The sequence below is a fragment of the Haemaphysalis longicornis genome, unplaced genomic scaffold, assembly GCF_048455015.1.
Source record: "Haemaphysalis longicornis isolate Haplotype H1 unplaced genomic scaffold, Haemaphysalis longicornis Haplotype H1 scaffold_9, whole genome shotgun sequence".
NCBI classification, from domain to species: Eukaryota; Metazoa; Arthropoda; class Arachnida; order Ixodida; family Ixodidae; genus Haemaphysalis; species Haemaphysalis longicornis.
In genome coordinates this window covers 134,898,081-135,042,259 of record NW_027526460.1, presented here as the reverse complement: position 1 = coordinate 135,042,259, position 144,179 = coordinate 134,898,081, and the positions used below count along the sequence as shown (strand labels likewise).

The 144,179-nt window shown below is 48.1% G+C and overlaps 3 protein-coding genes across 10 annotated transcripts; 1 reads left to right on the top strand and 2 right to left on the bottom strand.

Moving 5' to 3' along the window:
* Nucleotides 1-1,936: 1,936 nt before the first annotated feature.
* Nucleotides 1,937-10,179, bottom strand: LOC144153856 (salivary anticoagulant protein P23-like). 2 transcript variants are annotated; one of them, XM_077685586.1, is made up of 4 exons: nt 10,045-10,179; nt 9,350-9,432; nt 4,453-4,851; nt 1,937-2,167 (listed from the first exon to the last, which is right to left on the bottom strand). In XM_077685586.1, exons 2-4 carry the CDS (start codon nt 9,390-9,392, stop codon nt 1,956-1,958), a joined length of 654 nt encoding a protein of 217 aa, XP_077541712.1. In that variant the 5' UTR covers nt 9,393-9,432; nt 10,045-10,179; the 3' UTR covers nt 1,937-1,955. The 2 variants fall into 2 exon arrangements, with proteins under 2 accessions (XP_077541712.1, XP_077541711.1); XM_077685585.1 differs by lacking the exon at nt 10,045-10,179 and having other exon boundaries at nt 9,350-9,452.
* A 45,047-nt stretch (nt 10,180-55,226) lies between these two features.
* LOC144153996 (large ribosomal subunit protein mL55-like) lies at nt 55,227-63,369 on the top strand. Its single transcript, XM_077685799.1, has 3 exons — nt 55,227-55,446; nt 58,753-58,933; nt 62,965-63,369. Exons 1-3 carry the CDS (start codon nt 55,439-55,441, stop codon nt 63,109-63,111), a joined length of 336 nt encoding a protein of 111 aa, XP_077541925.1. The 5' UTR covers nt 55,227-55,438; the 3' UTR covers nt 63,112-63,369.
* Nucleotides 63,370-84,080: 20,711 nt separating this feature from the next.
* Nucleotides 84,081-138,015, bottom strand: LOC144152973 (putative inhibitor of apoptosis). Of its 7 annotated transcripts, none has more exons than XM_077684577.1 (10): nt 137,825-138,015; nt 112,761-112,952; nt 110,475-110,867; nt 109,502-109,707; nt 107,841-108,025; nt 95,490-95,668; nt 95,121-95,347; nt 94,261-94,358; nt 87,743-88,833; nt 84,081-87,644 (listed from the first exon to the last, which is right to left on the bottom strand). In XM_077684577.1, exons 1-9 carry the CDS (start codon nt 137,903-137,905, stop codon nt 88,589-88,591), a joined length of 1,806 nt encoding a protein of 601 aa, XP_077540703.1. In that variant the 5' UTR covers nt 137,906-138,015; the 3' UTR covers nt 84,081-87,644; nt 87,743-88,588. The 7 variants fall into 7 exon arrangements, with proteins under 7 accessions (XP_077540703.1, XP_077540709.1, XP_077540706.1 ...); XM_077684583.1 differs by lacking the exon at nt 137,825-138,015 and adding an exon at nt 137,530-137,685; XM_077684580.1 differs by lacking the exon at nt 137,825-138,015 and adding an exon at nt 137,232-137,496.
* Between the last annotated feature and the right edge of the window lie 6,164 nt (nt 138,016-144,179).

Here is a 144,179-nt window from a genome sequence, read left to right as displayed (position 1 = left end):
TACGCCTAACACAAACGAAATTTCAACTTCTGTGGAGAGCCAAACGGCAAACTTTTTGACGCTGCCGATAAGTAAAAAAACTAATCTACAACTCTCCAGATCAAATGGAGGTACTCCTTCTTGTATAGCGCAAAGACAAAACAATATTGAATGGTGTAAATAAATGTGTTGGTCCGATAATATTCTTCTGGCCAAATATTTTTAATGTGTATACATGCTTGTCTTTATAAAAAAGAAGATTCCGCACGGTACATCTACGCGACAACCTCTCCTAACAGTGCTCCGCAGTTTTTCCTAGCCACCCTAACGTGTGACGTCACGGAAAGAGAGCTAAGGCCTTCTCCCTTTCCTGTTGGTATTGGATAAGCTGTGCAAGCGGGCAAATAAAGGGAGACCACGGCTGTTGTCCGTAAACAAAACGAAATGACAACAGGAAGCTTTGTGTGTGGCGTTTGCTATAAATGCTTAGCAGGCGGTGATTGCAACTCTTCCTAAGCGAACGGTTTCGTGTTACGCCTACAAAAACTGCTTAGCCATGGGAGTTAACTAACATTAGAATGAAATCCTTCACAAGGTGCGACTCGAATTACGGTCCTGTAGATTATAAGACAAGCTCAAAACCCCTAGAGCACCACAGCTGTTTTCTTTTTCGTTAATACCTGGAATATTCAGCCAAACTCACACATAACAATTCAGCCAAATTGCAAGAGCTAACGGACCCTGCAGAAGCAGTAGATCAGTCTAACGAAAATTCGGAAGTCTTTCAAACTTCGCGCTAGCCGACACGCATCCAAAAGATTCAGCCGCTCTTGTGGATGACAGCATAAACGTTCTGCAGCAAGGCTTCCTGTTCCAGAAAATGCGCTTAGTTAACCAAACGAATTCCTTATGCGGGTGGGTCGTTAGGCACTTCCACAAACTATACGATTGACGTCTTGAAAAGACAAGCGGATAATTGTGCACGGGGTGATATTAATACCCTTTTTAAGTCTCCATTGCGTAACGTTCCAGAAATACACCGCATCAAGGGCCAACACAAAACAATAATCAATAGTCTCTGCTTGATTGCACCACCCGCCATTGTCTGACCGAGGGATAGGCATCGCTTTTCCGCGGAGCGACGTTTTTCTGGGAGTGTTTGCGAATGAAGAGTAAAGAAAAACGTTTTGGACATTGGCGGTGCACACATATGCTGGACAAGTTGTTAAACACTGGTCTTGTGTTCCACCCAATGATGACTGGGTGACCTCGGGCGTGTACGCACGCCTTGTATTTTCGCACCTCAACGAGCCGTAAATACAGCGTCCTCCCTGTAATAATATTCACTGAGACACACTACTTACGCGTGTACGCCGCTGAATTGGTGTTCCGCCTAACACCAACACGAAAGCGGACCAGAGGAGGAAAATAAGACCATATGCAGTCCTAGAAGACCTAGAAGAGATCCACTGAACACCGTACAGCCGCAAAGATTGTGGCAGAGTTTTTCCTCTTCCTGTTTACAGTATACCGCCGCGACCGCCCTCAACACTTATCCGCAGCAGCACACCAAACTCAACAAAACGAAATAAACCAGTTAACACTTTACAACCAAGCAGTCTCGATTTAAACCTTGGTTACCTCGCTGCGGATTCATAAACGTGGCCTTATCGACCAAAAGATTCATATAATGATCATTATAATCCTTATCCATAGTTCATTCATGTCTCCTGTAGAACAAAGTCATCTCCTATAGGGTTCCAATGACTACTTTCACAAGGTTTTTGGGTCCATTCTGCTCGTATTCCATTCTATGTACTACCGTACACTTACAAAGTACATGGCTCAATGTCTCCGTTTCACCAAAATATCCTATTTTAATGCCGAATGTCTGCGTAAAGGCTGCAAACGCTTCCGATCTCCATTATTAGACAGAAGTAAAGTCACGAGCAGGGCGTTTATGCTAGAAATCTTTATTAGGGGAACGGCAGGGTCACGGTGCTGACGGCTCGGTTAAGCGCGTCACGGAGCCTGGTGTACAGCAGCCCAGTCAGGAGACCTTGCACGTTCGCCTTGATGGACTCGAGGTACTTCTTCTCCCTTTTGCTGTTCAGGCCCAGCTTGGTGCTCTCGGTTATCCTCAGACCCAGCGAGTTCACCTTGAGGCTCTTCACGACTGCAGGGCTCGCTGTGAATTGTCACAAACGATATCAACAGTCAGCCACACGAGGAAATGCGATAAAGGAGAGAGGGAGGAAGGAGAAGGAAGGTTTTCGACCAAATCTGTTGGTCGACAACAGTTAATCCTCCCGGCTTTGCCTTGCCCGCTATGGAAGGCTCCACAAGCGTTTAAGAATGCATTTCTTAATTTTAAGACTTTCTTTTAATAATACTTCTTCAGAGATATTCGCACTCCCAATACAACATGTACAGGCGTCCGCGGAATAAAACCGACCAAGCAAGCGGTGCGCGAAAACTATTAGTGTGACACCTTACGGTTCAGCACCTTAAGTGGATAGAGCTGAGTGCACGGGCGTTATCCTTCGCGAGTCACCCCCCCCCCCCTCCCCCCCCAAAAAAATGTTTTGCCTAAACGACTTACTAGGAAAATTCTGCTGTGTCTGTCTACCTATTTGTCTTGTCGACAGCGCAAAAATTGTGGAGGAGAAAATAAGACCCCTTATTCCTGGCAACCAAACCCATTTTCGTACTGAGACCTGGAAGTTTTAGGCAATAATCCATACAAGGTAAATGCATGCTGCCATCATACGCCATGATGGAAACGACTATGGAGGTAGAAAACGTTCCTTTCATAGGAGTAGTTGGCGATGATTTATACAGGTAAACCGTTAAATGTGGTATGAAGTGCATTTTCGTGTTTCAAATGTCCCCGTTACCTTTTTGCTGCGTTGAAGAACAGCAACGATCAAATTCCACTGAATGACGGTGCTTGCACTGCAACGAACGTTGCTAAGGAGATGAAAACCTAAGGTAAACATGCGTGTTCGGATTCTGTTTCCGTCGTTAGCTCGCCTGCCACGCGAACGATGTGTCACGGAAATTTCAGTGTCCAACAAGCCGCCCACCGTGCTGAAAACTGATTGAAAAGTTGCTTTGAATACTGTTCGCTGGTCTGTGCAGGCGCTGCTAAATGTCGCTGAGTGGCTTTGCACGTTGCTTTCCGCGTGATAAACTGAACTGTAACCATTCGGTGACAAGGCACCAGAAAACAGCAGCCGACATCACGATTGAGGTTCAGCCTACATCAATGAGTGCCCACATTCGGGGCAAGTTACTTTTTCTGTACCAGACCCTACCCTTGGCTAATATTAGAACTTCCCCTGTGTTATTATTGGTATCATTCATGGACCCTTAAGTCCTTTGATTACATGTACACATAATGAAATAAATCCGGTTGAAATGGCAACGTAGAAAAAAGTATCAAAATGAATTAAAAACGCCTCGAGTGTTGATTAAGAAATGCCACGAAGATATCCGCGTAAGTTCAATAGACTGCCAAGGCGGCACTTTGTTAAAGCTACGTCTTTCTGACGCCGGCTGAAGCGCCCGTACACGGGACTCTAAGAAGAAAACGTTGTGGCTACGAAATTGCACGCAGGGCTCGGTAATCTGTGAAAAAGGATGATGAGCAGAGCTATGGTGCCGAGCCTCGACGTGAGCGACAACATGGTCTGACAGGGTCGTTGTCCAAGGGGTGCATGACGCAAAACACGTTTGTTTGCAATTCGGGATTGAGCGTACTTCTAGACTAGTTACCGCATTCAAACATTGATGAACTAGAGCTTTATTCCAGGGGACAAACGAGGGTTTGTCAGTTTCGCTGCCGTAGAGGCCCATGTACTGGCAGCAGAATTCCGAAATATTTACAACTTCGGTCTTAACTACGTAATTGTGAAAAGTAAATAAAACTATGCGTGATGTTAGGATCGCCTTGGCTGATGATTTGTTTCGGGATAGTTTCAATAAAACGAGCGTTAAAGGCATTTTGTGTAATCATATTCCCTCCGAGGATACACGTACTTCGCTGCACAATATTCAATGTGGGGAAGCCATCTTACGAAGGCTACGCTCGCAACGATCCCGCTAAAGTCGGCTTGACCTCTAAACACATATGCATTGCTGGGAAGATATTTTTTTTTCAGGCGGAATAAAAAGGTCGTAGGACTTTTTTGTATTTATGACGTTTTTTTTTTTTTTTTTTTGCTTTCATACGCTGAAGGTGAGGCGCGTAGTTTTACGATGCGGGGAATTTGAATTCCCAGAATTCCCAGAGCGTGCGTTTCGTGCCTACATCGCTGTGTTGCCGAAGACGATCTCCTTATTAGCATCTTCATCATAATGATCTGCTTGATCCTAGCCAGAGACGGCTTTGCTATATTATCCCCGACATTAGCAGGGGAAGGGCGAAAGGTTCCTCCCCCAGATTTCCAATCGCTGCTATTGCGCACTTACATCTGAAACCGGTGACTTCAGTGAAGAGGTTCGTGTTCTCGACGAAGAGGTCGACAGTGTAGCTGGTCGACCCGATGGCCTTGTGGCCCTTAGCCTTCACTTGGTAGGAAACGCGGACGCCGTCTAGGGACACGTGGCATGTCACGGTGCTGTTGGTTCCCTCCCACGACGGGCTGTTGCACTCGCCCCGGCGCCTCAGCTGCGACAGGCCGTATACCGTGCCTGACGAGAAGTCCGCCTTCAGGTCCCGGTTGGTCACAAAGGACTTCTTGACCTTAACGCTGAAGTCGGGCAGCTGGGCCGGATCGAGGTTCTGGTTGCGAACCTCTGTTGGAAGGCGATCTCTCAGCACGGTGTCGATAAAGTTGTTGGAGTCCTGTGGCAGGGCGCACAGGGCACCTTAGAAGAAAAAGGGTTTCACTGGTTGATTGTGTAGCAAAACTGGGCCTTTGTCTGCTTTAGTAAGCTTTGCTTTGGCGATTCTTTCGCCCCTTCAGCTGTTTTCATTCAACGCCGGCACAGTCCCAAGAATATCTTGGTACTGTGCACAATGATTTTGTCCGTTACACCAAACGGTGACAATATGAGTAGTTCACAGAATCAAAGCTGAACCAGGGTGCCTTCGGCGTTATATGCGTAGCTCCCCCTTTTCAACATTCCGAGGGTTCCCAAATGAATCCTAAATACGTCACGTAAAATACATCTGCCTGAACACGTGTAGCTATATTAAAATGCAATTTTCAATTGTTTCATAAATAAATTATTTCAAACGAGAAGCTAAACGCTCACTCCAACATCCCACACTCTTAAAAACCATTTTTAAGCAAGCTTGGCAAAATACTTTTATGCAGACGCGCTCCTTTCGGCACAAGTTAGTGATTAGCATAGCTATCCCAAGCAGTGCGGAAGTGGGAACGTGTAAGAGCTTGCGGCACCGTAGTCTATGTAGGCTATTTTCAGTGGGGCAATATGATGTGCAGAATTTGGGGTATAACCACAGAGAATAAAAGGGCTAGAGAACTGTCTTGGAATACCGTTGAAGGGTTTCAAAAAGTACTATTGTCTTTCGGAATAAAAGCTCCAATAGGAGCTACATTGCGATAGTTGTAGGTTAATTTCTTCATCATCGTCGTCGTCATCGTCATAATCATCCTGATACGGCCCAATGCACGATGAAGGTCTCTCCGAAAGATCTCCAGCCACGTCGATCGAGTGCTAGCTGAGTTCACCCATTCCAACCAAACTTTTGTAGCTCATTCCTCCATCGAGTCGTTGGTCGACCCCCATTGAGTTTATGGTCTATTGGCAGCAGTCCGTTAAAACCTGTTGTCCCTCACGCGTATGACGCGAGCTGCCCATGCCATATCCTTCTCTTAATTTGAGCTAGGATTTATTCCACACGGGTCTGTTCTCTAATCCACGCAGCTCTTTTCGCATCCCTAACCATGACCTCTATAGCATTGTTGTTTCCATAGCCCTTTGGGCCGAGCGAAGTTTCCTTTGAAGTCGCTTGCAAGACCAGAAGATTCTGCCCCGTCCGTCATTACTGGAAGAATGCATAGGTGTTATACCAGATTTTTGAGTGACAGAGGAAGCTTACTATTCAGGGTGATATAATTACTCGTGATGTCGGAATCAGGACATCCGAATTAGAATTAGGAACGCAGATTAGTTTAGTCTACGTTAATTTTAGCGGCAGGCACGAACTCCTAGTTACTGGAGCACCATAGAGGTTGGTCTATTTCGTTGAGACCACGAACAGCACAACACGAATTTAATATGACGTATACAGAAGTTTTTCCGAATAGATAATAACGAAAAATCCCGTCCTCCTCCAAGAAAACACATTGTCGACTATTGGAAGTGGTTAAAACGTCTGCAAATCAGGTTCCTTGCTCTTCACACCGCCAGATGCAGAACACCGTAAACGCTTTGTGTGATGATGAGCCCGGTTCAATCTTAATAAAGTCACCTAGAAGCGGCGCACTGCTGGAATTTATGGAGCACATGTCTCCTACCGCAAATGAATGTGCTCAAATTAAATTAACTTATGATATCGAATCTGTTTCCGGGTGAACGTAGCGAAACGTAACCAGTCTATTAACAGCGAAGCTATTTAGCAAATTGTTCTTTTGCGTGTCTGCACATAAAAGACAAAAAAAAAATCCGAGCGCACGTGAGCGCGTGCCTCGCGGCGACCGCCTGGCCGGTAAAAAAACAGGAAAATGACGAGCGCTCGTATGTGCGTGCGTCGCGGCGACAGCCCAGCGTCGCAGCCTCACGTTTGTCAAGCCAAGAATACACACGTAGAGAGGTTGCCCAAATTAGCAAAAAATGAAAAAAAAAATATCAAAACATCCCCCTCGCGAGGGGCACGATCAAATGCAGAGCATTTCCGCGGGGGGCGTGCCTGCAAGTCTTATGGATTACGTATTGGTTGTTGTTGTTGTAATTGTTGTCTTCCAGCATAGACATTGTCGATGAAGTCGATGGTGAAACGTGAAACGTGCCGTGAACCCCCTGCCGCGGCTATTACGCAACGTGGAGAGGCTACGACGCAACGTGGCGCGGCTATGACGCAACACAATCCAACACAATCCACTTTAATCCAACCCAATCCAAATCCAATCCAAGCCAAGCCAATCCAATCCAATCCAATCGAATCCAATCCAATGCCCTTCGCGAGAGAGTGTTATAGCGCCGAAATCGCGCCACCACATGAACGCGAACCGAACGCGGCGAGAGAGGGTGTTGCGAGCGGAGAGAAGGCGAGGAGGACGCGGGGGAGAGGGTGCACCTGTGGCCGACGGTTGAATGAGTCAAGGATATAAGGCGCGTGCGTAACCTTCCACTGTGTGTCGGCTCCGTGGAGCAGTCGGTAAAGTGCCGTGTACCTTGCGTTCCGCCCGCAGAGTCGTGGGATCGAAACCTGGCGCCGGAAGGTATTATTTCTTTATATAGTGTAGGGTGCGGACTACGTAGTGATGCGGACTACGGACGCCAACGCGGGTGACATCGTGAGTTACTAAAATGCTCTGCATTTAAAACTCCACCGTTCGCCGCGATCACGCAAACACTCGCTCGGAACAAAAAAGACACCAGCGTTCGCCATAATCGTGGCGGCGCGTGCTCGGAACGAGACAGACACGTCATAGCGTATGCCCCTCCAAGCTGATGTCCAATGATTGTCACTTCTAAAAATGAAGGAAACTCACGCTTATAATAGCAACAATGGTGGAGTAAAGTTCATTGCGGCCGCGAGAAATACGCAAGTCGGCTTCAATAGTAAATTTAAACCGCCATAATGGTCATGAAGGTTGCGTACACCTTCTCTACCTTCAAGTCTTATGCGGTTAATGTGAGCTTGCTTTATTTTTGTTCTTTAAGCACCGCGCTCATTGCTCTTTGCTGAAGAGTGCCCCACAACCAGGACGGTGGTGCATGTTGTCAGAACGTACTAGTAACTAAGAGCAACTGGCGTATAAAAGTATGCATGGATACCAAAAAAAAAATGATTGTTGCCGCCGTTTAAACACGGCAAATAGGACGGTTGGCTAACAATCACACCATCGTGTTCATATTTTAAGTTTAGCACAGGAACTATGGCCTTAAGCAGTGAACTGTCGTCCCGTGTTAGTTGAGGGAGTGATGCTGCAGATAGGTTTTTACAGCATAGTTCTCGACGCTAAGGTGTTGACACTGTTCTCACTGCATGTTAAAATGATCAACGCTTGCGGTGCAGTGCTTGATTGGATTTTAGAGGCAATTTCTGTGAAATAAAAAATCCCAGCACCAAAGAGTCGGCTAGTGAAGACGTAAGCAGTCGTAACATTTTAACTGACTGCTGCAATTAGACATTGGCACTGGAAGGAGCAGATCATTTTCGTGTGAACCTTCAAATGAGCAAAACCCGTATGGGTTGGGCGACACATGCGGCCTTTGCAGTTAAGGGCGAACGGCGTTTTTTGTACCATTTTTTTTTTTAATTTTCATTAGTTGTCTTTAAAACAGCGCTCAGAATGTTTCAATAGAAAACATTTTCAATAGGAAATTTCAACAGAAAACTGCGAAAATGGTTGTTTTTGCCTTTTGGTTTATACAAACTTAAGGTATACCTAATGCGGCTGAGTAAACCTCAAATGTGATGGGGCGCATTCGCATTGAAATTCGAGTATTTTGACATTCTTTGACATGGCTGGTTCCTCCAGCCATAATGATAACACCTTACACGTTCCTAATATGTCTCACAAAGTTTGGGATAACACGCACATAGTTTGTGATAACTTCGCAAATTACAGCTGTCGCTCGGCGCAATGGCCTGGGTTGTGTCCGACTCCGACCAAAGCACAAAGATTTGATTGATTGATTGATTGATTGATTGTAGGGTTTAACGCGCCGACGCAACGTAGGCGATGAGGCGCGCCGTAGTGGAGGGCTCCGGATTAATTTTGACCACCTGGGGATCTTTAACGTGCGTCGAAATCTCGTGCACACGGGCGTTTTTGCTTTTCGCCTCCATCAGAAAAGCGGCCGCCGCGGCTGGGAATCGAACCCGCGACCTCGTGCTCAGCAGTGCAACGCCTTAGCCACTGAGCCACCGCGGCGGGTCCAAAGCACAAAGAAATAAACACCGCGTTGGTAGTAGCCCCCAAGACGCGCCTTGGAATATTCTCAATATTACGCCCAGTACGCATGAAGTGTCAGCCTGATTTCTTGGAAGTCTTGTGTACACTGTGCATGAAGTCATTATTTCGTAAAAAGCATAACAACACACGTGAACTAAGAATAAATGACGTGCTCAAACAATAAAAAGTGTCGATGTATATTACTTGGAGCTAGGCATTGTTCAAATTGAGGCCTAAAGCGTGCGGGCTGTGAACTGTACAATGGTGCATACTTGCTGCGCACAGGAACAAGACCACGGCTGACAGCGAATTCATGACCGACGGGACAGGCTTCCAACTCGTCCGGTGGAGGTATCTGAACAACATACAAACTACCTACGTAGTGATGTGCATACACTTTAAACAAATTGAAAGTCAGAACAAAGGCGGATTCTTGTGGTAAATTTGTGAAATATTCCTTTACCTGATGAGATATTATGAAATACAATATTTCTTCATGCGATATTTTTTTCGAGAAGGCGGTTGTCGAAAGTAGCATTTGTAGCCGGCCAACTCCGCAGGGCGAAGAGCGCCAAAAGCGATTGATATTGAAATGTTCATCAGCCTACACAACACATAGAGAAGGAAAGAACTTGCGAGAAAGTTTTGCTGTTCGCGCAAATTTTTGCTGTGCATAATTTCATGGTATTGTGGATTACTTGGAGAAAAACACACGGTTTCTAACCGCCACGGCCAACTACAGTCACAATGGTCAGAAGATGTAGCCATCGCGCGGTACCTTTCCAAAGAGACTGATCACATTTATTTTCTTTCTAATTTTTGAACGTTAACTTTGTTCCTTTTCGCCAGTTATAATCGTTCCGTCGCCCTAAGTAACCTAGAATGCGGGCTTTCGCACAATAGTTGCACATTTATACGCTCTCGTAGGGGTACGAAGAACATAATAAGGAGTAAACCGTGTTCTTACCTTATAGCGTTCACAGGAAGTTGCGTGCTGTTTCAGCGAAGCCTGTTCATTTAAATAGCTACCGGCGCACACGGTTTTCCCCTATTTCCGTGTGCGTCGGCAGTCGCCTTCACGGTCTTATCTCGAGATAAAAGTGGGGTGGCCCTATTGTGTTCGAAGCAGCAGTTGTTTGCTGCACCGCTGCCGTGCCATATCAACCTGTGTTTCCCCGAGAGTTATCTTTCCCAATTGTGCAGACACGTGCGAAATAACGGTGCAAGCTTTTTTGTGCGAAGTAATGAAGCTGCGTGCCTCGTGCGGGGCCGCTGTTGGGGAGCGGCGAACACAAATTCTTCTAAAGGCTCTTTACTGCTTAAATCTTGTAAACCTAAAAAATCTTGTAATCCTGAAAACCTGGCAAAACGCAATAAAGGGCCCTAAATAGGCTGCCGAATTTTACAGTGCTATCCAAGGAACGTCATCCCGCAAAAATTGTTTAAATACGTTAAGTATTAGCCGAGTTATCGCTCATTAAAAGGGGCCAGCCAAAAGGCCTGGGGCTCTCCTCCTCTACAAGCTCTTCCGAAGCACTGTGGAAGCCACCACGTCATCAACCCGGCGCAAGACAACCGAGAAAAATAGGGCAATTCATCACCCTGCAGTCATTGGCTGCGCCAAGCACTCCGCGCGCTTTTTTTCTTAGCGCTAGACGCGCATTCTCCGCCCACCAACTTCCGGTTGCATTGTGAGCGCTGTCGCTGTGCTTTGCGCGCGTTGTTTGCCATCGTCTTCCCCGACATGGACCCAAATCTCCGCGCGCACCTGATGAAGCGGATGGCCGACATTGGCATAAATCCCTACAAGGACGCGCCACTGAAGAAAGAAGGGTGCAGCGACGGTGGAGAGCGCAATTTGCCTGAGCCACCACCGTCGCCACCCCGAGCCGGCGGCGGTGACATGGGTTGGTATGTACTGACATACATCTTTTAAAGCTAAGCTTTTTACCTCTACCCTCCAAGGGTTCTTTCGCGACCGTTGGTGTCGACAGAAAACTCCCGCAAACAATAAAAGAATTTACTGGCACCGCCAGGAATAGAACCTGTAACTAATAAAGTAACAAAGCCAGAGCCCGCCGTCTTACCGATTTAGCTACGAGCACACGCGGAGGCGGGGAAGACAAGTGAAGCACTCACCAAGCACATCTACGTGTTTAACCCCTGCATTCTCGCTGAATGCCACGCGATAGCGAATAAAGGAAGCTTACACCAACCCATGGCATCTCACTTCCACTACGCCAATGTGCTAAAGGCTGTGGCTTCCAGTGTTCATGTAAAAAATCTCAGCTCCTTGTCGTCCGCCCTCACGCCAAACGACATATCAAGAAACACATTCAAGTACTCCTTGATGGCCAGGCCATCACTCCAAGCCCCAGCATCAAGATCATGGGCCTACATCTTCAGGCCAACACCAAGAGTGACGTTTTTTGCAGCGCCTCAAACACAGCATCAATAAAATCATACACATGATCAGACGAGTTGCCACCAAGAAGCGCGGCCTCAAGGAATCCGATACCTTTCGATTAATTCAAGTTTTGGCCTCTCCAGAATCACTTACGTAAACCCACTGTCTTCTTCTCGGCAAGCTGCTTTATATAATGATTAGAAAGATGCTTTATATAATGATTAGAAATGCGGTTGAGCAAGCCATTGGTCTTCCCATGAGTGCGTCCGCAGAGAGGCTGCTTAGCACGGGGCTCTACAACACGGTGGAAGAGCTGATAGAGGGCCATGCATATTTCTATCCAGAAGCTCCGAATGAGCAGAGCTGCGGCAGTTCGCCGCATCCTTCACCAGGTTGGCTCAGCAGCACAGAATGTCACTCCGCTTGATGTCCTCCTGGACTTTTGGCGACAAGAACTAAATATGCTCCCTTTGCTTAGAAATATGAACCCCTCACACGACGAGGGTCGCCGAGAAGCATGGGCTCAAGCGCTCAACACCACCCTCGGTGGGGATCTACAAAGACGCCTCCCAACATCGAGGGCAGTAGTACACCATCATCGTGGCTACCTCCAGAACCAACCTCCTTGTTTGTGCCTCACTCAAGACAGAAGAGATGACGGCAGCAGAAGAGGCAGCAATCGCCTTGGCTCTCACTCAACCAGGGGTTTGTAAGGTAGTCACCGATTCCCAACAAGCCTACCGGAATAGGCCTCCTGCGCTCGAGTTTTGGCGACATGCAGCGCCCCTAGTGGCCGACGCGTCTGCATGCGTAGTACAAAAGCAGACGACCCAAGCCGCCCTCCATGTGTTTTAAATTACAAGCCAGAGTGAAAGTTGGTTGTACTTAGTTGATTCGCTTTGTGGCGCGTTTAAATGACTGCATACTGTATGAAATAGCTCTTAAAGTAGTTGCAGAGGCTAAACAAAATAATATCCGCTAAAAGAAGCCGATTTCTAGGCTTTCTTTCGAGCGAGCTGTCGCGGTCGTCGCGGCGTAGGACAGTATCGCCAGGTCGGGTGGTCTAACTTCCTGACGACCATTACCGTTCTTTCTTCTTGCGTGCGGTCGACATAGGAAAGTTCACGAGTAGCGTAAACACGGAGTGCTGCTGGTAACTGCAAAAGGTTGCTTCAGCGGGAGCATGCAAGCGAACGCAAGAATTGCGCAGCCGACTCAGCTGACACTGCTGGCCTGGCACCGCCTTGAAAATGAGTGGAAATTTTGTTTTGTATTTTCGCAAACTAAATGATTCTTGCATAACGTTTTACGCCGCACGATTTACGAACGGCAGGGAGCATGTATACTAGCGAGTAGGTTATAGCGTCAAATAATCCAATTAAGCGCTATTAAAGACGCAAAACAAGCACCAAATCGCACGCCCGCTGCCTGCAAAGCTGTGTACTTCTATATTTGCATAATATAACAGCCGCATACACGGCGTGCGGCCCCGAATATTTACATACTACGATCATCACTGACTCTGTTGGTTATCTTCTAGTGCAGGGGTCGTCGCTGACAATCTGAACACCGACACGCCAGTTTTGTCCTCAAATGGAGTTAGGCTGCGAGACAAGAACAGAGAATTGGTGGCTTCCTGTTGAATTGTCCCCCATCTTCACACTTCACCAGAATATTGTCAATATAATTGGCAATTCGCTATTTTTTTTTTTTTGCGTTCAAAGCCCCCCTCCCACCCGATTTGCCGTCCAGCCCTCCGCCGTGTCGGCTGCATGCAACTCGGCCCTACAGTTCAAAACGTTGCTGACCCTCATTCTAGCCTATTAAGTGCGAACTTGGAATATATAATGCAACAGCGTAATTAAGTAAAGTGAGAGCAAACAAGGAAAGCGAGCGGCCTCTCAGTTCGCCCGACCACCTTGTTTTACCGCCACTAATTTCGAAATCGCAAAACAGATTTCAAGCTTCTGATGCTACCCGCCGCGGTGGCTCAGTGGCTAAGGCGTTGCGCTGCTGAGCACGAGGTCGCGGGTTCGATTCCCGGCCGCGGCGGCCGCTTTTCTGATGGAGGCGAAAAGCAAAAACGCCCGTGTGCACGAGATTTCGGCGCACGTTAAAGATCCCCAGGTGGTCAAAATTAATCCGGAGCCCTCCACTACGGCGCGCCTCATCGCCTGCGTTGCGTCGGCGCGTTAAACCCTACAATCAATCAAGCTTCTGATGCTCGCCGCATTTTGTCACTGATACACGCAACAAAACGGCAAGCTAACGCTGCACCATGTATTCGTAACGGCGACGCTAACGAGCACTGTTTAATGAAAGTGCACGCATAGTGCGCAGGTACGCAAAAGAGCGGCGCACCGCAGCAGGCGAGCCAGCGGTCCGCCGGACTCGCTAGCTTTTTAAAGCGCGATCATCGCCGATTGCGTCCCTCTTATTTTTTGATCCGTTGTTGTTCAAAAGTCCTTGTCAACTAGATTATTAGTTTACACTAGAAGTTTCACTTCAAATGGTCAGTGAACGTGCGAGTGGGAGAGCGCCGTCACTGTCCCGGCACTTTCGTCGGCGCTGTTAAACATATTTAACGCTGCAAAGCTTTTTCCCCTCATGCCAAGTTGATCGCCGGAGGAGACCGGACTCGTCGGGGATGGGCTGGTGACCATGTCGCAAAACAATCGGAAACATCGAGCTCATTTTGCTTCTGTCAACACGGGATCCTATGGGACCCGCGCAGCTTTGTACTACCCGGAAGTACTGCCCGGAAGCCGCTTGCGCAGCGCCCCCTGGTCAGCGCAGGAGGCCTATTACCAGTCGGGTTTGGTGTCCCGACCTGCACTGCGTGTGCTAAAAAACCACTGCCCAAATGGTTTCATTCAGCTCATCTGGACACCCGCTCCTCGCTTCCATGTAGGGCCAGGAATACGCCCACCAAGCCTGCACTTTTACCCCCCGTGCTATGGAGCTGCACGAGGACAGTCACCCGCTTGGCTCGTTCAGGGACATAACCCAGCATTATCGCCTTCTTAGAACGACCCTACCTTCGCCTTACCCTGGCCTACACCCGAATCGCTACGACGCCGAATGCAAATTTTGCTCAGAAGTAGGAAAACTCTACCACATAATATTTGATTTGATTTGATTTTTTTTATGTCTTGGCAAAAACCAAGGGGAGGCTGAGACTAAAGGCGACCGTGGCCTGACAGAGGCCTCAGCCGCCCGATTTACAGCGTACATAACAACACGTGTGTTCACAAATTTAAGCATGATAGCACAATCGTAATAGAGAAATAGCACAAAGCAAAGTCATTACTACACTTCTTATGTATTATACAAAGCATAGGTCTCAAATTCACAAAGGGATCACAATGTACACATAAACGCAGTAATTCGTACGCATGAACTTTCATCAGTTACACTACTATGTCACAATTACGTATTAATATATTTTTGTTTATAATTGTTTTTAATTTCTACATTTAGGGGAACATGTAAACATATACTTCGAGCCCTATTTTATATATCAGTATTGCGAGCGTTCTGCTTAAGTAACACTTCTTTGACTTGTTTTTTAAACGTAAGTTCACTGGCGTCAAAGTTTAATTTTTCTCCCAATTTATTTAATATTTCAGTTGACTGGTACAGGAAAGATTGCTCACCATAGTTCGTTCTTACTTTTGGAGTGTGCCGTATTGTATGCCCGAGATGGTAGCCAGAAGATTTATTGTTAACTTGATTGTGGGTCTTTTGCTTATAAATGGTGTGCAGAACCTTAATGTAACAGAATTGGTGAGTTCGAAGCATTGAATATTCAATAAATAAAGGACTTGTCCTATAACCTGCGTAACAGCCACGATAATCAAATATATGCGTAAAATTCTTTTTTGCAATACAATGAACCTGTTATAATTAGTTTTAGTTGTGGTCCCCCACACCAAAACCCCGTAGCATAGTTTCGAATAAATGAGAGCATTGTATATATAAGTTTTGTTTCAACCATAGTGGTATCAAATGGCCGATTCTATATATGAGACCTATACTTTTAGAGAGTTCGGAGGACGGGTGAGCAATATGCGTATTCCACGAAAGTTGTTCTTGAAACCAAACACCTAAGAACTTCTGTTCTGTCACTCGGTTTAACTTGGTCCCGTTGAATATAATGGGGATTTCTTTGGGAGTGCGACTTTAGCCCTGAGCACCCTCCTCTCTTTTAGTCAACTACCGAACAAGAGCAATGGGAGATGCTGCTGTCCAGCCCCTCTCTGCCTACCTATCTTCCGCTGGTGGACAGAGCACAGGCGGCGCGGACTGAATGTGGGCTACAGTGAAGAAGGAACCACTCCCCTGGGCCGCACTCTGGGACATTCAGAAATCTGAATAGAAGTATTTCCTCCTCCCCCTGTTCCTCCTCCGTATCTGCCACCGATCTCGTCACCTCCGTCCACGACGGCAGAGACGGAGAAGTGAGATCCTCTAACACCGGGTTTGAGCTTTAATTTTAATTAAAATAGGGTTTTCACTCATGTGCTACACCAATACAACTCAACCAACCACCGTTCATGCATCATGCATTGATTTAACCTTACCAAGAATATTTCTTTGAAGTAACAGAGGGTGTGGTTAAGTGCATTTCACTTCTCTCTGGTTTCACTATTTGTAGAGCTACGTGAGTGAATTTAAGTGACGTTGCATGGGTAATCGTTGTGGGTGTCGTTTACAGCTTTGCTTTCCAACCACATTCACAGGGTGGATTGGAGCTAATTTTTTTTTGCTTACTTCTGCGACGTAGGCATTCGAGTAATGCAAGATTACTGCACCAGTTTCAGCGCGCACATCGGTTAAGTTTAGGACACCAAATGAACGTAGTTACGGAGAAACGCATTTGATAACTAAGTCTATACGCCGTTAGGCCCAGGCGCTCCGAAAGAGGAAAGTCGCGCTTATTTTTTATTTCACATTTCCTGCAGTTTTTGAATCTAGGCTTTTATGTCGCTTGCTGGCTGCTGCCTAGGGGAAAGCCACAACGTGTACGTGTTGCTGGTGCAGCTTTGTGAGGTAGAAGAAAAGAGGTCACGATGACCAATGCCAGCCATTTTCTGACAAGTCAGATAATGCCAGTGCATTCCAAAAATGCACACATACGCATTATATCTATAACTTGGCAAACAGTAAGCTGTTTAGTATTGCCAATGAAAGCAAGAAAATCCACAGATTAAGGGTAACGCAATATCGATTGCGCTGTGTGAATTCATTTTGCTAGTCACTGTGATGACAAAATTAGTTTGATCGCATTCTACCATTGACTAACTGGATAAACATTTTTAAACCCTTGCTGCAGCTCCGGTTGGATATGACAATCAAAGAAGCTACGGTCTTTAGCTGCCCCCGCCGCAGGAGCTGGACATCCGGAGGTGTGCTGTACAGCAGGGCCTGCCAGGGTGCTGTACTCGAGGGCAACTAAACGACAACAGTTGTCCCTGCGCCTCTTCACCGCAGCCGGCTGTTACTCCACGCAGCACAAGGAGCGCTTACTGTGAGTATTTTGAATGTGACATGAGTTTTTTTCCGTGATTTCTTGCCCTTCATCTGCTTTTGAATCTCTGCCGCGACTGCAAAAAGACTAGATGTGAAAAAGAAGGCTCGTTTCAAAACGTGCATGCGCGTTGACATCCGTGCCCTTCGCGGAGTGATACACATGAGCTGTTGCCGTTCTTGTACCTCAGTATAGAGCTGATGGTAGTGGCCTGGGGGGGGGGGGTGTTAAACAGTAAAGCACCACGTGTTGTAGAGTATTCGGTTAATTCACCTTGACAGTATTGGCTGCCACAATGCTACAGTCCAGGGTGCATCGCATTAGTAAAGTGCAGTGTTGGTATGTTTTGTTTTCCAAGCAGCACCAGCTGGTGGATTGTTCCCAGTCGAGTTTGTGATGAAAGGAGCCATGAAGAGAAAATGCAAGTTGGTTTTATTCGAAAGATTTCGTGTTTTATAGTGCCGCCAGCGCTTGTCCGGATACAAACGGTGCTTTATTCACTGAGAAATTAAACAATTTAGGTTAAAATATTGATTTTCCCGCTCAATCGTGCGTTTTCGTGGTCCCAAACCGCAACGCGGTTTACTGAAGACGTTTGAATCATATTGTCTGTTTCGCGTTGCTAGGTCTCGTGGGAAACGAAAAGAATAACGCGTTGAGCCCGTTGGCCCAATAGCGGCGGCACGGGACCGTTCAAAGGTTGTCTCCACCCTGTACAGCGGTGTTGGTTTGTTCCCGCGTTTCTTTACGTTCCGTAACCTAGATGGCGCCACCATACCATGGCAAGCGTTTGGTTTGTTTTTGCCCGCATTTAAACCTGGCTTTTTTTTGTTCTGGGAGAAAATATTCGTTCCCTGAAACAGTGCTCGCTCGACAAATGGGGTCACGTAAGACACCGTTGCTTGCGTCAATCGGCCAGTGTCGTCTGAGACAACCCCAAGCCCCGTAGTGCTGTGCAGCTAAACCAAGCATGCTGTGCGTAGTACGAACAGCAGAACGCATCAGTACTTCTATGTTTACATGTGCTTTCGTAACTTCCACTGTTTGTCCCATCATTCTTATTGCTTTGTAAAGAATGTGCCCTAAATTTAAGCGCAAATCGCTCGTTCGTCTAGTTTGTAAGCTCTACCTAATTTTCGTCTGCTTCTGCCAGCCTCCGCCAATCGCAGAGCTTAGCTCATGTGCCATCATAGGTTCTGTTGCGGGAAATGAGCTGGTGGGTCGCATGACCATTCCCGTTTTTCCTAATTATGTAGCTTATTTGAGCGAAGTTTACGTTAAAAGTGGTGTCAGTATGATTCTAGCGAGACAATCTTTTGAATGAACCAAACTTGTGTTTTCTCTTCATGGCTCCTTGAAGTGCCAAGCATTGCTTTTTTTTCCCGGTAGTGTTCAAAGAGGTCCCCGTATGTGTTGCATATCACTGCTGTGCCTCACATTCCTTCTTGCTATGCTTTGCGGGTCATTTGAGGCAGCCCTTGAAAGGATAGATGTGGTTCGCCCGTTTCATGATACATTCTTTGACGCCCGTACAAATGAGGCAAGCTCTTGTCACTCCGCTGCGTCCACGGTAACTTTTTTTAAATGTTGCACATTTTCCACATTGTCCTTGGACTCCTAACTTCAATCAGCTGTGGACATTGTTTTCGTGTAGTCTTGTCCTTCACAGTGACTCCTATTTCTTTCATGTACTTGTGATGCCACCTTTCCACAAAGCTCTCAGGAGTTGGAATCGACTCCACATCACTTCAAAATTTGTGCTGTGTTGTGGCCATGCTTGCCCGTCGTGTAGCTGCTGCCAGCCACCGATGACATCTGCCAACGTTAGTGGCATGGACTCATTGGGCTCACCAAGATCAAAGGGCGATTGTTGAGAGCTCTTCAACTTCTGCAATCGTGCATAGCTCTTTCACTGAAGCTGTCCGTCTTGACACGATTTTTTGCATCGATGTCTTTAAGCTTCGTATAAGGCGCTCATAAGAACTTCACCACCACGGGGTGCACTTGGCTATCGTTTTCTAGTGTATGTTGTGAACGCTGCAGAGATCCTTTGCTTGTTCCGTGTCCAATAGCTTCGAGCAGTTGCAGGTATTGTGTTATGCCTCATGCAGTTTTACAGCTGCTATATATTGAGTAACTGAGCAATTCCATGAAAACTGGGTCCTATGGAAGTACAGTGGAACCCCGCTGATACGTCCCCCGGAGTTACGACGACCCACTTCTTATGACAGATCGCCGCGGTCCTGGCAAACTCTGTCCAATCGTTGTCCACCGCAGCAAGTCCCTGTAGCAAGACCGCACTATAATTTTTGCCTCTACAGGGTTTACTTCAGAAGCTTGAACCATCCCTCTTGCGTTGCTGGATCTTGTGGGAAACGAAAACAGCTATGTTGAGCAGTCGACCCAATAGCGACGTCACGCGACCGTGTCTCCACCATGTACGCGCAGGATTGCAGTCTTTTTTTTTTTTATCTCTGCCTTGCACTATTGTTTGTTTCGCTTGGCCTTGGCAGTTTCACACTCACCTTTTCTCCTCTCAATTTTCTCGACCACGTCGGCCTTATATCACGCGCACAAGGCGCGGGGCTGGAGGGTTACAAATAGTGCAGGACGACACAGGTGTCGCGTAGTGCACGGCGCTTGGCTGGCAGGCTAGCTCGGACGCTAGGAGGGGAAAGGGTGCAACATAGGTGTTGCTTTCTTTTTAACTTGGGATTTCAGCCGACAGTGTGATTTCAGCCGTCGGCCATCACTGTCATTAGAAACGGGCACTTGCTGCACTTTATGTGTTCTTCTCCGATCAATGTCTTCACAACATGTTGAATGCAAGGCATGATGAGGTCCTCGCATATTCTATGCGGATTCAGCTGTTTGGCTATCCTGTAGCTGAGCAGGTACGATACTTTCGTCTTGTTCGTGGACGCACAATTCAGGAACGAAAAATATTACGCATTCTAATACCCGCTACAGCCCAAAACATCGACTCTCGGTACTTAGAAATTAAAAAAAGATGCCTCACCACTTTGAGTGAATCCATTTTTTTGGGCTCCAGGTGTTGCTTCTTTTTTGTGAAGTAGTCAACCGTCCAATCTTTGAATGATGGGTGCTTCGTGGCGAGGTGGCGAGAGAGCTTTGCTGGATTCATGGAGCTATTTTCCGACACTTCGTAGCAAATCACACATTGGGGGTTTCCTCCAGTTTCCGTAAATCCGTAGCACAAAAAACTTTCGCAGTACGCTCTGTTTGGCCTTGCTCATGTTGAACCACGCAGTCTTGTCTGGAGGGCTAGGCGCAGCGCGCAACGCGTGTGGGGCCAACAGTGGCGGTGGACAAACAAGCGCAGCACAGGCTAGGCTAGGCGTAGCGCGCAACACGTTTCGTGCAAACGGTGGTGGTTATTTTGACAGCGATATGCAGCCCACGTGGTGTGCTATCGTTTTTTAAAGCAAAACTTTTTACCTCTACCCCCCAAGGGTTCTTTCGCGCCCATTGGTGTCAACAGAAAATTTAGCGAACAAATAAAAGAATTTACTGTGGAATCGAACCTGGAACCATACAGTAACGGAGCGGGAGCCCGTTGTCTTACAGATTGAGCTACGAGCCGACGTGGAAAACAGGGAAGATCGGCGGTGCACTCACCAAGCACATCTTGCAAAGTGGCGTCAATTGGCCTACCGCCGGGACATTGGCCGTGTTCGCCTCCTGTGCCGCGTCTTTGATGGCTCCCTGTCTGGAACTTTCCTGTCTTCGCAGGTGCGCGTGAGCAACCGCACTGGCCAACCCCAACTGATGCGTGCACGAACTGCTAGGCATAGCACGTCCCTCGTTCCTGCTGCTGTACGAGGATTCCTCTCACTGCCGGCAAGCCAGCGCAAGCCTCTGCCCCGTGGCAGAGAGGAATCCTTAGAGTTGTGTCGCTCGTATGCACGCCTCCTTCTGACAAGTGCCCCCTAGTCTCCTCCACGCCCCGCCATGAACTATAAGTCTATATTGCCACGATGACATGGTATACGGGGGCTCACATTTTTAGCAAGCTGCTGCCGCCGCCAAGCGGCTGCACGGCTTTATGAGCGAGGGGATCGGCCTGGTTGCTCTGTGTGCTTCTTCTTCTTCTCTCTTCTGGCCTGCGGCTGCTGGCTGTTCTGATCGCCGCTCTTCCATCATTAAACCCCCCCCCCCTTCCACCTGGACTCGGCTTTGTGACGTGACATTTTGGTGGAGCTGCTGGGTAGCTGTCCATGCACTTTGACCCGGACGATTGCTTCGCTACTGGTTCGGCCTCGGTGGACACAACACCCGTCCACAAGACCAGCCGGCGCCTGCGTGGCCTTCAGCCTGAGTTCGGCCGCCTTGCTACCCCAACCAGGGCCGCGCCGAGCAGGGTCGCGATGGTTTCAACGGCGAGCCAGACAAGTATGCAAGCCCCGCCAGTGGTGCTCCATACCCCGCGCACTCCGAGACCATTCTACGGTGAGAGGTTTGAGGACGCCGAAGATTGGTTGGACAGCTTCGAACGTGTGGCGGCGTTCAACGAGTGGGACGAGGTGCGGAAGCTCAAGCATGTGTATTACGCTCTCGAAGAGAACGCCAGGACGTGGTTCGAAAACAATGAAGCTTCTATGAAAACGTGGCCAGAATTTCGGCGGAAGCTGCTCGCCACCTACGGTGACAGCGAGCGGAAGGAGAAGGCTGAGCTCGCTCTCCAGGTGAGAGTGCAGAAGCCGAATGAGTCGGTTGCCATGTTCGTTGAGGACATGTGTTGGCTATTTAAGCGAGCCGATCCTAACATGCCCGAAGAAAGGAAGGTGCGCCATTTAATGCGCGGCGTAAAGGAACAGCTGTTTGCGGGGCTTGTGCGTGATCCCCCGGCCACCGTAGCTGACTTCACCAGGGAAGCGACCACGATGGAGCACGCACTGGAGCAGCGCTTTCGCCAATACGTTCGGCAGACTGACCCGGCAACTTCGAACTGCCATTCGCTGTCCACGAGTAATTGCGGCACAGCAGATCTCCGAGAGATTATCAGAAGCATCGTGCGGGAGGAGCTGCAGAAGCTCCACGTCGCCGGTCACCAGCCAAACGTCGACGCCATTTCCGACGTTGTCCGCGACGAAATTCGCCAGGCGATGCAAACCTCTACTTCATCGCAGAGCACTCCTGCTCCGTATTATGAAGCAGCCCCTCCCGTCATAGCGTACACGGACATGCCACGACCAACCGCCCCCACGGTCCGGCCCATACAGCCCCAGCCTAGGCCGCTATTTCAGCGGTATTCCGACGCTGCTCCGCGAACTGAACCAGGCCATTACGCAAGGAAGGCTACCATTTGGCGCACGGCGGACAACAGGCCTCTATGTTATCACTGCGGAGAAGCCGGACATGTTCTTCGCCATTGCCCATATCGCAAGATGGGCCTACGGGGGTTCTCGCCAGATGCTCCACGACCGCGCTACGGTGAACGTCCCCACGACATCCAAGAGTACCTGGCCGCCCACCTGCGCTCTTCTCCGCCCGCACAACGCCGTGAGTCTCGGTCGCCCTCGCCCCGACGCTTCACGTCACCTAGACGTCCATTCTCTTCGGGGACGACCAGCGGCCGGACCCCCAGTCCTAACCGGGGAAACTAAAGACGGCGTCCTCCGGAGGTGGGACCGCCGCCGCTCAGAAAGGTCAACATCCTCCACGTATCCCACGAACCCGCTCACCCGACTTGACACCAACAATCCATACCGACGACTTCACCGGAGCCTGTTCAGAACCCGACTCGACCTCAGCGGTCCCCACTGACGACTTGACCGCACCAGCTCCGTCGACGCGCCATCACGACAGTAAAAGAGTTTCGGCCGATATTGCAGTTATGGTCGATAGTCATCACGTGACGGCTTTGGTGGATACCGGCGCCGATTTTTCCGTGATGAGTAGCGAGCTAGCCACCAAACTGAAGAAGGTAACAACACCATGGGACGGTCCACAGATCCGTACGGCTGGTGGTCATCTGGTAACGCCGATCGGTGTATGTACCGCCAGGATCCAGATACGTGGCGTACATTTCCCTGGCTGCTTCCTAGTGCTGCGGGAATGTTCCAAGCAGCTAATATTGGGATTAGACTTCCTCCATGAGTACGGTGCGATTGTTGACCTTCGAGAGCTACTCGTAACGTTCTCGACACAGGGAGCTGTCCGAAACGAAGGGGAACTACCCAAGGCGGCGTTACGCATTTGCGACGAGTACGTAACAGTACCGCCCCGAGCTAGCCTGTTCGTCACGGTAGAATGTGAAAGCGACGCCACCTGCGGGATCGCTGAAGGCAACGTGTCCCTCTTACTAGACCGGCAAGTTTGCGTAGTTCGAGGAGTTGTGCAGCTCCGCGACCACCGGACCGAAGTTCTGATAACCAACTTCGGTAACGCACACCAACGTCTAGTGAAGAAGACTGCCGTGGCCCATCTGGACGAAGAGTATGACTGTACCGGACAACCTTCGTTCTTTGCGATGGAGGAAAACGATCAGCAGCACACGTCGACAACGGCAGCCCCTCAGGCCGCTTCCAACTTAGGCATTAATGTTGAGGTTAACCCGGACCTGTCGGCAGACCAAAAGCGCCGACTCCACAGCGTCATCTCTTCTTTTGCTGACTGTTTTGCTCCTTCGTCGAAGGTACGACAAACAGCGGTCACTAAGCACCGCATAGTGACAGAGGAAGGGGAAAGACCTGTTCGTCAACATCCGTACAGGGTCTCCCCAAAAGAGCGAGATGCAATACGTCACCAAGTCAAAGAAATGTTGCAAGACGACGTTATACAACCGTCGACGAGTCCATGGGCGTCACCCGTGGTCCTGGTGGCAAAAAAAGACGGCACTCTTCGATTTTGTGTGGACTATAGGAGGTTGAACAAAATTACGAAGAAAGACGTTTACCCTCTCCCTCGGATTGACGACTCCTTAGACCGACTACGCCATGCCAGGTACTTCTCCTCCATCGACTTACGCAGCGGGTATTGGCAGATCGAAGTGGATGAGCGCGACCGCGAAAAGACTGCATTTATCACCCCAGATGGGTTATACGAATTCAAGGTGCTCCCATTCGGTCTCTGCTCTGCCCCTGCGACTTTCCAAAGAATGATGGACAGTGTGCTGTCGGACCTGAAATGGCAGTCCTGCCTAGTTTACCTGGATGATGTTGTCATTTTTTCCCGGACCTTCGACGAACACCTCGATCGCCTGCATGCCGTGTTGAAAGCGATCCGTTCAGCGGGACTCTCGCTCAAACCGGAAAAATGTCACTTCGCATTTCAACAGCTCAAGTTCCTTGGCCACTTGGTTAGTCCTGAGGGTGTCAGCCCCGACCCTGACAAGACGGCGGCGGTGAGCGCATTCCCGACGCCCGCTGACAAGCGCGCCGTGCGCCGATTTCTGGGTCTCTGCGCTTACTACCGGCGCTTCGTGGCCAATTTCTCCAAGATAGCTGAGCCACTCACTCGTCTGACAAAGGACGACGTGCCATTTGTTTGGGGCCCTGAGCAGACCAATGCTTTCGATGAGTTGAAGGCGCGCCTGCAAAGTACCCCTATTTTAGGACATTTTGATGAAGACGCCGACACCGAACTTCACACCGACGCGAGTAACGTGGGTCTCGGTGCAGTCCTAGTCCAGTGGCAGGATGGTGCTGAACGCGTCATTGCTTACGCAAGTCGCACGTTATCACGCGCTGAGGCAAACTACTCCACGACCGAAAAGGAGTGTTTGGCCGTGATATGGGCAGTCACAAAATTCCGCCCGTACTTATACGGCAGGGCGTTTCGAGTGGTCAGCGACCACCACTGTCTGTGTTGGCTTGCCAACCTAAAAGATCCGTCAGGACGTCTCGCGAGGTGGAGCCTGCGACTCCAAGAGTTTGACGTGACGGTCGTATATAAGTCCGGAAGACGCCACACCGACGCTGATTGCCTATCACGAGCCCCCCTGGAGCGAGTTACTGCTGACCAGGAAGATGATACACCCTTTCTCGGAGCGTTGGGACCATCAGCCCTCGCGGAAGAACAGAAGAAGGACCCAGAACTTCTGCCGCTCATTGAGTACCTCGAAGGTCACAGCTCGCGTCCTCCACGGCTCTTCCAGCGCTCGCTGTCATCATTTTTGCTGCACAACGGAGTCCTTTTCAAAAAAGGATTTGACCCTACAGGAGCCACCCACCTTCTTGTTGTGCCAGCAGCGCTACGTGACGACATCCTTCACGCCTCCCACGACGACCCTTCGTCGGGGCATCTGGGTTTCACCCGCACACTCGCAAGGCTTCGTCAGAAGTACTACTGGCCAAAGTTGGCTCCGACAGTCAAGCGCTACGTCAAAACATGCCGTGACTGTCAGCGACGAAAGACACCGCCCACTAAACCAGCTGGTTTCCTTCAGCCTGTTGATCCACCGAGCAGGCCATTTAGGCAGGTCGGCATGGATTTACTGGGGCCATTCCCTACGTCATCAGCTGGGAATCGGTGGATTGTAGTCGCTACTGATTATCTTACCCGTTATTGCGAAACCAAGGCATTGCCCAAAGGAACGTCGGCTGAAGTTGCCCAATTTTTCGTCCATAATATTGTTCTCCGTCACGGCGCCCCATCAGTCATCATAACCGATAGAGGCACAGCGTTCACCGCAGCACTTACTCAAGACGTCATGAAACTGTGTCATACCGACCATCGCAAAACCACTGCATATCACCCCCAGACAAACGGGCTGACCGAAAGGCTGAACAAGACCATCGCCGACATGATTTCGATGTACGTTGATGTTGACCACAAAAACTGGGATGACATACTGCCGTACGTGACCTTTGCATATAATACGGCAGTTCAAGAAACGACAAACTTCACTCCTTTCCGATTGGTCCACGGCCGCGAAGTGACAACTATGTTGGATGCGATGCTGCTTCCGGATGAAATCCATGTGGTTACTCCAGACGCCACGGAATACGCTAGCCGCGCCGAAGCTGCCCGACAACTTGCGCAACAACGCATCCGTCACCAACAAACGATTGATGCCCGCCGCTACAACTTACGGCACCGACAAGTAACTTTCCGACCCGGTGACCAAGTCTGGGTGTGGAGCCCTGTGCGACTCCGAGGACGTTCGGAAAAACTTTTACGCCGCTACTTTGGGCCCTACAAAGTGATACGCCAAGTAAGCGCAGTGAACTATGAAGTTCTTCCCGAAGGAACACTACGGTCAAAGCGTAGTAGGACACTCCCTGAAGTTGTTCATGTTGCCCGGATGAAGCCGTATCACTCACGTTGCAGTGGCCGCGAAATTTTTGCGTGTTGCGTCGTGCTGTTTTGCTGTGTGTGTTTTTTTTTTTTTCATTTTATTTACATCAGGCAAGCATCGAGACGATGCTTTGAAAAAGCGGGGGGGTATTGCCACGATGACATGGTATACGGGGGCTCACATTTTTAGCAAGCTGCTGCCGCCGCCAAGCGGCTGCACGGCTTTATGAGCGAGGGGATCGGCCTGGTTGCTCTGTGTGCTTCTTCTTCTTCTCTCTTCTGGCCTGCGGCTGCTGGCTGTTCTGATCGCCGCTCTTCCATCATTAAACCCCCCCCCCCTTCCACCTGGACTCGGCTTTGTGACGTGACAATATAATCCCCTCTGTGTGTCCTTGCGTGTTCTCTTCCTGCGTTTCGTGTATGTTCCTACAATCTCTCTGCTGTTATTTTTTGTCTCTGTTGTCGTCTTTTCGTTTGTTTGTTTTCTTTCCAATCCCTGTCTATTTATTCAACGCGTTTTACGCTCCCTCCACCCACTCAGTGGCGGGCTAGCAGGCGCACCTGCGTAAGGGTCTCTACCTTTCTGCCTAGCCGTGCACGCCCCTGGGTGGGCACACTGACTTTGCAAATAAAATTATTATTATTATTATTATTATTATTATTATTACTACCCAGACAACACCAAACATCCTAAGGACATCCCAAAAAAGGCCCTAAATCCCATGTCCCAAACAGCACAGCCTATGGGCATCCCTGGGACTTCCGCACTGGGAGTGTCCTAAAAATGTCCACGAATGGCTGTGATTGGGATGTATGCGGAAGCGCATGCGTGCTTTTTGTTGATTCGGTCAACCCAATGTTTTGTTTTTGAGCATAGATGAATAAAACGCATAGGCGCGTGTAATGCTCGTGAAGGAGGTACATCCGTAAAGCAAATGCATGGAGGAAGAAAAACTTTTCTTTCTCCATGAGCAAATGCCTCGCGTACCCGCAGGTAGCGCGTGATTATTACAGGAAGTGCTTCAGAGAAAGGCTAGTTGAGGGTCTATTCGATTCAGCCTGCACCTCTTGAACCAGTTCACAGCGGTGCAAAGTGGGTTCCGCCATCGGCGGAACCAGCCCTGCACTTTTTTCGTCTGCTTCTGCGCCTCCTCGGCAGGGAGTGCAGGCAAAGCCGTGAACCCGTCCTGCACCCGTCGGCACCACCGGTGAATCGAACGGCGCGGTTCAGGTGCCGCGAGCTGCACCGCTGAAACGAACGGCGAAGTGCGGCACCGCCTGAACTGGTTCACGCGGTGCAGGTGAAACGAATAGACCCTGATTAAACCAACTGAAAACGCTGCTTTTGAGCACGGCAACTTTCTAATAGCGTCCTCGATAAACACGCACCGGTGTTGCCCCCAAAACCGGCGCGGTGCACAGTGCCCCACGACTGTGCGTACCGGCACGGAGCGTTGATCGAGGACAAACGGGGCGGTTCTACCCAGGCGCCATCTCTTAATCTAAGAAATAAACTCATAAAAACGTTCACAAGTAACAATACAGCACTGTAATGAGACACAGCGCTATTTGAAAGTGGTATTTATTGAAGGCCAATGATTATATGTACGCACAACTTAAATCCGTCACACATGCGGAACAACGTACCGCCACCGCTTCCACTAAACAGCTACATACAAGCTGCTTCTCATCTTCGTTTGAGCCATAATGCGAGTGCCTGTTTTGTTCCGCCCTTCCGTTACAGCAAAACAAGTAGGTCTTCATCGTCTAGGCACTCCGGTAACAGTTCATGATAATTCGATCGAACGAAACGAATGTCAATCCCCAACTTTCTGGTAATGCATGCAGCCGTCTTTGAAGTACACAAAGTTCGCGTCCTCATTTACAATCACTGGCCGTTGTTACCGCCCGTTAGGAGACTGTCGCATCGTAGACCGATGAATTCACAAGCACGCCACCGTTGTCAGCAACAATACACAGCTCCGTTCGCCTTGACACGAGTGCGGCGATGCGCCGTCGCTGCAGCAGACGGCGGAGGAAGCTCCTTCGCCGGCACCGTCCGCGATGCATCTCGGGACTGCACGCCGGCGCACCATCGACTCTCTCGGTGCGCGGCGGTGCAACCAAAAATTGCCCCGCGACGGTGCAGCCCGGTTTATCGAGGACGGACGGTGCACACCGGTGCGGTTTATCGAGGATGAAAAGGCGCACCGGTGTGCCCCGGTGTGCACCGGTGCGGTTAATCGAGGATGCTATAAGGGAGGAAAGAATCGTCCCGCTCAGATGGCCTGCTGCTTGGTTCTGGGTCTGCCTTGTTGCCATTTTATTTCGTATTTATGTACAATATTTCAAACTATAAGTTAAAAACTAAAATTTCTATTTTATTTTAATTATATCTCTATACATTTTTAAAGCTTCGTTGTTATTCTACACCATTAGAGATGTCTGTGAGCTCTTTACGAAACTGATTCAGCCGATTCAGCCATCGCAGTTTTATAAACATGGCCGCCCGCAGATGGAAATGTGCGCCGTGCTCCCGTGCTGCTGGAACGTCATTTCACAAGGTAACTACTCAGTGTTTAAACCCTTCCAATGCCCCTCTTGTGTTTTATGCATGATTTCTTGCTCTGTGGTCGAAGGTGGGTGCTCAGTGCGGAAACGGTCGAAAGGCTTCTCCCGGGGTGGCGGGAGAAGTTGCAACGCTTGCTGCACTGTTCCGCGTCGCTCAACTTGTTTTGTACCTCTAGCTGTTGATTATTTTACATGAATTTATTATACAACTAGTGTAAAAGGGCATCACTGCAACAGATGAAAAAAAAAAAAAACGCCGCAGATGCCGGAAAGCCGAGCAAGAACAACTCTAGACAAAGAGACATTATTGGGCCTCAATAGTTTGACTAACTAAAACTTTTCGCGTAGCTTAGTTCCTGGTTCTAGGCCTCAATCATCAGTCCCGCGCTACCCGGAACGAAATCACTCATTTCTCGCATGTATTTAGATAAAACCACGTCTCGGGTTTTGTCAACGCGTGAGACAGTCCAGTGACAGCCCTCGGTACTGACCGTTTTCGGTACTGACCGTTTTTTTTTTTCTTTTTTTTCAGCAATGATAGAGCGGCATAGCGCAGGCGTTATGCGTTATAATTTACGCGTTTAACATTTTTTACTGAGTAGCATGTCAGTGTGTGATGTGCTCAATTTACTCAGCTCGCGTGATCGCCTGCCCTTGTATGTGCTAATGACTGTGCTGCAATCTAAATGTGGCTTGCTGCTGTAACTTTGCGGCCGTTTGTAGATGGGCATGTTGGCGACTACACAACCTCCACAGCAAAGAGAATTCCGGCAAACTATGCAAAAAATGGCAAAGTGATCTGGGCCGCTTTGACGACTGTTTTAAAGAAGCACTGGGGGGGTAGTTGTGCATCTTGTTTAAAGGGCTGCGAAGACTGACTTCACAGTGCGGTTACTCTTAAAAAGCCTTACAATTTTTCATGAGCGGTAAACACAACCATTCACTCATTTTGTTTGTAATCTTTCTCTAATTGCACGATATGCTCTGAATATAGGTATTGCAGTCAGTCTTTAACTGCAAGCAGCTATATTTCTTTTTTTTTTTTTGTCAGTTTCCTGTAGTCTCTTGTCGGCAAGCAGACACTCGGAGATGCAGTTAGCAGTTTTTACAGGCAGCTTTAAACCTGGTGGGCATTACCAGAAAACTGCGACTCCCGTGTCTAGTGTCATCCTTGTTATTGTTACTCTGTTATATTTCATTGTGCTTTGCACCATTGGATCCCAGGGAAGACTAATGTAATGGCGCATTTGACAGACGTTTAATGGTAAATGGTTGCAGTAGCTTGCATGTGTGTGATGCGTTGTGCCAACAAGCATGATTGTAAGAGCCAGTTCAAAATCTCTTGACTGAAAATTATTTAGAGAAACTGTTTCATTTACACCTGAAGCAGGTGAAATGTTTGGGCAATCAAGGAATGTAAAGGTCATGTCCATGAAACAGAACTAAATAGCAAAATTTCTATCATGCATCAAATTTCTGCGCAAAACAACCCGCAAGCTCCTCAAAGTTTCACGTGGCAGCGGGCTGCTTTAGTGTTGTGAGTTCTGGCCGCCAGGTTTATTTTGACTGTAGCGCAATCACGAGAGCATGTATCAGGAAGGGCATTGTGAGAGATCAGCGAAGCGCAGCTTGTACTCGTAAGCATGCCATTTTACCCATGGTGTGAAATCACCATGGGTAAATGTTTATCTGTACACTTCGGTAATGCTGGAGTTGTGTTTCCTTACTGGCAGTGTTCAAGCTAGCCGGTGTCTGCACTGTTCATTGAATTCATTACAAGTTGTTTTCTAAATTATGTGCAGGCAGCTTCATGGGCCATGGAAAGCCTCCCCGGCCACAAGGAACTCCAAAGGATAAGAAGACAGCAACACGGTTCTGACATGCTGCGGAAAGAGCTGCGGCACACTAGAAAATCCTTGGAGCTCCAATGCAGTGACTGCCAAGGAATGATATGAAAGTCGTTTAATCTGATTTTCTTTTTCTTGATTGCTCATGTGTATTTTCCTGACATTAATCTAAACTGTTTTTTTATGTGTGTGTGGTAAGCTACTATGTGGTAAAAAAACTACGGATTTCAGGGCATCATGCCAGAATAAGGTGCATGGCACCAGTACTCCCTCAGGGTGTGGTTGTCCATTTGGACGTTTGTATGGTCTCTGCTGTGCGTCAACTAACACCACATACATGGCTAATGTACTATTACAAAGTGCAGCCTGTCTAGTTTTGAGTGATATCAATATTATTTATCTTAGTGTATGAGAGACAAATTCAAATTTAAAACTAGAGAAATCTTATTTTGCTTCACTTGCCTCGGTATTTTCGAAGTTATAGAAAACAATTCAACAGAAATTGGATAGATTGCTGTGCATTCATAATACATACCAATTAGTGGCTGCATGATGGAATTCAATTGGTTTCAAAATTTCTTCATATTTCTGCTAAAAAAGTCTAAAAGGGAAATTCTCTACTTGATATTTACATGACTTGGTGCAGAGCAGTGATAGTTTTTGTACATGTTGGCTGTAGACTGATTTTTTTGCCGTCAAAATTTGGCTGCATTTATTTGGAATTTTTTAATTGCCAAGGTTAAAATGTCGCAATATACATCCTTACACGGTCCCACATTTTCAACGCTAACTCATAAGTATGCATGCACATATATTTCCACATTTAGACCTCAGTGCGTAAAATGGTAACAAAATGCAGCCAAATTTTAAAGGTAGGAAAATATGCATACAGCCAACATGTGCAAAGTGTTATTCTTCTGCTCTAAGCCGTGTAATGTTACCTGTTCATCAATTTTCTTCTGTTAGCTTTTATTTGCCTTTTAGCAGACAGGTGAAAACCTATTTGGCTGAGAACAAATTTGTCATCATGTGGCCAATTGGCATGTCTTCTAAGCACACAGCAAATGTCCTCCCTTTACGTTGAATAGTTCTACATAATTCTTTTCGAATGTAGGTACACGTGAACCAAAATTTTATTTTATAAGTTTTTTTTTTTCATTTGCAGTAGGTTTTAGAACTGGTATTTTATATCAATCAGAACTAGATCAACTGGCCTTTCGAATGATTTCTATGTGTGTGTGGTGCAAAGCGATGCCTTACGGTAGCCCCGTATTGTTCAAAAGTGGCCGCGCAGCCTGAGGGAGTGTGACTGCCACATTAAAGGGCCATGCAGACAAAATACAAGCTTGTTTTCTTCGAAATATTTGGGGTTTTGTAGTGCCCTTTGCACGTGTCGGGCAGCAAATGATGCTTTATTCGCCAAGAAATTAATCAGTTCAAGTTAAAATTTTGATTCTCCCGCCAAATCGTGTGTTTTGTGACATCTGCCATGACATCACAAGGAAGGGTATTCAAGCTAATTTCAAGTGCGCCGTCCTGCCTGCAGCGGACTGCGGAGCCTTGTTTACCATCAATCCTCTTAAATATCGCCACCATGCTGTCTTCACCGTTGCTTTGTTTTTGACTGTATTTGCACCTGGCTTGGTTTTATTACGGTAGGTACTAATTGCTTCGTGAAACATGGGGTACGTCTACAATTACGGTCACGTAAGACAATGTCGCTTACACCGCTCGGCCAGTGTCGTCTGAGACAACCCCGAAGCGCCACAGTGTTGTGCTGCTATAACAAGCATAGTGTGTGCAGTAGTTAACAGCAATACGCACTGGTTCTTCTTTTGTAACTTCCATTGTTTCACCCCACTATTCTTACTGCTATAAAATGAATATGCATTACACTTAAGCGAAAATAGCTTATTCTGCAAGCTTGTAAGCCCTGCCTAACTTCTGTTTGCTTTTGCTGGCCTCAGCCAATCGCACGGCTGTGCGTATGGTGTCATGTGTCCTAGTGTGGGAAGTGAGCTAGTGGGTTGCATGGCAATTCCCTTTTTTCCTAATTATGTAGCTTATTTGAGCAATGTTTACATGTAAAGGGGCCATGGAGACAGGTCAAGTTTGGTTCCTTCAAAAGATTGCCTCGGTAGAACCAGGTTGACACCACTGTTAACGTAAACTTCACTCAAATAAGCTACATAATTAGGAAAAAAAGGGAACGGCCATGCGACCCACTAGCTCATTTACCGCAGCAGAACCTATGATGTCATATGCCGAGCTGTGCGATTGGCGTAGGCCGGCAAATGCAAATTAGGCAGAGTTCATAAGCATGTCCAAAGAGCTATTTTCATTTAAATTTAGGGCACATTCTTTTTATATCGGTAAGAATGGTGGGACAAACAGTGGAAGTTAGGAAAGCACAAGTAAACATTGAAGTACCTCTGCGTACTGCTGTTGGTACTGCACGTACTATGCTTCGTTTGGATGCATAGCACTGCGGGGCTTTGGAATTGTCTCAGACAACACTGGCCAACTGACGCAAGCGACGGTGTCTTACGTGACCATATTTGTCAAGCGAGCGCCATGTTTCACAAAATGATTATTTTCTCCATGAATAAAAACAAGCCATGTTTAAATATGGTCACAAACAAACCAAAAACATGACTGCTTTCCGTGGTGTGGTGGCGCCATCTAGGTCAACTAACAGTAAACAAGTCTCCACTCCACAGCAACTTTAGCTGAAAGACCTGCTCTTATATCACTGCAAACGTCATTCAAACACACATTTTGGCATGAAAATCAAAATTTTAGCTTAAATGGATTAATTTCGCAGTGAACAAAGCATCGTTTGCTTCTGGACAAGCCCTGGGGGCACTATAGAACACGAAATCTTTCGAATAAAACAAACTTGTATTTTGTCTTCATGGCGCTTTTAAAGTCGTGTCAAAATGTTCCTATCGAGGCAATCTTTCTAATGAACCAAACTTGTGTTTTGTCTGCATGACCCTTTTAATGGTTTTCAGTAACTTTCCGTGCACTAATGTGCTTTTCCTGTGTCGTGAAACATGTTTCACCTTCTGGTATTTCATAAAGTACAGCACTTTCAGACCTTATTCTTTATGCCACAAATTGCTTAGAAATTAGGCTCACTCTATTTTGTAAATGAATTATTCAGGTGCATGGCACATTTCTGATATAAAAGAGAAGAGACGACTCTTATCTTTCTGTACATAACTCGTGCTACCTTTAGAAATTTTTCGTGTGAAATTTCACTTCTGCTTCAGCTAGTCGAATTTATTGTCAGAAACAGAAGTAAAGTCATGCATCAAGTTATAAAGAACTTTTGTTTGTGGTATTAAAAGTGTATGGTGTACCTTGAAGACTTAAGTGCTGCTTGATTTTGCCACTGATCTCTGTTATGTACGAAATTCGTCCAATAAAATGGTTTTGCAAGGTTTTGCAGAGTTCTAATTGTGCACTTGAGTGGAGGAAAAGCTCCATTGCAATGGAATGTTGAGCTATAACCACAAGCATTAATCAAACGTGTCCTGAAAAGGACCTACGAGCACCTTTTTGGAACATCCCAAAAATTTCCTTTCTTTGTTCTACATGGGATGTCAGACCTCCCAGCAAAGTCCTAGTCTGGGACATCCCAGCGAGGTCTTTTTTTGTATCACTTGGGATGTTTTTGGAACTTAAGTGGGATGTCCCTGGGAGTTCCCGAACTCCCAGGTGGGACATCCCTGGCACTTACCTAGGATGTGTGTGCGTTGTCTGGGTATTATTATTATTATTATTATTATTATTATTATTATCGCTCTGGCGGTGTTGACAATTGTGCAGTCCCGCGATATGCTTTCAAGCGTGGAGATTATGCTGGGCTGTATCACTTTTATTCATCTGCTGACTGGTCTAGTGTTTTGGATGTCAATGATGTTGACGAACAGGTTCGACGTTTCACTGAAATCGTCAGAAGGGGCATGGAAAAGTATATCCCTTGTTATAAGCCTGTCCCTTCCAAATTTCCCCACTGGTTTTCTAAAGAACTTCGAAGTTCGCTTAAACTTAAGGATAGCGCCCACAAAAAGGCCAAGCGTTCTGGGCTTGACAAGTGGAAAGCGGAGTTTAGTCGGTATCGCTCACTTTGTAAAATCCTCTACCGGCGTGACCACCAGCTCTATATAGAATCGTTAGAGGCTGCTGCGTCTCAGAAACCGGCTGAATTCTGGAGGTATGTACGCGGCCGTTCTAAGGCGTCTAAAGAACACGTTAGCCTGCTTAATTCCGATGGTGAAGAGGTTGAGGATGTTGCCACCAGTTTTGCTCAGTACTTTCATTCTGTCTTTCAACTGCCAGATGGCAACGACGAACGCCTATCGTTTAATAACTCTAATTTTAACACACTTAGGTTCGATGAAAAAATTGTCAATGATAGCCTTCAACGGATGAAACCATCATTTTCCTGTGGTGCAGATGGAATTCCAGCAGCCCTCATGAAGGCTTACGGCAACATTTTTGTGCCTGTCTTAACTTCCATTTATAATAACTGCTTACTTTTAGGTAAATTTCCTTGTGCATGGAAGATTGCTCGAATTTTTCCAATATTTAAGTCTGGTGATAAGTCAGCCGTTTCTAACTATCGCCCGATCTCACTCCTTTGTGTCGCCTCAAAACTCTTTGAGTCAGCTCTGCACAAAGTTCTTGCTGCCTGCGTCAAGAACGTTGTGATACCAAATCAGCACGGCTTTTTCTCTGGTCGATCGACGGTCACAAATCTTGCAAGCTTTATGACACAGGCTTCGGCTGCAGTTTGTGAAAACGGCCAGTTGGACGTTATTTATTTTGACCTCAGTAAGGCGTTTGATGTGGTGAACCATCAGTTATTAATTAACAAGCTTGCTAAGTCCGGTGTAGACGCAAGCCTTGTTGCCTTGTTGTCCAACTATCTCCTTGACCGGTCCTTTTATGTAGATGTTAACTACAAAAAGTCTAGTGTTTACCCTGCAACAAGTGGTGTACCCCAGGGTTCCGTGCTGGGTCCATTATTGTTTTCTCTCTTTATCAATGATGTTTCAACAGTGTTAACAAACTCTTCTTTTCTTCTCTATGCTGATGATGTCAAACTATTTAGGCACATTAGCGGTGTTCAGGACTGCTGTGCCTTGCAGAGGGATGTGTCGGAATTATCGGTCTGGTGCAGGAAAAACTGCCTAATTTTAAACCCCACTAAAACAAAGGTTGTCACCTACAGCCGGAAAACCCACCGTCTGCTGTTTTCCTACAGTATTGAGGGAGCTCCTCTGCAAAGGGTTGATGAGATTAGGGACCTAGGGGTGCTTTTCGACAGTACCCTCTCTTTTTCTCCTCATATTAGGCTCATCACCCGGCGAGCACTCCGAAGCCTTGGAAATGTGTGTCGGATTACAAAGGAATTCTCTTCTCCAGATCCATTTCTAATGCTATACAATGCAATATGTATACCACAGTTAGAATATGCTTCTGTTGCCTGGAACGGCATCTCCAAATCTAGTAGTGAATTAATAGAACGTGTGCAGAAGAAGTTTTTATCCATATTTAAGCACCGTCATCACAATCAGAGTTTTCATCCTGATTCTGACTTACCCATAGTCCCTTCCATCCCCTCCTTGAACTGCAGACGTATGCGTGCAGACCTTACATTTCTTCACAAAATTATTCATGGTGACCTTTCTTGCGCAGACCTGCTTAACTGTTTAGAGTTTAGTGTACCACAAAAGCCCACCAGGTCGCATCGCCCGTTCTTGACCGCTGCGCGCAACTACAATCATTCTCCTGTGCGCAGAATACAGAATTGTTACAACCGCTTCTTTGAACGCCTTGACATCTTTCAGAAATCCTTTACAATTTACCGTACAGCGCTGTTGAATACAGTATGTTAAACACCTATGATATGTCTGTCGCTATTTTTTTTCTGGAATTTGGTTTCTCTGCGGTTGTGTCTATCCAACTGATAGTTGCCTATTTTTGAAACTTTGTTGTCATTTGTTCATATTATCATTTGTCTCTACACTCCGTTGTTTTTGTTGTATTACTGTCAAACTTTGTTGCTCTGCCTGTCGTGTGGCCTTTACGACAGGCAGAGCAACATAGGCATCTTCTTTTTTTTATTTTTTACCTGTACCCAGGCTCCGCCTGTGCTGTATTTGTCATTTTCACTACTTCAATTTGTGTGTCTTGTCGCTTGTTTGTTTCTTGCTATATGTTTCTTGTATTTTGTTTTCATGAAACTACCCGTGCGCCAGCACTCAGGCCTCTGGCTGTTCCTGGGCACGTAAATAAACATGATTGATTGATTGATTGATTGATTGATTATTATTATTATTATTATTATTATTATTATTATTATTATTATTATTATTATTATTATTATTATTATTATTATCTGCGGGTTTACCCCCTGCGTTCTCGCTAAATGCCACGTGATAGCGCCACATGACCTCTGCGCCGCTGTGCTCTCCGCCCGCGGCACTTGTATCGGCCGTGTCCGTACCCTGAGCATGCGCCAGGACTTACAAAAATTAAAGGAAGCTCACACCAATGCATGCAACCTCACTTCTAGTACGCCAATATGCTAAACCCTGTGTCCTCCAGTGTTCACCTAAAAAAAGAACTCCTTGACGTCTGCCCTCATACCAAACGACACATCAAGGAAGGCACTGAAACACTCCTTGATGGACGGGCCAACAAACACCCAATGCCCCATCGTCAAGATCCTGGGCCTACATCTCCAGTTCAACACCAAGAGTGACGATCCTTGCAGCGCCTCAAAACACAGCATTAATAAAATCATACACATGATCAGGCGAGTTGCCACCAAGACGCGAGGGCTCCAGGAAGTCAATACCCTTCGATTAATTCAAGCTTTCGTCCTCTAGAGAATCACATACACCCGCCGCGGTGGCTCAGTGGCTAAGGCGTTGCGCTGCTGAGCACAAGGTCGCGGGTTCGATTCCCGGCCGCGGCGGCCGCTTTTCTGATGGAGGCGAAAAGCAAAAACGCCCGTGTGTACGAGATTTCGGCGCACGATAAAGATCCCCAGGTGGTCAAAATTAATCCGGAGCCCTCCACTACGGCGCGCCTCATCGCCTGCGTTGCGTCGGCGCGTTAAACCCCACAATCAATCAAATAGAGAATCACATACGTCTCCCCCTTATCTTCTTGTCGGGAAGGAGGACATAAAGATGCTTGATATAATGATTATAAATGAGGTTAAATGGGCCATTGGTCTTCCCATGAGTGCGTCCACGGAGAGGCTGCTTAGGATGGGGCTCCGGTGGAAGAGCTGATAGAGGGCCATCTTTCCAACCAGAAGTTCCGATTGAGCTGCACTGTACTGGGTCACCGTATCCTTCGCCATATTGGCTGGGCAGCACAAAATGTCACTCCGCGTGATGTACTCCCGGACCCTTGGCGACAAGAAATCAGATGCTCCCCCCTTAACCTAGAAATATGAACCCCTCAAACCACGAGGGTCGCCAACTAGCGCGGGCACAAGCTCTCATCACCACCCCCGGAGTGGATCATGCAGTTATCTACGCATAAACCTCCCAACACATAGGGCAGCAGTACGCCATCATCGTGGCTACCACCAGAAGCAACCTCCTTGCGTGTGCCTCACTCAAGACCCAAGACAAGACGGCAGCAGAAGAGGCAGCCATCGCATTGGCTCTCGTTCAACCATAGGTTCGGAAGGTAGTCGTTGACTTCCAACAAGCCTATCAGATATACCAGTCAGGGTGGCTGTCCTGATGTGCACTGCGTGTGCTACAAAACACTGCCCTACCGGTTCCATTCAGCCCATCAAGGCACCTGTTCACGCTTCCATGGAAGGCAACGAATACGCCCACCAACAAGCCTGCACTTTTACCCCCCCCCATGCTATGGAGCTGCACGAGGACAGTCACCCATTTGTCACGTTCAGGGACATAACCCAGCATTATCGCCTTCAGAGATATACCCTACCCTCAACGCACCCTCAACTTTCCACGGAACAACTACCCTGCAGCTCATGCTACCCGACGCGTCTTCACTCAATGTACCTGAGTCGCTACGACGCTGAAAGTAAATTTTGCTCAGTACTAGAAACGCTCCGCCACATAATTGAGCTGTGCGACTTCATCCCTGAGGTGGGCGACTTCATCTCTTTCCGTCAACCACCCAACAACAGCAATGGGAGATGTTACTGTCCAGCTCTCTGTACCTACCCAGCTTCAGCTGGTGGACAGAGCACAGGCGGCGCGGGATGCATATGGGCTCCACTGAGGAAGGAACCGCTCCTCTGGCCCGCCCTCTGGGCTGTCAGAAATCGGAATAAAAGTATTTCCTCCTCCGTCTCCTCCTCCTTGTCCATCTCTCGTCATTTCGTCGCCTTTGTCGGCGGCGGCAGAGACGGAGAACGGAGATCGTCTAACACCGGGTCTCAGCTTCCTTTAATTTTATATAAAAAAAGAGTTTCCACTCATGTGCTACACCAATACAACTCAACCAACCCCTGTTCATGCATCATGCATTGATTTCACATTAGGAAAGAATATCTCTTTGAAGTAATAAAGGGTACGCTTGAGTGCATTTTAACTTGTCTCTGGTTTCACTATTTGTAGAGCCAAGTGAGTGAATTTAAATGAGGTCGGATGGGTAATCTTTGTGGGTGCCACTTACAGCTTTGCTTTCCAAGCACATTCACAGGGGGGATTGGCGCGCATTTTTTTCCCTCGTCGACTTTACGCGAGCGCGTACGCTAGCGGCACCTACCTCCAAAGAGGAGAAATGCGCATGGGGATAATCAAGGAGGTTAAAAAAAATTGGGGGTAATATAATGCTTCCAAGATTCAAGCGCTTGCGGGTCAGCCCCCGTAGGGCAACGTCGCAAAGCGACGAGCCGGCCGTCGCATTTTGTGGCTTTGCGACGGGGGAGCCTGGGCCCGACCCGGCCCGGCTGCGTGTTTCCAATCCAAATACCGTAGGGGCCCACGCCTGATTGGGGCACGTTTGGAAGCGAAAACTACCTAAAGGCGGTAAAATGCATCGCAAGGGAAATGATGACAGGCAAAACCAACATTAAACGGGCGAAACAACCCCAATTAAACATAACAATCATGCGCTACCTACCGCAGCTGTCCTTCGCTCAGTTACATACGAAAGAATTGAAACCGACATAAAGGTGATCGACCGAACCGCTCAACCTAAAAAAAAAGATGAACGAAAAAACCCCTCAACCACGGACAAGTCCATGGTAATATTGAAAAATATTCAAGAAAAGTAGCCGAAACCGAAATGGCCCAAACCACTGAAAAGTAAAAAAAAAAAGCTGGAGCTCACCTAAAGGGAACAAAACCACCCGGCATTTTGTGTAGAATTTTATAACGTGTCATAAATGAATTAAAACAAGCAATTAAAAATAGAATGGCACCTTGGCATTTCAACCTGATTCTTGCGATTGCTATTTAGAAATGGAACCTGTATGCCAGGGGACCTGCCGGTTCGTGTTTAAACAGGTTGTGTACTTGCCTTGTTTCGTCCGTATACGTTTTCTTTTCTCAAGAGTATATAGGGCTGTCGGACTCGGTCCGTTCTTTTTATCGAGACGGAAAGTACACACGTGCATTTATTCACATTTAATCGTTGCCGCTTCACTACGTCTATACCGACTCATATCGCTTATCTATATAGTTTAAATCAATATTAAGCGTTACTGTTTGAGCGGCTGTTGGCGCATTTAAGCCACCCTACTCCCCTGTTGCGCTTTTTCTTTCGTCTTCGTCTGCCGGCCACGACGCCCGAGGGCACAGGCCACCTCCTACCACCAGCTACGCTCGCCACGATATTTTCCCGCCGAAACAAAGAGCAAAACTAAAGTTCAATTGTCACCTCAGTCTTTGACAGCTTCACTTTTGTTGGCTCAGAGAAAGAAACGCAACTCTGAATAGGCCACTGCTACAGAAAACAGATTAAGCCGCAGGTTGCTCTAGCAGTGTTTGCAGTTCAAAGTGTTCCATCTTGAAAATTTGTTTTCGCCCGAACTTAGAGGTGGAAAGTAGTCACGCTGAATTTGAACGTGCTGAGTACTTGACAAATACGTAAAACCACGAAAGTTACCAAAAACTAGACATGTTATTGGTCGGTTAGTGCAAATACCATAGATCCGCTTCTAGCCTCTGGTAGCGGTTAAGACATTCAATAAACAAATAAAAAATATATCAAAATAAATAATAATACAAGCATAAAATAATGAAAAGAAATAAAACAAAAACAAATGAATATGAATACCTAAATAAATAATATAAACATAAATAGAAATGAGAAGAAAGACAAGTAAAATATCAGTGTAAATAAATAAAGTATAGTATAAAATAAATGAAAATAAAAAACAAATTGGAAATTAGTAAACATAAATAAATAAATAAATACTATTGATATAAATGAAGGAAAATTGCGAAGACTACGCATTGCGCGCAAAGCTTCGGTGGTCATCCATCCACCTTCACGGAGTGGAATGGCTCATCAATTTTTTTTATCTTCATCGCCGCTGCTCTTTGGGTGCTGCACGACACAGCAGGTAGCCCATGGCGATTTTCATTGTCCCTTAAAAGAAACAAACAGGCAGTAACAAGAAAAGGTACGAGCACAAGATTCTCAGATACTGCTGTGCGCTCACAGCAGTTTATGATAAACTAGCCGTAGTTCCCGGCCATGTCCGGGTGTGTCTGAGTACACCGTTAAGGGCGTTATTTTTCCCCAAATCTAGATTCGCCTCAGTAGGTATAGTTTAGAACAAAGTCTGAAATTACCCCGAAGAATTTCCGAAAAAATCGTTTTAGTCTTTGAGTGAAACTGTATACCAATACCCCTCTCCAGCACAAATAACTCAATCGTGTACGGCGTCCATAGACGAAAGCACACAGAATACGCTTTTCGGCAAAGCCAACTTCCCCACGTAGCTCTAAGTCTAACTGACGATTTTTAAAGGCGAAAGCCCGAAGTGCCCCATTGGGCGAACAACCGGCGTTGTTGTTGGTGAAGTTGTTATCATCCTGCACAGAAAACGGCCGCCGCTAAAAAGAGTAAATAAAAAGCACATTTGCGAGCGATCGGGAGTCGAACCTGGGTCTCGGGAGTATGAGCCGAGTGCGTTACCACCGCGCTACAACAGCTTCTTTTTTTTTTCTTTATTGCCGGACTTCGACATGCACAAAACTAACCCATTGCACCACAAGACAACACGAGTTAATACAAAGCCACAATCCGGTTCCTCCGGATGGTGTTGTCGTTAAAAAGTCATTTCAGTGCGGTCAGTGGTTCCACGCGTGCCAACCATTCAGGCACATACTCTTGGACTTTAAGCCCTTCAACATAAAGCGTCACACTCTCACGAAAGAACTGTCGCGCCGGCCTATCATCCACATCACCTTGAAGCCATGCCGCCATGCGCGCCCTCCAAATACTGCACAGGCAACAATAGCATTAGCACATTGTACGGCGCGCCCTCTTCACTTTCGGTTGGGAGGTACGGAATGTCGTGTGGGTTCAACGGAAATTCTTTTTGAAGTGTTCGCTGTATGACGTCCCAAAAGTGGACTGCCATCCAGCAGTGTATGAACACGAGGTCTATTGTTTCCGGTTGCTTACAAATTGGGCAGTCTGTACCCCACATAACTTCAAACCCCTTATCTTGAAGCCACGTTTGTACTGTGAGTGTCCCGGTATAAAGTTTAAAGAAGGAAGACTTCGCCCCACCCTGAACTGGCTTCCTTTTGACCCTTTTAAGAACATCTTGCCCTGGGCCTGCAATGTACAATGTTCTGTACCGTGGCACAGGGAATAGGTTATCACATAAGTCCTTGTACAACTTTTTACGGGAAATATCGCTCACGTACCGCACTGAAAAGCGTGCCGTCAAAAATCGTACCGCCAGCACGATTTCTCTAAAATACCCGAACATTCTCCCCTCCATCCTTCTTGTAGACACCACAAACTGCGGTAGCACTTGACCTAAGCGCACCTGGCACACGGTTCTTAAAACAAGGTCGCTTGTGTCCCCCAAAAACAGAAACCGATTACCTAACTGGCGCACGAACAAATGCGCCAGTCCCAGTCCACCGTCTCGTACACGTCTAAAGAGGTTTGTTCTTGTACACCTTTACCACGTCGACGACCATATAAACGCTGCAAATATCCGGTGCAATTTCTGAACATTCATACGCGAGCAATGCATCACTTGCATTACAAACCATTACTTTGAAACAAAAAATAAATTGAAGACGGTTGCCCTGGCAAACATCGACAAGTTGATCCCTTTCCACTTTTCCCCTCTATCCCGTATTCGCTGTGCTTGCGCGCGCCAGTATAGATCACTATCCCTGTAGTTCTCGAGGGGTGTTCCAAGATACTTGACCGGTTTGTTTTCCCAACTGACACCTGCAAATAAGCCTGGTGTCGTCGGCCAACTGCCATGCCAGAACCCCAGGCACTTGGACCAGTTCACCATGCTGCCTGACACCATACTAAACGCTCTATAGCAATCCTCTATAGCAATAGTGACACTTCCTTTGTCTTTGCAGAATATTGCGATGTCGTCGACGTATACTATATAGGCTAACAATTTGACTTCAGACTGGTGGAGCTTAAAACCATGGATTCGCTCGTTTTCCATTTTCAAACACAACGTCTCTATGTACAGACAAAAAAGGGGAAAGGGGGGGGGGCTTGAGGGCAGCCCTGGCGAACCGAACGCTCCACAATAATGGGGGCCCCCAGACTTTTATTAACTGTAAACCTAGTGGAGCACCTCCTGTACGCCAGAACTACACCCTCCTTTATAACTGAACCTACATTACATACTCCAAAATAAAAAATAAAATCTCGTGCGCGTGCACACAATCGAACGTTTTCTCGAGGTCGAGTTGAAGGACTGCGACCCCGTCACGTGTCGCGTCGCAACACTCCAGTACGCACCTAGCTTTATGTATATTACTAAATATTGTACGGCCCTTGATACCACATATCTGGTGTGATCCGATTAGTTGCTGAATTACTGTTTATGTTCTATGGGCAAGCACTTTCATGAAAATTTTATAGTCTACATTGGTCAAGGAAATGGGGCGGTATGATGTAACTTGCTTGAGTTTTTCTGCGTTGCCGGTTTTCGGTATCAATATCGTGTGTGCCTCGCTGAAAGACGGTGGTTAAGACTGTAGTTTGAAGGCCTCGTTGAACAGTGCGGCTAACAGAGGCGCTAACACGACTACAAATGCTTTATAGAAAGCCACGCTTAACCCATCTGGGCCAGGGGACTTGCCCGGGTTCAAGTTATGGATTGCTTTTTTTTTTTTTTACTTCAACGGTTATTTCCTGTTCTGATCTGTGTTTAGTTTCATCGTCCAGTTTGGGTAATGCACTAACAAATTCTTTTTTAAACCCTCTAAATCAGCCTTTTGGCGAGCAAACAGTTGTTGGTAGAATTCAAAAAATGCATGCTCAATATCCTCTTTCTGTACCACTACTCGGCCTTCCCGATCTATCCCGCTTATCAGGTTACGTCGAGCATGCGCCTTTTCTAAGCAAAGCGCCCGCTTGGCGGGCGTTTCGCCTGCGGCTAATAGACCCTATGCAAAATGCGCCCCGCCATCTCACGTCGACTCCAGTAACTAGGTCCACCATTTTGGTACGGTCGTTTGAAACCGAAACCAAGTAGCAAAGCCGCGCCAAACATATAGAAGGCGGGCATTGACCGCTCTTGGTTGTGGACTACAATGCCGGAGCATTGCTGCGTGCCGCAGTGCACGCAACGAGGAAATACCGGTCCAAATGGAGAAAAGGTAAGTGAAGCTCCACGCTCTTGAACGAACTTTCTGATGCGAACTATGCCGGCGCGAGCAACCTTTGTGACACGCTAGGCGCGGTGCGCTGGGAGCGAATATTTGTCGTTGGTTCGCTAAGCGCGGGATTTCGTAGTCGCTGTCCGTATGAAAAATACAGCTACGTTGGAGTTCCGTGGTCCAGCCTTTGTATTCTAAATGAAGCCTGAGCGTGCGCCACCTATTTATGTGACTGACAGCGGCGCTCGAGCGGGGAAACAGTACCACACGTTGTCGAAATTGAAAAGTTCCTCAGTGGCGGGCGCGCGTTGTTGGTTTCTTTTACGTTACATTTAGCCGGTGTCGTTGCGGAAGTGGCGTACACTGTTTTATGATGATCTAACGTTGGAAAATTCGAGCTTCTGCACTTGGTTCCCAATTTGCCGTGCTGACAGGTTTGTTGTTACGGCGAGTTAACTTGTTGTCCATAGTCATTTCAGCCACGATGTATTTATTGTCGAATATTTTGCGACTAAAATGCACACTCACTCCTCTAGTTTCTCACATGCTGCATGCATGCCTGCGACGTAATGATAGTGGCCGTCGCTGTAGGTAGCTGAGGCAATTTTCAAGTTTTCTTCAAAAAAAAAAAAAAAAACGGCCAGAGTTGCATCAGTCCGCCGCGCATCCGCTTGGGTGCTTTTGCTTTTTTTTTTTTTGTATCCACAGTGCTTCGCTGATTCTGATGATGATTTTGGCAGGATGCCCCTAGGGATTGGCCTAGGGATTGGCCGCATACTTGCGCTAGACTCCGTGATTCTTCAGGAAGCCACAGCCCCGTCAGTGAGTGTGCTAGCGGAATTAAGTGAGAGCATCAGTGCAAACACTAACAGACCTTTAGATACCACTGGGGAACCGCTGAAGACGAAGAAGGAGAAGAAGACAAAGCTGCGAAGAGGAGGAAAATTACTACACCCATAAGAAAAATTAAACCCATCTCCCCGAAGGGAACCATGAGTAGGATATAGGAGCATTACGGGGTTCACTACATTTCCACCAAATTTGGCTAACCAACATAACGGAAACGCAAACGCAACCCCCATGACGCTCCGCATCCTACTCATGGTTCCCTTCGGAGAGATAAGTGTAATTTTTTTTTTTTCATTTTCGTTTCTCCCTCACTGGTATAAAAGTGCTCGCAGCGTGGTCAGCCTCAAACATTTGTGCCCCTTTCCTTTGAAAGCATTTTTGTAGGCAAGTACGAACTCTGCGAACTGCCCGAAAAGAGGAATAAAGACGTGCAGCCCTAGGAAGCATAGCCGCTGCTCCCCAAGCAGCAAGCTGAGGGGGCGCCCTTGGGTTTATTTCGCCCGAGGCTACTGCCAAGAATGGCGGACCGGCGGCCCGTGCTTGTGCAGATCGCTACTTGAAAAAGGTCTGGAATCTGGAAGCAGAAACACAATTAAAAACAACAAAAATACGTCCCGAGTTCCACAGACGTAAGAATTTCAACACTGTATGATATCGGCAGGACAACGCGGTCCCTTGAATGAGCCATCCGCTTAAGAACCCTTAATTTCGAATCCGATAAAGCGTTGTTTGCGCTGTAGCAGGCGTCTGAAAGATTTTAAATTTGCACCGAATGTATTTAGGCTACAAGGCCTGACGCTCCATTACCCCTAATTCCCAGAATTTTTTATATTCGCCTTAATATCCCCCTATACGCCTCGAGATTCGCGATCGCTGCGCCGCCTGCCGCCGCTTCTCCGCGGCGTTAGCGGGATTAGCGCAGCGTGGCTGATAGGTGGTCATGCAGTGTTTTGGTTCTCTTTCGCTTCTCTTTGCCTTTCCGCGCACTAAACAACTTGTTATGGTGACGTCTGTAAGCTAACTGCATGTTTAGGGCACTTAAAAAAAACAGCTGCGTCTTGGTAGAGCGCTCTAACGCCAACAAGAACTACCCGGGGAGGCGGTTCTGCGCGCGTCTTGGCCGCTCTTGCGGGCGCCGGCGACGGCAGCAGCATATCACCGCTGTCACCTTCGAACACGTCAGCACAAGTGAATTCTATTTATTGTCGCCTCGTTTAGTCCTGATATTGGCACTGTAAGAGGTTGGTTCGTTTTGCAGCGCAGACAACAAATGCGGCTTTGCTTCGAATATGTACGTCGTAGAAAAATGTGTTTCGGGGATGTGATAACCCAACAGCTGACAAAAACGTGTGCCTTTTATGGGAATATAAGCCACGCGAAAATGTTAAGTACACTCAAAGGCTGTGCCCACTCATGCCTTATAGTAAGAACAAAGGTATATGTTAATGAAACCACGGGAAAATGAATGGTCGGCAAGTCAGGAATAAATATAATAGTCGTACGGGAATAAAAAAAAAAACGAGTGCAGCTTCTGAAATGCTAAAGACGTTTGTTTGAGCAAGGTAGTATTCACCAGACCAACTAGATGCAAAATGCACTGATATTTCGCTAGACATGGGGGGGGGGGGGGGGGGTGAGGAGGAGGACGCTCAACTATCCTTGTTTACAAATGCGGAGCGAAATCAACGACTGAACGTTTTAGTAATCACACACACAAGCTGCGTGTTCGCTTTTCGTTTGTTTTTTTGCCTTCAACGAACGGCTGATCACTCGGCGAACGCATTTTTTGAAGAATACAGGGTAGGCAGTTCACAAGCGATACGAGGTGTCGTTGGAAGAGTTGATTGATTGATTGCAGGTTTTAACGCGCTGACGCAACGGAGACGATGAGGCACGCCGTAGTGGAGGGCTCCTGATTAATTTTGCCCACCTGGAGATCCTTAACGTGCGCCGAAATCTCGTACACACGGGCTCGTTGGAAGAGTGTCGTATCTGATAAGGGTCTCTGATTTCGATTTATGCTAGATTCTGCAGTCTCCCTGTGTCATATGACGATGTTTCGAAGAGTTTGGGCACGGGCGCGGATTACAGTATAAGCCCATCTTCGCGCTTCTCGTGGAGGATAAATGTAACAGATGAATCTTTGCGAGCGCTCACATCGGGACAAGACGACCCATCATTAAATTTGTCGTCGTGTGATGACTCCGGGGTGTAATTTTGCATTATCCACCGTACTTCTTTGGTACAATGTTTGTGAAATTTATGCCGCATTGGCTTGTTCATGGTACTGATCAATATCATATGTGATAGTGGCAGGCGTAACTTACGTGCTGTCAGGTATGAGTGCTCCGCTGGTTTTTGTAAGTGCACAAAGTCGATTACATCATAGTGTGTATACGGCCGCATACGGAGACACTGCCACTAAATTTCAGGGCAGCGGAATTGCAATCAGCTGCATGCAAATGCTGGCTTCGGGACGCCGGCCTGTGACACACGCCCGGCGCTCATATAGATCTCACTAAGATCGCGTCATAAACGTTTATACTCTCGTGAACACACCACGCTTGCAAACAGAGTGCCTGCTCCACGTTATTCGGTATTTCGAACGCGGACAAACGGTAAATCGCTGTCTTGAACGAGCCAAAAAGCAACGGCGACAGGGCGGAACGGGCCGGGGACTCCCGCGCCTGCTTTCGAAACGGGCCGCTAGGGGGATTTCAGTGGCGCCCCTACAGGCCGCGCTCGAGGCGTATACGACTACAGTTCAGTGAAACGAAACTTTTTATAACGTAAAAGCAATAGTAATGCTCCACTAGTGTTCCGCAAGTTTCCACTCCAACGAAGACCAACCATTACCACCAAATATTTTTGTTTGCTAATAACTGAAGTGAAGGCGAAACAAAACAGCCACGCTTCAGTTTTCACGATCTCAAGTAACATCTTATTACGTCAAAAGAGTTAAAATAATTGTACACATTGCCCTAACTTAAAAAAAGAGAAGAGACATTCAGGTGGCGTTCTAAATGATGTTGCCAAAATCTTTGAATGTCTCTAAATGAATCTTTTTACAAAGCTCGATGTTGTTTTCTGCAGGCTATCAGAACTGAAGGCTGTCAGAAGAATTTTTTTTTTGCTGCTATTTTACACCATCCGCTAACGCGGGATTTTTAATGACCTGCTCGACGCACTATATGTATTTTATTACGAAATTTCCTAATCGTGCCATGTTTGTTTTTGCCAGTTTTAGTTTCCCCTACATTACCTGGAAATACTCTACGACTGTGACAACGCTATCGGAATCCTCTACTTTCCGATCATTGTGCGCCTCCTTTTACTTAACACAAGCGACTACCCAGCTAAACAGGACATCTTCATCTGCATGTTCGACCTAATACTAAGTGTCCAAGACATTGTTTCAAATATTAGCCACATGCCTGACATTAGCGATCTCTGTATTTTTTCTATTGCCTTTGTCCCGCTGAATGTGCCATCTCATCATTCGTCCAACAAACCAAAAAGAATTTGCGACTATGGAAAAGCCACTTTTGCTGCTACTGTCAACCCGATTCATAAATAAATGTATGAAAATTTTTTGAAAATGGTTTGGTTGACGAAAACTGGTACATGTTCAAAGCAGTTCTTGTATATTCCAGAAAAGATAATTTAATGAACCGTAGTTCGCATTGGTTTAATGCAATAATAAGCGCTCTAAAAACCAAAACAAACGGCTTTTCTGTAAGGGTAAATATTCAGGTTATCCACAAGCCTGGATCCTTCAGAGAAAAAAAAACGAGTAGGTATTCATGAAAAAAAAAACATTAAAGGGAGCAAAGCATGCTTACTTTAGCATCACTCTTCCTTCATTATTGCCAAAATATCCCCAAAAGTTCTGCATCGTGGTTAACTGTATCGAACGCTCGCATTCCAAAGCCCTCGCTTTAAATAAAACCTGCAAAGTTTTTGTTCATTTCTGTGCAAAAATAGATACACGTCTTTTGTTTTTTCAACACTTTATTTTAACAATACAAAATAAGTGGTAAACTTAATTTAGAAAATTCCAGGAAAATAAAATAAACGAAATAAAATAAAGGAAATTAAAATGCATAAAATAAAGGAAAATAAAATAAATTATATAAAGGAGATAAAATAAATGAAATAAAGGAAATAAAATGAATGAAATAAAGGAAATTATTTTAATATCAAATAAAATAGTGGCAATTGTGCTGATTTGTTCTGATTATTGGTGACATTTTGTATGAGAGGGGGGTGACAAATTTTCTGGGGCCCCGGGTGCAAGGTTATTTAGGGACGCCACTGCAACCAGTCGTCCGTCTGACCAGCTCGCCCCGCGCCTCGGCGGTTGGGTTGCAGGTAGCTCTGCACACGTCGTCGCTCTGGGTGGCCTCGCGATGTGCGAATAACTACCGCCTGCTTTGCTCGTAAGCGGGGTACTTACTTGGGTTTTCCTCGTTATTTTTTTTGTCAGCCTCTATGCTTATGGCTATAAGTGCAATTTAACTTTGTGTACTGCCCCGGTCGGTCCGGTTTTGCGACCCCCAGTTTTCCAGAACTCAGGTTTGCACGCTTGTGGTCACTGCTCATTCGATCCAACCATTCATAAAGTCCCTCCGAAAGGAGACAGAAGTCAACACTCGACTATCTCCTACCACACTCACACGCAATTTGACCTTCGAATTTTTGTTCCCTATTTGCTGTCAGATTTTGGTGCTCACACATATCTAGCATTAGATTTCCGTTGAAGTCTGTGTACCACCTAAATCTTCAATGCGGGTGTTCATGTCCCCTACCAATGTTACCTCCCTGGATCGTTTTAAATCCTCGATGTTTTTTAGACATCCCAGGTGAAAATAATATTTTTTCTAGCTGCATTACTGAACCAAAAATTTCTGCTAGGTAGAAATAGGCAGAATTTCTAGCTAGAAATTTCTAGATGGATTGAGATTTTGCCGGATGGCAGCTATTACTCCCAGCTAGCATTAGTCCTGCTGGAAGAAAAATGAACTCCGGAAGCTAGAAGTAATATTCTCTAGCTAGACTAAGAATTTTTTTCTAGTTAGAAACTGTGGATTCCAGCTAGAATCTATATAGTCAGAAATGAAGCAGGAAATTATGATTTCTTGCTAGAAATGCTCTTTCCATTTTCACGGTGATGCCACCAGTTTTTCATTTTCTTGTTTGCTCTCCTTACCCGTTCACAGGTACGACACTCCTTACGCCACCTCCCTGCCCTCAACTATCCCTTTAACCCATACATGTTCTTTACAGACTTCTTTCACTCTCCTCCGTTCCTCCGCCTATCGGCTTTGAAAGACATTTGCAGTGAAATGAGCCGATACGCGGCCAATTTTTAATACAACCTCCTTGGCGGCCACAACTTGGCGACCAGGTTTGTCAGTCACGCTGCCAGTGTCGGTTCTTTTTGATCGATCGCTAGCGGTATCCCCTTTGAATCGGGTTAAGGCGTGCCATCTCACCAAGAAAAAAGTAATTTATCTCTGTTTTATACTCTTCGTTTAATACTAGTGAGGCTCGAGAGCTAGCACAACATTCTTTTTTTTTTCTGTTGCAGGTAGCAGCTGTCCTAGGCTTTATCCCCTCTCTACTTTTCGTCCACCAGCATTCTAATCAATTCCTTTAGTCGTCTCGGCAGCATTGACGTTTGCTCCCTCTCTTGTACTCTTAAACCCTAGGGCTTCTGGAAGCCAAATATTTCCCTCTTGAAGATTTAGGTGAATACACTCACATCCTAAAACTATGTGCTGCATAGTTTCCGTTTCTTTTCCGCAGACCACGCATACCCCATCATTTGATGTATACTTCCCCACAAAGCTCTTGTTCTCAAACAACCTGCTCTAGCCTCAAAAAGCAAAGCACTGCCCTTGGAATTATCGCAGAAATTGTCTTTTCCAATTTCTCTGCCCTGTACATCTCTAACGACGGTTTAGCTTCCATTTTTTCTCTTCATTTATTCGTTTCTGTCTGCCTTCTTTTTTTTAGGTTACCTTGGCTATCTTTGATTCTACACTGTTCTTTTCGTATTTCATTGTTAGCCTTCTAATTTTCCTTAACCACTGCGTGTCCATGCTTTTCATGTATCCGTCCACCTAAGTTGGTCCAATGCTCTCAACCTCCTCTCAAAGCATATTTTACTCTATGCTTCTCGATCTTTAAACGACGCCCAGCTCATATATCTCCATGTTCTGCTTCGTTATTGTTTTACCATGCGCTCCTATAAGGCCAAACGGCTCACCGTTCTCTGGTTCACTAAAAAGCATGAAAGACCATCTGATTTTAGCAGAGTACTGCATTAATGTGAGGCCCGGAACCATTACTTTTTTACACATTCTTCTTACTACTTCATATTTGTTTATACTCCCTCTTAGCTCTATATCATTATAGCTGCAATGCGCTTTTCTTTATTCTTTAGTTTCTCCTGACGAGTTCTCAAGTAGGTCCACTTCGTTTACCCACAACCCCCGATATTTATATTCATTGGCTCTGGGTAATTCGCCATGCTGAACTGACACTGAGTCAGTGCTGGTACGTGTCATTGAAAACCATTATTCCCGATTTTTTCAGTGCTAAAACTTAACCCGAGATCTGTGGCTTCCTGGCCGCTAATATTTATGAGCCGTTGCATATCGATTTGGTTATTAGCTAAAAGAACGTCAGCGTATAACATTTCCGGAATACGCTGTTGTATCACTTCGCATTGCTACATATGCGCGAAGTTGAACCATAATTGACTTTCTTCCAGTTTCTTTTCCAAGGCGAGGTGAATGAGAATAAGGCGCCCCTAGCGGCTCTCTTTTACACTAATGGCGATGGCGCTCGCTCATGCTTGGAGCAGGCATAGCAGATATTTCAGGTGCAGCCCTGAAATAGCAAAATTACATTGGTAAAATGTTGCGCAAGACTAGTTTATCGGGGTTGATTAAATAAGGCGGTTTTTTTATGGAAGCAGAAATCCTGTGCGGTCATCGGGCGCGGTGGTCAGGTGGGTCAGGTCAATATGGCCGCACCCACCCTAGAGCAACGTTTTTAGATACTTTTTCAGTTCCGCATCTCCCCGCCGCGGCCATAGAGAGAAGGCGGCCGGCCGCGACTCTCGCCACCGCGGCGCTGCGGTTGCGAGTTGCGCTAGGAGAGCGAGCGTCGTCTGCTAGCGGGGAGCGTTCCGCTCGGCGTTTCCGGTCCTCGCCGCTTCTGGCTGCGTACTGCAAAAGAAATAACTGTTCTCGGACGTTGCTCATCATTTTGCTGCGGCCGTTGCAGTTTGAGATCTATTTGAAACGGACGGTATTATGCAAGGAGTCTTGTACGTACGCCCAGGGATTTGAAGCGGTGGCTAAAATATCAAGAACGACAGCGTTTTACATGAACGTTCGCGTAGCAGTGGCTGTCAAGCATGCGCACAAATTCTCTTGCCATGCCAATTTTGCGCAAATTTATTGCATCCCGAATAATATTTTTTCACACGACTGTTGGAGCAGGTTCCCGTTTCGTAGACAACATAGGTGATATCGTGTCGCGCAACAACGCTCTTCAGGACTTTCCTTCGGGCCCAGTAAAAAAGTTTGCCGATGCTGCCCCGGTTCTTCTTCGAGTGCTGCCGTTCTCCAGTTGGCTGGGAGCCGTATTGCCGCACTATTGTCGACTATCTGTGCAAAATCGGTGCATTGCTGGGGAACAGGCGTTTTGGAGAGCTCACTCCTTGGGAAAGTGCTATCCTTTTGTAATAACCTAGCTCGTGCGCAGACCCTACTTTTCTCTTTTTCGGAGACCGCCGCCGAGTCTGCTTGCTCAACAAGTTGCTGGTAAGGTTGGGAAAGTTAACGGAAACTGCACTTTCCTTCAGTGCCCAGTAAGCCCGGCCGATCTCGACGACTTTACGTTAATGATCGCAATATCCTCTTCGAGAAAATGAAGTCCACGTACCTTGCGAGTTTTGCTTATCTCTTTGTCCGCGCGGGGAATCGCTCTTTTCTATTGGGTGAGAAGATATATGGATCCGATGACGGCGCTAAAAAGTGACTTCTGAGTTTTGCTTCTGTATCTGCTCGTACAGCCAGGTGCGGAGCACGTTGGCATTGCGGTAAGCCAGGCTCATCAAAGAAAACACAGCGTCTTGACGGAGTCACGAAATCCTCGATGAAATCGGCACTGTTCAATAGCGTCACAAACTGAACGCACTGAAGGGGCAAGGTTCGCGCACGGGGGTCAAAAACAAACGCAAACGAAAGGAATAAACTTGTAGAGACACGCAACTACGCTGAAACTTTGAGCATGCATATACGCATGCGCGCATATCCATGCTCTTTTGCAAAAGTGAACTCGGAAGAACCACACAAGTGGCTAACAATTTCGTTGTCTTCTGTTTATTGCTGTTTGTTTTCAAGAATGTACGTAATTACCGGATTTGTGCGCCCACCAACGCACGCACACCAAACATGTGGAGCGCCTTCCTGCTCCAGTCGGAAGGAAAGCATAACGTAAACCGCATGTGAGCGCTGGGATGTCAGCGCGCAAGAAAAGCTCTGTGCGCTTGAACCTAGAACAGGCACAGAGAAGTATAATCGGCACCACATGAGAACGTCGACTTGCAGGAGAGCGCGTGCAACGCCGTGCAAACGCAGTGCGCGCGCGAGAAAAAAAAAAAAAGAATGGCAGAAAAATATAATATACCCCGCAGGAAAAAAAAAAAAAAAAAAACTACGTGGCGTAACACGTTACGTAGGGTTGCTGGTCACGTGATTTTTATCGCTCTTGGATTCCTTCACCCTCGTGCAAATGCCGGCCCATCCGTAGCGTTCCGCTTCGACATCTCGGTTGGGATCTGGCTGCGTACTCGAAAAGAAATAACTGTTCTCGGAAGTTGCTCAACATTTTCTTGCCGCGCGCGCGCTATTCCAGTTCGCGATTTATTTGAAACGGGTCGATTATGCAAGGAGTAGTACGTACGCCCAGTGATTTTTAGCGGGGGCTAAAATACCAAGAACGAAAGCATTTTATATGAATTTTCGCGTAGCAGTAGCTGTCAAGTGCGCACACAATTTCGCTTGGCATGCCAATCGCGCAAGTTCGTTGCAGCACGAATGATATTTCCTCATAACCATGCGCAGCAACTGCATGCTTTCTTTATGAAAGACATCCGCGTATCCTTCGTAGTTTCAAAGAAATCAAATTGCGCGGGTAAAGCTAACCCAAAATCCTTGAGATTTAGATCGTATGTTTTCTAGTTATATTGTGTTAGCATTAAGAATTTTTATTTTTGTTCATTTGTCTGTTTTGTTTCACTATTTTTTTAGCATGAGGCTACATTCCGTCCTCCTCTTGTACATTTTGTAAAGGGCATAAGCACGTGCCTCATGCACGACGCATGTGCCCAGTCTCCTCACAAGCATCACTGCCAAAGTGGGCTGGAAAATCCCGTACAGCCGACTGCGAGTTAAGCCAGTCGGCATTGCACCAAGCCCAGCACAAGAAGGAAAACACAGCACGTTGACGGAGTCACGAAATGCTTTCACCCACGGCCGCACTGTTCAATAGTATCCCAAACCGACTACACTGAAAACGGCAAGTTTCTCGCACAAGGCCAAAGACAAACGCAAGCGAAAAGAAGAAACTGGTAGAGCAGACACGCAACTAACCGCGGCCGCAACTTTGAGCCCAGCGGACCGGCCGCGCACGCCGTCAACGCTGCCGCCGGAGCCGCCGCCGCAGCCGCCGACACAGCGCAACTCGCGACCGGAGCGCCCTCTCAGCGCCTAGGGTAAAGTCGCGCCCGCTTTGGAAGGCGCAGTTCCGAAACTGAAAAAGTATCTATAAACGTTGCCCTAGAGTAGCTCTACAGTATATTCTCGGCACTATAGTAGCTCTGTGGTAGCTCCACAGGCATGATCGGGGTAAGGTCGTGTGTTGTGGATTCATAAATTTTCTTGTGCTTCCGGGCTCCTGCGCAAACACTTCAAGTGCGTGACGAACGAAGTTTTTGAGGAACGCGAGCTCTTGGGGTCACGACGCATTAAATCATGCTGCGGTAAGTACTTTGGGAAACACATTCAGTGTCTTCTGCGCGTAATACGTTTCAAGCACCCGTGTGTGTGGAGAGCAGTCATGTTGTCGCGTTATAACCACGTGCGTAGATCACCATCTACTGCGACGCGCTCACTCTTTTACGCATGCAGTGGAGCGCTCGATCGTGCTGGCTTGCCCAAAACGGCTCTCGCCCATTTCAAATGCGACCGCTTGGGGATAGTAGTTAAATGTGTAGGGTGTTTTCTTTCTTTTTTTTTCCTTCTCTATCATCTGTTCTCGCACCCACTACCTCCTCACCTGCGCAGATATCGTCGGCCACTATCGACTATCCTGCCAATAATTTCAACCTACCCTCTCGACTCGTGAAGCTACCACACTCGTAGAACTATAGATGAACACATATCATTACAACACGTCAACATTGCCCATGGTTAGGCACCCTTTATTACATAACAGTTCCATGTTCACTCACACCAACTTTTTCCCGAATCCCTGGCGTGACGCCGCAGCAGTGGATAGAGGTGCTGACCAGCTGGGCCTTAGCCATCCAGCTTATTCAGGGAGGGCCCATATCGCCAGCCAGCACCAAGCTATCCTTGACTGTGGGCACGTCTTAGCGAAATATCGCTTGAATTTCACCCTTGCTATTTCATTAATGCTTATCTGATCATTCAACATCTAGTTCAAGTGTTCGTCTTCGTAAAGGTCTTTCCTCGCGGCCTCGCCAATGCTGGGCTGCACAGAAACCGTTTTTTGCAATCAAGCGGAGCGTTTTAAGTTTTCATTTTATACAATTAAAGTTTCGATTGATTGATCGTAGGGTTTAACGCGCCGACACAACGCAGGTGATAAGGCACGCCGTAGTGGAGGGCTCCGGATTAATTTTGACCAATGGGTCTCTTTAACGTCTGCTCAAATCTCATACACACGGGCGTTTTTGCTTTTTGCCTCCATCAGAAAAGCGGCTGCTGCGGCTGGGAATCGAAACCGCGCCCTCGTACTCAGCTGCACAATGCCTTAGCCACTAAGCCAGTGCGGCAGGCCCCATTGCAGTTTCATCCCTGTCAGCGTAGCCTCCCATCACCCCAGTCACCGTAATAGTAGTCCCATGAACGGTGTGCTGCACCTTTCAGCAGCCTCCTCACCTGGGTCTAAATAAAGTATTGTTGTCGTAACTGTTGATGACGGCTGTAGCAGTATGGCACACACACTGTATGTTTGCTTGTGCTGGCTTCAGAAGTGCTTGTGTGGGTGATAGCAGCCCCAAGCCCCCTCGAAACTAGCACGAGGCAGCCTACAGTGCGTGCCATACATACTATTATGAGCTATATGAAAGGGAACACAGGAGCGCGTGGCAAACAACCTCGAAAAAGACTCGGAGCGATACGCGGATGGCGCTGTGAAAGGGGAAAGGAGGGCGCTCTTCCACTAACTGTTGGCACTCCCACTGCGCTGGCATTTCCACAAAGCAGCAGCCTACGCCATTTCGCCGATAATATGGTATCGTCCGACACCCCATAAGACGCCCTGTGGGAATGGTAACAGTTGTTAGAACAGCGTCCCCCTTTCCACTCTGTTTCCGACGGCGGCTGCTGCGTATCACTCATAACTAGGTTTGAGGGTGTTTTCTACGCATTCCTGTGTTCCCTTTCATATTGCTCATAATAGTATCTCCTTCTTTCTGGCTACGCACCAAGACAGGACCTCTTCCACCAGGATGTCAGCCTGAAATTGCTGCGAGCTGCTCTGTTCAGAACATGGAGAGGGCCGCAATGGCCGGAACTGATGTGTGTTTGTCATGGTTATGCCATCCAAAAGTAGGTACAGTTTAACCTGGATATAACAAAGTTGACAAAAATTCGAAATTTTTCATTACATGCAGGTTACGATTTAAGGCTTGTGTGAATGAAGCAGAAACAAAACCAAAATTCTAGACTTCAGTGAAGGTGAACTCACACTTCAGAGATTTATTTCACAGTGAAAAGCTGCGTGATTTCCGTCTGCTGTTTTGCCATGAGCTTAGTCATTACACGGCACTTCAAAAAAGCGAGGTCACTTCCCCCGTATTCACAAACGTAACTGAAGCATCACTTTCGCTTTTGACACTTTTCGGTGCCTTAACGCGTTTCAGGGACCAAACTTATGCTGAAAGGGTGCATTTTCGCGAACTTGATGCTCTTCTCCGCACTCAAAATTGGTGAGGGACTGCTAGCTGGGATACTGTACCGGGCGGTGACATTCTTCTTTCTTGCTGCTGGAGACAGCATTTAAAATCGCGAGATTGTCTTGGAAAGACAAAACTTTTTCGTTTTCTGGCAGCAGAAATCATCACCAACAGACCGACACCCCAGATAGCAGCGGAGACGCACGACTGCACTCTGACATGCAGGCCTAGCGCCTAACTGGCACCGCCCTCACACGTGGAAACGCACGGTAGTTTGCAGTGCGGGCGAAATTCGCTAAATTAGTGCATTTCTCCAGCCGATTTTTCAGAAAAAGTTTCGAAAAGAACGGCTAATCAGCATAGCAAATTTGTCACGTCAAGGCTAGCAGTCGCAACGCCTTTGTTGCATAGAGGTCGCAAACACAAGGGTTTTCAATGGGGCTGGCAAAAGGGAATTGGAAAACTTCGTTAAATACAGGAATTCATTACACGGAGGTTTGTTACGTCCAGGTTTACCTGTATTCCTCCAGAAGTACAGCATGAGTAGTTTTCTTTGCGAATTTATGAATAGTTTTTTTTTTGTGTGAAGAATTCTAATGTCATGAGACCTGGCTTCGCAATCTTCTAAAAACAGTGAGTGCGCGGGCAAACAAAGACGAAGACCAGAGGAGACGGAAAGAGCATGCCTGAGTACATAAGTACCATTTAGTTTGGTGTAATATGACCTTGTGACTGCTCTTTCTCGGTGTTATTTGAAACGTAAAGAACAGTCTCTCTCTTGGCAGTAGTGTGAGGCCTTTGGCTGAGTGGTACAAAAGCACCCAACTTGGTGCCGAAGTTGGTTTAAAATCTGCCCCAAAGGCAAGAGTGTGACATTCGTGACACACAGAGTAGTAGCAAAAGACAGCATTGTGATTACACAGGTATACTTTGTTTAAAAGATCTTGTACGGTTGCAACGCCACGTATAAGGCCCGCTGCACCGTTACTGCAGTTGGGCCAGAAACTCCGAGTACATTTTATGAAACGTGGTGTGGAGAGGAGTGTCTCGCGCTGACTCTAGGGAAGGCAAGGCCTTCCCTGCTTGCCTTTATGGAAATGCCATCGCCGTCAGTGACCACCATCATTGTCGTGTTCCGTGCAGGGGAGTGGCGTCAGCGGTGCAGCCAGTGCTGCGATGCGGCGGTGGCCGTGCGGCCAGCAGCGTGGCCTTTGTGAGCCGGGTCAAGCGGCAGACGTACGTGCGCCAGTACCCGACCGTGCTGGTGCAGCCGGACGGTTCCACCATCACTGTGCGCTACCACGAGCCTCGCAGCCTCATCAGGGTGAGTGTGTCCTGCTCACGTGCCCCGCAGCCTCAGCTGTCTTAAGTGCAGAGCACTTTAGGGGCTCGCCTTGTCATCGTAGCTCGCTCGCTGGACACAAGTAGAGAAACACGGCGTTCCGTCGTCACGGCGTAACCCAGAGGCTTCGAAAGCCAACTGGTTTATATAGTCGTAAGCGTTCGAAACTCATGAACCGCTGGCGCTTGTTATACATCTGCCCGTTGTTTAGCGGAAAGAAAACTGTAGGGCCAGTTGAGGCAAAATGTACGTAATTTAACCGGCAGCACCCGCGTTCATTTAGTTAGGAACGCTAGTTGGGTTGGTTTTTACGATCAGAGGCGAACGAAAGTGGCAGTGTAACGCCGGCACATGTGGGAGGGAAAGCAAGCACGAAAAGAACAGAACTCCACCTGGGGCGGTTTCAGGCGGGGGGCGCGCGGGCACTGTGAAGGCGGGAAATTTGAATTGCATTGGGTGTTAGCAGTGAATGGATAGCGGCGCTACAGCCCACTATGGCGAATAACTGCTCTGCACTTCGGACAACTTTCACATTGAGTGGACTGGCTTTAATTTTTTTATTTATTTATTTTTTATCCGTGGACATGTTTTGTGTTGTGCCTGGGTACACAATTTCGTGGACTTCAGATGCCCGAAACAGGCATTTCCTTTGCAACAGTGACCACTCGTCATCAGAGAGGTGGGTCATTAATTTAATCTAGAGGTTCATTTGAGTTGTGGGGTCTATTCCTTGATATGCCTTGTCTTGTACTAGAATGGCCTCTGCACCCTTGAAAGAAGGCAATGATTTCGCAAATAAACTGTACAAAAATGCTACCTATTACAAATATCGCAAGTAAGGGTATGTTTCTTGTGTAATTGAGCAAGTGATGTCAGAAACATGGTAGACTTTTTACAGCGCTGCCAGTTTCTGAACTAGATGACCACATTCAAAGTATTGCCAAGCTTTATTTTACTTCTAAAGGAGCTGGAAGTGCAACTGAAACTACATTGTTAAAAACTTCGTGATTCTTGCTGGCATAAAACCTCCTTGTCAATATTAATTGCACATGCAGTGTCTCTGGTTGTGAACATAAAGGAGAAAAACAAAGTTCTCATTAGGAGCTCAGAAGGATGGAAATAGTTGGTGAGTTTCTCATGCACGTTTGAAAGCTAGCACGAGAAGAAAGCACTTTGGACCAAGCAGCAAACGATCTCGGCCTGTGAGCACTCATTGGCCCGGCAATCTGCAGAAACCGCTGGCAATGGGCGACTGTGCATGATGAAGAGCTGGAATTCTTGGGTGATGCTTTGTACACAACTCGTATCACAGCTAGTGAAAGTGCATGTGATGAGGACTGCTTTTGAAGCAGAAAGTTGGTTGGGTCGGTACAGATTTGGGGCCTATTCTAAAGTCTTTAGAATAAGCCACAAATTTGTGATTTGTTCCTCTTTAAAAGAGGAATCATCTCGTCAGTCTGCTACACCTGTAAAGGAGCAAGCCACTCTGAATGCTGACCTAGGAACAAACAACTTGCACCGTTTTTCGTGTAATTAACTTCTTTGTGCATTTTAAAAAGCAGCCGATACAATTCTGAAAGGGGCCATGATGACGCTCGAAGAGATTTACACCAGTGGCTGAAGCGAGAATGTTAGCACTTGAGCACTTGGACCGGTTGTATGGAGATTGTGTTTACGTGTTTACGGACGGCTCTGTCCGCAGAGAATTAAACACCAGCGCAGCGGCCTTCGTGATTCCCAGCATTAACGTTTCCTGAGCGACTCGCATTGACCATTTGACATCATCTACAGCGGTGGAGTGTATAGCGATTGAGGCGGCCTTGAAAACGATCAGATTGCTTCGGGTGCGGCGTGTGGTGATTACAACAGATTCCAAGTCAGCCCTACAACTTTTGCAGCTTGCATCTCCCGCAGATAAAACTTGCCAACGCTCCCTACGTCAGGCCAATGCTACTTTTTCTAGTTTCGGTTGTATTATTGCGCGCCTAGAGGCAGTGGCGCTGCGGAAACACTCCTCCCCACATTTTTTTTTTTCTTTCCACTTCTCTCCGGCGCGACTGGGAGCGCGCATGCGCGATAACGGATAACGGTCACCACAGTTGCTGCTTCCGCATGGCGAGCAGCGAGGCCGACGCGCGTCTCATGTAGTGGGCGATTTCTCGTGTGTGCTCCCTCGGACATTACGGTGCTGCAAAAGGGACGCCAAGGACACCAGGATGAATCGTAACGCGAAGACTCTTTGAGTGCTGTTAGCAAAAGGTGAGAACGTCGTTCGTATGCCGTACGTGAAGCTGAGCTGAAGGGTAGGACTTGTGTCGTGCGTGTGCTGTGCTTGAAGACAGACAACCTTGTCTGTGTTGTATTGGTCATCAGTGTTTCTCGCCGCACGTAGCGTTCGCGCTAGTAACGCGAATAAAGTGTACAAGTGATATTCGAGCTGGTGTCGTTACTGCTCAAGCGGCGTGGCTTCGTGCCGTCGGAGCGAGGCTTGCCCGTTGGAGGCAGCGGGGTGGCGGCGGCGGTTGCCGGGTGGGAATGGGGGAGACACTGGGAGGGGGGAAGGAATCCAACCGGCATGAGAGGGGAGAGCGTTACCTCTCCCCCACGCAAGCTGCATGCCCTCGCATTGTTGCTATGGCAATTATAACGCCTTCAAGGCCAACGTGGCGGTGGCGTTGCTAGGGCAGCAACAATGCAGTAATGTTTCCCCAGGCTCACCAGGGGAGAATATGCCGCATGAGTCACAATTAGCCCGGACGCTGGGTTGAAGGCTAAGAGACCGCCTCCTGCCTACGTCTCCTCCAGCAGCTAAATGAAAACGGGCTTAGCATTTGCTTCCAGTGGGTACCTTCCCATTTCGGAGTTCTTGGAAATGAAGCCACGGAAAAGTTGGCTCGTGAAGCGACATCATGTACTCATTTTCTGAAAGTGGCTCCGGACGAACGGCAAATTGTAAAAACCATCATTGAAGAACACTTAAGATCTCTTTCGTGACCACAACACCAACCTTGTGTAACCAAAGGAATGAAGAGGACAGAGGCATCCTTACTGTTCCGCATCCAGACTAACTCAGCACGGACACCGGCGTGGCTTCATAAGCTGAACTTTGTCTCCACAACTGTGTGCGCAACGTGTTGTGTAACAGGTGATATCGGACATTTTCTTATGGACTGCCGAGAGCATGCGATGGACAGGTTAGCTTTGGTTAAGGAACTTTGAAGGAGAGCCGCTCCGCATGACTCTTTGGATGATATCATTTTTCCTATAGGACACTGGATAGCCAGGAGAGACATTTTGCGCCTGATCCTCGGGTTTTTAAGTGTCACACATCTCAGTGACTCTTGGTGGTTTCCCGCGCATAGCGGCAGGAAGGTGTTGATCGAGGGAGCAATTGCCGGCATATGACGCAAGGTTAGATCCACCCGTCAATAAACATCATCATCACCACCAGCACCACAAAATACAGCTGTGTTCGATTTGGAAAACCTAGCTGCTGGTAACTTATTCAGCTCCATTCCAGTCACGGAAAATGGTTTTTAACCAAAAAAAAAAAAAACGAGAAATATTGGAAAATTTCCAAATCTCACGCTACAGTGACGTTTGACAGGCATGAGTGACATCGTATGAACTAGCACTGAAAACATCTTTTTCAGTGCGTTAGCTGCCTATTAGCGTTGGATAGATACGTTCAAACGGAGTTGGTGTTGCCACTACTATTGCCCCGTCATGTTTTTTGGTCCTAGCCGTGTTCGGCAGCCGCATGAACAAGATCCTGCGACATCATAGATACACCACCGGGAAGGGGCGAGGGAGTTGCCACTGTTTCGCCTGTTTTCCCTTGTATCCAGGTTATTTGCTTGAAGTTTGTGGTAGCATTGGTGTCATTGTTACCGCGACAGAGCAGTCGTTTTAATGAAGAAAACCGGTATTTTGCCTTCGTGGCCTCTTTGAACAAGGCAGTTGGATGGCCCAGTGTGTGTCCCCCGCCTGAGCTTCCCCTCCCCGTATCCCAGCTGCCCCTGGTGTTTGAGGAGCTCAGTCCGGAGCAGCAGCAGCTGGTGCTGGTCAAGCGGAAACCACCCGAAGTGGTTGTGGTGCAGGAAGAGCTGGAGGACCACTTTGACAGCAGGGACTACCTCAAGTACATCAAGGGGAAGTAGTCTCCTCAGCCGTGCACAGTGCTCTCGCAGTGACTGGTCCCGAATAACGACTGGCCACAACAAAGTGCTCTGTGCTGGGACCAGCTAGTCAGCGTCTTTGCCGGGTATGTTGGCTGCCCAGCGGCTGCTACGGTGACGCGGTGCTTAATGCGAAGTTCTGCCCGTGCACGCAAGTCCTGTGGTCATGTTGTGGGGTTTTTAATAGTGGCAAAATAAAGAAAAATGAGAAGAGACTTAATGCTTGTTTGAAAAACCAAAGCCGTCAGAAACTTGTGTCCTCACTGGCCAACCTTCATGGTTTGGGCAGTCCTTGCACATTAGTGAAACCCTTAGAGGTCATCATCATCATCATCAGCCTGTCAACGCCCAGTGCAGGGCAAAGGCCTCTCCCATAGATCTCCAGTTATCCCAGTCCTGTGCTAACTGTGACCAATTTATTCCCACCAACTTCTTGATCTCATCTGCCGACCTAACTTTCTGCCGTCCCCTGCCACACTTGCCTTCTCTAGGGATCCACACTGTTGCCCTTAATGACCAATGGTTATCTTGCCTTAGAAGTATGAAAATGCAAATAGGAGGAGCTGGCAGGAGTGGGGAATTCGTGTCTGCCCTGCAAATCACTTTAACGAGACGCAAGTGCATGACATTTTTACTGAGCCTGTAGTGTGTGAAAGCGGTGATTAAAGATTACTTGTTACCAACCTATAATTCCCTGTACAATTCCAGTTTTACGCGGCATCTGTGCAGCTTTAATAGCTGGGCTCTCCAGAGTTGGTATACAGAATCCGACTGTGCCTTGCGAGTGAGCTAGATGTTGTCACTGCTTTTGACTCGCGCAGTGTTGCCGTCCCCGCTGGTAACACCGTGTGCCAACACTGACCCACACCTTCGCACATTGCTCTCATCAGTAATGAACTTGCTACCTTCAAGACTTCCTTTTTAATCCTCTCGAACTCCATATCCTGGTGCCTGTGATGTCGTCCGTCGGAGTTACGTTGCTGTTTACGCAAACCTCGCCAGATCAGTCAGCCTGGTCCCTCTCCTCGAGCACCATTGAACAGAATTTCGTCTACCCCACAGTGGGATGTGACTACTCTGACTGCTCGCAGCGAAACCATCATGTTCCCTGAATCCTATTTTACCTCGCACTCAACCTGCCTTGCACAAGCTTCTCACTATAATGTTGAAGCCAGCTATAGTAGCTTTCACCACAATTGGAATTGAGGACAGCGGCAATCGGGTAAAGAAGCCCGCTGTGCATGTGAGACAGGCGTATTACAAGCTTTCAGTAAAGAGGATTTCTCAGGTGGTCAGCCATTCCTGCTTTGTCACTTTTTCGGATATGCTGCGTGCGCAATACAAACCAGGACCTATAGCAGCGTAACGGGGGACACTGGTCTTGAGGACATTTGTGTTATTTTTTAACCTATGTGCTTGAGATTTACACATTAAGTGTATTTTAACATCCTGAGCATAAATATGCAGTCAGTTTTTGTCTATGTGGTGTAAGGTCAGAATTATGCTACATGTTAAAGGAGCACTGACACCAATTTTCGGCGTTAGTATTATTGCACAGTTCGCTTCCTTCACTCAACAGAATACCCTGGGTGAAATATAAGCGGCCTGCGCCGCGAATAACATAGTTTAATCGGATCTCATTTATCGCGCTGACGGAGCAGCGCGCGGAGCGCCACTCAGTAAATGGACATCAGCGTGATATCATCCAGGGAGAGCCAAAAGAAGTGACGCGGCAGCGCTCGTCAAAAGCTCATGACGTCACTTCATGCCCGCGGCCCCACGAGCGGCGAGCGGGCGCAACACCCTCTCAAGCAGGCGCCGGTGATGTCCGCACAAAGCGGTGAGGTCAGGCAAGGGAGTCTGTCATATGCGCCGTTCGGGATGAAAGCGCGGGAATTTGAAACAAACGATTTTCGAGCCGTTCAATGTAATTAACTATTGCGCGCTGAAGTATTTGAACTGCTGTTTGAGGTTCGCCAGGCCATTAAGCATCGATAAAAGCAATAAAAGTGTAACATAAAATTTTCGTGTCAGTGCTCCTTTAAAGGCATTCCAGGCAGTTTTTAATTATCTACCTATGAAATACTAGAATACTTTTTATCCCTGTGTGCTCTAATAGGACCATGGAGTGCAACTATACTACAGAAGTAATTTTAACATTGTTTCTGCAAACACTAAACCTATCAAATGTCAGGTCACGAATTACCAATCAATGTTTTTAAAAAGATGCGTGACATAAAATCTTGTGCTAGCAAAAAGAAATTCTATATTTTTGTGGTTTTATTGCACTGCGCAATTCATAAACTTTTGAATGCAGCAAGAATGGCGCAAATCTGACCAGTACATCCCAAGATATTGTACCCTACAGTTGTCCTCCCGAAAAAAAAAATTGGTTCTGAGAAAACAAGACACGAAGTTCGCAAACATAAGTAAAAATGGTCATTTATGTGCCTTCAAAGGGCAACAGCTTTGTGAATACTGATGGTACAGCTATAAAATTTTGCAGGCACATTCTTTAGGACCTGCAGACTACAAATAAAATTAACACGGGAAATTGATTTTTTGGAAAATTTTTCGTCCTCAAGACCAGAGTACTGACACGAAATTTCAAAGCGGAGATAACTATGTGAAATGCTTCCTTCTTATCAGGAGATATCTCCCAGCAAGTTTCAACAGCAACCATTCGGCGTAACATATTTTAAAACCATTTTAATCTTTTCCCGCACGAGAAAGCCCAGAGCGGGCCCACGACCGGAGGGATGCCCCTCCAGGTCGTGGGTTCGTATCCCACCTGGCGGGCATTTTTTCTCCACTTTTTTTCTTTCTTTCCAAATTCTTTATCTGTTTCAATGACCTACCACATCCTCCCCTTCACTTTCCGAGGTTTTCTTGACTGCCAATTCTTATTTCTGTGTTATTTCCAATGAGCCCCTCATTTCCTATTCTGATTCGCTTTATATATATATATATACCGTATTTACCCTATTCTAACGCGCACCCCATTTTCCTGGCAAAAAAACCGAAAAAACTTGCACCTCCGATTGTAACGCGCACAGGACTTTGTGACCCAGACAAACGAATGCGAGGGAAACGTGCGATTTATTTCCCGAAGTAATCTCATTCGTATCACTCCTCGTCGCTCTCCGCTGACCATCTCGGCCTCGGTGCCTTCAAGAGCGTTCGCGATGCCACACTTCTGAACGAACGTTCAACAATGATCTATGGGATCGTGGCCCACGCTTCGCACGCCCATCCCGAGAGCTTCTCCAGAGCTGCACGCTTCAGCCGAACTCTCGTTTTGAACGCGTGGGAGCCGCTGCTGCCATTTCTGTTATCAATCGCGCAAGTGAAACGATTTGACGATTTGTGTGAACTCCGATAGAAAAGCCTGGGCGCCTAGGCTTGCTGCGTCCGAAAAATCGTTGCTAAAAGCTTTGGCGCCATCTTGAGATGGCGATGACGATAGGTGGGACGAAATTTCCGCTGTTTCAACAGTTTCAGTTTTGTGTCCGACTCTAACGCGCATGCATTTTTTCGGCTATTTTTTTGGAAAAAAAGTGCGCGTTAGAATCGGGTAAATACGGTATATATATACTAAGCTTCGGGGTACTACTTTGAGAGTACAGATCTCGGAAAAAAGCCTCGCCTTATATTCGAATAAATACGGTACAGTTAAACGTGGATGTAACAAAGGTGACAAAAGTTCACAATTTTTCGTTACATCCAGGGTTTCGTCACATGCAGGTTTCGAGTTAAAGCTGGTGGGAATAAACCAAAAAGGAAGCCAAAATTCTAAACATCAGTGAAGGTGAACTCACCCTTCATGGATTTATTTCGCAGCGAAAAACTGCCTGAGCTGCACTCCCTGCTTTCGCACGAGCTTAGGGACTACACGGCGCTCCTAAGATGTAAGGTCACTTACCTCCATATTAACAAATGTAACTTAAGTATCGCTTTTGTCTTTTGACACTTCTCAGCGCCTTAACGCGTTACAAGAACAAAACCTAACCTGAAAGGGTGCCTTTTTGCGAACTTGATGCTCTCTGCCGCACACAAGATTCTAGAGAGGCTGCTAGTCAAGATACTATACCAGGCGGCGGCATTCTTCTTTGCCGTCAGCGAAAATGGCATCTAAGAATTGTGAGCTTTCTTGAAAAGACACAGCTTTTCGTTTTCTAGCAGCAGCACTCGTCACCTACGAACCAATACCACAGGTAGAAGTGGAGACGCGCGACTACACGCCTACAGGACGGCCTTGCCCCTCAAAAGTTAGGTCTGCAAACGAAATCGCACTTTGTTCTGCTCTTTGTTGGGCTAGCATATGTGGTGTGGGAGAAAAAAAACAAAAAAAAAACGTGACGGGTAGTTACTTTTGCTAGCTGGTGTGGTGTCAGGCTACCCAAGTAAAACCATAAGTGACGGCTACGTTAGCTGTAGGCTGGTGCTAGCCCCTCCATTCATTAACATCATCATCATGACGAATTTTGCATTTAGGCAATTCCAAACATTTTCATTGTTGCTGGCTCCTTACGGTAGTGCTAGTATTTTCTAAATTAGTTTATTTCTCCAGTTGATTTTTAAGTAAAAGTGCAAAAAACAATTACTGGTCAGCTCGCCGACTTCGTTACATCAAGGATAACCGCCGCGACATTTCCTTATATAGTGGTCGCAAACACATGGGCTTCAATGGGGGTGGCGATGGGGAACTGAAAAACTTCGTTAAATCCAGGAATTCGTTAAATAGAGGTTCGTTACATCCAGGTTTAACTACTCATTTTTGCGTGTGTACCCTGGGGTTAGCTTTGCTTATGTGGAGGATCACCACCATCATCATCATCATCACCAGCCTATCTACACCCACTGCAGAGCAAAGGTCTCTCCCATTATTCTCCAATTACCTCGGTCCTGTGCCAACTGTGACCAATTTATCCCCGCAAACTTCTTGATCTCACCTGCCCATCTAACTTTCTGCCGCCCCCTGCAACACTTGCCTTCTCTAGGTATCCACTCTGTTACCCTTAAAGGAGCCACGAAGAGAAAATGCAAGTTGGTTTTATTCGAAAGATTTCGTGTTTTATAGTGCCCCCAGCGCTTGTCCGGATACAAACGGTGCTTTATCCACTGAGAAATTAAACAATTTAGGTTAAAATTTTGATTTTCTCGCTCAATCGTGCGTTTTCGTGGTCCCGAGTGACATCACAGGAACCGACCGCTCTGCAGCCTAGAATACCTTCATTCACGCATCCGCCGTACAGGGTAGAGACACGTATACGCTGGCGCCGCCATTTTCGGTTGCTCGCTCGCCGCCGAAGCAAGTCATTGTGTCAAAACTGCGCTAAAATTGTCGCCGCAACGCGGTTTACTGAAGAAGTTTGAATCATATTGTCTGTTTCGCGTTGCTAGGTCTCGTGGGAAACGAAAAGAATAACGCGTTGAGCCCGTTGCCCCAATTGTGGTGGCATGGGACCGTTCAAAGGTTGTCTCCACCCTGTACAGCGGTGTTGGTTTGTTCCCGCGTTTCTTTACGTTCCGTAACCTAGATGGCGCCACCTTACCGTGGCAAGCGTTTGGTTTGTTTTTGCCCGCATTTAAACCTGGCTTGTTTTTGTTCTGGGAGAAAATATTCGTTCCCTGAAACAGTGCTTGCTCGACAAATGGGGTCACGTAAGACACCGTTGCTTGCGTCAATCAGCCAGTGTCGTCTGAGACAACCCCAAGCCCCGTAGTGCTGTGCAGCTAAACCAAGCATGCTGTGCGCAGTACGAACAGCAGAACGCATCAGTACTTCTATGTTTACATGTGCTTTCGTAACTTCCACTGTTTGTCCCATCATTCTTATTGCTTTGTAAAGAATGTGCCCTAAATTTAAGCGCAAATCGCTCGTTTGTCTAGTTTGTAAGCTCTACCTAATTTGCGTCTGCTTCTGCCAGCCTCCGCCAATCGCAGAGCTTAGCCCATGTGACATCACAGGTTCTGTTGCGGGAAATGAGCTGGTGGGTCGCATGACCATTCCCGTTTTTCCTAATTATGTAGCTTATTTGAGCGAAGTTTACGTTAAAAGTGGTGTCAGTATGATTCTAACGAGACAATCTTTTGAATGAACCAAACTTGTGTTTTCTCTTCGTGGCTCCTTTAAGGGGTCCATGAAAAGAAAAGACAACTTTGTTTAACCTTAAAGAGTTCGACTTCAGTACCTCACTCAGCTCCATTCCTGCCACGAAAGACATTTTTTAACCGATAAAAACGACAGAAATACTTAAGAACTTTCAAATTTCGCACCACAGTGGCGTGTTATCGGTGCGAGTGACGTCATATGGGCCAGCACTAAAACCATAATTTTCAGTGGGTTGGGTGCACGTTAGCATTCGAGTGATTCGATCACACGGGACTAGCGGCCCCACTACAATCGTCCAGTCGTGTGTCCTGGCGATTGATTAGTTCGGCCACCGTCAGTCGCCCAAACAAGATTCTGTGATGTCATAGAAAAGTTGCTGGAAACTGGCTAGCGAGTCGCAAGAGCTCGGTATCATTTTTATAAGAACCAAGCAGCCTTTCTAATAAACCAAACTTGTATTTTGTCTTCATGGCTTCTTTAATAACCAACAGTTATCTTGCCTTCGCATTACATGCCCCGCCCACGTACATTTTTTCGTCTCAATTTCTACTAATATCTCCTTAACAGCCTTTGTTCCCTGACCAACTCTGCTCTCTTCTTGTCCCTGAATGTCACACCTATCATTTTCCGCTCCATTGCGCGCTGAGTCGTTCTCAGTTTAAGTTGAACCCTCTTAGTGAGCCTCCAAGTTTCTGCCCCGTAGGTGAGTACCGGTAAGATGCAGCTGTCATACACTTTCTTCTTCAGGGACAAGGGTAGGCTCCCGTTCATTATCTGAGAATGCCTGCCAAATGCACTCCACCCCATTCTTATGTGGAGGATGGTCCAGCTTTAATTATGCCTTCCACTGTGCTCTTGTTACGTAGTCTACGGCGTACGTTCGGCGAATCTTGCAACCCCGTGACGGGCAAAGACAAAGCTATGTTCTGCTTCGCAAGCACTGAAACCACTGTTCGATAGAATAAATTCAAGCAAAAGCCTTGTTTTACGGAATGCCGCTGTGAGTTCGCTTAACACGTCCGTCTACTGGACAAGAAGCAATGGCCTTTTTTCTGATCCCCTTCAACTCTGCGCGTGAGAATTACCCCTTCAACGGTGACGTAAAGCGGTACACTCACTAGGGCCGAAGGTAGATTACTCTGCATGTTGTAAATTTCCAGATATACCTAGTACAAAACTGTGTTTCTGGTTCGGAGCAGGTTCTAGTGAAAGGTAGAATGCCTAATATAGCAGGTAAAATTGGCAGAGGGCTGGCACAGCAACCTGTGCCCCTGCCAAACGGCCTTTTTGGTTGCTCCAAGCCTGCTGCAAAAGGCGATTTTGCCTGCTCCCAAACCAGTGTACCCTGTTCCACTCCTGGCATTATTACATCACTGCAGTGCAAAATTTGAAAGCTTTCTGACATGTCGTGCATTTTTTGGGGGGTTTAAGAATTGTTTTTTGTGCCTGGAATAGATGTGAGAGAGTTACCAAAGTCTAGTTCTTTCAAGCTGAACATTTTCTCTTCACGGCCCCTTAATGCAAAAAATGAAAATCAGTTCCCTTTACTGTCTTGAACTGGCAACAGTAACCAACTGTTACATGCATTGGTGGGTTCTAATTCTGCCTAGGTAAGCTTCATACAAATTTTCTACTTGTATGGGTCTCTAGGCAGGATTTTGTCAAATGGTGTTCATTGCACTTCGCCAAGCGTTTCCGCCATTAATAACCGGTGTTGTGTGAACTGAGTTGCAATGTACACTTTAGAGACAGTAATGCTGCTTGCTTCAAGTTGGCAGTGTGTTACTTGTGCCCTCTCATCATTAAAGTGGGTGTTGCCCGGAGCTTCTGAAATCGTAACCGTAACATTAGTAAAATGGTTTACCTTGCCACTGGAGCATTTGCTTGAACCTTTACAGCATGACCTGCACTTTCCAAATGGGCCTAGAGCACTCCCTTCCAATAAAAGTATTCCTCCTCCTCTTTTATGCTCCCAACTGCGAGGGTTTGGAAATGCTTGCTTTAAACAAGGGGTGTGTTTATTAACCCGCCTTTTTTCTTCGGGGAGATGATGATTACTATGATTACAAGCAGCTGTGCTGTGAAGAGTGGGCAGCCAGGTCGCGTTTTGTGGGAAAATGTTGGCAGATTTTACGGTACGAATGCAGTTTGCCCCAGCAGTTCCAGAAGAAAAGAGTAGGGGGGGGGGGGGTGTCAGGGGGGCTCACGTCTTTTCTGTTGTCAAAGAAAAAAGGCTCAGTAACCCCCTTCACACATTTTGGCACGATTAGGCAAGTCATGACTTCGAAACAACCACTACCACAACAACAAAACTGGCTGGAGTGGTGCAAAGTGCAGAGCCTTAAAGGGGCACTAAAGAGTGAAAATAAGTTGGCCTGTATCGAAGAATTATGGTGCCAAGAATCTAACTACACCATTTTCACGACTAGCAGTTGTTTAATAATAGAAAATACCAGAAGTGTGAAAATGGGTGCACTTCTGGGTCCTACTTCTGGTCCTACTTCTGGGTCCTACTACTTCTGGGTCCTACGGGTGCACTTCTGGGTCCCCATGCACTTCTGGGTCCTACGGTTTGTGATGTCACAACAGTTGTGAACGGCGAGAGCTCGTTGAAGAAGCATTTATAAGTGTTTTCCTGACGTAAACGGTTCATAAGTGGTTGAGCACTTGGAATAATAGTAAATCAAAACTTCATGTGAACTCATTTTCTTTAAAAAAAAAAGACTAAAGCTCTTACACAGTGGGGACAGGCTGCTTCCGTCACGCTTCAGAGTCGGCCGTCATGTTTTCAGTTTTGTTTTGGAAAAGGCGTGCTCTACCTTTGTGCGCGCTTAACGCAGTCACTAATCTATGACGGTGAATGCCCGAGCTTCTGCAAGCAATTACCCCGGCAGCAAGTGACAAAAGGAACAAGATGTTTAAGTGACCTGCCTGTGCTTCTAATCTTCCGTTCTCCATGCATGCCCAGTTTGAACCTTACTGCTCGTGAAACGTATAGGGTATATTCACTGGCGAGGCACGCATACAAGCAACCATGTGAGTGCGCCGTTACTGGTTACGTCGGGCTCCGCGGTATGGTGGTACTTGTCCGGGCTTAAGCACATGATGTGTGTCAGACGTTCGTAACTCTACCCCACCGAATGCAGAGTAATGCCTTGACCCCAATGCGAGTGCGATTAATATCATCTGTTGACACCACTGTTGAGAATCGGGTTGAAACGGAGCAGACGACGCACGCTGGTTTTTTTTTCTTCTGCGGCGTGCGGGTGCAGTGGCACAAGCCGCGCCATGTTTGTGGCGCTTCAGCCATGTCCGTGGCAATTTCCAGTGTTGCAAGCGAAGAAATCGATAGCTACACTTTTCAGTGAGTATATCTGTAGGAATTACCATGTGCTCTTCCGTTCACTGTAAGCTGCTTCTGATAATCCGTAGATGTCACATAGCTCAACGCTTGGGCCCGGGAAAGCCGGGCAGGATTACTAATTTTTATGTTCGCAGGCCACAATATGTGGCCGGTGGTTTATCGAAGAAGCGTAGAAAAAGACATCTTCACTGTCAGCGTATCGAGTTTGACTGCTTGAAGCAGAGGGCGTGGACGCAACTGATTGCATTTCACTGGCACACTGTTCACAGTGCCGGAAAGGCGCCAGCACGGGAGATTGCTAGAGCGGCGTCGTAGAAAGCTCGCACAGCGCATTCATTTCATGTATCGCCTTCCGGGTGTGTGGCCTTGGGCAGCAGTTGATGCGGCGTTGCTTCCATGGTCGTCATCGATATTTCATCACCAAAGCAGCTGTAGTGAGCCCTCGCAATGGCTCCCTTCCGGTGCTGTGAACAGTGCGTCAGTGAAATACGATCAGTTGCATCCGTGCCCTCGGCTACGAGCAGTCAAACGCTAATAACCGACATTGAAGATGTCATTTTCAATGCTTCTTGAATAAACCGACGGCCACATATTTTGGCCTGCGAAATCAGTAGTCCTGCCTGGCTCTTCTGGGTCCAAGTGCAGAGCTATGCGACACTTATAGATTATCAACAGCGGCTTACGATGAACGGAAGAACACATGGTAATTTCCCCTGTATTTTTCACAAACGATAAGCTTTTAGCCAGAGAACCGTTCAGAATTCTTTCTGGAAAATAAAAAGATTTGATTTGATGTCAAAAAGGATTTCTCATTCCGTCAGTGAAAAATCATAAAAATCCGGGCCAGCCTTCTTGGCCAGACAAGCGCTGTCGGCGCCAGTCATGGCTTGCAGATGTAAAAGCTACCATTGCCAGCGTGAGAGCACCTAGACCGCATCGGTGCTTCGCTCTTACTTTATGCAATGGCTACGTCACGGAAAAATGAAAGGGAAACGGAAGAGAGGAATGCAAGCTTTATTTACTTATCAGCAAATAACGCATCGTTGCTTGTTAAAGAAAAGCAGAGAGAGCTACAAAATGTATGGTCTTTCAGTGAAAAGATAATTTCATTCAGCCTTTAGTGCCCCTTTGTTCCACCGACTGAGTTGCCAGAACACGTCCCATCTGCGAAGGCTAATTGATTTATAATTCCCCAATTCGCTTTGTTTATTTTCTGCTTTTAACTTGCTATTCACACATTACTGTCAGTGGTGGTTGCGGTAAACTGCTTTTACTTTAGGGTCAGGCACCGTGCCGTGCACTAGCACATTCTTGGTGTCGGTGGGGACATAGAGGGAAGGAATCGTGGGCAAAGAGGATGGGAGAATGAGGAGATCACAGAAAGTCATTCAGGCTGGACAAACCAGGGGAGATTTTCAGCTAGGAGAATTATCGCCGCTGACAACTTGGGCTGCTTGCTCTTCGAAGTATCCAGTCCACAGAACTTGGTAGAAAGGGCATGTCGGCCTTGTCGAGTCTCTCGTCTGCACTTGGCGAACCAGGGCACTCCCACGTGACGCGTACCGTGTAGTTCTGCGACTGCCGTCCTACCAGCAAAATTTAATCTAAATTTATTTTTTCCTATGGCAGCTGCTGGTCGTATTTTGGAAGGAAGCCAGGATTTGCTGTTTAAGTGTTGCCGGCTCAGTCAACCCCTCCTGGCGTGTGTTATGCTTCTGGTTATCCTTATTGCGCTGCCGTAGGTGTGTTGTTGATCTAGCGTTCTCTGACAAGAACAGGAATAAGGGGGTGGCTCATTCAAGTCTTTGGAATTGTTATTCTTGCTGATATGATTGTGGTTATTGTTATGTTATTGTTTGTTCTGCTCTTTGTTGGGCTAGCATATGGGGTAACAGCGCCCTGACTAGCTGCAGCAGAGTAAGCACTGTTAAGCCATATTACTTGCGACATAGGGGAATCCAAAGACTCGCGCATGGGTTTGAGTACTCGCACACAGTAAACAGAATCTGGCTTTGGTAACAAAGATAAGGCTTTATTTCCCTGTAAAATGCAGATGTACCTCACAGCACGACTTTACTCACTTTGAGAATAGAGGCTCCACTTGTTCGCTTAAAGTCGCAGGGACCCAGACTTAGGTGGCTGTCGGAAGAATGGACTTCTAAAAACCAACTCCGATCGAACCTACGAGCAGAGTCCCGTGGAGTCAGCGCAGATATCCGTCATCGTGGCTGTGGGGAAAGGGGGTGCCTGATTTGACCAACAGTCCAAATACCGGTACTCACCATACCAGTACTTACTTACGGGGCAGAAACTTGGAGGATCACAAGGGGGTTCAACTTAAATTCAGGACGACTCAGTGAGCAATGGAACGGGAGATGATAGGTGTTACATTAAGGGACAAGAAGAGAGCGGAGTGGGTCAGGGAACTAACACATGTTAAGGACATATTAGTAGAAATTAAGAAGAAGTGGGCAGGGCATGTAATACGAAGACAAGATAACCGGTGGTCATTAAGAGTAACAGTGTGGATCCCTAGAGAAGGCAAGCGTGGCAAGGGGCAGTAGAAAGTCAATGGGCAGATGAGATCAAGAAGTTTGCGGGGATAAATTGGTCTCAGCGCAGGACAGGGATAATTGGAGATTACTGGGAGATGCCTTTGCCCTGCAGTGGATGTAGACAGGCTGGTGATGATGATGATTTGACCAACACTGACAGAATTTGAGCTGACTCCCAACGCAAACATAGTGGCTGCGTCTGAGCATGGCTTGGTGGAAAGGGGGAGGGTTTCTCTGGGAAACTGGGCCGGTGGGAGACCAATAAGGTTCACAAGTCACGTGGTATCGCGGCTTCAGCGTGCCACACATGGCCAACGAGGTGGCTAGTGCGGCTACCACCCCAACTGACCAGGCCCAAACATGTATGCAAACAAAACGGGCCTATGGAGCACTGACATCTGGTGCGGCAATAGTTTACATGCTTCTGCATATGGTTTAAGGATTGTGTTGGCTGACAACTCGCACTTCTAGGGTTGGTCATCCTTAACAGGGGGGACTAAAAGGGCCTGTTAGCATTATGGTCCCTTGGCTAGTGCACTGGGTATAGCCTCGTGAGTAATCACTTGCAGGCACGTTGGCCAGTGTAGCAGACATTTCCCTCCTCACGAGTAACCAGCAGCATGACGCCAATTAGCCACTGCGGTGGATATTTGCCTTCCCCCGCGACTTGGTGACTGCGGCGCCTATTTCTGCTCGCGAGTAGCCGGCTGCACGGCAGTTTTGCTATATTGTGGTGGGGATTTTCCCCTCACGAGTAACCGGAAGCACATGGCACCTTAGCCACTCTGGCGGATATTTGATCCCTCGCGAGTAATGAGCTGTACAGAACTGTGGCAGATATTTTCCCCCTCAGCTGCAACTGAGTAATCAGCTGCACTGCAACTTCGTCACTTTGGCGGATGTTTTCTTCCTTGCGAGTAATCAGCTGCACGGCACTTTGGTCACTGGCGGATATTTGTCCCTCGCGAGTAATCAGCTGCATGGCACCTTGGTCAATGTGGCGGTTGTTTGCCCCTCGCGAGTAATCAGCTACACGGCACCTTGGTCACTGGCGGATGTTTGCCACTCGCGAGTAATCAGCTACACGGCACCTTGGTCACTTTGGCAGATATTTGCCCCTCGTGAGTAATCAGCTGCACAGCACCTTGGTCACTGGCGGATATTTGCCCCTCGCGAGTAATCAGCTGCAAGGCACTTTGGCCACTGGCGGATGCTTGCTCCTCGCGAGTAATCAGCTGCAAGGCACCTTGGTCACTGGCGGATATTTGCCCCTCGCGAGTAATCAGCTGCACGGCACCTTGGTCACTTTGGCGGATATTTGCCCCTTGTGAGTAATCAGCTGCATGACAGCTTAGTCACTGTGGCGGATGTTTTCCCCTCGCAGTAATCAGCTGCATGGCACCTTGGTCACTTTGGCGGATGTTTGCCCTTCGTGAGTAATCAGCTGCATGGCACCTTGGTCACTGGCGGATATTTGCCCCCTCGTGAGTAATCAGCTGCACGGCACCTTGGTCACTGGCGGACATTTGCCCCTCGCGAGTAATCAGCTGCATGGCACCTTGGTCACTGTGGCGGATATTTGCCCCTCGCGAGTAATCAGCTGCACGGCACCTTGGTCACTGGCGCATGATTGCCCCTCGCGAGTAATCAGCTACACGGCACCTTGGTCACTTTGGCGGATATTTGCCCCTCGTGAGTAATCAGCCGCACGGCACCTTGGTCACTGGCGGATATTTGCCCCTCGCGAGTAATCAGCTGCAAGCCACTATTGGATGCTTGCTCCTCGCGAGTAATCAGCTGCAAGGCACCTTGGTCACTGTCAGATATTTGCCCCTCGCGAGTAATCAGCTGCATGGCACCTTGGTCACTTTGGCGGATATTTGCCCCTTGTGAGTAATCAGCTGCATGACAGCTTGGTCACTGTGGCGGATGTTTGCCCCTCGCGAGTAATCAGCTGCACGGCACCTTGGTCACTTTGGCGGATGTTTGCCCCTCGTGAGTAATCAGCTGCACGGCACCTTGGTCACTGGCGGATATTTGCCCCTCGCGAGTAATCAGCTGCATGGCACTTTGGTCAATGCGGCGGATGTTTGCCCCTCGCGAATAATCATCTGCACGGCACCTTGGCGGATATTTGCCCCTCGCGAGTAATCAGCTGCAAGGCACTTTGGCCACTGGCGGATGCTTGCTCCTCGCGAGTAATTAGCTGCAAGGCACCTTGGTCACTGGCGGATATTTGCCCCTCGCGATTAATCATCTGCAAGGCACCTTGGTCACTGGCGGATATTTGCCCCTCGCGAGTAATCAGCTGCAAGGTACTTTGGTCACTGTGGCAGATGTTTGCCCCTCGCGAGTAACCAGCTGCACGGCACATTGGTCACTTCGGCGGATATTTGCCCCTTGTGAGTCATCAGCTGCATGACAGCTTGGTCACTGTGGCGGATGTTTGCCCCTCGCGAGTAATCAGCTGCACGGCACCTTGGTCACTTTGGCGGATGTTTGCCCCTCGTGAGTAATCAGCTGCACGGCACCTTGGTCACTGGTGGATATTTGCCCCTCGCGAGTAATCAGCTGCATGACACTTTGGTCAATGCGGCGGATGTTTGCCCCTCGCGAGTAATCATCTGCACGGCACCTTGGCGGATATTTGCCCCTCGCGAGTAATCAGCTGCAAGGCACTTTGGCCACTGGCGGATGCTTGCTCCTCGCGAGTAATTAGCTGCAAGGCACCTTGGTCACTGGCGGATATTTGCCCCTCGCGATTAATCATCTGCAAGGCACCTTGGTCACTGGCGGATATTTCCCCCTCGCGAGTAATCAGCTGCAAGGTACTTTGGTCACTGTGGCGGATGTTTGCCCCTCGCGAGTAACCAGCTGCACGGCACATTGGTCACTTCGGCGGATATTTGCCCCTTGTGAGTGATCAGCTGCATGACAGCTTGGTCACTGTGGCGGATGTTTGCCCCTCGCGAGTAATCAGCTGCATGGCACCTTGGCCACTGTGGCGGATATTTGCCCCTCGCGAGTAATCAGCTGCATGGCACCTTGGTTACTTTGGCGGATGTTTGCCATTCGTGAGTAATCAGCTGCATGACACCTTGGTCACTGGCGGATATTTGCCCCCTCTAGAGTAATCAGCTGCACGGCAATGGGTCACTGGGTGGATATTTGCCCCTCACGAGTAATCAGCTGCACGGCACCTTGCTGACTGGCGGATATTTGCCCCTCGCAAGTAATCAGCTGCATGGCACCTTGGTCAATGTGGCGGATGTTTGCCCCTCCCGAGTAAACAGCTGCACAGCATCTTGGTCACTGGCGGATATTTGCCCTCGCGAGTAGTAAGCTGGACAGAACCTTAGTCACTGTGGCGGATAATTTCGTCGGAAGTAATCAGCTGCACGGTACTTTGGTCAGTGGCGGTATTTGCCCCTCGCAAGTAATCAGTTGCATGGCACCTTGGTCAATGTGGCGGATGTTTGCCCCTCGCGAGTAATCAGCTGCATGGCACCTTGATCACTGGCTGATTTGCCCCTTCCGAGTAATCAGCTGCAAGGCACCTTGGCACTTTGGCGGATATTTGCCCCTCACGAGTAATCAGCTGCATGGCACCTTGGTCACTTTGGTGGATATTTGCTCATCGCGAGTAATCAGCTGCACGGCACCTTGGTCACTTTGGCGGATATTTGCTCCTCGCGAGTAATAAGCTGCATGGCACCTTGGTCACTGGCGGATATTTGGCCCTCGCGAGTAATCAGCTGCACGTCCCTTCGTCACTGTGGCGGATGTTTTTCCCTCGCGAGTAATCAGTTGCATGGCAGCTTGGTCACTGTGGCGGATATTTGCCCCTCGGGAGGAAACAGCTGCATGGCACTTGGTCACTGTGGCGGATGTTTTCCCCTCGCGAGTATTCAGTTGCATGGCAGCTTGGTCACTGTGGCGGATATTTGCCCCTCGCGAGTAAACAGCTGCATGGCACTTGGTCACTGTGGCGGATATTTGCCCCTCACGAGTAATCAGCTGTACAGCATCTTGGTCACTGGCGGATATTTGCCCCTCGCAAGTAATCAGTTGCATGGCACCTTGGTCAATGTGGCGGATGTTTGCCCCTCGCGAGTAATAAGCTACATGGCACCTTGGTCACTGCCGGATATTTGCCCCTCGCGAGTAATCAGCTGCATGGCACCTTGATCACTGGCTTATTTGCCCCCTTCCGAGTAATCAGCTGCAAGGCACCTTGGCGGATATTTGCCCCTCGCGAGTAAACAGCTGCGTGGCACCTTGGTCACTGTGGCGGATATTTGCCCCTCACGAGTAATCAGTTGCACGGCACCTTGCTCACTGGGGGATATTTGCCCCTCGCAAGTAATCAGCTGCATGGCACCTTGGTCAATGTGGCGGATGTTTGCCCCTCCCGAGTAAACAGCTGCACAGCATCTTGGTCACTGGCAAATATTTGCCCCTCGCGAGTAATCAGCTGCATGGCACCTTGATCACTGGCTGATTTGCCTCTTCCGAGTAATCAGCTGCAAGGCACCTTGGTCACTTTGGCGGATATTTGCCCCTCACGAGTAATCAGCTGCATGGCACTTTGGTCAATGTGGCAGATGTTTCAGATGCGTGGCCGTTCGGCCATTGCGGCTTGTTTTTATTCCCCAAGAGTTCAAGCATGACGCCCTGGCCACCGTGCCGGATACCTACTCAGCTGGTGCACATTTGCTCCCGGCGAGTAGTGTCACAAATAAGACGAGTGGCTCTACTCGGGAGTAACCAGCTGCATGGTGCTTCGCAACTGTGGCGACTATTTGCCCTCCTGCGAACCTCGATCACTGCGCATATTTCCCCTCGTAACTAGCTGCACGGCACCCTATTGCCGCTGCGGCGGGTATTTATCGCTCGCGAGTAATTAGCTGCACGGCACCTTGGTCACTGGCGGATATTTGCCCCTCGCGAGTAATCAGTTGCATAGTACCTTGGTTACTGTGGCGGATATTTGCCCCTCGCGAGTAATCAGCTGCATGGCACCTTGGTCACTGTGGAGGATATTTTCCCCTCGCGAGTAATCAGTTGCATGGTAGCTTGGTCACTGGCGGATATTTGCCCCTCGCGAGTAATCAGCTGCAAGGCACCTTAATCACTGTGGCGAAAATTCGCCCCTCGCGAGTAAGCTGCATGACACCTTGGTCACTGTGGTAGATTTTTATTCGCCCCTCATGAGTAATCAGCTGCACGCACCTTGGTCAATGCGGCGGACGTTTACCCCTCGCGAGTAATCAGCTGCACGGCAATGGGTCACTGGGTGGATATTTGCCCCTCGCGAATAATCAGCTGCATGGGACCTTGATCACTGGCTGATTTGCCCCTTCTGAGTAATCAGCTGCAAGGCACCTTGGTGGATATTTGCCCCTCGCGAGTAAACAGCTGCATGGCACCTTGGTCACTGTGGCGGATATTTGCCCCTCACGAGTAATCAGCTGCATGGCACCTTGGTCAATGTGGCGGATGTTTGCCCCTCCCGAGTAAACAGCTGCACAGCATCTTGGTCACTGGCGGATATTTGCCCTCGCGAGTAGTAAGCTGGACAGCACCTTAGTCACTGTGGCGGATAATTTTGTCGGAAGTAATCAGCTGCACGGTACTTTGGTCAGTGGCGGTATTTGCCCCTCGCAAGTAATCAGCTGCATGGCACCTTGGTCAATGTGGCGGATGTTTGCCTCTCCCGAGTAAACAGCTGCACAGCATCTTGGTCACTGGCGGATATTTGCCCCTCGCGAGTAATCAGCTGCATGGCACCTTGATCACTGGCTGATTTGCCCCTTCCGAGTAATCAGCTGCAAGGCACCTTGGTCACTTTGGCGGATATTTCCCCCTCACGAGTAATCAGCTGCATGGCACCTTGGTCACTTTGGCGGACATTTGCTCCTCGCGAGTAATCAGCTGCACGGCACCTTGGCGGATATTTGCTCCTCGTGAGTAAGCTGCACGACACCTTGGTCACTGTGGTGGATATTTGCCCCTCGCGAGTAATAAGCTGCATGGCACCTTGGTCATATTTGCCCATCGCGAGTAATCAGCTGCACGGACCTTAGGTCACTGTGGCGGATGTTTTCCCCTCGCGAGTAATCAGTTGCATGGCAGCTTGGTCACTGTGGCGGATATTTGCCCCTCGCGAGTAAACAGCTGCATGGCACTTGGTCACTGTGGCGGATATTTGCCCCTCACGAGTAATTAGCTGCATGGCAGCTTGGTCACTGTGGCGGATATTTGCCCCTCGCGAGTAAACAGCTGCATGGCACTTGGTCAATGTGGCAGATGTTTCAGATGCGTGGCTGTTCGGCCATTGCGGCTGGTATTTATTCCCCAAGAGTAACAAGCATGACGCCCTGGCCACCGTGGCAGATACCTACACCCTTGCCAGTCAGCTGGTGCACATTTGCTCCTCGCGAGTAGTGTCACAAATCAGACGAGTGGCTCTACTCGGGAGTAACCAGCTGCATGGTGCTTCGCAACTATGGCGACTATTTGCCCTCCCGCTAACCTCGATCACTGCGCATATTTCCCCTCGTAACTAGCTGCACGGCACCCTATTGCCGCTGCGGCGGGTATTTATCTCTCGCGAGTAATCAGCAGCATGGCGCCTTAGCCACATGGAGGATATGTGACACCCTGCGGGTAACCAGCTGCACGGCACTTAAGCCACTTCTGCAAATATTTGCCCTCTTCCGTGTAGCCAGCTAGCTGCACAAAGCGGCCACAATAATCACATTTGCAGCTGTGCAATGATGATGTGATACTTGAGTCATCATGAGGATGACAGGGCCCACAAGAGAATAGCGCATAACCACTTCGTATGTCTCTGCCCAAGCAATTCTGCATCAGTGCTGTTTTTGTTCCCCGATACGGATTAAGGAAGTGTATTGTAAAAGCTTTACTGAACCGAATGGGGATATACAATATGGGGACATGCTAGATTATTAGTCTTTAAAGGGCCAAATACCCTGCACCACACAGAACTAAGTGGAAATCGGTGGCTTCGCGTTTGATTATGGGGTTTAATGCGCTGACGCTGCACAGGCAATAAGGCGCGCTGTAGTGTGGGCTCTGGATTAGTTTTGGCCACCTGTGTATTTTTAACGTGCCCCGAAATCTCCAACACAAGTGTTTTTTCGCTTTTCGCCTCATCAGAAAAGTGGCCGTCGCGTCCTTGGGCTCAGGAGCACACCTTAGCCAGGTGACTTGGTGTTTGCTCCTGACCAACACATTCCCTAACCCTGTAGTCGCTGTTACCCAAGGTTGTACACAGCTGAATGCAAAATGTGTAGAGGCAGAGCGGACCTCCAGCACATGCTTTTGTCGTGCGCCCCATTAACAGTAAACAGGTCTATCAGAAAAGACACCCTTTTGTTAAACACTAGAACCGTTGAGCAGTAGGAGACTGCGCTGCTGCTCAGCTCCGATCCCGAAGTGCAAGTCCAACTCGTCCAGATGGCCAAAGACGCCGCCGGGGTCCAAGGACTCCTGGCTGCCGCCTAAAAAGGGGAAGAAGACCGAGGAGGATGTCCAACCTCTTCCTTTTTCCCTCGACCTCATACCGGGCACACAATTAAGTTGCTCTCCCTCGGGAACCTCTGCAGTCTCTTGGATGCAAGCCCAAGCTTCATCTTTAGGGCAGTTTTCCACAAGGTCCATCATATGAGGCCCCTCTTCTATCATGCCTCATAAATAGTGAAGGATTTACTCTAGCAACTCAAAAAAGCCTTTAGTAACAGTCTCTCTTTTGTATGCATGTTGCCAACATGGCAAACATACGCCAACCAAACCATTTTTAGATCTCTGTAACCGGTGTCTTAGTCTCTCTTGTAATAGTTTATCTACCATTAAAATTTGTTTTTAACCTAGAATATCTGGGATGGATTATAACTACAAACCAATCATTTCTCATTGGTTGAAAAACATTATGAGAAGTGCTTCCAATTCCCAAGACAGTCTATGAAGCACTTTTTTCCTAGGATTCCATTTACTATAAAACACTAATCTGATGTAGAGCGTCTCGAGCATTTTTTTGATCTGCCTAGTATAGATACCCTAAGAAAATTCTGCTTGTTTTTTCACTCCCTTTACTACTCGGAGTCATCTTTTAGGTCATCCAATATTTTGCCAGACCATCACACTTCTTCCCGATCTGATCATGTGCAAACTAAGAATTTTTCCAAGAATCAAAAAGTACCAGAACTCCCTCTTACTTTATCGATACAGGAGTGGAACTTGCTACCGGCAAGTACAGATACTTATTTCTACTGAGTCATCTTCCTTTCAGACAGCGTTGCATTCTTCTATCACCCAAAAACATTGCCCGAAAGCCTTGTTAGAAAATTGTTGGCAAATGTGCATCTTTCACTTGCAGTTCCAGTTGTCTAGCGCGGTGTTGTAATGCACAAAAACTCTTGGTTGACTAGTACATATGCTTTGCAATGTAAGCATCTGGCTAACAAAATATAAGATGTTAGCATCTAATACTTTCCCCTGTGACAGTACTTATTTGCATTCATACAAGCACTGTTAAAGCAAAAAGGAAGCAAGGGAGAGAGAGAGACAGTGATGAATGCTGTACTCTGCAAGTCAGTCCTTGTAGCGTTCTTTGTCTCTTCTAACAGCCCGTGGTGGGCTGTACCAAAATAAATGCCACACTTCCACCTGAAAATTCATGGTCTATTTTTAGAACCAAAGTTTTCCCCAGTTATTTATTTTTCTTATAATTAGAGCAAGTTGGGGCTTGCTGGTGCATGCACTAAGTCACGAGCCACAATTGAAAAGCACGAAACGAAACCCACCATGTTGTTGGGCTAGCAATTCTTGCCTCACTATATTGACAAATGCGACATGGAATCTTTCACCGTGATCAAGAGCACCAACAGGACAATGGTGTTCTCGTAATCTTTATTTAATTCCGACAACAGTATCAGCCAAAGTTAGAAAGGTGCAGCACTTGGAAGTTGTTTGTCCCCACCACGAAAGGCATGCTTACTTTGCTGCCATTCTGAGCAACGCAAAAATGACATGACGGTGCAAATACAGTTAAACCTCGATATAACGAAGTCGTACTTGCGGGCGAAAATTTCGTTAAATCGAGAATTTCGTAAAATCGAGGTTTCGATTTTACAGTTAATTTAAACCAGTTTTTCAGGTTTCAAAACCTTGCCCAACGCTCAGAAACAACTGATATGTAGTTACGTCTCCACTTAAAGCGGAATTTATACTAAAACTGGCCGCGAAAATTGCGTGAATTAAGAGCTTCAACACTCGATGGAATTCGGGTAGCCGACAGTAGTTCGTGTCGTCGTAAAACCGGTGTTTTTCCGCAACGCAGACTAGTAAACTCCGCTGTTAGTCAACTGAACCCGCGTCCATGCCCCATGAACTTCACCCCGGCGAGGTGCTGGTATGAAGTTACGCCTCTTTTCGTCCGTTCAGTGCTACACTTCCTCAGGCTCTAGTTCGGAACACTTTTCTTTCCCTTGGAGTGCTCATGCTGCTTATAAGACTCATCTAATGATGGACGAACAAAATATTAATGTGGTTATCAGCGAGCACAACCTAGAGCAGCACACCGTGAGCAAGGACGCGTAGTACAAAACACTTACAGTAGGCTTCGGCAGCCTAAGCATAGAGGGCGCGGGCATAGGCAACGATGGAGACGTCAAAATTGTGGCTGCACTATTGAACCGTCCATAACCGCTAGCGGTTTTTGAGCAGCTTTCATCGCTTTTAATTGTTGTCAACCGCATAATTCACCGCTTTTCTTCCATTTTAGCATTTTAAGAGTTAGTGTGACTGCTGAATGTCTTCAATGTAGGCTCTGACAGACAAAATAAAACGTGCCTCGACCGGAATTTCGTTCTTCTTTTCTCGCCATGACTTCATTAAATCGAAAGCGCCGCACGAAATTACTTTGTAAAATCGAGATAATAATACATGGATTTAGCAAAAATTTTGATAGAAAACTTGAAAAAATTTGTTACATCGCAAATTTCGTTAAATCGAGGTTCGTTATATGGAGGTTCAACTGTAGCACTAAGGCCAATGCAGTTACACACTGCTGCCAAAGCTAGCAGGGTGGCCCGAATACACCAGTGACCTGTGTGTTTAACATTGGAGGACCAGCCTGTGGAAAGTGCACCAATTAGCAACCCAAAAAGCAGTGAACAGCTAACCGTTGTGTACACAAGTACAATACACAGACAAAGCTTCCGACGCCAGTCTCTACATTCCACTTTTGACTCTGCTGTAAGTGAAGAAGCAGGTTTGCTGCAATGGTTCATTATGGATGCTTAAACTAACACCTCACAGACTGAAGGAGCATTAGCGCCAATTCTTTTTGCGCAACTTTGTGAGAAAAGAAAAAACTACTTTTGTTGGAAGCCATGCTACTTGACTAATATTAACTTAAAGAGAGAAACAAAAATACGCGGCAAGACACAGTAAGTTGGGCGAGCTGGCTCATATTATGGAAATAAGATTTAGCACAGAGAAGACAGGGACGGCGAGCGGACAGGACACGCGCTACTGTCCTGTCCTACCCTTGTCTTTTCTGTGCTAAATCTCATTTCCGTTCATTCCGGCGCCAACCTTACAGAGAAGTTCCAAAAACAAGGGCTTCTCTGAAAAGTCAATCAAGGAGTAACGGAAACACCATGAGGATACACGCGCACGATAACCAAAATACTTCTAACCTCGTATAGTTACATAGCATAAAAATCCGGCATTTAGTAGTCAAAAACAAGAAGTTTGCATTGATGCGCACCAAACAACATTACTGGTTGTCCTCGATGCTGAAGAAACAAACACGAGAACAAGGGCGCGTTGTTACGGACATCTGTTTCGGTATGGTACAGCGGTTGTACACAGCAAATAACCACAACTGTGCCAAAGTATCGTACACAAGTGTGGCCGAAATATCAATGAGATGCAGATGGCGAAGAAAGCAGGAGCAAGGCGACCCCTTCTCAACAGTGAATGGGGGATGAAAGGCCTCACGTGCCACAAAAACAAGCCATGTGATGAGACTGGGAAATGGAGCTGAAAATGAGCTTGTTTTTGCCCTGCAAACGTCACAATCTGGGCATTCGTGCGAGGCTAATATTAAACCATGCCTTCTTTCTGCCCCAGCTCATCAACTCAAATAACCATTAAAAGTTGTGCACGAGCATCCCAAGGCACGAAGCAAGGATGAAGTCACCCTATTGACCAATTTGGATTTTCGCTTCATGCCACCGATTCTTTCTTTAAGCGACACGACCTCCACAGCAGAAGTCATCTTGGGCAATGTTTACACCTTCCACGCATCCCGCAAACAAACTCAGACAAGGGCACAAAGAGACGACGACGAAACTAACACTGATGAGGTGACGTTCCTCGAAGCATTCACATCAATGAACAATGACAAAAGCTGCAGCACCACTAGCATAAAATATCTACAACCAGTGTTTAGTGACATGAACGATATTGATAGATCGTGCATTAGGCTCTAAAAAATAGTGCTTTGCCACCTACACCTGCACATAATACAGTGTTCTGGCTATACAGGTAATCTACCGCTTCGATGTTCACACATCCGATATTTACGACACTGCTTAAGCAATAGTACAAGCATAGGCCAGCCACGCAGGCAAGTGCCAACGAACACAAGGAAAGCCACCCCAAGCTTGGAGGGACAAGCATGGACGAGTTGGTAGGGTGTCAGTGTAATAAAAAGTGCCAAGATAGAGGACCGATGGTAGTCTGAGCGCCAGCTTTTTTTTCTCCAGTCTGTCGAGTCCTCGTTTATTAAATTTTTCATTACACCACACTTTTGGAGAATAGCTTGTTCTTGATGAAAGGAACAGTCTCCACAAGTAACAGGAAGCCCACCTCTGCGGTATTTATTGTGTTGTCTTTAGCAGCGGGTAATCGCTACCCTTATATATACATTTCTGCGATGCCCTGCATGTTTAACAGGTTCAAGCTATTTTTTACAAAGCCTGTTCAATTCAAACTATTTTTTACAGTCTGTTCAATTCGAACTATTTTTACAAATTCTGTTCAATTCGAACTATTTTTACAAATTCTGTTCAATTCAAACTATTTTTTACAAGTCTTCAATTCGAACTATTTTACAGTCTGTTCAGTTCAAACTATTTTACCGAGTCTGTTCAGTTCAAACTCTTTTTACAGTCTGTTCAATTCAAACTATTTTTTACAATGTCTGTTTTCAGGGGCAAGAAAACTTTGCCAAACCCAGAGCAATCCTGTGATCACCATTTGAGGGGAAATTGATTACTAAGAATGTGTAATGGAATGCCGAATTCCATTTGTTATGCAGGCGACACTGACTAGTAGAGAAAACAGAATCGAGCATCGTTTCAAAAGCTCACTTGAAGATGTGCAACATGGTGCGAGCTTGTTCCTGACACCTCCAACCAACAAATTAAAAAAAGCCTAGTCACACCTGTTGTGATGTAATTTCCATTCAACTGTGTGATTTTATTCGTGAGAGTCAAAGACCAGCCACCTCCAACCAACAAATTAAAAAAAGCCTAGTCACACCTGTTGTGATGTAATTTCCATTCAACTGTGTGATTTTATTCGTGAGAGTCAAAGACCCGCCAGGCTTCCAACCAGATATCGATAACTTAATTGCGACAAGTTTTCAGAAACGCTGAAAAAAAAAAAAAAAAAAGGCTCCAGAAAATGTTATTCCATAGTTTTTCTTTTGAATGCTGTTATTTAGATCTGCTCCACTTTTCATTTTTCTTTTGAAGGTATTTCTTGCTGCGTCGAAAAAAAAAAAAAAAACTACTGCCTTACAGGATACAACATCTGGGAGCCAACGAACTAAGGAGTGACGCACCAGCGACTTCAACATAAAGGTGCTTGCATTGCCTCCTCACTAGTGACTGAAAAGTGCAACTTTGCTAAGGCAAGCCTCCTAGATAATAGCGTGAGCAACACGTGTTTGGCCGCCAGGTGTTCCAGACCTGCGTTGCGAGGCACGAAGAACGACGGGGAAAGGAAAAGGCAGAGGTCACTTTTTTGAGCAAATTTTGAATTTTGGTAAAATGGTAAATTAAAAAAAAAAAAGGAATTAAGCGGCAAGAAATGACCGTGGCGAGCAACATGTGTGAATTACTGAATTGGGGGGGCTGTGTTGGCTGAATGTTAGAAAGCTAGCCTCAAGTATTCCACTCAAGCGCCTCACATGGAGCAGTCACAATGGTCCACCCCCGCGCTTTGACAGCAGAGAACACGATAGCACTTGGCCTTACCCCGGGATTGGTCAATCTGCCGCACGAGTGCCGAATTAGTACCCCGCTTTGGTTCCCCCCCACTTTGCCACCTTCGTGCCGGGCCCTTCACATGAACGCAGCCGCCTCCTCTTGTTTGGCGGCCTAATCAGGCGAGGAATGTCCGCACAGTGCCGGCGATGTCGGAGCGGCAGATGGGGCACGTGGTGAGCGCCGAGGCGCAGGCGGGGCAGGCGGCCAGGTGGCCGCAGGGCAGGAACACCACGCCCACCTCGGCGTCCAGACACACCTTGCACAGGCGCTGCTCCTTCAGGCGCAGGTTCTCCAGGGCCAGCTCCGTGCTGGGCTCCGCCGGAAGGGACGTCGTGCTTTTCGTGGCCACCTTGCCCACTCCTGCGCAGAACGGGCAATGTCTCCGTTAACAAGGGACTTTGAATTGGGTTACTACTACAACAAATTCCGGGAGTTTCTTGCCAGAGCTCCCACTTAAAAGGCCAACTGCACTCCAAATTTCGACATCTTGAAAACACTACTTCCTGCTCAAACAGAAGGCAAGATGCAAAATACAACAGCAGAAATACGCGCGTCAACGCCGCAAGCGGCCAGCAAAAATCAGCGATTTTGAAACCGAAATCGAGAAGAGCGCGACCCTTGAAGTGACGTTGCACCCACCCAGCGAGCGGCCGGACGGCCACCAGCTCGGAAGCAAGCCTGCGCGCAAGCTTTATGCGCGCGCGGGGCAGCAAACGGGTGAAGCGTTCGTAGCAGCAGAGCTCGACCGGTTCTCCAGCTGCATGGCTGGCCAGAGGAAGAAGCCCCCAGTCGGCTGGATCGTCACATGCACATCATGGCTGTTTACGCGAACCGCCGGCAGGAGCTTTTTTAACTGCTTCTTACTTATTAACGAGGCGTTTTACGGGGCTACCTCTCGTACTTGCTACAAATTAAAAATAAATTTGGTCGAGGTGAAATTTGAGTGCAGTTGGCCTTTTAAGTCTGGATCCAAATCTACGTAATAACCCCACACAACCAACAGACTGATTGTGAAATGATTGACTGTGAAAGCTGGCACCATTTGTGGCTGCCTCATGCAAACAACACTAAGCACAACGCTTTGATGTTCGCAAGCCCCAACTGATCATTGCTACTCCCACGGTGCAACTTTAATCTATTGTACTTGCGTAGGCTGCGAAAAAAGCCAGCAGTGACCAGCATTACATTACACCTAGATCACGTTGCCGCAAGTTAAAAATAGTCCATTGATTGTACGGTTTAACACGCTGACGCAACGCAGGCGATGAAGCACACCGTAGTGGACGGCTCCGGATTTATTTTTACCACCTGGGGATCTTTAACGTGCGCCGAAATCTCGTACACACGGGAGTTTTTGCTTTTCGCCTCCATCAGAAAAGTGGCCGCCGCATCCGGGAATCGAACCCGTGTCCTCGTGCTCAGCAACACAACACCTTAGCCACTGAGCCACCACTGAAAAAATGAATTTGTGGCAGAAGTTTCAAAGATGTTACTACAAAAGCGAGGGAAAAGTGCTTTTAAGTAGCATCTCCCCTTAACTCTTTCACTACCGCGCCTATCAAAATCGATCAATTTGATCGATACTTTTGGGAGCACCTTATCATAGCGTTCCACGCGTTTCTCGAACAAGTAGAGCTGTTCGGAGTTAGATCAGAAAATGGCCTTTCAAAATCAGTTTTGTTTTCATTTTTGCTACGGAAACAGAATTTCTGACACGCTTTCGAACCACCTGGGTGTGGAAAAGGGGCGTGGTCATCGCGCGTCACTGCTACCAACGAAGAATGCGTGCAACTCGTAATTACTCTGCACCAGCGCTTGTTTTTTGCTATCAGGGCGTGAATGGGGAACTAGCAAACGATTTTCAATCGTCCGGTTCACGCTCTGACAGTAATAATTCCAGAAGTCGTCTGAAAATGTCAAGCAGTGCCTGGTTGCAAAGCTACTTTATGATTTTAGGCAGTTTTATTGCCTTTGCGCACGTTGTTCTAAGTACTGTGGTAGTTCTACTTACCCCAGGACCATTCGCAAACAGTTTACAACAGTTTCGGTTTCGTTTCTGCATCGCGAAATTCATATTTAGCGCTACTACACAGTTACCCAACTTCAAGGCTACCTGCCATTGCACCTTGAGCGTCCGCGACTGATCCTCGAGCAAAGCATGCTGCTCCTGATTTCACCGAACCCTAACCCGATTTCTGCGATAAGAACTTCAGATGCAAGTCAAAAGATCACACCCAGTCGCCAGATATCTGTTCCGCCGAGGACAGCGCTTCAAACTGGCCTTACACTGCCAGCTGTTCGACTTCCAGTTTCGTTTCCATGCGAGGGTATATCCGGGTGTCTAATGTTGCTACTTAGTTGAACTGTCTATTCGGACGGAGTCTCCGAGAAGTTTTTGTACTGTTTCATTTGAAAAATGTTAGGTGGCGCTGCAATAGAGGAGGCTCGTTGTGCTGATCTTTTTCATCGCGCAACTGCTACTCGGCCAAAGATCGGAGGGCACGATTCTAGCTCATCGTACCTCATTTTTGCGAGCAAGGCTACAATTGCGAGTAAGAAGATGATAATAAAGCTCAGCTTTATGTTTTGAGAGATAACTGACCGTGAACGACAACAAGCATCAGCGACGGCGTGCCGTTTTCAACTTCATGCATGTTTTTTTTCCGCATCGCGTGCTAGTCCCAAATATTGTGCTCGCTGTAAATGAAAAGTCAGCCATTGACATGATGTTTTTACGTTATGTGGGGGCAAATTGGTGCCTCTGATAATGACAAACCACCAGGTTTATTCCAGGAAACCACCCGAAATTGCACATTTTGAATTGGAGGTTGGGCTTCACCGCATGACACTACCACCGTGCATGCTAACATATTTTTTTTTATATCTGACAAACTGTTCCGCGAAAGTCGACATTTTTTTCTAGGGCGTGCTTTTGAAATGTTTCCCTACAAAATATATATTCTAATTTTTTTCTACTACCGGTGGTTTGATAAACACAAGTCCTTTTTTGTCATTTTTTTCGACAACTTGACAGAAATTTTGATTTTGATATTTTTTTTACAACTATGATATATAAAAACCTTTGAAAAACTGCTGTTATTGGAAAGGCCGTTAAATAATCTGCATTTTGTGTGCCTGCAATTACTGCCTTACCAATTTTTTAGCAGGAAAAGAAATGTTTTCTTGGACCCCTAAAATTAGTCAATTTTCCGGCGGTAGCGAAAGAGTTAAAGGGACAGACAACCGATTTTTGTCGAGTATACAGTTAAACCTCGGTATAACGAAATTGAAGGGGCGCCGCGATTTGCTCGTTATAGCCAATATTTCGTTATAGCCGTAGCCGACATTTACTGCAAATATTATGCTTGTAGTTACCTAAAACCAAAAGCGGACGAAATAGCATCTTGCTGCACGGCGATAGTCAGTAAAATAAACACATTCCGGAGGTAAAAAGGAAAAGTCACGAACCTACTTTATTGCAGTCCAAAACTCGTATTTCAAACAGACTTGGCTACGAAGTCCGTAATTGGACATTAATGCACGTTCCTGATGCGAGCGATGGCTCCCTCAGCTGCGGCCGCTACGTTCACGCTATCTTCGCCGCACTCGTGCGCGCCGAAGTAGCGACGCAGCACGTCCAGCGCATCTAGTCCCTCCAACGCCGTCCTTAGCGCTTCTTTTCAAGCCATGTGCAACAGCGCTGACGATGGAATCTCGGTTGCTCACGATGGTGGACAGCGTACTCGTCCACACGTCAAAGCCTCTTGCCACCTTACCACGGAGTGCACGTTAGCTTCCTTCGCGCCCGATGCGACGGCTTTTATAGCCGTCTTCTGTTCAAGCGTGAAAGTCTTTCGCTTCCCGCCTGTCGCAGTCGCGCAGTTGGAATCACGCCGGCGGTACGATAAAAGATAAGGCTGAAGACTGCCAAAACCCACGCACACACAACTACGCAGCGACGTCGGCGATACGAGCAGGGGAGGAGGGGCGGGGGAGGAAGGCGACGCAACCGCGCGCGCCGTGTGCATTGGGGTTCTTCTCGGGCTCACCGCGGATAGTCCGCGGATTCCCCGAAGCCATAGGGATACGTGGGAAAAATAGAACGTCGGACTGCTTCTCGGGGAGCCCGCGGTGAGTCCGACACTGTAAATCGAAGGGCCCCCTGCATGGCGTGCGCAGCGAGAGGAGGGAGGGGGGGCTTCGCGGGCGCAGCGTCCGCGGCGTCCGCATGGCGCACCAGCCAGCTTCACGCGCGTGGCGGGAGTTTTGAACTGCTAATACAGTTGCCGCGTCACGCACTGTCTCAAATCCGCGTTGCGCACTGTTGTAAAATTAGCTCAAAATTTGATTTCTCAACGAAATTTGTTCGTTATATCCCGTAACGGGGAAATTTTACCTCGTTAAAACGAGGTTTTAAATACATTGGTTTCTATGGGGACTTTCAAGGGGAATTACGATTTGCTCGTTATATCCATTATTTCGTTATAGCCAGTCTCGTTATAACGAGGTTTAACTGTATATTCTCTATCCCAAATGAAAGGGCATCACTTAAAGCACCTTGACGAGAAACAGTTTTGCTGATAACGCCCTAGAACTTTTTAAATCGAATTTTTTTATCTACGAGCCGTATGTGTCCCTCCCAAAACTAATGCTGGCAACCATGACATAGAGTAGCTCAGCAACATACTTTTATCTATATGCGAAATAAAAAACGATATTTAAAAACTTGTTCCCAGCTAAAAAAGTTTTAATCGCAGGCTTTTTTGTTCCTTTATGTGTTTTTTTAATGCAAGGGTCCATTTTGCACTAATGCGCCATCTGTTGGGATAGACGATCGGTAGAATCTGGCTTCACGTTGTGGAGGCGGGAAGTTCGATTCTCCCCGGGCGCGACGTTTCTTTTCTTTTTTTTTTTTTTAAGCTGCCGTTGGCGTATTTGGAAACTGAAATCAAATATTTTGGCAGACCAAAGGCCCCTGACTCAGGCAGAATCGCCAAAGCTCCTTCGCTGGATCTGTTTACTGAACGCTGCCGTTGATTCTGGGCATGGAGGCTCAGTTATCCACACTGAGAGGCATGCTGAGAGGCACCCAGCAACGGCGGGCGGCGTGTCTTTAAAAATTTCAGAATAATGTTTAGAAATACACACGCAATTTAACCTCGTACGAATACTTGTGTTAAAAGGTTTTCAATACGTAAATAAACGTTTCAGCAGTTACAGTAGCTGCTAGGTTTGCAGGTCACGTGACAGGGACACATATTGTAGTGTCAAGTTTCGACACTACGAACCGCCACCCTTCCGATTTCAGGAAGTTTGCTGCCAAATTAAAATGATTTCCGCCAGTTTGTTTAGAAATTGCTTGTGGTTATCGGGCTATATAAAATGCTGGCTTTCGTATGAGCTAGAGAACATACACGCGACAAAAATCGGTTGTCTGTCCCCTTAAAATTGTTTTAAATGGGACCCACACCTGCTGCTAATTTTATGTCACGAGACTTCCTCCCAGAACTAACTTAGGTGGCCCGATACTGCATTGTAACATGTAGTAGTTCAAAGCAACACACACTTCTAACTGCACCCGATAAAAATGCCCACCTGGTGCAACCAGCACACGCTGCCCATCATTACCATGACAGCGTGGGCTACTGTGTACTTTTCAATTTAAAATAAAATAAAAGAACTAAAGGAAAATCTGCCCCCCTTCTTTCTTTTCCTTAACAAATGACAGCTTTCATCAGCCACATGTGATTGTTGTTTTTCGTAGCCGGCTTGCTTGTGGTGCCTTACCCAGGAGCTTCTCGGGAAGTGAGGAAGGCTTTGGTGGCGTTGTGGCTTCACCACTCGATGGCAACTGTTCTATGGTAGTCTTTTCACCTGATGATGACCTGTGGGCGCAAGCGAGATGCGACAGTGAGTAGAGTGCAAGACAGCCTATTTGCACTGAAAGCCCCGGGAACGAGGCTTCAAAAGACAACCGTATAGACATTGTTTCTTTGATCAGCATTCGTTTCGACTCGCATCCGTTTTTTTTTTTTTACCATGATCATTGCTACTCACACGGTGCAACTTTAATCTATTGTACTTGCGTAGGCTGCGAAAAAAGCCAGCAGGTCCCTTACCCACCCCCCAAGTCTGAATGTAATCCCACAACATTGCAACCGAGCACTTAAGTGGACGCACACGCACGCACAAAAATAAAAAAATACGCCCTCAACAAATACAAATGGACAGAGTGAATGGCCTTTGTGCCAACGACTCACTGAGATACGATTATTCAGCCTCTGGGCCAAAAATATTGCGTGCACATCACTGACCACTCCACCACGGCCGTGTCCAACGTGCCATGGCAGTCGGGGGTGCAACCCGTGTGCGGGAGTAATTTCCGAAAAGTTTTTTTTTTTTAATTACTGAACCAAAAACTTTGGGGCTGCGGTCCTTACAAGGGGCATTTCTACAGCGACGACGCTAAAAATTCCTAACTACTTGCCCGAAAAAAGTGGCGAATATACACACGCTAGAACAAGGGTCGCACATGGCGTAAACAAACCCCGTTTCCTCATAACGCTCTCCAGGGATGCGTTGGGTGAACATGTCAGAGAGGCACCCCCCACCCATGCAAGGGCTCCCCTTAGCCCCTCTCCACTCGCCTGGGCAGGGTCAGCAGCTCGGAGAGGACCTGGAGCAGCTCGTCGCGGCTGCCAAAGCCCCGATTCTGTGCGCGCATATGCCTCAGCAGGGCGGCACGCAGCGTCTCCGCAGGCACCCCCTGCGACAGGTAGAACTGCACATCCTCCGACTGCATCAGTGCTGCCAGTTCCGTCGACATGCCCGCGTCCTCGTCCGAAGATGGCCCCGTTGATGTCGACGCCGCCACCTGCAGTGCGCAGAACTTGTCTTTAACATCCAGCTGAGGATTTTCTTTACGCTAGCGGCACAATGGGCCAGGGCGGTGCACGAGCATGCTTTGCTGCATTCCCCACACAACAGGAGACGAAGCGCAAAGAGAAGTTTCTCACCGAGTTGAGGTGCGAGCGGTGCCTCTGCAAGCACTGCTCAATGAAGGCCTCGCCCTTGTTGAGCAGCACAAACTGGCAGCGGGGAAACCAGCGGGCGTGCTCCTCCCACGGATCGTCCGAGGCATCCCAGTTGCACAGGCCCCCGTCACAGTGGAAGCACTTGGTGTAGTCCTGCAGGCCTGTGGGCAAAGATCGGGGGAAAAGCAAAGGGTCAGGATGCAAACGGCGCAGCGCAACGTAACCCGCCAGAGGGGGGGAAAGAATGTTACACGCACCAACCACGTTTACAGAGACGTCAAAGTTTGGGTCTTAAAGAGCCCGTAAATAGGCTTCCCAAGGTCGCGATTTCAAGCGTGCAATTGCTAGATTACATGTTCACAACAATATACAGTGAAATCTCGGTATAACGAACTTCAGGGGGCTGCGGCAAATTTCTCATTATTCTCAAAGGTCGTTGTAATGAAAATCAGAAAATTGAATAAACCAAATTAGTGTAGACTGTTTATACCGTAACCGCTTATAACATGGGTTTTCCTGGCCACCGTCCCATAGAACTCAATGCATAAGCATACTGCTTAAAACGCGGTTGTTGTGAACCAGAAGAAACCAGGACGCAAGGGTAGGGCAGAACTGGAAACGCACTTCCACCTCCTTTAATTTACTAATGATGATAGTGAGCATGCCCCCTTCTTCCTCCAGTGTTTGGCATAGAATAGTCAGGGTGAACGCTGAGAATATTCTCGGGCCATGCATTCGTAATCAATCTCAGCCAGTCAGGACCTTTCTACCACAGTTGGTTTCCGAGGAGCTCTTCAGCCGAACAACCTTGCGTGATTAGATCAGCGGGGTTATTTGATCCAGGACAGAGTCTCCATTGTGAGGGATCAGTCGTTCGACGAATTTCGGAAACTCAGTTAGCGACAAATGGTTCCAGCCTTTTGTTACCAGTTATCCATCCCAACAAGATTGACGAATCCGTCCAGTACCAAATGGGTGTGGTGCCATAGAAGACCTTCTTGTTCAGGTATTCACCCATTCTTGCGGCTACGAGAGTTCCCGTAAGTTCGAGTTTGGGCACTGTCAACTTTCAGATTGGTGTTACCTCGACTTCGAAAACAAGAACATAGTCTCTGCTGATGTGGTGGTGCTCAAAAAACGAAGGTACACCACGGCGCCATAGGCTTGAGGACTCGCATCAGAAAATATGTGTACCTACCAGTTTCCAGGTGGTTTCTCATGGCTTTCGACCTCGATACGAATGAATTCCATGAGATCTTGCAGTCTCGTATCAGCTGTTTGAGCACACTCCCCAGAAGTTGATGTTGAAGTTTCAGCACAACGTCGATGGTACTGAACAATGTCGGGAGGAAGATTCCGAAGCAGTATGTCCATAAGCATTGCGACGTATGATGAAGTGGGCACTTTCAATTCCGTCAAACCTCGAACGTGGCTCTGGAGGGTATCGTAGAGTCGGCGTAACCCAGCCACGTCGGAGGATCGGACAGCAGTTAGGGATCGTAGACGGTAGAGATGCTCCTGTTCTATGCGGAACGGATCTCCAAACCTAGAGCGAACCATCTTGATGGCATCCTTATAACATGCTTCTGTTGTCTCTAAATTGGCAATTGCTGATGCAGCCTCTCCGGAAAGGTAATTCCTGAAGTAGTGAAATTTCTGTTACGCTCAATGTCGGGTTCTTGTCGATAGTTGCCTCAAACTGCTCCCAAAACTGCTCCCGGGTTTCGGCACCAATGTTGTGGAAAACCAGAAGACAAAGGGCTGGGACGTGCAGAGGGTATATACAATGAATTCTATTTACATACCGATGATAATGCCCGGATGCGTGCAAATCGGGGAACTTCTTTTACAACAGCGGTTGCTCAGAACACAATACTGCTTATAGTCGACTGATTGAGTGGTGCAGCTGGGGCATTGTTTTAGGGTCGCAGAAAAGAAAACAACATGGTTCACCTGTCCGACGCAGTCCACGCTCCCTTCTCTCCTCTAACTTAGACACGCACAGAAAATAAAAGAAATAGGCAACCTTTAGTTGGCGTGCTCCACTTGCACTCGCGTGATAACCACAACAGCCCTTGCCCTCGGCACACCTCTGAAGATAGTGACACCCCACTGTTGTTGCAAGTAGAATGTAAGCTGTTGTGAATAGAATTGCATGCAGATAAGCAGCCACCCTTTTCCTGTCTCTAACATCTCACGATAGCGAGCCGCCCTACCAGCTTGTTGTTCTGCTAAGCAAGCGCACCTTCCGCATCGCGAACGCAAGAAGAGTTTTCTCTTCTCTGCAACGTGGAGGGTCTATTTCTGGTCTGGTGCGACAAAAAAAAAAAAAAAAAAAAAAAAAAAAACAGGCACGACTGCCTGCTCACAAGCACGCGCTCAGGCTGGTAGGGCGTTTTTAAAGCAATACATGGTTGTTGTAGAGTGGTCTCGTTAAAAAAGGAGTATTGTGTTCGTCACTTGACAAAAGAAATGCCAAAACTGCGCGTACAGGTTCAGGCATAGAAGAGGTTGGTACACAGCGCTGACAACTGTGGATCACAGGAAATGCAAGAAATAAGCCGCGAAGTTGACCACTGACAGCCAGTAGGACAGCCATGGCCGCAATGACGTCGTTCAGGTCATGCCAGGGATGCATAACGAGGAAAATTGAAGAGTGTGTGGTTGGTTTTCTGAGTCTTTCACAGCAATTTGCACGCTCACCGCTTCACGTGCACATGTAATATTTGGCTCAGGCATTCCTGGCAGTGCAAGCTAAACGTCGCGCAGGTTGACTTGCACTTCGCAAAGTGTTGCAGGGTCCCTTTAAATGTTTGTTAATCTGAAAAGTTCATTGATGCGGTGTTCGTTGTACCGAGATTTAACTGCATACCAAATATGACGCCTCTGCATAGGGCAGGAGCCCTCCGAATAAGCAAGATCCTTCTTTCTTTCCTTTGCTTACAGTGTGAATTCTCACCGCCATTCAAGAGCCCATATGATGTAGCTTAATGGGGACGACGTAGCCACAATGATGCAGCTGTCACTGAAGACTATAGCACCGCTATTCGTGGGTTTTCTTAAATGCGGCAGCCAATCAGAAGACGGTGGTGCACATTATGGCTGTTCAGGCGGTCGTTTATGCCAGTGACACTCCAGCACAGCCTATGTTTGCAGAAATAAATGTCGACAAACGCCATCCGTCACAAGAGCTTAGTTGATTTTGGAGATAGAGCGTGTCATTAGCAAGATCTGCATAATGCTTCAAACACGGAGCGCCTCTGCAAGCAGATAAACCGCTGCGCGCGCGACCGCGTCATCTGCCTCCACGGTCGACAAGGAGCCCACTGTGCAGCACACTGCAGCAGCTAAAACTCGTCACCGCCCACCAGAGCAGGACCAGTTGGAAATCAGTTTACGTGAAAGGGGCTGATAGTGGAGTCAAAGATTGCCCTGGAGATACCGTGCAGTTTCGTAAAGCGGTGGCTGAGTAACTGCCGTTTCTGCGCCACCTGGCCTTGGAGGGACCTGTTCGCTGCGACAGCTCCGCATGCAAAAACGCTAGCGGGCTGCTAGTCGTTGGTAGAAACCTTCAATTATTTTAGTGGCCGAACTGTGCTTGGGACTGTGGGCTAACGTACGGGATAGCAGAGGACCCCGGCTAGCTTCGCTAGAGAACGCTATGCGCCGTACACTAGCCCTGTGGAATCCGAAGACTCACGCAGGGGTTCGGGTACTCACAGGCGGTAGACAGGCTCTGGCAATCCAAAGTGAGGCTTTATTGCCTGGCAGATACAGGGCATATACCAGACAACACGACTATCGCTTGCGGGGAGACAATGGCTCCTGTCACTCGCTCAAGCAGCGGGACTCAGACCTCGATATCCGTCATCACGGCCGCGGGAGCAGGGGAGGCATCCCATGCGACCGATCAGGGCAGAATCTCTCGGCAGAGTCCGTGGAGCCAACTGGGTTTACCGTCATCGGGGCATTCGGCGTAGGCACTGCCGAGCCAGCCGATTCCGACCAAATCGCCCAGTTGACTTCTCGGCGGAGCACTCGTTCGTCCCGCAGGTCAGCTCGGAGGGGACAGGAGATTTCCCCCAGGTCGGGGAGAGGGTGGTGCGAAGGAAGGTGGCAAACTGGTCCTCCTTCCCCGCGCCCTCGTTCGCGACAAGCCGGTTCGGCGCGCGCACGGGGTCACGAAGAGGTCACGACTGACGTGAAGCGCCGGCTGCCCAAAATGGCGACTCCCAGCTCGCGAAAACATGTGCAGGCGAGGCGTAGGGAAACAAGGGTCCCCACAATCCCCCCCTCCTCAAGACCGAGCCTGCACCGCTTGGACAACCACTGCCGAGCAAAAGTACAACACATCCCCAAAGTTAGCAACACTCGCCCCCGGTCAACAAAGGTCCGCAAAGTCCGTAACAGTTCTCCCGTCTCGAAGCAGCACCACACCACACGCACAGTCCACGACACACCTTTAGTCCAGCGCATCTTTGTAGTCACTGGAGGTAGGGCAGCCCAGGAGCACCCGGCCAGGGCAACAGATGTAAACAACAGGCCGGGGCCGCAGGCCGGCCGACGTCTCCTCAGACAGGAGGGGCCTCTTAAGCCAGTCAATCGTCCGGCAAGGCCAGCAGCGTCCGCCGCAGGGACGGCCGCCATGGTCATGAGGGCACAAGAAGAGCCAGTCGACACGGGGTCGGACCCCGACAGTGTGCAGGCCGGGCCCGCAAGGGACCAGCCCAGAAGAGCAGCTTTTGGAGTGCTAGGGTGCTGCCAGTTGTGAAACGCCCGTGGCAGGTTCCTCGGAGAGGCGCCAGGTGTGCCTGTTCAGAAGGCCGCATCTCAATCTCCGCTGAACCGCGTCAAGCGGGCTGCGGCCTACGGACGGGCTGCCAGCAATGGTAGGCACCAGCGGCTGCTGGAACCGGTCGCGTGTGGTGTGGCTGCGGGCGACATGACCAGACCGGGGACAAATGCCAGGAGGGATAGGCTGCAGAAACAAGTCGGGAGTAACAGCAAAACCACGCCCAACTTCCCTGCTGCTGCTTTCCAAGTGGGAAAGCGAAACAGGGTGCTTGGGCCAGGCTAGGGAAAAAAAAAGGAACCCTAACACTGGTGCAGCGTTTAGATAACTCCGAATTTCGTGTTAGATAACTCCGAATTTCGTGTGCTCGGAGCAGAAGGCCACCACCGGTATCACACACTACATTCGAGGTTATCAAGCCAAATCACGGAGTGGCAGAACTTAAAATGTAAGCCTTTGGCCCCACTCGTGACCGGCCACCCGCGAGTCGTGGAAATAGCTCAGAAACCGCTCTTCGCAGACTGCGCAGGATAACAACCTTGAAGGGGTCAGAGGCCTCCTTCTGTCAGGTTCGGGACAATAATAATAAGAGAAAGAAAAACTTTCGACGAGACTAAGTTCTATTGCTCCAAACCACCCAAAATAAGCACAACAGAAACAGATACAGTGATGAGGGAATAACAAAAGGTGAGCGTGGCTAACTGTTGGCAAAACGTTACAGTTCAAACAAAAGTAGTGAAAGTACGTGGTTTGTCACCGAAAATGGTCCACCGCACCTCACTTCCCGGTAGCACAGTCAGGGCGTGACTTCTCGTGGCTGGAGGTAGGGCAACGCGCTCCGAGCTCCCGTCGCTGAAGAGCCGACGCAGCTCTCTTGGAACGTCGCTGCCGATGTCCGACGAGACAACTTGCTTGCGGGAGAGGGCGTCAGGCGTTTCGTTGTGCAGGACCTCTTGGACGTGGCCCGGGTCAGGGCGCCCGGCTGCCAGCGTTCCGGTCTCTCTTCACTCTCGGTGTTCTTCTCTGGATCGCCTCTGCCACCCGCTGCTCTTGCTGGCCGCTTCCCATTGGCTGGTCGCAGGCGCAAGCTCGTGCCGTGGTCGCGAGCCTTCGGCGCCGTAGCCGGTGTCGATGGCCTTCGCGCCGCGTGCCTTGCGTCTTCTTTGTTGTCGTCAATTTGTGTACGTTTTTTCGTCTCGTGCTGATCCTTTTTGCCAATGCGATCCCCCTACTTAAGCATTTTTCCACGAAAAATGTCTCCTAGTCCAACCCGCTAAGCACACACTTTGAGATAAAGTCACACAATACGTAGTCCTCATAATTGCACTTCAAATGTCCCCATGGAAAAACACAAGTGCACAAAAAACTGAAGACACCAACTTCAAGACACCAACTTCATGACTACTATATACTCCCCGTTCAAGTGGAGAAGACAGTCCAAACTCGTCCAAACAGGCAATCAGGCAAATATTTCTCTCCTTTTCCGGCAGTGGCTACGGTGCCACCCCCTGCCTCTTTCGTACACGTGTAGAGTAGCGTAGTGAGATGGTTTTCCCCTTAACTCGCAAGCTACCCACGTCCATACTAACTCTCTGCCCCACTGTGATCGTGGAACACGCAGTGCAACAAATTTTTTGGTAGATTTTGGATTGCGGGTTGAACAGAAACGTATCCCCCACAAAAAAAAAAAAAAAAAAGGAACTACCAAAAAACGAACAAAGCGAAACAATCAAACAAACAAATAAACGTGCCTGAAGCAATACGAACTGCTTTGGGCTCGGCACCGACAGTAATGCCAGCTGTTAGCGGACGCCTCGGCGGCCGCACCGCCCCCCTTCTCAGACTTGAGGCTCTTCCTGGCCTGTCAATGATTCGGATTCACCAAATATTTACAACTTGGTGCCGACAGCAATACCAGCTGTTACCGGGCGCCGGGTGGCCGCGCCACTTCGCTCCATCGCAGAGCACGGCTCTTCCCTGAGCCCAACAAAAACAACAACAGAAAACAATATATCCCCATTATGTACAGGCTATTTACAAAACGGATAGATAGTTCTGCTCACCTCCAGGAACTCTTCCCTGCTGAACGCCGTACCGGAATTGTAGGCAGGGCACACTGTCGGTATGGGCGGTTTGGGGGAGGGGGGGGGGGGGGGGGGGGGTTGCCCGGGATTCGGTGCGAGGTGGCAGCCGTCCTTTCGGGGCTCCCTTTGTCGCGTTGCGCAATGGGAGGGTGCGTGGGGCACCGCGAGATGCGGTGAGCGCCCGCGTGAGCTCCCGGAAGCGCAGGGCGCGCTCGTCGAGCTACCGTCGCGGCGGCGGCTGCGCGGATGGGTGACATGGCTTCCCTGCCCGCTCACATCGCCTCCGGAGTGCAAAGCGTCTCCGGCAGCGTTGCGCGTTTGCCGCGTGCACTTCCGATACCCCGGCCAGCTTTGCAAACGGGAGCAGGGCTGCATGAACGCCTTGCCTACACCCTCCGCTCGCAATGTCAATCACAATGCCTCTACGAGCCAGAAAATCATGGCCGAGAATTACAGGCACAGTAAGGCCCGGGAGATGTACGAGTCTGTGGCGTCGCACTCGTTTCTCCCATCGGACCACCAGCCTCACCGAGCCGCCCGAGTTGGCTTTCCCACACGCGAGGTGGAAAGTGATGTCGCAAGCTCGTAATTGAATAGCTTTCTGGTGCAAATGAGCGAGGACATCATCGCCGAACAGCGTAGCAGACGCTCCGCTGTCCAACAACGCCGCAAACTTTCGACCAGCGATCGTAAGGGCAATGAAAGGCGCCAGTGCGTTGGGGCGTTTCACCCAGCACGCCATCGGGATTAGGGGCTCAGGCTCACCACCTAATGTAGCCATAGCCGTCAGCGACGAAGTGCTCACCGACGGCGGTTGGCGTTTCCTGAATCGCGCTGCCTTTCCGGTGCCGGGCAGGGAGCGGTGCAAGCGCGGGCATTGTGGCCCGTTGCGCAGCACTTGTAGCAGACGATGCCGCGATGCGACTGCGCAGCCCGAGGCCGCTGTCCGCGCAACGCTGGCGGGTTCCCTTGGCTTTTACACGGGCGTAGCGGTTGGGTTCCGAGTGCGCTACTGCTCCCTGACTGTCGCGCTGCGCGTCCGGTCCCCTCAGGCTTTCCACACGATCGTAGCTGTTGGGTTCTTCATGCGCGGTTTGTCCCTGGCCGTAGCCGTGCCGCAGCATGCCTTGCTGGGCTTCAGAACGCACCCGCATGGCGTTCGAGTACAAGTCGAGCGCGTGCTCCGACACATTGCGCGGCTCTATTTCTGTGCTCTCCGCGTACGCTGCTGTTGCCGCGGTACGCGGCATGGGCGGTGGGGACGCACCCTGCCATGTGCACCTTGACTCCAGCGTGGCGTGGGCTGGGGGAGGCGGGCGGTAGCTGCGAGGAGCAAGAATATCGGCTTGGATGCGTTTTGCTTCGCTGGCCAGTTCATTGAGGTTGGCAAACTGACTGCCTCGAAGGTAAGCTGCAAAAGTTGGGTGGGCTTCTCTCATCTCCCTCTCAACCTTTTCCGCCTCAGACGCCATGGGCTTTTGCAAGCAAAAACAACTCCTGCATTGCCCTGACATATTCGAGCAAAGACTCATCTCGTTGTTGAGTTCGCATCTCTAGCTCGTTCAACATGCGGCGCTCGCAATCTGGGGCCAGGAATCCGTTACAAAAGAGCGCTTCAAACTTGCCCATCGTACGAGCGTCGCGTCCCACCAGCCGGTACCACCGTGCAGCCTGGGCGGTCAGCGATATAGGCAGAACCCGTCCTATAATCACGCTGTCGTCCATACCCAACGCCTCCCGATAGCGGTGCAGCGCCTCTAGGTACTCCGTAGCACTCATGCGGTCAGAGTAACCGCCGTACTCGGGTATTCCGAGGCTAGTGAGCGAGCTAGGCCTGATGCTCGGTTGTGCGCGCACCGCGTTGATCAGGGCTTGTACGAGATCGACTGCTGCCGAAGGCAGCGGTGGTTCCTCGCGAGACAACGCTGGCGTAAGGCAGGCGAGGTGTAACCACTTGCAAGGTCTGCGTGGTGGGGTACGTTCGTGGCGCAAACGCGATGGCGAACGAGGCGACCACACCGCTAGAGCCACGAGGCTCGTACACGGCGGGGTCGGGTGCGCTAGAGCTGCGGCACAGCTCCTCCTTTGCAAACATATCCGCTGGGTTGCTACGACCAAGGCCCGGAGGGCATGATCTCGTTGCAGCCCGGGGCGACGGCAGGTGGTCGCAAGAAGCGTTCCGCCCGCCAACACCGTGCGGCACGCCGGCAAAAGTGGGATGATAGCTCCCGTGACTCTCCCGCGAGGCACTTTGGTTGCTTGCTAGGATAGCGCTGCCTGGGCCCCAGAGGGGCCTGGGTGTAGTGGTGGTGGCTAGCTATTTAGTGACACTAGTGGCGGCCGACAGGCGCGGGACTAGGTAATCATCCCTCGGGCTGTCGGAGTGCCTCACGCCGGCATAAGTGGGATGGCTCCCGTAACTCTCCTGCGCAGCGCGTCGGTTATCGGGGAGATCGGCGCCGCCTTGACAAAGCTCTGGCGTAAGCGCGGCAGCGGGCAGCAGCGGGTCGACAGTGGCGTCCCGCAAGCCGTTACCACGAGCAATCTCGTCCGACAACATGTTTTCAACTTCTGAATCAAGCAACGAGAAGCGGGGGTGCCGCCCTGGCATTGCGAAAAACCTTGGTTGGGCGCCAATGTGGGCTAACGTACGGGATAGCAGAGGACCCTGGCTAGCTCCGCTAGAAAACGCTACGCGCCGTACACTAGCCCTGCGGAATCCGAAGACTCACGCATGGGTTCGGGTACTCACAGGCGGTAGACAGGCTCCGGCAATCCAAAGTGAGGCTTTATTTTTATTGCCTGGCACTTTCTTCTTCAGCGAAATAGCAGCCTACCATTGTCGCTGAAGAAGAAAGTGTATGACAGCTGCATCTTACCGGTACTCACCTATGGGGCAGAAACCTGGAGGCTCACTAAGAGGGCTCAACTTAAATTGAGAGCGACTCAGCGTGCAATGGAGCGGAAAATGATAGGTATAACATTAACTCTTTCGGGACCGCTCCATAGGCCTTCGATCACATATGATCGATGGTTTCGCGAGCCTGCAGAATACAAATTTTCGCTCGATGGAACACCTAGCGACATCTAGGAGATAGTTTGAAAACTGGAGTTTTCTCTTTTGTGAAGTTTCTTTTTTTATCGCCAGGCGGCAACGCGTCAGATATTTTATTCTGACGAGCAGTGGTTTCAAATGTAAACAAATATGGCGTCATACTCGCGCGAGCGCGATAACAAATCCGCCTCGTCTCGTCTCGCATATATTCTCCTTCTACTGTGAATTTTAACGATAACAGAGGCAGTGAAGAGACGGAATGTGGCTTTAGAGATTGGATTTCAGCTCGAGTGAGGATTCGGGTGTCGATCAGCCTGGAACATCAAATCGCGCTCAAAGGTGGGTGTTGGTTTCGATTTCAATTGGCTCTGGAGTAAATATGTGCGCTCGAAATATGTTCTGGCTGGTTTATATTTGTTCGCTAGGGTGTTAACTACCTATGGTGGTGATCTCCTGCCACCAGTGCAGAAACGGATGAAGTTTTCGCCGAGACGAGAGCCCGGCGTGTACCTGGGCGACGACGAGCCATGGCCTTAGTGCCAAAAAGATCACACACGAAACAAAAAACCAGTTACACCTAGCCGCATCAAACTTTTGCGATGAAGAAACAAAGCATTGTGTTAGATTTTCTATATCCTGAAATAATTTTATTATGTTTTAATATTTTTATATTTACGCTTTTTTCTATCTTTTTCTGTAGTTTTCTTACGAAGTTCTTACTTTCAGATTTTTTCATGGTTCTATCGTCAGTGTTGAAGTAAAACTTGGTATTGTATGTCAAAGAGCATATAATTAGCTGCATTTTGGTATATGCTAAGGCAGGATGGTGCCTTTGCTTTATGTAATAAAAAATTTGTACCGCAACCTCCCTTTTTCATCACTTTTTCCGGCGGTCCCGAAAGAGTTAAGGGACAAAAAGAGAGCGAAGTGGGTCAGAGAACAAACACGTGTTAAGGACATATTAGTAGAAATTAAGGAAAAGAAATGGACGTGGGCAGGGCATGTAATGCGAAGGCAAGATAACCGCTGGTCATTAAGAGTAACAGCGGATCCCTAGAGAAGGCAAGCGTTGCAGGGGGCGGCAGAAAGTTAGATGGGCAGATGAGATCAAGAAGTTTGCGGGGTTAAATTGGTCACAGTTGGCACAGGACCAAGGTAATTGGAAAATAATGGGAGAGGCCTTTGCCCTGCTGTGGGCGTAGATAGGCTGATGATGATGATGATATACCAGGCATATACCAGACAACACGACTATCCCTTGCGGGGAGACAGTGGCTCCTGTCGCTCGCTCAAGCCGCAGGACTCAGACCTCAAAATCCGTCATCACGGCCACGGGACCAGGGGAGGCATCCGTGCGACCGATCAGGGCAGAATCTCTCGGCAGAGTCCGGGGAGCCAACTGGGTTCATCGTCATCGGGGCATTTGGAGTAGGCACTGCCGAGCCAGCCGATTCCGACCAAATCGCCCAGTTGACTTCAAGGCAGAGCGCTCGTTCGTCCCGCAGGTCAGCTCGGAGGGGACAGGAGATCTCCCCCAGGTCGGGGAGAAGGTGGCGCGAAGGAAGGTGGCAAACTGGTCCTCCTTCCTCCTTACCCCGCGCCCTCGCGCACACGTTCGCGGCGAGCCGGTTCGGCACGCGCACGAGGTCACGAAGAGGTCACGACTGACGTGACGCGCCGGCTGCCAGGTCGCGAAAACATGTGCAGGTGAGGCGTAGGGAAACAAGGGTCCCCACAGGACCCCCCTCTACCTGGCCTTCAAACACTCGTTCGCCGTCCTAAAACCGCCATGAGAAGCCTGGCAGCGCAAGCAGGCCGACCGGTGGCCCCCGCTTGCATGGCTTCGGCTTTTTTTTTTTTTTTTTTTTAATTGAGAAAAAAGAGCCACGCACCTCTGAGCAGAGCCAATAGCAGCATGTACCTCGGAGCGACAAGGGTTTTGTCCCATTTCTCTAAGTGGTCTTGCAATGGGCTGGTGAACTCGTAGCTTCCACAATGCTTTGTAGGCGCGAAGAAATGGCGAAGGCCCCAGGCCTTATTGCTGCCCTTTTTAATGAATCTGAACTCGGCTAGTACTTGATGCTTATAGGCCATTTCTATGGGAGGACGTTCTTTGGGTAGTGCTCCAGTGATTGCGTACATAAAATCGCAATGTGCCAGAACTGTATCTGGGTTATGCAGATCCTTAAAAAGGGTGGTTTTCCTCAAGTCCCCAAGGCCCTCATATTGCGACCAGAAACCCCCAACCTCCTCGCAGCAACACAACAAATCAAGCTCTGCTGCAGTGTCCCAAAATTCTTCCAGCCTCTCCGCACACCACCTGGCCGCAAAAGCTCGCGTTGTAGGAGGGTTACTAACGCATAGGGAACCGTGATGCGACGGCCGCAGCCAACACCACTGACCAATGTAAAAGAATCCGGCCTTGACCAGTTCAGGGGGCCGCTTAGGGCACGTGGCGGGCCACTTTTCGAAGGAGCGTAACCGGGCGTCGGGGGATGCCTGCGAGGGATGCTTGGGACCGGTGTGTACCGTGACACCAATCTTGGACAGATGGGCCATGGGGGCCTTCAGGTGCACGTTGGGACCACTGCAGGGGGAAGAGGACGGGGAGAAGAAAGAAGGAAAGTCAGTCAAGTTCCGGCTAGGCCACAAGAAGGTTATACACATGCTATGTTTCCATTATGATAACGTTGGGCGCATAGGCAGTCTGCTTCGTGCCCCACCCCCTTCACCAAACCGGACATGGTGACTAGCTACAGTGTAATTGACAAAACTGCCACTGCTTTTAGCAGACGACTGACCCAGGCTTGAAAACCCGACCTCCAAGACCTGGAAATCCACAGCTAAATGCAGTTTATGCAAACAGCTACCTTGTCTGCCTCAGACTAACGACACAGTGCAGTGATAATCGTTCTTCCATGGAGACAGCGGAGCATATTTTGTTAGAATGTCTACATGACACCGAAATCATGCTTTCTGCTGGACATGGGACCAGTCTAGTTATGAAGCTGATTCTGGGACCATGGACTTGACCATCCAAGCAGCACCAAGCACTTAAATGCGTGTCATATCTGGGCAAAATTCGCCTCATTTCAAAACTAACTCCTCGTACACATGCTAGAGAAGAAATTACATTTCGTTCCCCTCAGATACACCAACCCATTTTTCTTTCCTGTCCACCTTTTTCTAGGGACTTTTTTCCCTCTTCCCCAACTGCTGTAAACACTGTAAGCTTCACCTTTTTCTAGGGACTTCTTTCTCTCTTCCCCAACTCTAGCAGAATTGCAAACACTGGGTAAGCTTCTTTTTTTTTTAAATAGCCCTCTCTCCCCACCAGAAAGTACAACTTGCATCACGCAGCCCTCAAATAGCACCTGCCTTTTGTTCCCCCCCCCCCCCCCCCCCTTTGTTTGCTCAGTGGTTCCTCCATTTGTTTACCTTAACAAGGGAAAAAACTTCACTTTCCCCAACAGTACTGCCCAGGAACAGAAGCTGTTCACAGAAAAGTGATCTAGGACGACAGCGCCGACTGAGCTAATAACAGCGCACAGTTGTAAATGCAGCTTCACCACTGGTGTCACAGGTGGCTAAGCTTGAACTCTTGTTTTATAGTCTCAGCTGCGTTTCCAGGTTCTCCACTTGCATTAGTGAGAGAGAGAGAGACCGGAAAATTACACTGGCTCTAAGGAAACCCTGCAATTTTCTCTCTCTCTCTCATTGTGTGCTGTTTTAGTAATATTACAATGAAGCGCTGAGTGTATATTTCGTTACTGCCAAATCAACATTCTCATGACATAGGAACTGTCATCGGAGGAATGTTCTTGACTTTTGCTTGCACACTGGTGAACGTTCAGCATTTAAAAGGAATAAAAGTTTGGAAAGGGCAATTTCACATGCTTTTTGTAACAATACAGGGATGGGGAGCCAAAATTAAGAAAGCTAACCTGAACTTGAAACGTACTAGTACATGTCACCCTAGTCCACATCTAGAAGACACAACTTGCGGGTCTCCCCGCTCAGTGCCACAACAAATGTCCCTGCTACCCATTGGTCATTCCCTCACCCGTTGGACGCCAGCAGGGCCGCCCTTTCCCCCTCGGGCCGGGAGCGGTCCCGATGCCAGGACTCGTGGCCGCACTCGTCGCGTCCCCGCCCCACCTCGGGGTTCAGCAGGAACGGGCAGCACGGGTAGTGGCGGGCGTGCTCCCGCAGGGGGTCATCCCCCGGCTCCCAGCCGTGCACCACACCGCGGCAGAAGGCGCACCGAACCTGCACCCAAAGGACGACACCGCGTCACACACCCACAGATGTCTTGTCGCGTAACGTCTCCAGACACCGCAGCGGTCGCCTGCCCCACTGCACCGTCGAGTAGCGGCCAGTTCATGAACTGAACTGAACTGAAAAATGAACTCACTAATGCCCAGTTCATTTTTGTCGTCAGACTCATGTCAATGTTGAAGGAAAAAACAAAGAAATCTCCAATTCTTGCATACACAAGACGAAACTATGACACTCACACCTCCGCAATGAGCTCAAACTTTTTTACGCCTTTTAAAAGTAGGCTTTCATGGTAGTTCTTTGCACACGAATGGATTGAGTGCGCATGAATGCACGGAGTTACAGTAATAAATGCCCCCTCTTATTGATCATCGAAATTCCGCATGTATATTCTTCCCTCCTTCCGCTCTCTCCACACACAGAATAAAGTTGGAACCCTTAGGGACCAGAAAAATGCAGCTAAAATACACATGGTCCACCACCCACCCACACAGTCCACAAGTTGTAAGAAGTGTGCCCGCATATTTCAACCAACAAGGCCTTCCCGGCCTGCTGCGTCTTCCTTTAACACTGCCCCTCCTCTTTTCCTTCCCCACTGCACAACAAACGCAGAAGAATGCAGCTAAAATGCCGCTTTCGTACAGTACACACAGTGTGCAGGTTGTTCGCTGTCAATGCCTTCCAACCACTAAGCTGGCGAAGGAGGTAAAACATTAACCACTCTGGGGGGAAGGGGCTGAAAAGAAGTTGCCGCTCACCCGGTCGTTTTCGTGAAAGTAGTAGAAGCCAGCCTCAGCCATCTGTCGGGGAGGCAAAAAGTCCAACGGCCAGTCATAGAAAGTCTCGAAGCGTGCCTCCTCCGAAGCCTTCAGCCGCTGAAGGAACAACGACTCATTCACCTCCGTTGGTGGAGGCAGCGCACAGTCAACCTGCATCGGCCTCGAAACATCCCCAGCGGTCGGCGAGTGGGCGCCTCCGACGGGAGGCCCTTGCGTCGACGGAGGCGGGCTTGGGAGGGATCGCACAAACGCACAGTTGGGGCTAGCTTCCCGATGCCTCTGGATGACCACGTCTGCGACCCGCCAGTCCGAAATCACCACTCCACAAGAGAGGCATTTTGTGCGTAAACCACCATCGTGTACGAAGCCACCCTGCAAAGAGGAGGAAGCGGGTGAGGAAGCGGGACCCGCCAGCCGACACATGCTTGCTTGCTACTAAGTGCCGCTCACTCTGGCAGCTCGGATAGTTAACTCACTAATAGTTACAACTGCGCACACTGGTGGCACGGCCAGTTGGGACCTGGCACCTTTTTTGTTCAAGCATTCCAAAGGTTCATCCGAACATGCTCGTTTGTGCAACTGACTGCACCGCTTCAATTTGCTGTTGCACCGAAACCCGTTCCTGTCCATTCCCCAGCCCTGTGCAAATGAAATGTGGTGATACGGTGTTGGCATCTAAGATGCATCTATGCTGGTATGCACCTATACAGTTTACCTAGGCAAAGAGCCAGAATGCATATGCGTGACAGAAAAACAGCTGGCAACACATAAATGCGATGCCAAATGTGTTGCATAGATGTTGGTAGAAGATTGCAATTTTTTTTTTCTGTAGCCCAAAAGAAAGCTTGCTCAAGTTAAGATTCTCAGACCCCAAACTGTGCATCTTCAGTACTCTTCCTGAAAAGTATTTTGTTGGATTGGATTGTATAAAATTATTTCTAGCAAAAACTATAGGCCTCTTATTTCTCCGTCTGGACTGCTCAGAACTGCTCCAGCGCAGCTCTCCATTTATTCGCCCGTAGACTTTCTATTGCAAGAGCAGCGTTGGACTTCCCAGAAAACTGCACAAAACTGCTTTGGACAGGTGAATGAAACGGACCACTTAAGCACCGCTTTCGTGACTGGCACAGAACTAAGGGCGCCATGAAGATAAAATACAAGCTTGCTTAGTTTGAAAGAACTTGGCTTCAGTCACTCACTCACCTCCATCCAGCTACGAAAGACGCTTTTTCAGCCAAGAAATGCAAGAAATATGGGACAACTTCCAAATTTTGCACAATAGTGCTGCAATATTGGCCTGTCCTAAAAACGCAGTTGTAAGTGTGTTAACTACACATTTGCAGTCAAGTGGCGCTATGAAATGGAACTAACGGCCTCACTACAAATGCCACGTCGTGCTTCTTGGCAGCACCTTGGGCTGGCAGCCACCAATCGCACAAACAAGACTTTATGTGGTGAAAAAACTGCCAAAGAGCAGCTGCAGAGTTGCCACTGCGTTTTACGTGTTTTTCCTCATATCTCGATTATCTGTCTGAAGTTTGCAATAAGAGTGGTACGTCGTCGTTCGGACAAAGCACTCTTTTTAACCCTTTCAGACACTGCACGCTATTTCCGCCTACAAAAATTTTATGGTTATTTTTATGCTTTATATCTCACCAATAAGATGAATTGGCAGGCTACTGACCTCAACACAATCTTAGTTTTTTTCAGCCATATACAGAATTGCGTACATAGCGTAACACAATCTTAGTTTTTTTTTTTTTAAAGCCATATACAGAATTGCCTACATAGCGTCCCAGAGGTCGGGAGCGTCAAGTAGCGCTGAATATGTCCATGTACGTATATATTTGTGTGATATGCTTTGCTCCTATATTTTTTAGGACCGCAAGTCTTTTGAGAAAATGAGGAGAAAGAGTTGAAAAAGCTCACCCACTGAAGCCGTTGCATGCATCACCATTTTGTTTGTTTACAGTTGCATTTTTCTTACTAGCCACCATATGACCCTAAAATCTTCATTGTTAGACGAAGGATACAAAAGTATGCTAAACTAGCGAAAACTTCCAGTTTCGGTATTTCTTTTCGTAAAAAAAAATGCAGGACTGAAATGTACACAGTTGTGTTTATAGTGTCTGAAAGGATTAATCAGCCAAAATTGTATTTCGTCTCCATGGCCCCTTTAATGAACACGTCCCTGAATTTACGTCAATTTCAGGGATAAAGAACAGTGCATCGCACACGTGTGCAAATACGGCACTCGGTGCCCACCAGTGCGAGCCGTTCCTTGGGTACGGGGGCGTTAGGAGGCCAGCTGTCGAAGGTGCGAAGACGATGCTGCACTGGGTCCTCTTCCGCCATCTTGGAGACCCTGGAAAGCCCGTCAACCATGTCAGGGGCCCCCTGAAAGGGGGCCCCTCCGCTGGGCCCCAGTGTTGTCCGCACCATAACTGTAGCAGGGGCCTGCGCAACAACGGATAGGCCACAGTCAGCCATGGGCATTTTCAAGCAGCTGACTATGACAGACACAGGAGGCCGTCTACAGTATGCAGTGTGAACCCTGCAGTTGTTGGGTTCACACAACGCAGATGGGAGGAATTGTCCAGGAGGCACTAGTTCAGGCCAGGTCACTGCTTCATACCCTCAGAGCGCAAGGAAGGAGAGGGAAAGATTTTAGTGCAACAGAGCTCCACTGGACTGCAAACTACTCATCTACAGTGTTCTCCCAGGAAGACCAGTACAGCTCTAGCAGTTGGCACGACCGTACAATGCGAAACCAGAGGCAGCGGGAGAGAGAGAAAGAGAGAGAGAAAGAGAGAGAGAGAGAAACGTTTAATTGGGCCTTTAACCCTTTTGCTGTCACTGACGAACCGGTACGTTTTCGCATTTCCCCTACACAGTGTCACCGACGGGCTGGTACTTTCTCCATTGTGTGTTCAAAAATTCATGCATGCCAGTGCTGTCCACACCATGCTATCGCACCATGCTATTTTCGCTGGCAAGCTATCTTACGACGGTATATTGAAGAGTACAGAGTGGCCGCGCCCGCCCACCCTTCGTTGCTAGGGGGCGTGGTCGCTCCGCGCGCTGTACTCTGTCTGGATGAGTGACCATGTGGCATGTGTGTGATTACACATGCAAGGGTTGTTGTGCCATCTTATCATTATTCTGTTCCCGCATCTGCTACGGCGTGCCAGGTTAGCCCACCGCGCCGTTGCCTCTCCAATAGACCGAAACATGACTCAATCGCGGCTTTCGGTTGCTTGCCGCGCCCTCACTTGAGCAAACGAGGTTGTTGTTATCAATGTTGTATCCTCTTTTTATCTCTATCTGCCATCATGATTACCGAGCAACTGTCTTGTATTGTCCACCTGTGTTTTCGTGCTGGTTTCACGTCCAGTGAAAATACAGTTCCCACAGCCACGCACCAAACCTGCAACCTAGTCCAGCCGCAGGACACCACAGTCCAATTTACACCAGGGGTGCATAAACAAACGCCCCAGGAAAGACCTCGCGGTGTGACGGTGTCAACCCCATGCGTGCATCCATTTCCCTGAACTAGCAAACGCATAAACACACACTTGTGCCGCACGCGCAAGAATCCTAAATATGGGTTTTGCAAAGGGCATTTCGTGCCTAATACGAACTTACAGAAAGAGCAGAGACCGAAATTGGCGCAAGTGCGCGATAATAAACTTGTAGGAACCACAAATCAGCTTCGCCAGTGCACACTGCTAACACCTCTCTTTTAGGAAAGCTTTATTGTAGTTCACTGTAGCACGCTAGGCAAGATTACCATCTTCCAAAAAAGAACATTGAAACAAAAAGAAATAAAAAAGATGCTCTTCGCGCATCAGCTGGTTAGAGAACTATGGGCGATGTCAGCATGAAGCTGGGCTTTTCTTCTCTTCTTATCTAGCATGCTCACCATGTCAGCTCTATTGCTACCAGGATGCCACAAGGGAAGTGGGAGGGCGGAAACTGGCCAAGTGCAAAGGAGATAAAAGCGCGGCACCGGGAAATCCCCTTTCTCTTCATCTCTTCGAGCCACACGTCAAGGGTGCATCCGGGAAAGCCCATCGCTGATGCGTGTTTGCCACAGTCGATCACAAGTGCCAAAGTGCGATACAAGCTTATGCCCAGTTAGTTCTAACTAGTTGCAAGGAATATGGTTTGCGTTTTTCTGGCACATCCCAAGTTTTCAACAAGGCACCCTTTCATGACAGTTATTTGAACTAACTGTCCATGTGCATCTTAAAACTTCAAGAACACTTGAAATTTTCTAACACTGCTATTCGATTTAAACCCTAATCGAATGTTGTTATTCACTTTGACATTCAAAAGTTCAAATATTCACACAACCCTAGTGGTAATGACATATCTGACATCAAATTACCATGGATACATCCCATTAACGTTTTAACTGGGTGCCAGACAAACGAAATTTACTGTGGTTCAGTCGGTGAGTCAAGCACCTATAAATACACAAGAATTCCAGTCACTCAATCACTCTGACTCACTCACTCACTCACTCACACACTCACACACACACACACACACACACACACACACACACACACACACACACACACACACACACACACACACACACACAAAAATTCAAAGTAAGCATCGAATGAAATCCTCACGGTCAGGGCTTCAATTGAGCGCACTACCATGTAGCATGGCAGTTATGATTAGTTAAAGGAGCACTGACACCAATTTTCGGCATTAATATTATTGCACAGTTCGCTTCCTTCACTCAACAGAATACCCTGGCTGAAATATGAGCGGCCTGCGACGCGAAGAACATAGTTTAATTGGATCTCATTTATCGCGCCGACGGAGCAGCGCGCGGAGCGGCACTCAGCAAATGGACATCAGCGTGACATCACTCCAGGAGAGGAAAAAGAAGTGACGCGACAGCGCTCGTCAAAAACTCGTGACGTCACTTCACGCGCGCGGCCCCACGAGCGGCGAGCGGGCGCAACACCCTCTCAAGCGGGTGCCGGTGACGTCCGCACAAAGCAGTGAGGTCAAACTGGGAGGCTGTCATATGCGCCGTTCGGGATGAAAGCGCGGGAATTTGAAACAAACGATTTTCTGGCCGTTCAATGTAATTAACTATCGCGCGCTGAAGTATTTGAAGTGCTGTTTCAGGTTGGCCAGACCATTAAGCATCGATAAAAGCAATAAAAGTGTAACATAAAATTTTCGTGTCAGTGCTCCTTTAAGTTTTAGTGAAATTTCAAAGCTATGTCCCAAAACTGAATCGGTATTAAATGAAATGCATTAATTGGAAGGCAGGTTCAATCAGTGTGCTGTAATGTTAGCCAAATGAGAACTTAAAACGAAAAAAAAAAAAAATCAATTTAAGGAAATACAAGCCAGACCGAAACGTTCCATAGTTCTTCCCTCCAATGCAAAACTTAAATGTGGACTTTTAAGTTTTCCGGTTTTGCCACATCCGGACTAGGCGTGACACTGAGCCACCCCATGACATTCTCACATAGGGTGCTGAGCGTCTCAACCCGATTCCACATGTATTATGGTCATGGGGAAAAAGACGACCACACACAACTTTGCTTTAATCAAGTGACTGCAACGGCAGAATATTGCAAACACGCAAATTTTAAGGCATACAACACCTAATTGGGCTACATAATTTGGTAAAGAGGGTGCGATGCCTTAAAAAGAATCTGATGGCGGTTTCCAAGGAGAAAGATGCTGAGGCTGCCGCATCGTGGCTGCTTGGCTCAAAGTTCCCGAAAAAATACCGCGGCTTCCAAGTGACACTTAAAAGATAGCAGTTCCGAGAAGGAAGAAGACTCAAGCACCATCAGGAACCCTCTTGGCTTAGTGTACTCCGTGGAGACATTTATCTTATCATATGAATGGTCTCGTATGTCGCCAAGTGCACTGAATAACACGCTCCCCTTGAGATCATTTTGCGTCAAGGCACTCTTCATGTACGATGTGCGTACTATACGTGTACTACTAAATTATAATAAGCAAACGCCCCACTTTTTTTGCTATGCTTAAACTACTCAAAGCCGTGTACTACTAAATTATAATAAGCAAACGCCCCACTTTTTTTGCTATGCTTAAACTACTCAAAGCCAAACAATGTCCAGTGGACGTTGCCAATGCACATCCGTAAATTGAACTGCATTATCATTACTCATTGGTATTTGGCCTTTTGGTATTTGGGGGTTTGATGATAACTGAAAAACCGTCTTTTGTGTTTTTTATTCGTTATTTTTATGTAAGTGCTTGAACAAATTCAAACCATTAAGAACATAATTGTCTTGGTTCCAGGACTGAAGCACTATAAATTTGAGTAAAGTAGGAGCCAGTGTAGAGAGGACAACAGGACCAATGTAACGAGAGGGACACACCAAACTTCATTTAGTCACGGTACCTATAAAACAAAGTGACGCCGTGTAAGCAGATGCGGTGCCAAATTAAAGAAGGTGCCATGCGATGTCACCTTGACGCTACAGATTGAAATGCATGATAGTTGTTAGCCCTGGCCCCAACTAATCGAAGTGAGTTCCAAATACTGCTTCGCCTTAATAAATAGCTTCGAAGGAACAAGCCAGATAATGACAAAAACAGACGACAGAGTGACGACTCCAAAGCGAAATATCTGCCCATGATGTCACAAAGACTGGCATACCCAGTTTTCAATACGCGGCCAAAGACAATGTGTATGAAAAAATCCAAGTTTGTCAACGTTTCGTGTTTAAAAAGCATCTTTCAGAGCCAGAATGGCGTAGAGCGAGTTATCAAGGCTACTTCCTTCAAATGAAAGAAAGTTCTTTGTGGTCATCATTGCCATAGAGTCGTCAAACATAGCAAGGGTAAGCACACGATGAAAATGGACTGTTACCCAGCAATCAATGACTATCAGAGCAGTTACCCTGGCTTGTAATAATGATACATAGTTAAGCTTTATTTTAATTGGTGTTAGATATGAAAATGAAAATCAAATAGATGGGAGTAAAACCAAGCTAATATCTAACCCGTGTTAACGTTACTGAAGTTCAAATTTATGTTGTATGAGCGATTTCAGCGTCAAATGAAAAATGCCGATGTGACGGCAGATGGAGAGGTTAGTACTTGTTACAAAGTTCAGCATATAAATGCCTGTATAGCAATCAAGAAATGCTATGCAGCAAATACAACCCCTTTTGACGTGTGGTTCGAAAGCATGGAAGCTACAGGGTGAGCCCTTCTAGTCGTGCCTTCATAACCTCCTCCTCCTGCTTTCTTTTAAGACCCCCTCTCACCTCGTTCCATGAAAAATGATCAGTCTCAATGCAGCCTCCCGGAGTTTGGTGGCAGTCAAAGATGGACGTGTCCCACACGCTCGCACGCCAGATAAAAATGAATGACCTGGCAGCTCCCGGTACAGACCAGTACCCAATCAGCTAAGATTAGGATAACTAGAAGATGTGCAAAGAGACTGCAACCAGATAGGGGCCACTGCTTGCTACCACAGCTGAAACATGCCCAGGCATGTAAAGATTACAGTTTTATGACTAACACTGTTCTGTCTATTGTTTTGCCAAAAATGACTAATTATCTCCATCTTGGTAACTAATTGACTCCGAGACTGACAAGTTTCACATACCTTACTTAAAAATTAAACGAAGCTGTTTTAAGAGCCCCAGATAAGACTTCCACGAATTCGCGTCACATTCCCATTAACAGCCACCTGAAACGGGCATTCGCATGACAGCAGCGCACGTCATCTCTAAATAACAAAAAAGCCGCAAGTTTGGTCTTTACTGCCCTTTCATCAAGTCACAAGCGGAAGGTGCCAGCTCTCTTCAGGCTTCCATGTTGCACAAGCGAGAGTCCAGCGAGGGCAAGCCAGCAGGAAGTAATTGACGGAGTGCCAAGGCACTAACAAAGACAGGCGAGGCAAACACCTCGCTTGTCTGGCGTATCTCAAGTCTTTTGTCTCTTTGGGCTAACACCCGGACATGTGTTCTGAAAACAGCCCGTCATCAATCAGCTTATCCACAACACGTCAGCAGCTCTTCTTGGCGTCACATGCCCTGACAACAAACAGTGGAAAAAAACCCATCAACACAGTTGCACAACATCACGTTTTTTTTTTTTCTGAGCTAAGTACAAAATTTTAGTGGAACTCACCAGTTGGCAATTATATAAAAACGAGTGTTAAAAAAAAACTAGGTGTTAATGATCCAAATTCCCTGAGTTTTCCCTTATCAGGTTTTTCCTGGGCGTTTTGGAAGGTTCCTGAAGGCCAGAAGTTTCGTTTTATGTCGCAACAGAATCCCGCAATGCTGCCTAGGTCACTCTCCAGTATGTTAAAAATAAAAAAGCCTTGACAGTTGAGGTGAAAAAATATATTTGTTGCAAATACAATTCAAACAGTAAGCTGGAGAGTTTAACTCATTCAATAATAAAACACAAGGGGGCAGATAAAACAAACAGCGAAGTGAATACGCAATCTATGGGGAAAAAAAAAGAAACTCTAATCCCTAATCCCATAGGATAGTGTCTGTTATAAGAGGGAGCTGCAAGAAAAACTATGTAACTTCAAAAGCAAGGTATCTTCATGTCCTGATACCAAAACACTGGCATGAGATTTTTTGTCATTAGCTCGATTCTCTCAACACACGTGGATGTACAATCTGTTTCGAACAAACAACGTGGAGGACTTTTTCCTTTTGTTGCAGTCACTAACAATGAACAAAGAAAGGAAGCTGAAATCTCAGCATTGGTTCAAAGTAATCAGATAGGATTATCAGCAGTGACTAGTGACAGACTTGCTATGCTCCCTCCCCATTATCTGACCCGATTCATTCACTCCCCCCCTTCGCATGCACAGGTTCAGCTGTTATCTAATCTTCTGGAAGCTCTTCTGGCCAGATGTTATCATGTTATCGCACCATATGCGTCAGTGGAACTGCTTTAATTGAAATGGTGGAGAACACGTGCAGATTGATGAATGAAATTGCGAGCACGCCCACAGTTACTATGCCCCAAAAGGTTACGAATGGTGCCTGCTCTCTCTTTCTCTCTCTCACTATGTTTTCCAACAAGTAGTCGTCGCAGGCTTCAATTGGCCACTACACACCATCCATTATGCACAGTGAAAAACCGCTTTCTACGTAGCACACGGTTTCCTGAAAGTGCTCTTGAAGGTCGTCATGCTTGTCGCGTTGGACAGACGCCCCCCCCCCCGGACAGGGGCACCACTGCAGTCACTAGAACTATCTCTATGCAGATCGTCACTAGGTTGTACTGTAACTTGCTAGCAGAGCAGGCAATGGAGGTGGACGCTTCTACCGTGGGCATTGATTGCGCCGTGTTGATTCGCAGAAATCGAAAGCATCGCATCATTTTGTACCACCTTGCTGGAGCCGTCTTCCGGAAAACAAGGCAAGGCTGGCAGTCACTGTGAAGACTTCTGGACAATCCGTACAACGTTCTTTTTGCGGCTTGAATGGTACCAAAACTATTAAGAGGCAGCACTATCAGGACTTTTGTCCACTTTGAATGAAACCACAATAGAAGCCTGCATGGCAAATTTTTTCTAGATTTGTAAAATTCCCTGAAAATTCCACTTTTCTAGGCTAGTGACACCCCCTTAGTTATTTCTGATACTCGACAACAAAGGATGGCATCCACAAGCTGCGCAGAGAGATAACATACAAAGCACCCAATCTAATAGTGTGAGAGATGACGACAAAACCACTGCAGCGTAGCAGAAACTTACACGTTGCAATCGGTTGTGCTGTCCAAATATAGCAGTCCATCCACGAGGGCCAAAACAAAACTATTTTTGAAGACGCACACTTTTTTTTACCCTGCACAGCAGTTTCGCGGCAGCTGTGCTTACTGTGTTGAAATCTTGCCTCACACACTGAGAAAGATAGCTGGCCATGTCATGGGACTTCCCGCCATGACGTCAAGCGACTGCCTCGGCTTCCTTGCGAGAAGGAAATGAGCAAACGAGCCGTGGGAAACTTCCTCTTACAAACAGGTCTGGTTACGTCCTGCGTAATCCCGCCTTGCACGCCAGACTGACGTGTTGTCCGGGTCACACCCTAAAAACCGCCTCCTTATCTCTAATGTCCCAAAATACAAAGTCCCTAAATGAGCACCTTATTGATTCTGTCACTTCCGGCCATGTTTTCGTACACTCATCCACATGCTGCCGCAAATAAAACACAGGCGTTGGCCCGGAAATGGCAATAACACAGCCCCCAACAATGCCAACACCTGACAGTAACGTTTCCCAGGCCCCATTTGGTAGATCATGCACGCACTACTGTTTCAGTGATGCTACCGCTGCGCCAATTGCGCCAAACTGCGCCCAAGTGCTCTGGCTGCTACATCCTGCTACATTTCCTCTAAATTTGGCGGTTCTGCGCCCAACTTGCGCCCAAGGGTGTACGCCGACTTTCAGAAACGAAACTAACTACTTGAGTTTCCCCATTGAAAGCGACATCGCGGTGCACCTGTTTTCAGGACGCAATCCGAGCCTAGCCTAAGCAAACTGGCCCTTGTTGCGATAACGGCGATGATGCGTTTTGCGGCTGGCGCCTCGTAGGCGTTGTGAAATCTCCCTCCTACCCGAGACTGTTAATTCCGTGCAGTGCGCTTCGCACCCATTGGACTCGTGAGACCGGCTGCCGCCGTCGCGACCGTCTGCCTCGCGGTCTTCGGGCGGCGATATGCGTCGTGGTATGCGTGCCGTACTCTTAAAGTTCGGCAACTACTCGAGGCGTCGCGAAATTGCCGTACTCGCTCGCCAATGCGGCCCGACAGCGTACGCGTCAACCGGGTGTCTGCGGAGTTGTGCTGGAAGAAAAGTAGGCAAGAGATGAGGACGCAGGAGTTGTAGTTACAGTGGAATCTGGATGATACGGATTTCTGATAAGTTCCAGTGAAATCGCACTGTTTGAAATGGGAAAAAATTTGGCTTTTACGAACGGACCTGCGGTGCCCGGCGGATGATAAGGAGTCAAGGAGGCGCCCGGCTGCCAAGCGAGCAAGCCATGGCGACATGCGGGCTCTCTGCCCTCTTTGTCGCTCTTTCTCTAGGAACGGGCAAGCTGTTTTCTGCTCGCGAAAACGCACCGCGCACTCCACAGGCACGCTGACACCGCCGCGAAACCGCCCGCACGCTGCGCGGGGCGCGGCCGGCCATTTCGGTCGCGAAGTGGGGCGGGACGCTCAAGAGACCGCTTCTAAACGCTCTTTAAAATGCCGCTCAAAGCATACACGAAGTTTCTTGTGCGGTAAATGAGCTAATAATGTGAGCGAAAACGGTGCTATAAAACATCCGCGCCGTTAGTGAAAGCGCCCATGAAATATCTGTCAGGGTGCTAAGCCTAAACATCTCCGGCGGAGCCAGTCGGCCATCTCGAGTGCTTCGTAACTGCCGCCTTGAGGCGCACGCCCTCCCATTGGCGCAAGTTATCAGGCTCCTCCCACTGCCACGCGCGTCGCGCGTAATTCCGAATCGCCGACGCGGGCGTGAAAATATTGCGCGCACCGCCGACGCGCACGAATCGCGTGCAAAAACGCTCCTGTAGTGAGTGAGCTTGAGCACCGCGAGTGAGCAGACTAAAGTCCAGAAAGGACCGATCGGCGACATGGAGTTAAAAAAAAATCAGAAAAACGTCACGGATTTCGTCAGGCGGAAGTAAAAAAAGAAATAATCGAAAACTTGTTTTATTGCCTAATTTTTTGGTCTGTGTTATTCACACGAATTTCGGATGATACGAATATTTTTTGCGGTGCTGCGAGATTCGTATCATTGAGATTTTACTGGAAACAGATGAGAATTTGCAAAGTGCAAGGGGGAGAAAATAGTATGCAAGGGCAGGAAACGGTTACATAGTTCGGGCCGCGCGCCGGTGAGCGAGTACGGCAATTTCACGGCGCCTGACGCTGTGTCCGAGCTTAACGAGTACGGCACGCATATGACGACGCCCGTGTTAGATTTCACGTAGAGTTCATAGAGGCAAAGAATTCACATACGTGGGAATTGAAGGTGAAATGTGCGCATGCGGCCTCGCAGCGAATTAACATAGTCTCGGCGTAGGAGGGGGGGGGGGGGGGGGGGGCTACCTTGTCATTAACGGAGGCGTTTTGGTTTCTTGCAGCAAACGTGTCGGGAAGGGGCAAGATTCAGCCTGGTGCTGCATGTTGGTTGCCAGAATGGCTGCCCACTGCCTTTGTAAACAATAGCGCTGCTATCGGTGGCTTGTAATTTTAGACCCTTACGGTGGCAGCACTGACGCTGCTAAATAGTGATGCATGTGCAACACGGGGAAGAGCGCGATGTTCAATTATGCAGTGAAAGCCGTGGCACTACTGATGTTGGCACTACTGATGTTATTGGTCCATGCTCCCACGGTAGCCTTCCAATTGTGCTCGATTTTACATATTGTGACGAACAATTTTTAGTTTGTTAATAGTCAATATTCTATTGTGTAAAAATGAGAGCTTGTTTTTTAAATTTTTGTTATGCAGGCCGCTGCACAAAGTCCAATGCAGACATTCTTTAGGAGACTGATGAAAATGGGGACGAAATATCCATGTGCAGGGTTCTTTTAATTTTTTATTATCGTTGAAGGGAGTGCTTTTAGCGATTATCTATCGTGAATGCAATACGTGTCTTAAAATTGCTTCTATCAACACCTGCTCCGAAAGCTGGTTTTGCTGCTCCAAAACGCATTTTCGCCTGCTCCAAAAGCTGCTCCAAAGCGGCCTAAGCTGGTAGCATCACTGCTGTTTGAACTAAGGAGAGATCGGCCTCGGCTTCTAGATTCATGCATCGTGTACTCTCTGTCGTTTTTAATCTTAAACTCAGCCATAATGTGCATTTACACCATGACAGGAATGCACTCCTCAAATTTCAAGCCTTTAGGACAAGCGGTTCGGCTTGGCGCTAATGTAAGGCCACTTCAGTCCAATAGGATGTAATTTGAAAAAAATCCTTCCAGTTCTTTTTGCACTGTATTAGTCCAAAAACCTTATAAGCCAAGCTCTACCAAGTGGGAAAAGAGAAAATAGTATATCGCTATAATCGGCGGCCTGCATCTTCGGAGAACCTCTGCCAAGATAGGAAAGCTTTGTTATCAATGAAAAATCCAAGACATCCTTTCCATTGCTATTATTAACAGGTTCAATTGAAGACAACACTAACACTGTTCACCTGTCTGAACAGAAACTGCCACTGCCGTTCGTGTGACGATCTCCTGACGTGTACTAAGAACCAACCTGGCTGAAAGTAGAATTAAGCTGTGCTTTCTGATGATTCTCGTATGTGTACTTCAATTCTATTGAGCTTGTTTTTACCCATCCTCTAACAACCCACCCTGGGCTAGCAGCTTTGTAAACAACGATATACACTTCAAAATCTCGAGTCTCAGTATTTGGACAGCTTACAGGTATGCCGTAACAGTGTAACTGCAAAGCCAACCACATTTCTTCCATTTTTATCTCGCAGCAAGCCACCAGGCATTACTATAAACCGTGTATGCTTGAAAGCGAGGAATAGTTACACAACTTGTCCCTATGGTACAAAAAAAAAAAAGAAAAGACATTACTCAACCGAAAGTAAGACGGTGGGTTGAGCGGATTTGCACTTGTAGATTTCGCAGCAAAATGTTTCTCTGCACATGGCACAGAGCGACGCTTCATGAAAACACCTTCGCCATTACAGATTACAAATGACCAATCCAAGTGTGAGTGAAAGTAAATTTTCTGACACTTTAGCGCAATTCAGGTGCTCGAGAGCACAACACTTGCTATCAGTGGACGTAAAACCGGACAGTGAAAAGGGACTAAAAAAGTAACCAAAAATACCAAAGCTCACCATTTGTTTTCAGTTGCTTTCAGCGCTGATTAAGAACGAGGCACAAACTTTCCTTTTTTCACTATGCACGGAACAGTTGTAGTTCACTTCACACAAGTTACATTCAGCAGGGTAGAGGCTATGCGGTGTACGGAGGCAGTTATTTCCACTTGACGACTCAACGCCTATTGCCGCTTATCTTCAGCCAGGCTCCGCAGAATGTCACAATGGCTTAGACGTGCTCGTTGGGGGGCTTCGTTGAGAACCGCGTAGCATCCACCACGTTGCAAGCAGCTTGTGACAGTCATCGGCCAGTCAGTAAGCATACTCCCCCCTGAATTGCGAGTGCCACGGCAACCCCCAGCGAGCAGCTATCTGCTGATAATTACGAAGGGCACTTCTATCAAAAGTACCGACAGGATATTGCCTTTCTGAATGGACAGACTGCACGCCAACAACGTGAGTCGTGCTGATAAAGTAACCATTACCAGTGCATCCACATCCGAAACCATTCTGCGGCCGCGCGGATATGACGAATGTGAAATTTCCGTCCGGTTACACCCAATCACACAGTACTGTAGAGCACTAAACGAATCCACACCTCCTTAATCTAAGAGTGCAGCTAAATCACCTGGAAAACACTTCACCTGTTCCACACAGCCCACCTACAAGCCCCACTTTATCACTTTACACCATAAAGTAAAACTGAGCCTTTTTCAAAGTCGTGCAGTCAGCAACAGTCCCATGAATTGAACTCCACGGTTAAAAAAAAAGTGCAGTGGGGTGGGAGACAACCCATGAAAGAGCCCAATGGTACACCTTCTAAAGACAGCGTATAGTTTCCTCAGAACGGTTCATACCTAACTCAAATATTTCAAATCACTGCATATAAAGAATATCCTGGGGGCGGTATTCTCAGAACTGTCCCTTTTGAAAACGTCCCTTTTGAGTCCCTTTCATCGTGACGTACTTCCGGTTAAGCAGTGGGCGTTGGCAATAAGTTTGCCGCGCTTGCGTTACGTCACTTCCGGTTGTTTGCTTTTAGCCAATCAGGGCTCGCCAAAAGAGACACTTTTGAAAGGGACGCAAAAGGGACAAAACTCGAAAATACCACCCCTGGTTTGAAAATTCCTCGATTCTGCTTTATCCTGCAGGATGCAAGGTTCTGCTTTCAGTGTTCAAAGCCCAAAATTTGCACCTTCCAAGGCACGAGATACCGAATTTGCGCCCTGGTGGATGCTGAACCACCTACATTGGCAACAACATGGTCTCATCATCACTAAGCCGCAGCCCTGCTCGCAGCCTCTATCCTCCATTTCACTACCGGTCACTGTTCAATGCGACATGCAAACACGCAAAAACAATGCACCCAGCTGCTCCTTTTCATTTTTGAAATTCTGACGTGACGAAAAGAAAGATGCTCCATGTATCATCCCATTTTGCCGTTCCGTCGCCGTTGGTAAATTAAATTTCACACCAGCACACAGGGTTGACGTTTTATTGTTAATCCCGAACAAAGGCAACGAATCGTCAAGTACGCAGCAGCTTACTTTGGTACGAGTTGGCAACGTCCAAAAGAAGCCAGCCGCCAGGTAGCCTGCCAAGAACTTCTCTGCGGAAATCTTTTATGGACCCCTCCTTATCTGATGGCTGCCGGGAACATAATCTGGAGTGCTAGAGCTGCAAGCTGTCTTCCAGGCAACAAGACCTAAAAGACCGCACTTGGGCAAAAAGCAAGCACTCCAGCTTGGCTGCACCTCTTCCTGCCTCGTAAACACTTTTTATATTTGTGGCCTGCCATTTTCGTCACTGACGTTGCACGTGATACTAATATCACAAGAGAAATGAGCATGCAATTTTAACATAAAAAGTTAAGTTTCCTGCAAGTAGAGGACATCTAATAAAATTACACATCAGCATCAGTACAGCAAAGAGCTGCCTGTTCCATCGCCAGAAAGTGCACTTCAAATCTCGCCTAGAGTTCGCTTACGCAGAGTGCTGTGTAACTCGATTAAACCAGAATTAATTTTCTAGCCAGGTAGTAAATAATAATCAAAACCAGAATTAATTTTATAGCCAGGCACTAAATAATAACCAATCAGGGTGGCCTAAGACACATCAGCTTGCTTTTAGATTTTCGTTTAAAAATTGGCACTGATAAAACAACCTTTTCGCAGGTGGCTCAGGCCAAAATTTTTGTTGTAAAGCTGTGGAGGAGGAGGGGGGAGGTAATAAAAGAAGAAAGAATTAAACCCAATTCCACCCAGTGTGAAATCTGCTGAAATAGCGAAGCTGAGGTTCCGTAGTGTCGGCTCAGACGTCAAGGGGCGCTCACCCAAGAACGGCAGAACAGTCGCTGCACAAATTCTAGAATTCACAAAAAGGAATCGGCAGCTCACGCGAGCGGCAGGGAGAGGAATCTGCCCCTGCGAGACCTTCCGCCCTCTATCAGTGGATCTGGGAACCTGCTCCTACGTAGCCCTGCGTGACGCACGACTTACAGCAGACGGACGAAAAGGCTCGACCTACAACAGCTCCGCTGTTAAAAAACGGTGATTGCAACAGTTTTTGCCGATACATTGCCGAATCATATTTTCGAACCTGAAATGACCAGCTGAAATGAACCTGAAATGACCTGAAATGCACCTTTCAAGCACCGCCCAGCACAGCATGCACTGCCCATTGCCCTGCTGTATCAGCCACCTGTAGCCCTATCCATTATCAGACGTTTAATTGAACTGCTATCATTTCCCTCCCACCGACAATGGCAATTTTCGCAGAAAATTCAGTGCGGCATATTTTTGTGCGCTCTGGAGCTTTGGAACTAAACTTTTTTCGCAGCACTTATTCAATAGGTCATTAAATATCAATTATTTCATAACCAAAGTTAGATGAATTCTTGACCAAGGTCAAATGAAACAGCCCGTATGTATGTATGTATAAAAGCATTCAAAAATAAAAGTTTACTGACGTTTCAACAAGAGGACTTCCTTTTAATTTTTTGCAAGTTTTTCTCGTGTGTCTCTGTCTCTACTTACCTTATTTTGTCGTGCTCTGTGTGAGTTTTTATGTTTCCAGACTTTTATATGTTTCGACAGAAACAGTAAGCTATCATGATTTCAAAGTAAAGCAGCAGATATTCAATAAATATCAAATATGAGGTTTCCATGGGTTGAACAACCGAGGGCCACAGCTTAATGTGAACAAGTCAGGGTGCTTAATTATGTGCAAAAGTGTTGCACCATTTGTTTTCTGCTTACAAATGAAAATGGCAACTGAAATCACAAAGGCAATTAGAAACTTTGTCGCACTGGAGTACTGACATCCAAACTGATGATCTTTAGCCTGGAGGAATTTGCAACAGATTAGCAGAGCACAGTATCGCTTGTTATCAAGCTGCCAGTGTCGTCAGCGCAGTTCCCTTGAAACGTGACAACGGTTCTGTTAAGGAATTTATCACTTGAAGAATGTGGTGGCATCATCCTGAACGCCTTTGAGGCAGAGCTGAGTCATGCTTTTGCCTTTGAGGCAGAGCTGACTCATGCTTTTAAACAAGGCAAACAAGTCTGGCCAGAGCTAGACATATGCCTTGGAGCGCAGGCTTGCCTCTACAACGTGCAATCTTTCGTCATGGCTAGTCACCCTTAAGCAATGCAGGGAAAATACTTTATGTGCAACGTAAAGCCAACTTGAAAAGCAGTGCATAGACAGAATGAGAAAATAAAAAGCTGTTTTTAATCCCCTTACAAGAAAAAAAAAGTTAATACCTTGCTGCTTGAGGAAAGGCACTGACGAAAAAGACAACTGTGTGCCAATATCGCAGCTGTTTTTTTTTTTTTTGACCAAGAAGTTGGATGTACATGTGGCTATGTGGTCATACAGGATTTCGTGTCAGCTTAATATTTTTTCACTTTGCGATCGTACCGAGCTGCCTACCTGCACTTAAGTACTTCGTAGGAAAAATTCGATGCGGCTTTTACCTGGCTAAAAATGCAAAACGAAGCAGGGAATCCCAGACACGCACACGCTGCTTGAAATAAGTTGCTGAGGTTACCTATGTGATAGCTACAGAATACCCTCCCTAAGCACCTGCCGGCATGAAAACATTGGTAGATAAAGTCCCGACCTTCGTACATGCGTCGTACCCCGTTCCATTTTCCACAGCTGGTGTGGGAAAGTCCCCACGTGGCAACAAAGGAAATGAAATGGTGTGCCGTAAGCAGTCGGTTGAGGTAAACACGAGGTGCTCCACGCGATAGCTGACACACATAAATAAGGCAGCCGTGTTTATGATCACACAATCTGTTATCTTGAGAGCACTCACGAGCTCCGGTTTGATCTGGCACACCAACGACAACTGAAGCAAGAGGGCGAGTAACTTGGCCAGGCGACCCTAGAACGGGCTGGGAGACAGGGCAGCTGCAGTTTTGCAAAATATGGTTCCTGACCAGGTTACTTTTGAACTATTTCAATTGGCCATCCCTTCTACAGAGAGAGATGCCATGCTTCCACATTCACGATGCTTTGGGGGCAATCGACCTCAATACACAGGGCTATGATCACAACACAAAAGTGTAATCTCGCAATATAAGGGTGTTTCTTTTCTTTTTCAGTAGTCAGTTACAATTTACATGTGCAGGGTTGAAACTACCCAGCTGTTTCAATGATGAGTATCCAAAAGTAACTTTTCCCCATAAACGGTGAACTCTACATAAGCTACCCAAATGTATACAAGTAGAAATACAATAGCTTAGAGTCGTCAGGTGAAACTGGTTTTCCTACCTATGAGCCTGGCACGCATGACAACTGCCTCGTATCACTTGGCAAAAAGCAATGGTGAGGTTAGGTTATCTTGTCAGGAGTTCAGAGACAGCTCTGTCCATATCCATGAACTTGCAGCACACAGGCTGCCAGTGTAGCCCTCTTCTTAGTGGAGGATGATAGCATGGGATAAGCAGCAGCAGCTACAGCAAATGCAAGTCCACAGGTTATAGGGTCTTTGCCCTGCTCAGGCAAGCACTCCTCTCGAACTGTTGCCCTCACGAGCGCAAGGCATACAGATAAGTTCACTAGGCTCGTTCGGCCACGTGCCCTGCTGCACGTTCCAGGCTCACCCACAAAAATGCTTAGCACGACAACTACCACACGTGTTTCAAAACTGCAAAATGTTTCACTTTTTGCATACACCAGCGTGTTAAGCTTTTGTGCAGGTTCTACCCTACACAAGACATCGGTGAAAACTGGCGATGTCAGTGTGTTTCTAATACCATCCATTGGCAAATCCAGAGGGGTGGTCTCGATGTCCTGACCTCCCCTTATAGAATGTATACCCCCAAGATGATGACCCTGCAGTTCATAGACATAGATGATTTTTTTGTATTTCTTGTAGTTTTGGTTCTCCAAAATTTCCGTGAATAAAAAAAGGCTACTATCCTCCTCCTCCTCTTCCTCATCACGGGTAGAAGCTGACCCCTGAGCTGCTGAGAAGCTGACCCCCCTGAGAAAAAAAAATTAACAACGGTTCCACGGCATATATATACTTCAAAATGTTTTGGCGCGATTTCTAGGCAATCTACAGCAGTTTAGTAGTGCCTACAACAGTGTGACAAATCCACCAGATGGCTGTACTGTACTTCAAAACAAGGAAAGATTTTTACAGCTAAGCTTATATGGCTAGGATTCTGGGTTCTCTTCCGGAGGCGACGAATTACTCGGTACCGCTTCTCCACTCCTCCTCGCCACCACCAACACCTCTTTCAAAAGGTTTATACCCCTCGCAACCACCGATGCCTCTTTCACAAGTTGGGCAATCAGCTGATAATGGCACCAGCGCCATTATCAGCTGTCGCACTTTCAATTCTCTACAGGACGGACGCGTGTCGTTTGCTCAAAGGAAAAGAGTGGGAATTGAAGGAGAGTGAGCACACACAGAATTGCAAACGCGCAGCCGCCGCCTCAATGCCACCTTGTCAAAGTAGCTGCGAATCACTCCCACATGAAGATAAACTTGCTCGCTTGGAATGTTGACGTGAGCCAATAACAAGATCATATAAATGCTCACTATAGCAAAATCCACCCTAGCGACAGCTTCGCTGGCTTCAGTCTTTAGAGTGGAAGGGCTTTATTTTTTAATTATGGGGCCCGTACGTGCCGAACAACTTGGACTACGAGGCATTCCATAGTGGGGATGGGGAAGGGGAGAGGAATTTATTGAAACGACAGGGAAAAGGGCAGGAGAGTCAGAGAGAGAATAACTTTATTGTGCTCTAATGAAACAGTGGAGCTGCTGCTGGCGTACGTGGGCAAGCAAGCACGCTGATGTTCTAGCCCTTCCATGACCACTGTTTCCATGGTTCACCAGCGAGCATACTGGGACCTTCCACCAATTCTACGTCCATGTCAAGAAAGCTCGTCTGATGGCTGCGCTTTCTTACATTCTCCCTTCCTGCCCCTTCTCACCCCCAGGTGCACGAGCAGAGATCATGTACCGGGTGGCTGTTGAGGCGGTGGCGCCATCTGTCAGCCCAGCAGGGTACCTTCTCTCAGCACAATGGACGGCCGTTGAGGCAACGTCATCTGCTGGACCCACAATGTACCTTCGCCTGGTGTGACGGGCAACACCATCACCTGGCATTACAAGCATTGCCGAACAATGCAATGCCAAAACTGAGTACATTTTGAGCGAGAACATTGAGTTCTGAATACATTTGGAGTTTTTAGTACATTTTGAGTTTTGGGTAGATTTTGAGTTGAGTACATTTTGAATGAGTACAATTTCGAGTTTTCAGTACATTTTGAGTTTTGGGTAGATTTTGAGGACATTTTGAGTTCTGAGTACATTTTGAGTTTTGAGTAGATTTTGAGTTTTCAGTACATTTTGATCACATTTTGAGTACAGAGTCCATTTTGAGTTTTGAGTACATTTTGAGTGAGCACATTCGGAGTTTTCAGTACATTTTGAGTTTTGGGTCCGAGTGAGTTCCGAGTTTTGCGCTCATTGCGAGTTTGAGTGAGCGCACATGTGCTGCTCAGCGATGAGTGAGTTTGAGTGAGTGGCGATTCGAAAATAAATTTGTGAGCGAGTTTGAGTGAGTCGCGCCAACTTTGCCAAGGTATGGTCATCGGCATTGGTTTTCATTGTGACATCTAGTCACTCGCCCGACCCCAATGCAATGGGTTGTTTCAATTCCTATACATTATTTTTCCTCAGTGTCTGAGTGAAAAACGGGAACAGGAAACTTGGGAGTCAGAATCGTTATGCTGAGACTTGTGGCTTGGGTCATGGCGAAGGCAATGGTTGCTTCTTCGGAGGGTGTCACCGACATGAGGGCGGTACTGTCAAAGCGCGCAATGGTAGTGACTTGAGCGGGTTGTTGAGGGTAGGCTGACGTGTCCGTACACAAGGTGGTCCAGTTGGTGCCATATTTTCTGAGGAGGTGTGTATGGTGCTGGTGACGGCCGACGACGTAAGCAGGCCGCACATGATGCAGGATGGGGAGGACGTGGATGTTGAGCTGCATTAGTGAGCATATGCGTTGTGGCGAGTCCAGAGTTTGTACTGCCTGCTGCCCAAGTGTTTTCAGCAGACGACGACCCGTGGGGGTGAGCTGCAGGCATCGTAGTTGGTTCTGAAGACGGGCTTCAATTAGTTTTGAGGATGGCTAGGGGCTTATTAAAAACAACCTGGGGAGTTTTTACACATGCTGAAATCTTAACAAATGTATATTTTCCACCTCCATCAGACGCACGGGTGCCACAAACAGGATTGAACCAGTGTCCTTGAGCTTATCAGTCCAAGGACACAGCCTCAGCCGCTGAGCCACCGTGGTGGGCGAGGCTCACAGGACATCCTGCTGGTGGTAGATGCTGCGTAATTCTCTAAAAAGACACGTAAACTGCCTCATTTTGAAGCAGGAACTGCAGACCAGGCAACAGCAGCTTCCCGCCAACCGCTGCTCTATCACTTGCAGCCAGACGCAGCGCCGGATCCTGTTCTCGCAATCAGTCTGCTCCAGATACCCCCGATACAAGCCATGCGCATAAGGGATGTCAACACAGCACTCAGCGTCCTGTTTGAGAGACCACGCTAATAAAAGAGCCTCGTGCGCAAACATGATAAACAAAGCAGGCCTTGCTTTCACCCGCCCATGCGGCTGTGCAATAGTGGAAGCATTCCTCTCTCACACAGACAGGAAGACCAATCACCAGGACATCAAAACTGCAATTGTGATAAAATTTGCACAATAACTTGCAGTCTTCTCTTTTGCTCAAATAAAGATAATGTCCCCATAAAATGGAGAGGAGTAGACCCACCCAATAGCCCAATAGTAGCGCATTGGGGGTGTGGTTTCACATCTCAGCTGCGACTCTCTCTCTCTCTCTCCTTTTCCTGCATTTTTCTCTCTTCCCTAAAATTTCCAATTCAATTTTCACACATACGATCAACAAGGTGCGCCAACCCTACACCATCAGTGGTGTCCTTGACTGGTAGCTCTCACTAAAAGTTGAAGCGATGATCTCTGTCGCTGGAAGGTTGAATGGCAGAAATAAGCCAATCATTGTAGACCAACTGGCATCATAACAAGCCACAAGCTGGCATTCCCTCTGAAAAGGGCTCCTTTCATTTTGTCTGCTGGGGCATAAAGCTGGAAATATTCCCACAGTCAACAAAGGCTCAAGCGCAAAGCTCTCTCGTTTCATGCCTGATAGCATGGGCCAATCTATCTGCGGGTACAAACTGGCCAACGACTGTTTACAACAAACTGCAAGAACTAAGAAAAGATTACTACCAAATAAAATTTACGTAGTTAGCCAACGAACAAACCTGCAAAATTTTCTCACAGCTAATATGGCACTCATGCCAAAACTGACATTTGCACAGTGGAACCACAGTTGTGAGACAACCCGCTGAAATCGCCGCGGTCCCAACAAACTTCCAACCCTAATACCACACCTAACACCTCTCTCAAGCGGGATCCACAGCTTTCAGCTCAAGCCCCTTTCTCCCAAAGGAAAATAAAGAATTGAATTGAACGCAAGAGTGCAATGGCATCCACTTCATGTTGACGGCTGTCACGAAAACTGGCGGTGCTTCCTTTCCGGACTTCGATGCTGCGTCTTTCCGCCGTTTATTTCCTCCGAGCTGCTCTCTTCGCCCTCTTTCGCCGGCTCCTTTCCCCACCACAAACACTGCTTCTATTTGTTTACCCCCTTCGCCACTTCTCGCGGCCATTTGTTTCTCTTCAACCAATTGGGATCTCCTTCGTTGTCTCTTTAGCTTCTTTCGTAGACTTTTCTTCCAGCACATGCAGACTTCGCAGCCGTTATCAGGGAGTTTCCAAGAACTGAACTGCGAGACAGCAACAACTGACACTCGGTGATAAGGTCCTGCAGCTGTCAGCGGTTACATCCGCCTTTCATCTTGCTCCGCCGCATCTACAGTAACTTATCTTGTACGTGCGTGGCTCCCAGGTGGCAGTCTGCTACGGCATGGGACGCAAAATGTGAGGACATTTTGTCTTTTTAAAGAAATTTCGGGTTTTAAACGGGGATTCCCAAATACGGGAGGCAAGTAGGCATGGTAGTTTAACAAAGTTGCTAGCTAACCCGCTGTGCGGGTCCATGTTCGATGGAAGGATTTATCCTGTTCGGATGATACGACAACCCTGATTATGCGGCGCTTTCGTGCACTCCAGAGAAGGTCGTATAAGCAGGGTCTCACTGTATCTCGCATTTTGCTGTCTCAAACAATTTGTGCCTGCCTTCGTTTAAGTATCATGCGTACAGCGTGCATGTCCACGCCAATGTCTTTCAAAACAAAACCCCTTTAATTTCTTTTAGTTCAGCTGGAAAACCCAGCTCGGGTTCACACGTAGCAACCACCTCCTCCCATGTTCACCCCTTCCTCTCCCTCCCCTCCCCCCAAAAGCCCCGCTTTCAACGACAGCCTCAGTTGTGTACCCCAGCATCGCCTTTTTTTCAGAGTTGGTGAAGACTGTGCAGAGGAAGCTGAGAAACGAGAGCGCTTGCTAAAGGCAGTGAAGGTGCGACACCACAGCCTTCCAGGAAAGCTCGCCGTGGCTTTTGGCCCCGCAAGGCAGCCTTTGCTAGGAAATCAAGCTTGCGCGCAAAGAAATGCTCCGCAGAAACGCCCCCAGAAACAGCATCGGCCTCTTCTTGCACCACCTTCCTTTTTGGGGTCCGCTCCTCTTGTCACGCTATCAGTGCTGAGTACACCGCAGTGTTTGCTGGAACCCTTCGAGAACTTCCCCATATTGTCGTCAGTGCCCTGATACAGGCTATTGCTGGCTTGAGTTTGAAGTGCGATAAGAATTTGACATTTTTTGCACTGAGCATTGCACAAACACCCCAGAGGGAGTGCAGTGTTTGATATAAGTCTAACGCAGCCAGCACAGGTTGGCACTCTGTATTGAAGATGTTTAACCGCATAGTTAAAGGCAACTGCACGATGCAAGGAAACTGCAACCTCCGCTTGAATTCGAAAGACCATAACTCCATTCCTTTTGTGAAGCAATACTGCGATGCCAGTTACTGGGCATCTCCTGAAAATCCAGCAGTTTCACACAGATCTCAATCATGTCAGTCAAACCAGTTTACCATTATCACTTTAGTGGTACATGGTGGGCCAGAAGCTATAAGGGACCAGGCTTTGCAAACTTGATTTCCAAGACTTCTCACGAGGCAACCAGCCTATGCATATTGCACTCTTTCTTGCCCGCAACGCAAATTTCCCCACCATGCCAGGTACAAATATGCAGAAAGGACGCTTGAAATACCTTAGGCTATCCTACATTCAAAATATGGAATTATACTGTCTCTAAACCTCGCGCTGTGAAACAACTTGGAGATGAATGTTCAACCTGTGTAAGCACTTGTTCTTTTTTGAGGCTTTTTATTTTGCAAATGCACAATTTGCTCCACTGGATTGTCTCTCCCGCAATAAGCTGAACAAGTGGAGTATTTAATCTATACGACACGGGCACTGCACGACAGACACACGTGATGCTTATCTCCGTCCTCTTTCATACGGCCTAGAAAGATACAGATAGTGCGCTAACAGTCTGGCGGAAAGCTTATAACAGCCTCACGGAAAGCTTGGCCTGTCTGCACTATGCCAGTCACAAATGGACCACAGGGAAAGAATTTCCTGAGCTGCATACTAGTCAGACAATACATTTAAACTAACTTAGGCACTGTTCCCCAAAGGAATAGACCTGCCAAAGGCTGAACTAGACACGCTCCGAAAAACTGCTGTCTGGGGATTCAGTTCCTCACTTCCCGCCAGTTTCTGAATGGGGATCCCTCCTTTATGATAAGGAATGTTATCAGCATCCGTACGGCATTGCCATGCTATTAGTAACCGGTCCCAGCCAGTTCTCATCTTATTTTAGTTTTTTTTTTTTCCGCTCAATTTGTTCACCACACAAGCGATTGCATCCACAAAGTGTCAGTTTTATTACGGCTCTGTACTTTGAATTTTAAACTTGGAATCAGTGGCTGATGTACTACTTGAAAATTTTCAGGCTAAAATATTGCAGATGTGCTACCATTTAAATTGGGAAACATTTGAAAAAAAAATTAACCGTACTTTCTAATCGACATGCAAAGCCAGTTTCCCTCCTTAGTTATAAAAAAAGAACACTATATATGCATCTCATCTGGTCACTACTAGAGCTCATTAAATAGCAAAACTTCGTGTTAAGTCTTGCTGAACAGGCCTAAAGCTTGTTGTCTATTGGGTTAATTTTTTGCAGCATGCGCGTTTACCGAGATTTTACAAGATTACTTACGCGGAGCTTCACAAACAGAAATGTTTAGTGCTACTTATTACAAGCTAGTTAATTTGATGGACCACACAATTTCCTTAATTTATGGTAGCATGCGAATTTTTTGCAAGACGATGTGGCTGACCACGCAGTACACAACACAGAAGTCTTAATTTGTTTGCATTTGTGGTGTTTAAGCAAACGTTTGTGAGTGGTAAAAAGAGAGTTTTGCTTGCAGAATACAACCCTTCTCAATAAAGGGCGGTTCGTTACCTGCACAGTACAAACGTTTAGGAGACAATAATGCGCGTAAATGCACTGCTGCAGATTTTTCACAAGTGTCAACTCGCGAGGTACCGCGCAGAGCACAAGAGTATTCTGAAATTTACTCACGCACGGCGAATGCATTTTCGGCACAGAAAGTTCGCTACAACCCAAATAACGTTCAATTTTTTTGTGCGACACAAACCATCATTCCTTCGCAGAGTTCATGCAAGGCCATTCCGAGCACGCACTCGGCTGCGGACGGAAATATGCGGTTTCCTTTGGCGACGCCCAGTAAAGGTGACGCCCACAGTTGGGACTACTCACGGGCCATCTCGGACGTCAATCCGAAACTTGCGGCGTCATTTAACCGGCAGCCGAGTCAGCACGCACGTCTGAAGGGCGTTACGAACTCGCGCAAAAGCTCGTTTGTTATTCAGCCTTGAGGACACGCGGCACATATGGCTGGTGGTGCGTGCAGTGGGAAGTGCTTAACCAAACGACCTACACTTCAACAAACAAAAATTCCATGGGTTGGCGCTAGGCACAGTGCTTTAAATTAAGAGCCACAGTGAGTAAAAAAAAAAAAAAATCTTATCTCCGCGTCTTAAAAAAGCGAATGTGAGTGCCGAGCAAGTTTACCACTTGAAAACCACGACGGTGCATTTATGATGTGCCACAAAACAGGTCGACAGAACGTGCGCGTTTGTCCACATTAACAACGAAGATATAATTAAAATACGCTGTACAAAAGAGTGGGTTTAACCTTCGTATTTACCACGAAATTTAAGCGGTAACGCGCCGTCAAGCTTTGCAACCCGGCAGCGTCAGTCTGCTTACCGCTTTGGCTATATGCAGAGCCAACCGTCGCCGACGGCCGATACCCCGAACACTGCGGCAGATAGCGAGGAGGCGACTTCATGGCCCGCGCGCAACGCGCACCGCAGCGCTGCGGGCCCACTGGCGATAATGTACGCGCGGAGAGGCGCTCAGCCGAACTGCTCATTTCCGACACTCAGGGGCCTCTCTGCAGCGGTCGGCTAAGTGGGCGGTTAGCCTCGCCCAGACAAAAACTCACGCAACCCAGCAGCGGCCTAACTAGCGTTTCAACATCGGCGTTTCTTTCTTTGGGCCTCACCAGCACGTAGGACGCTCCGAAAACGCGGTCGGGGTGCCAACATGGCCGTACTTCCCGGACGACGGCGGCGGCAAGGGTCCGCAATGAGTCCTTGCGCAATGCGGGCTTAAATCGACCTTGAGCCTGGTCACGCCGTGATAAAGATGGTAAGAACGCATCGAGTGGTCAGACCGTTGCCGTTGTCACGACGTTCGATTGCAAGCTTTACGCTCTTATCATGACTCGCGTCTCAACGGTCGGCGGAATGCGCACGCGAGCGTCGATTTGAAAAGGGGCCGCGGTGGCAGCGACTCACCTCGAGTTGCTGGTACTTTACTTGCTGAGCATGATGATTTTTCGAAGACGCAAATGTTTGTACTAGGTCATAAGTTGGCATGTATGATTTTCTGTACCCGCAGCTGGCCGCAGAACAGAAAGGCTTAAAAAAAGAGGAGGAGAGACAACCACAGAACAGCGAGACCGTGAGACAACCCAACAACCATGCCAACTACGACGCACTTTTGAAAGGCCTTTTTTTTTTTTTTTTTTTTGACGTCGTGCTCTTGACGTCACTTGCCAGCTCACCAGCTATACTTTTTTTTTTTTCCTCCATAGAGTGTTTCTCTCCGCGCAGAGGCGCCACCCATAGAGTTTACTCTATGGCGCCACCAGCCACAATCTCACGTTTTTTTTGATGGCCATGTCGATGCGTACTGCCGCTGCAAGCCGAAGTGAACTGAACTCGGCGTCGTCTGCTACGCGAAGACGAATCTGCTTGTAAAAGAATGAGCAAGGTGGCGAGTTCAGGCTTCTTCCACCAACCGGAAATTCCCAGGGGCTTTGAATAGTCTAGAAAAACCAGGGAACTTAGAAATTAGTACGGATGCGCGTATATTCGGAACGTTCGGATATCGGCGCAAATAACGCAAAATTCGATTCAGCGTCGAGTGTAACAGCACTATTAACTAATTACGCATGAGTTTTAGAAATATCTTAAAGTTCGACCACGTGCACCGGCGTCCCTGTTTTTTGATTAGTAATCTTAAAGGGACCCTGCAACACTTACCATTGACTACTCGGAATGTATTTTAAGGTAAAGTCTATTGTCCCGGCAATCTCCTCGCGAAAGAATTACGAAAATCCGTTCACTATCACCGAAACTACGTGCGATGAGAAATCACCTCGACCGCGGACAACACGATGAAAGCTGAGCGCTCTCTCCCGGAGAGGAGGGAGGGAGGGGGGAGAGGCGGCTCGCAGCGTCTTCTCCGGCGGCCTTCGATATATGATAGGCAGGGGAGTTTTCTCCTTTTTCTCCGCAGCATGGAGGGGTCTATTTCCATGCAAGCTCCCGAGATGGCAGGGCGTTTTTGAAGTGATAAATGTTTGTTGTCGAGTGGTCTGGTTGAAAGGGAAGTGTTAAGCTTATCACTCGAACTCCGCGCGCACTCAAAACCCAAAAGAAACGGCAAAACTGTGCCTACAGGTTCAGGCATAGAAGGGGTTGGTACAGAGCGCCGACAACTGCGGATGATTGCAGGAAATCCGAGAAATAAGCCGCGAAGCCCACCAGCGACAGCCAACAGGCAGCCATGGCCTCAAGGCCTATGGCTTAGGCCATGCCAGAGGTGCATAATGAGGCAAATTGAAGGGAGCACGTGTGGCGGATCCAAGAGGGAAGGCCGACCCAGACACCCGTTCTCGTAAGGCGATGGAACATACTGTGAGCGAGGCAGTGGGTGCAGCTATGTCTTCTTCACCCCAGCTATCACCCTCTGCCTGCGCCCATCTTATTTATTTACAACACACTCCCCCCCGGCCAGGAAGCCAAGGACTGACCTTCAAGCTAACCCTTCGTATGGGGCGACTGAATATTGTCCCAGGGATCAGGATGATGTTGGACTGCTGGTGCGGGCGGTGCTTAAAGCGGTTATTCTCATCTGATGCTGCGTCCCCCAGTTGCTGTGGTTCCCTGTGTATCAGGATCACGCGCTTCGCACCACAGGTCTTGGGGTAGCTGCCGGGGTCGTAAGGGAATCCGATAAGTTTGGGTATCTTTATGTGATTCTTGATAACGAGCATGTTCCAGAAGGTGCACTGCTTGGTCGGTGGGCAAACGACTGTAGCTGGAGCGAACAGAAGAAGTCTAGCATAATTAGTGGTGTTCGTATGGCTGTCACCTTTGGTTCGCAAGCTATTTAGTTGAACCGACGGTGATTCCGCTCTGTGCTGTATTCGACACGGTTGGGGGAGGCACCAGATTCGGAAGCAGGATGCGGGCCGGAGCTTCAAAATTTGCGAAGGAGTCGATTTGGGTAGGCATCTGTAGACTCGGTGAAATGTCCGGCGTCTAGCTGGGATGCGGTTGCGGTTATCCACGACGTGACGCAAGGCATGGCTCCTCAGCTTTGTTCGGGTAGGTGGGCGTCGAATCAGTCCCTTCCATCGCGACTTCAAACAGGCGGTTTTCTCTCCTTTTGGAGCGTCATCTAGGTGCATACTGCGGGTGGTATCGCCAGGCGACAATATCCTGGGCTGGCAAGGAGGCCCGCTGTGCTCGCTCTCGCCATAATCATTGAGCTCCTTGATCGGGTGCGGACGCGGATATGCCTCACGAGAAGGTGTGAAGGCACGGCCATTGGTTGTAGAAGTGGACGGCAGGAACGCGTCTACCTTATCGTCACCCTGCGCCTCATTCCTGTCGCTCGAAAGCAGCATGCTCTCACTGTCGGGGAAGACGGCGAGGGTGGTACTTTGAGGGCAGATCGGGACAGTCATTTGACGCTGGGTGTGGTCCTCTGCTTTCACTGTACACGGTTTCGTTACAGGAGTCTCACTGTGAGTGGCGTAGACAGCAGAGTCGCCAGGCGCCATCCAAATGGACGAACTTACGTTGGCTGCGTATTCGTCGTGCATGGTGTGCTCGGGCTGTTGTTGGCACGTCTCTGGCTGAACCGTCGAAAAGAGACAAAATGGGTGTTTTGCGGTACGTTGGGAACACCCATGCACTCTCGACTGTCACTCCTCCAGGTGGTTCGGACGTAGCCACCAGCGGCTGAATTCACAGCGGCTTTGCCAACCGGGTGGAGCAGCACACGCGTTTGACACGAGCGCATTTTGTCGTCAAAATGCTGGGATACGGCAATGTCTTCTTTAAGCTTGTCGCCGGTCAGGTTTTGTTGAAATGCAGCGTCGAGGGCCCGTATCTCGCTCGGCGTGTCATGAAAGTGGTAAATGTTGGCGATCAGATCGGTCAAGTGCGGAGCCGGGTCCTGGACAAGGGTGTCGGTTGCCATAATGAGCCCTGTGATTTTCTCTCGCAGGAGCCTGCGGCGTTAGCTTCAGGCGTTCCAATGGAAGGGGTGGCGTAGAAAAACGAGGGTCGGCTTGGGCAGGAGCCATGATGGGCAGCGGTCGAGGGCAAGGCCTCACGAGTGGCGCGAAGGTTGCAGGCCTCGCGAGCCTCGCAGCCACTGCGCTTCTAAAGTCAGGCCCACTCGTGCCTCGAATCCCAGGTTTCACGGCACCAGCATGTGGCGGATCAAAGAGGGAAGGCCGACCTAGACACCCGTTCTCGTAAGGCGATGGAACATACTGTGAGCGAGGCAGTGGGCGCAGCTTCGTCTTCTTCACCCCAGCTATCGCCCTCTGCCTACGCCCATCTCATTTGTTTACAACAGCGCGGATGGTTTTTTTCCGCGTCTTTCACAGTGATTTGCGCGCTCATTGCTTCACGTGCACGTGTAATATTTTTTGGCTCAGGTTTTCCTGGCAGTGTAATCTAAACGTCGCGCAGGTTTACTTGCACTGCTCGAAGAGTGTTGCAGGGTCCCTTTAAAACATTGACCGGGCGTTCCCTGCTCGCGGCCAAACCAGCCAAACCGCAAGCGTTTGCGGAGTTGGCACTCGTTGAACTCCGCCCTTGTACTTTTCACAGCAAAAAAGTGTGTGTGTGCGAGGGGGGGGGGGGGGGGGGCGGCGCTGGTTCAACATTTGGCCTTTCTAAACCTAGTTATATCACGCGCGCAAGCAAATACCATGCACACGTTGTTCCATCAAAGTTTGCCTTGTTTTGAGATTTCGCAGCCCGCCGTCTAGCCATCTTTACTGGTTGAAAGGGCACGCCATCAAAGCGGTGTTTTCGTTTGTGTGCATCGTGTGTTGCTCTATCGTTCCTGTAAATGCAGTCAACGCAGTGTTTCCAGATATCAGTCGCTTATCCCTCTCCTAGCCGTGTCTTGCGCTGAATCGCACGCCCAGACGGCCGAGTCCCCGCTGAGCGGTAAAGTGCAGGTGAAGCAGCCGTTTCAGCCTCCCCGGTGAAGCTCCGACCAAGCAACGGAGCTTGAAGGGGAAGCGGCCCATTGCGGCAAGCGGCCAGATAATGTCAATAGTGTCACGATAAAAACTAACGCGGACTACAAATCATCATACCTGCGGCGGCGAAGTAGAGTTCCTGTATATATAGCTCCCTGCGAGAGCTATATAGAGGAACTCTACGGTGAAGGAGAGAGCAGCGGCATCTGATGATAGCGGCCGCAATTCCATCCGGGGCTGCGCAGTGGAATGCCGATGGGGGCATCCCCACAGAATTATTCTCCCGCGACAGACGACAGGCGCTTGTGACGTTATTAGGCCGCCCTAGGAAGCGCTGTTTCCCCTCCTGTCTTGTTCTTGCTCCGTGGATCAGGCAATGCAATATGAAAGGCATAGCTAGGGCGCCGGCGGCGGAAGGTCATTGCGACGCGATGGATGACCTTGAAATATGTGGCGTAGTAGAGCTTTCGCTCTAAAACTTACGCCCCGCAATTAAAAAAGGCGGATAAGTGGTTAAAAAAAAGATCAACAGCAGCAAACCGGGGACTCTGCTACTGTCAGTACGCAGCTGGGCTTTCTCATAAGACAGTTCGCTAGGGTAGCTTGCGCTCCACCACATTATCAGGATGTGAAAAGAAGTATTTTCCCATATGGTTCTTTTTTATATATTTCTGTTATGTCACTGGCATCGTGATCTTCGTCCCAACTCAAGGTCTCTTGGGTTTGTCTTAGGACTGCCCAAGAGCCGCTCGAGAGCAGCTCTGTATTCCTTTCCACATATTTCAGGGGCAACTCTTCGATTGCCTGCCAGTCCGGACTGGCAAAGCTGGTAACATATCTTCAATTTGCCTGCGGTAGCGGCAGACCACCTAGGCCAGCTAATAGACTACATAACCATGGAAGACCGAGGCGGAGAAAAGCGCAAGATGGAACGAGCACAACGACAAATCTTCGAACATCCTCACAGATTCGAAAAGAACGATTCTAAAACTAGTGGCTGGCAGAATCGCTGGGTTACACCCACCTCCAACCCTCAAGCACAAACACAACATCATCTGATGCCCCGGTCACAAGGGACGGAAACTAGATGGCCGATGAGGTAGCAGGGTTCCTTACTTTTTGTGTCGAATCAAGCACTTGTAGTCTTCCCCTTCCAGACACTTAGCCACAAAGAATTTCGCTCCGCGCCACAGAGCAAGAATATGCTCCAGACCAACTCCGCCCCTCGACCCTCCGCAATGGCTAGCCCGGAGAGCGAAGGATTGGGGCAGCTGAAACAGGGGCCCTAGAAAGAGGGCTACACTCACTTCTCTGGTGCAGAAATAGTCTTTTTCCCCCTCTCTCTCTCTCTCTCTGGTTCCCCCCCCCCCTCACATAAACGAAGTTTACTGACTGACTCATACTGACAACTTCGGCAAATTTTTTTATGCATTGCTCCCGAGATTAATATTATTTATTCAAAAGGGGTGAATCAAGGTCTATTCGGGGCTGGGGAAGACGGTAAAGGAGGTGAGGGCGTCTGCATCGTCTTGTGTGTACCCAGGGTACTTGCGAAGGTCCACAGGCACATCATAGCCTCTTTTGGGTGAGCCTAGCATGACTAAATAAGGGCTTATTAGCTTATTTAGTGGCTCTAGGTGAGCACAGCCGAGAGGAGGCGATGCCCACTCCTGGAGGGTCATGTCATGATGTTCGGCTGAAGATGGGCTATCTCCTTCTGCCACGTGCCCCCAGCACTCCCACAGCATGTGGTGCATTGTGGGCCTCGTTGGCGCGGGACCCGAGGAACAGGTGATAATTTCCTGCAGTGCACAGCACAGCCCGTGGTCCCTCTCGCTCGCGCTGTTGCACTCCTATCATTCCTCGCGTTGACCAACCACACCCAAGTCCGCTTCCCTCCATGGTCCACATTTTCGCAAGACGAGCGTGTCTCAACTGCTAAACGCACTGCCGTACCTCTCGCGTCAACCACTCCTGGCGGGCAAAGTCTCAAGTGTCGTGAAGCAATCACACCAGCTTTCTTCTGTCGTCAACATACAGCCAGAGGTGCTTAGAACGAGAGGACACATAAGCTTTGCCTTTGAGAGCGGACAACAGCAGAGCAGTAGCAGATGTGGACACGGCAGGAGTACCCAGCCACGTCAGGGTCTCAGCATTACAGGGCGGATTCTGCGACGGATAGAAATTTTCCGCTAGCTCCTCCAGATCAGCGGAATTTTTCGCGTCTCAACAACTACTTCCCGAGACACGAGCTTCGGAACTGACAGTAAAATCAGACTGCCATCAGACTGCCACATGAAGAATGTGCTGAGCGGGAGGGTGAATATTTATGGAGCAAGTTCAACCCTGCAGGT

Bases quoted from the DNA above. Each gene is read 5' to 3' on its own strand.
- LOC144152973 (XM_077684577.1), bottom strand. From the start codon at position 137,905: ATGCCAACTTATGACCTAGTACAAACATTTGCGTCTTCGAAAAATCAT. The intron at 95,348-95,489 runs GTGAGAAACTTC...TGCGCACTGCAG, and splicing joins ACCGCTCGCACCTCAACTCG to GTGGCGGCGTCGACATCAAC. The intron at 88,834-94,260 runs GTAAGGCACCAC...CGTTCTGCGCAG, and splicing joins ACTTCCCGAGAAGCTCCTGG to GAGTGGGCAAGGTGGCCACG.
- LOC144153856 (XM_077685585.1), bottom strand. From the start codon at position 9,443: ATGTTGTTCAGATACCTCCACCGGACGAGTTGGAAGCCTGTCCCGTCG. The intron at 4,852-9,349 runs GTATGCACCATT...TTTTCTTCTAAG, and splicing joins CTTGTTCCTGTGCGCAGCAA to GTGCCCTGTGCGCCCTGCCA. The intron at 2,168-4,452 runs GTAAGTGCGCAA...GACAATTCACAG, and splicing joins TGAAGTCACCGGTTTCAGAT to CGAGCCCTGCAGTCGTGAAG.
- LOC144153996 (XM_077685799.1), top strand. The intron at 58,934-62,964 runs GTGAGTGTGTCC...CCCGTATCCCAG, and splicing joins AGCCTCGCAGCCTCATCAGG to CTGCCCCTGGTGTTTGAGGA.